Source organism: Mesocricetus auratus, unplaced genomic scaffold (genome assembly GCF_017639785.1).
Source record: "Mesocricetus auratus isolate SY011 unplaced genomic scaffold, BCM_Maur_2.0 Super-Scaffold_100001, whole genome shotgun sequence".
Taxonomy (NCBI): domain Eukaryota; kingdom Metazoa; phylum Chordata; class Mammalia; order Rodentia; family Cricetidae; genus Mesocricetus; species Mesocricetus auratus.
In genome coordinates this window covers 1338572-1482750 of record NW_024429187.1, presented here as the reverse complement: position 1 = coordinate 1482750, position 144179 = coordinate 1338572, and the positions used below count along the sequence as shown (strand labels likewise).

The 144179-nt window shown below is 42.2% G+C and overlaps 4 protein-coding genes, 1 long non-coding RNA gene and 1 other non-coding gene across 7 annotated transcripts in view; 5 read left to right on the top strand and 1 right to left on the bottom strand.

The window, feature by feature from the left end:
- The first annotated feature begins 30110 nt into the window (after positions 1-30110).
- Positions 30111-53596, top strand: Ybx3 (Y-box binding protein 3). The gene is given in 11 exon segments (XM_021228841.2): positions 30111-30337; positions 30339-30501; positions 33908-33971; positions 34907-34940; positions 37704-37793; positions 39315-39437; positions 42516-42722; positions 48294-48385; positions 50081-50252; positions 50717-50815; positions 53048-53596. Coding segments are annotated over 10 exon segments (1086 nt in total). The 5' UTR covers positions 30111-30262; the 3' UTR covers positions 50783-50815; positions 53048-53596.
- LOC121139760 lies at positions 38405-38538 on the top strand. Its single transcript, XR_005876672.1, has one exon. It is a non-coding gene; the product is annotated as a small nucleolar RNA SNORA70 (small nucleolar RNA).
- A 21266-nt stretch (positions 53597-74862) lies between the features above and the next one.
- Styk1 (serine/threonine/tyrosine kinase 1) lies at positions 74863-120617 on the top strand. Of its 2 annotated transcripts, none has more exons than XM_005072859.4 (11): positions 74863-75095; positions 97330-97579; positions 104994-105150; positions 105447-105584; positions 106847-107116; positions 107981-108162; positions 110910-110993; positions 113262-113476; positions 115553-115593; positions 116197-116293; positions 118075-120617. In XM_005072859.4, exons 3-11 carry the CDS (start codon positions 105087-105089, stop codon positions 118277-118279), a joined length of 1296 nt encoding a protein of 431 aa, XP_005072916.1. In that variant the 5' UTR covers positions 74863-75095; positions 97330-97579; positions 104994-105086; the 3' UTR covers positions 118280-120617. The 2 variants fall into 2 exon arrangements, with proteins under 2 accessions (XP_005072916.1, XP_040599673.1); XM_040743739.1 differs by lacking the exon at positions 74863-75095 and adding an exon at positions 96445-96492.
- Positions 105516-108115, bottom strand: LOC121139755. Its single transcript, XR_005876669.1, has 3 exons — positions 107953-108115; positions 106530-106608; positions 105516-105598 (listed from the first exon to the last, which is right to left on the bottom strand). It is a non-coding gene; the product is annotated as an uncharacterized LOC121139755 (long non-coding RNA).
- Positions 120618-125153: 4536 nt separating the features above from the next.
- Positions 125154-133408, top strand: LOC101839653 (mago homolog B, exon junction complex subunit). The gene is made up of 5 exons (XM_005072857.4): positions 125154-125321; positions 128264-128322; positions 129304-129414; positions 132044-132126; positions 133063-133408. Exons 1-5 carry the CDS (start codon positions 125228-125230, stop codon positions 133160-133162), a joined length of 447 nt encoding a protein of 148 aa, XP_005072914.1. The 5' UTR covers positions 125154-125227; the 3' UTR covers positions 133163-133408.
- Positions 133409-143410: 10002 nt separating this feature from the next.
- The window catches only part of LOC101841890 (killer cell lectin-like receptor 2), a 20949-nt gene continuing 20180 nt past the window's right edge, over positions 143411-144179 (top strand). Inside the window, exon 1 of the mRNA XM_013115488.3 lies at positions 143411-143566. The gene's annotated coding sequence lies outside the window, so the exon portion shown is untranslated. The remainder of the gene's footprint in view (positions 143567-144179) is intronic.

The window sequence follows — 144179 nt, the reverse complement described above, 5'->3', positions numbered from 1 at the left end:
TACCTCCCCACATCCCAAGTCCTTTTATGCTTATTTTGAGGAGCTGGTGTTAGAGACCAGTACCTTCCAAGGCAAGTGCTCTGCCACTGAGTTAATTAAAGCCTGGGCATCCACAGATTCCTTCTTTTAAAAAAAAATCCAGGCATTCGAGGTGGTCTCTCCACTATTGCTTAGCTTGTCAGTTGGTGTCATCCCTTTAGATCACTAGAGGTCACTCTGCTGCCTGATCTGTCTTCTAACCTATGATTCCCTCTTCCCCCTATTATACCCCCCCACTCAACCTTCCTGTTCCTCCATGACCTACTCTCTCTTTCTCTTCTCCCCCTCTCTTCTTCCCAGTTCCCACTCCTCCCAACCCCTCGCCGGTTCCCCATCTGTTCAGAAGATCTTACCTCATTCCTCTTCTCTGGGGTACCATGCATATCTCTTAGGTTCCAGACCGATAGCTGGGAGGCCAGCATGGGACTGATCCAGACACCCTGAATGTGAGAGTCAGTGAGGAGGCCTGGGCAACCTATAGGGCCCTGGGCAGTGGATCAGTGTTTATCCCTGGAATACATCGTGTGTCCATAACGAAAAGAGGGATGCTCTCTCAGCCTGGACTCTTAGGGGAGTGCCTGGAACCGGCCCTGAGTGAAATGACAGACTCTAGATATTCCCTATGTGGAAGGAAATGGTGATAGGGTGGGAGGCTGAGGGGGATGGTGTGGGGGTGCGGGAGGAGGGGAGGGAGAGGGAACTGGGATTGACATGTAAAACAAGCTATTTAAAATTTAAATAATAAAAAATAAAAAATCCAGGCAACTTTTACCAAGCAGTGAATTTTCACAAAGCATAAAATTAATTTACTAAAACTAATCCCAGCACTGGGAAGACAGAGGCAGGCGGATCTCTATGAGTTCGAGGCCGGGCTGATCCGACAGCCTCCAAAACAATACAGAGAAACCCTGTCTCGTACAACCAAAAAAATTTTTTTACTAAAACTACCTGCATCAGTTGATGGGGGGAAGTCCTGTGTATATGTCAATAAAGCACTGTTGGCCAATAGGGAACCAAGATAGGTGGGACTAGGAGTCCAGGAGGACTCTGGGTAGGAGAAACACAGGAGTCGAGATGTAACCGCCATGGGGTAGGAAGCCCGGAAATTTCTCCGGTAAGAGAAATATTTAGATTAACAATTATGGGATAAATACTTAAGTCAGAGCTAGCCAGTAAGAAACAAGCAAGGCCAACAGCTTCATAATTAATATAGCCTCCTGTGTGTTTATTTGGGACTGATGCAGCTCTGGAACCAGGCTGGCGGGAAGGCTTTCTCTTTACAATCAGTTATTACTGTTTTCATGCTATGACAAAATACCTAAGAGAAGCCACTAATGAAGGAGACATTTACTTGGGCCCATATTACAGGGGAACACAGCCTGCCATGAGAGGAAAGACATGCTGGTGCTCCTGGCATCAGGAATGTGAGGCTGCATGCTCACATCTGGGCACATCAGGAAACTGAGAGCGAGCAATGCTAGTGCTTAGCTGGCTTTCTCCCTTCCCTCTTTTTCAATTCAGTCCAGAGTCACCAACCCATGGGGTGGTGCTGCCCATATCTTCCCTCCTCCATTTAACCTCTTCGGAAGTGTGCTCAGAGACTCACAGGTGTGTCTACTGGGTGACTAGAAACCCAGTCAAGTTGACAAGGAGGATGAATCATGACACAAACCAGCTGAACCAAAACAACAGGTAAGCCTCCGAAATAACCTGCTTGGGCTCTCTGAGACCTATCTTTTGTAAGTATTTCAAAATTTTATTGCCAGCCAGAGAGATGACATTGTGGGTAAAGGTGTTTGCTACCAGTACTAGCAACCTGAGTTCGAGCCCCAGAACCCACACAGTAGAAGGAGAGGACTGATTCCTGAAAGTTGTCCTCTGAGTCCCACAATGACATGTTTCCCATGGCACACATGCATGTACATGTACACAAACACACAGAGACACTAAATTAATTAGATTAATGATTGTAAAAGATCTTAAACATGTTTGCCGTTTCATCTGATTCTGCTCAGTTATGGCATGCATGGCTACAAATAACAGTAATTTGTGTCTTGATTGTCTCAAAACTCACAAATATCAAATGAGGTCCTTAATGGCCTATAGCAGGTCTTGAGAACGCTCCTCAGCTCCACCTTTTAAGGTGTTATAAGAGGCAGAGCTCCACCACAGCCTTGGCTACCATTCTGTACTGCATGCAATAAAGACCACGAGCAAAAGCAAGTTGGGGAGGGAAGGCCTTACTTCATGTTACCCTTCCAGGTGACAGGCTTGATGGCGTTTCTCCCTCCGCTGCAGAGCTCCTTCTGTCACTGCGGAAGCTAGCCAGAGCCAGGAAGCTGGCAGGCCATTTCCAGCTTCACTTCTTCATGTCCTCTGACCACAGTGTGTGGTGTCTTTACCAATGATGTCCAACCCGCCCTGGGTTGACCTGAAGCAGGCTCTACAGCCTAGCCACCTTTCCTGATTGTTACTCTCCTGCCTCAGCCTCAATGCTGGGACTTGTGTAGCATTCTCCCCCTCTTCCACCACAGAGATCTAAGGCCATGTTGCACCGTGTCTCTTTAGCTCCCTGCATTTGAGCATATTTCATTTTTAAAATATCATTGCACTTTTAAAGAAGACTTTCCACCTGTGTTTTAGTTTTGTTTTATTATTTATGTGTGTGTGTGTGTGTGTATGTGTGTGTGTGTGTATAATTCCTCATTTAGGCCTCTCCTGAGATGTCCTTAGTACTGCATAGAAATTTTGCACTAGTCCATAGATTATCACCTGTTCTTTCCCAAACCAATTCGTGTCACTCTACTCAGAGAGCGTGAACTTGAATCTGCAGCTGACCCTTTTACATTCACACTCAGCCCTCAGCATTTGGTTCCTAAACAAAGCCCTTGATTCTCTCCGTTTGTTTATTTTCGATCAACATGATTCACTGACCCATATTTTTCCCTTTACCTCATTCCTGTATTTAATTAGGTAAAAACAAACTTTCAATGGTGCTTATCTCTAGTGAGTGGAATGATGGGGGAGGCTTGAGAGGGATTAGAAGTGTGCACCCATCACACCCAGCTTTTTCTTTCTTTTCACGCAGAGAGAAAAATAAAGAAGTTGTGAAAGAGAAAATTCCCTGGGCTCCAGGGGCTGAGAGGCAGGAAGTAATACCACGGCCGGCCGTGAGCTGTGCGTGCTCCTCAAGCTGTTTCTCATCGAGCCCATTAACGTCAGAAGGCAACTTCGGAGTCCCACTGATGACTCATGGCCTCCCATCTTCTTCCCATCAGCAGGCTGGGTGTGCAAATTAGTTAGGATTAGTTCTGGAGTGCAGTCTTCAGAAAGGGCAGAAGCTATTTTTTTTGTTGTTGTTGCAAAACATCTCCACCTAGTATAAAACTTGGCGAGCTCAAAAGGAAGTTCTGAGCAAACCTGATATGAAGACAAGCCTCCTCGGGAGCTGAAGTGTTCATAAATGACTCGGAACTTTATTTAGCTTATCTACTGTGAAGACAAATGAGATCATGACACGACGGCACACTCCCCAAATCCTACTAGAAGAGTAAAGCAGGAGGGTCACCGCAAGCTCCTGGACAGCCTGGCCTGAACAGTGGGTTCAAAACCAGTCTAGGATACAAAGCACATTGCAGGCAGGCCTAGGCTAGTGATTGAGACCTTTCTCAAACGTAGACAAAACAAACAAATAAGCAGTTTATATCCTGAAGTGTATCAAAGACAGGAAGTGTCTAAGAAGAATCAAGTTCTGGGGCGGTGGAAATATTGTTCTGCGGTTACTCAAATGTCAGTGTTAGCTTACAAGAGAGGACATTACTTGCCTGTCTCCTGCAGGAACTGAGACCTTCTTGGAAATCTTTCTTCCTAAATAATCCTAGAGTCTACCATTCATTATGCCTGCCAGGGCCAAATAGATTGAGCAGCTAGGTGAGACTTAAGCAGGGATACTAGAGTTTAATGGGAAACCAGAAGTTGCTCCTCTAAGCCCAGTTTTCAGCCAAGGCTCTTGATTGGGGGAAGTGCTACCTTCTGTGCTCTGGCCTCTGGGATCTCTGAGCACATTCACCCATTTGAATGGAGGGGGAGAGGGGACCACCCCTTTTTAGCCCTTTTCATCCATTCCCTCATGAAAGCCTAGACTACTTTCCCCTTTCCAATTTCAGGTTTATTTAGTATTTTCTGAAGAGGTTTTCTAGATCCTGGAAGTGCCCTGCTTGAAAGAGACTGCCCAGTGGAAATCAGCTACATTCTACAGATCTTTTAGTAGAGCCCCAGAGCTGGTCCTATTGGAACTGGTAGGCACATAGAGTTAATCGTAAGACAGATGAGTAGTCCTTGACTCACTTTGTGAGTTAAGCAACAAGATGCAAAAATGCCTCCACTAAGATGTGCAACTGCACCTATGCCCTTCCACCTTGAAAAGCCAAAACACATTCTAGCTTATACATCATAAGAATTCATTGTGTGGTTAGTCATGGAACATCAATCGTCCTCCAACGCATTGTAAGAGAAGGGTGTTCATACACACACCCATGTTCTCCAAAGCCACTGCGTCAGTGCATTCCCTACCAAAGATAAGAAAAGGCAGACTCTGAGGATTTGGCTGTGGCAGGTACTGTCATTCTAAGTCCTTGCATGCATTGTCTCATTTGATTGGCACTGAACGGTTACTGTCGCCACTGTGTGTTGAAGAAACAGTACCTTTCACTCTGTAAGATTAAGAGCCCAGGAACCTCCATTCTTTTTTTTTTTTTTTTTTTTTTTTTTTTTTGGTTTTTCGAGACAGGGTTTCTCTGTGGCTTTGGAGGCTGTCCTGGGACTAGCTCTTATAGACCAGGCTGGTCTCGAACTCACAAAGATCCACCTGTCTCTGCCTCCCGAGTGCTGGGATTAAAGGCGTGCGCCACCAATGCCCGGCTTATACCTCCATTCTTAACCATCATGAACACTGGTCAGAGAACCAGTTATTTTCAGTTCCTTTCAAGTTCCAGGCTCTCTGTGGGTGCCTCGAATCACAATACTGATGGCAATTTCGAGTTTATGTTAAGTGAGGGTACCCGAAATTACACCTTACTAAAGCTGACTTTCCAGTGATAAGGGAGGCGACCACCAGCTTAGTAGCATCTAGGGGAAATGGTTACGCAATCCTTGAAATAGAACATTCAGCAATTCCTGCACCACATTAACTTCCTGTGGACCTCCCACAGGTCTCTGACAATCCACAGAACAAGACCTGTCTGTCTGCCCACTGCTACTGTTCACTGTGGAAGGCTTTTCCTTCTCTTTTCTCTTTTTAGAGAGTTCCACCATTCATTCATTCTTTTGCTTATTTGGTTGGAATGCCACAGTGCACTTGTGGAGGTCAGAGGATGGCTCTCTCTTTCCATCGTGGGGACCTAGGGATCACGCGGGTTAGCTGGCTTGGCAGGAAGTGACTTTATCCCCTGAGCCATCTGTCCAGCCCACCCACCAGCGTTTCTGACTGGGAGAAATTTGAACTAGAAAAGGAATAGGGCTCCTTAAGGTTAAAGCTTTCAGGGAACAAGGTTAATCAGCTTTGCTCCTGCCCCACTCCCACTCCCCACCCCCCACCTCCCCACCCCAGCCCCCAGGCTGGAGGGCCACCAGTCCTTTGTGATGTCCCACTAACCTTTTATTGAATACAGTCGATTTCCTTTAGCTCTCTGGGAGACTGTGGAGGCTTACTGGAAAGATTCTCTGATTTTTTTCAGTCCTGAAAGCCAGCTTTCAAATAACTTCAGCTAGCTAGTCAGGGGAACACAGTGCCCAGAATCATGATTTCCTGACCTCTTCTCTCAGTCCTTGGGCCACACTCTTCTCAGCATCCTGCCAGCTCCCTATCCCAGGGAAGGAATGTCTCTTCCCTCGGGGTAGGGATTCCAATGGGTAAGAAGCATTCTCAGTTTCTGGCAGGTAATCATGTTCATAATACTCCCAATGGCTTTTGCTTAGCATGTGTCTCAGTGTCCCAGTGTGTTCAACTGTGTGTCAGGTGGTCAGTCCAGCTTTTTTGTTTTGTTTTGTTTTGTATTTGTTTCTTGTTTTTCAAGGGTTGCTCTGTTTATCTTTGGAGCCTATCCTAGCACTTGCTCTGTAGACCAGGCTGGCCTGGAACTCACAGAAATCTGCCTGCCTCTGCCCCCTCAGTGCTGGGATTAAAGGCATGTGCCATCACTGTCCAGCCTGGTCAGTCCAGCTTTGGGAAAGCTATAACCACTGATATTCAAAATTCTGACAGCACTGATCCTCCATCTTCAGGCAGCAATTTAAGGTTCAATTCATTCTGGAGTTTTGTCTTTCATTTTTGGTTGTTTGTTTTAAATCATTTGTTAATAAATGACAGCCTTATATGAGAATATTCTCCAAGTCACTTCAGGATACAGCATCCTTGTACTATATTCTGCATACTATTTTTCCTCTGCCTCTTCCTCCTTCTTCTGGTATGAAGTGTTTCATCTAGGATCTAGTGCACCATAAGTAAGATTTTTTTTCCTACTTTTCCTTTTGAGGCAAAGTTTCATTAAGTTACTACAGCTAACCTGGATCTGTACCCCTAAGCTGGCCTTAGGCTTGCAATCCTCCATCTTTAAACTCCCAGGTAGGGCCTTGTAAGTAGACACACAAATTGGACACCTGAGTCTCAGTAAAACTGGCTAGTCACCTGATTTGCCTGTTTTTCTGGGACAAGGGTATTGCCAGAATGTGGAACTCTATATTAAATGTTCATGTTGATTTGACTTCAGTACAAAAATCTGTAGCTACATGACTTTGATATGAACCGCAATGGTATTTTTGTAATCTTGGACAGAATGATATCACATACATATTCTGGTGTGGAAAACAACCAATATAGTGTCAGGGCGCAGACAGACAGACAGGTGGGAAAGAAGGGAAGGAGGAAGAAAAAGGAAGGGAAAAAGAAAGGGAGAGAGAAAAACAAGGTAACATGATAGAAGGCAATTATTTATATGTAATTCTTCAAAGAGACAAAACTAGAAATAAGAATAATGCTAAATCCCCAGGGCTGACAATAGCAAAGTAGCCACTAAAGATCCCAGGTTTCACCAGGCAGCATTAGAGCACACCTTTAATTCCAGCACTCAGGAGTGAGAGGCAGGTAGATCTCTGTAAGTGCGAAGCCAGCCTGGTCTACAGAATGAGCTCCAGGACAGGGTCAGACAGCCAGGAATGTTACATAAAGAAACCCTTTATCAAAAAACAAACAAACAAATAATCCTAGTTTCAGAAACAAGATTTAGTTACTAGATCCCAGCTTAAGGGAAATTACTATAAGGACAGACACCAGACAAGATCTGCTGACTTCAGTAAAATGACCCAGGACCCAGTCAACCCTGAGGGAGAGATTCTTGGATAATAAATACCCCAATTCAATACATTCCCTTCCTTCTGTTTCTCAGTCATGCTCATCACCAACCACAAGCAAGAGGCCATCTACAGAAACTCTCCAAGTGGTCAGCCTCCTAGGGCTCAGTGCAAGAAGGAAAGAAAAGTAGCAAGAATGGACTTAGGTATACACACACACACACACACACACACACACACACACACACACACTATTTTCTTTCCTTCTATGTGTTGGAGAAGTACTCACTCTAACAGACCTTTTATTTTTTTCAATGTTAGTTGCCCAGGCTAGCCTACCTCACTCTGAATTCCAGGAAAGCCTTCAACTTTATGTTTTGTTTTAATTTTTCACTGTAATTTTTGACAAATTCTCACATATATTCAATGTGAGAACATACTCATCCTCACTACATGCTCTTGACCATCTCTCACATCTGTTAACCCCTGTCTTCTTCCCAAGTAGTCCCCTCCTACTTTTGTATCTTTGCTCTGGGCATGTCTTGTGCAGGTGGCCACTGTTGTATGTTCGTGGTTCCATCAACCATGTCATGTCCAGAAGACAGTTTCACAGTAGTCCCTCATCTCCCAGATCTTACAGTCTTTCTGTCCCTTTTCTGGAGATGTTCCCTAGGCCTTGGAGAGGGATATGTCCCGTTTAAAGCTAAAGACTCACAGTCACTTAGTCTCAGCACTTTGTCTAGTTATGAGTCTTTGTATTAACCAAAACCACTCAGCTAAGGCTGAGAATAGCACTAGTCTAAGGCACAAACACTTTTACAAGGCACTTTGGCTATGTGTCCGTTCAGCACAGCATCAATATTAAGGTTCTCCACAGGATTTTCCCCCAAGTTTGTAGCAAAATAGGGATTCCTTCCCATGGAGAAAATTAACCATGTCCCAGTTACACCTGTAGGAGCATCTTGTAGGCAGTCGGGTAGCAATGGCAGTCTGCAGCATTCACAACTAAAAACAATGATGCCTTTTTGTTCCCCTGGTGGTCTACATGTCACCTGCTGGTACCATGGATGCTAACGAGTGGGGAGGAAGCTTCCAGATCAGTTCCAATTTGATTTACGTGTGTTTGGTGTCCCAATTATGTGGTCTTTCCAATAATAGGGTCTTACTATCTAATTCTAGCAAGTGTGACTAAGAGCAATGACGATAGTCACCGTTGTTTTGGAATCCTCTAGGTGATCCCTATCCAATATCTCATAGGGAGACATCCCCCACCTGGCACTGGGACTTTTTGCTTTTGCTTTTCCAGACAGAATTTCTCTGTGTAGCTCTGGCTGCCCTGGAACTCTTTCTGTAAACTAGCCTGGTCTCATGCTCACAGAGATCCTCCTGCCTCTACCTCCCAACTGCTGAGATTAAAGGCATTTGCCACCCCCTCCCAGATAGCACTGGAACTTTTGACTAAGACCTATGGATTCTGGAGCAGCATTATTCACTAATGTAGGATAACTTTATTTATATGTTAAAATAATAATTACATTTCCTATTTAGCTTACAAAATAGTAGGTTTCTACAATGGCATTTGTCTTTCTGGGTCATGGTTACCTAATATTTTCTACTTCTGAAAATGGAAAAATTTGCTTTTTCTTCACTTGTGAGAATTCTGTTGGGTACATGGACCACATTTTCATTACGTAGACCTTATTTGATGAACATCTAGGGTGATTTAATTCCTCAGCTATTGAGAAAAGAGCTGCAATGTGCAAGTGTCTATGTAGCAGGATGGAGTCCTTTGGGTATATGCCTAAAAATAATATAGTTGGGTCATGTGGAAGTTTTATTTTTAGATTTTTGGGAAACCTCCACACTGGCTTCCACAGTGGCTATACCAGTCTGCACACACTCCAACAGTGAAAGGGTTTCCTTTTCCCCATGCCCTCACCAACACTTGCTATTTGTTTTCTTGATAGCATTCATTCTTACTGGGTTGAGATGGAATCTCACAGTAGTCCTAATTTGCATTTCCCCATGACTAAGGATGTTGAACACTTTTAAAGATTGTTATTAGTCATTTGTATTTCTCTGTATACTTTTGTAGCTCATTTTTTTAATTGGTTTTTTTTCCTTAAGGTTTTTGAGTACTTTGTATCATCTTGATATTAGTCATCTGTCAGATATTTAGGCAGTAAAAATTATTTTCCTCATTCTGTAGGCTGTCCCTTTACTCAGTTGCCAGTTTCCTGCAGGTATTGTAATTTGATAAGCTCCCATCTGTCCATTGTTAGTCGTATATCTGGGGTAACTGGAGCCCCATTTAGAAGGTGTTGTAGAATGTTATTTTAAGATGTATTACATTGGTTTCTGCAAAGATGTGCTGCATTCCTCTATGTTGCACTTTTTTAACTCTGTGAAGCTGTGTTTCTTTGCCTGCCTAAAACACCTGATGGTCTAATAAAGAGCTGAACAGTCAATATCGAGAAAGGATAGGAGAGGTTGACTGTCAGAGAGAATAAACAGAAGGAGAAACCAGGGAAGGATGAAGGGGGCAGGAAAAGAATGGCCAGGTATCCAGCCACACAGCCAGATACAGAATAAGAAGGAAAAAAAAGATACACAGAAATAGGGAAAGGAAAAAGCCCAGAGGCGAAAGGTAGATGGGATAAGTTAAGAAAATCTGGCAAGAAACAATTCAAGCTAAGGCCAGGCATTCATAAGTAAGAATAAGACCTCGTGTGTGACTTATTTGGGTTCTGGATAGCAGGTCCCCAAAAAAATACAAAAGAGTAAAAAAACAACCAAGAAGAAGGTCCTGACCTTTGCCAACATCTTATAGAGAGCATTCTACCTTTTACCCTGGGTCTTTGATTCAATTTTGTGCAAGGTGAGAGATAAGGCTCTAGTTTCATGGTTCTACATGTGAACATCCAGTTTTCCCAGTACTACTTGTTGAAACTTGTTATCTGTAGTGTAACTTGGAGTCGGTCATGGTAAATTAACAACATCCTTACCTCCCCACCCCCAATCCTGTAGCAAATTTAGGGTTGCCCTGGCTATGTAAATTTTGTGCTTCCATGTGAACTTTAAGATTGTTTGGCTTATTTGTTTTTGTTTTATTCTATTTCTGTGAAGAATGGCACTGGATTATTTTTTTAACTGAGATTGCACTGAATCTGTGATTTGCTTTTGTAAAGATAGGCCTTGAATTTTTATCATCATGTCCCAACTTCTAAAGTATCAAGGATGATAGACTTAAACCATCAAGCCCAGCTACATTATTTTCTCCTCTTTTTCTTTTTCTCTCTCCCTCCCTCTCTCCCTCCCTCCTCCCCCTCCCTTCCTTCATTCCTCTTCCTCTTCTAGACAGGGCCTCATACAGCTCAGGCTGTCTTCAAACTCACTCTGTAGCTTAGCGTGACCAGGAACTATTGATCCTTCTAGTTCCCTGATTGCACTTCTCAGGCACTGAGATTTACAGACAAGAACTACTGTCACACACACAGCTTGTCTTCTTTTTGTCAGTTTCAAATTAGCCTTGTGCTGGAAAGCCATCCCATCAGTGGTTTACACAGCCCTGCCTGTCCTTCCCACCCATGTTCAGCCTGCGACTCCTACACAGAGCACACCCATCATTCTGTGACCCGTGTGCCCATGCACATTGTCCATTTTGCATCAGTGCCCAGGCTTAGGGGTTCTACGGCCAGGTACCACAGTGATCAGACACTGATGGCGGATGTCCTTTTGTACATATGTTTCTTTTATTGGCTGATGAATAAAACACTGATTTGTCAGTAGCCAGGTAGGAAGTGTAGGCAGGCTACCAGATGAGGAGAATTTAGGGGAGAGGAGGCAGAGAGGAGCTACCAGGGAGATGCCATGTAGTTGCAGAAGGAGTAACAAGTCTGGACATTCTCTGGTAAGATAAGACCATGTAGAAATACATAGATTGATGGTTATGGGTTAATAATTAAGAGAGAGCTATCCAGTAAGAAGTCTAAGCCATTGGCCAAACAATTTATAAGTAATATAAGCCTCAGTGTGTTTACTCAGGACTAAACAGCTAATGGACCAGGTGGGAAAGAAACTCCGTCTACAAAACATCCCCCTCCCCCACCACCAGAGAGAAGAGCGTGCAATCCAAATTCATCAGCAAAAAAGGAGTGGTCCACAGTCCCAATTACCCATAGTAACCAATTGTTCCTTTCCTAGCCAAAAGAACCTCCTCACCTTGCATACTGTTTCCATGGCTCTTCCCGAAGACACCAAGTCTTCTCTCCTCTACTCCAAACAGCCAAGTGTAGTTTCCTGAGACAGTTTGGATTTTCACAAAGTCTTCTTGAAACAGATTCTGTTTTCAGCCTGCCAGCCACTAACTGCCAAAATCTTAGCTTTCCTTTTGGAATAAGGACAAATAACATTTCAGGAACAGACCCAGTTAGAGTGCTCTTGGATTTTTTTCTACTGCAACATAAATAAAAGGCAATTTAATTACATAAATCAAATTTGGAAATGTAGATGGACTTGGAACTGCTTAGCAAAAGCCAGAGTTGGGGCTGATTCTAGCATATAATAGAAATGCAAAACAAATCCACATATAAAAGATAGAAAAGCTGAGCTGGCCATGGTGGCATATGCTGTAAATTCAAGTACCCTGGAGGAAGAATCAGGCTGATATCTGTGAGTTCTGACCAGCCTATCCTACATATGGAGTTCCAGAGTAGTCACGGGTGCACAGTGAGACCTTGTCTCAAGAAGAAAAACAAAAATATAGCAAAAGCTCTCATGTGTTTGTCGTTTATCTCACTTTGAATATATCCTCTCTCCTCCTCTTAGTTTCAATATAGCCGAGCCTGGGAGGCCAACAGAAATGGAAGGAGGTAGGAAGAGAAGCCACAGTTGGAAATCATTTCCAAACATTTGTAATTTTTATCACCTGTCATTTCCAAACACGTGCTCTCCTGAATGAGCACTGAATCACTGGACGTTCTGGAGCTGGGGGAATCATATCATATACATGGGGAATATAAAACAAGCAACAAAGATCCTGGATTCAACTAACCTGAGTTTGAATTTCCTAACTGATGGCAAGGTCATGCAAACAGTCTGAATGTGGGCTTTGAACATCTGATGGAAGAGTTAGAAATAATAAACATAAGTCCTCTTTGCAGTACCATGAAAGATACCATAAAGATAATAGTGCCTCCTATTAATATGGAAGTCAGAATGCCACATCACAAAATAAAAGGTAGTTCTGAAAATCTGATAGATCCAGACTGAAGTAGACTGGACATGGTAGCTCATATAAGTGCAGGGGAGACTGAGGCAGAAGAATCACTGTGAGTTTGAGGTCAGTTTGGGCCAGCCAGTGAGTTTCAGGTCAGCCTGTGTCCACAGAGTAAAACCCTGTCTCAAAATGTTAAAGGCAAAGCAAAACAAAAACTGTCTCTTTAACAAACAAACAAACAATCAAAAAGAGCAAACTGGGATTACATACAAAAGCAACATGGACAGGATCAGTGATAAAATCTCAAAGAAGTGTGTAAGTCTATTATTCGTTGCTTTTCATGGGAAGGATGGGGATGAGCAGGGACAAAGGACATCAGAAATCCCAACCCAACATTTTCCTGACAGTGTTCGATCTCGTATAGCATTGTGGCCTATTTCTTTCTATAGGCACATGCAGCTTGCTTAATAGTCTTAGCCACAACAGAGAAAGGGATAGTGCCAAAAAATCTTGAAGGACAAGAATACATTGAGATCAGAAACTAAGACTAAGGTGTGCCCAGTTACACCTGCTGAGCATTGTGTGTGAAGGTAATTTCCTAAGCTATGGGGAGTTGACTGATGAAGTGAATGTGGACTATGCTTAGAGTCAATTTCATCTAGTAAATGAGGGTAGCAGAACAGCCACAAAACCCAACCCTGTGGCTGTCTCAAAGTCAAGACTATATCCAACCATCAACCAAGCCCCGTCCATGAAGATTGTGGGTATACTTCCAGTCACTCCTTAATGTCATTGGGTTGAGTTTCTACCCTTTCACACTATAAAAATAAAATTGTAGGTTAGAGCTGGCAAGATGGTTCAGTGGGTAAAGGTACTTACTACAAAGCTTAATGGCCCAAGTTCAGTACCCGTAACCCATATAGTCAAGGGAGAAAACTAACTCTCATAGGTTGTCCTTGGACCACTGCATCCATGTCATAAGACACACATGCCTGCTTCAGAAGTCTGCGCACACACACACACACAGAGAGAGAGAGAGAGAGAGAGAGAGAGAGAGAGAGAGAGAGAGAGAGAGAGAGAGAGAGAGAGAGAGAGAGAGAGAGAGAGAAAGAGAGAGAGAGAATAAGTAAGATAGGTTCTGGTTGGTTGGTTGGTTGGTTGGTTCGTTGGGTTTTTGAGACAGGGGTTTCTCTGTGTAACAGGTTTGCCTGTCCTTGCTTTGTAGACCACACTGTCATCAGTTGTGTACCCCCACTACCGAGCTAAAATGTTTTTAAAGTATTTAACTCTAATTATTATTATTGTGCGCATATGTGTATAATGTGTGTGATTGCAGCTACCTATGCACATGCATATATGTGGCAGTTAGAAGACAACCTTCATGAATTGGTTCTCTGCTTCCACCATGGGTTCCAGGGATGGAATTCAGGTGGTCAGGCTCGCTGACAAGTGCGCCTCACACATTTTGACACTACTAAGTTGATAACCTCCTTGGTATATTTTGTGTTATTACTTTACCATATTATAATTAAATAGCTAGCCAACATTCATGCATATCAGTACAATAGCATTCTCCTGTTTTCTTAGGCCTTTATATGTTTAATGATGCACTTTAAATATCCTGTTCCTTACTTAGTATTAGGAAAACAGTTTATTTCATCGGTGTTATAGGCTCTGAATTTTTTCAGGTTTGGGTGAGGGAGGTGAGATAGGGCCTCACTATACAACCCAGGCTAGCCTCAAAATCCTGATCCTCCCGACCTCAGTTTCCCAAGTTCTGGGATTATAGTATGTGCTCACATGAGGTATAGTTCTGGAATTCTGAATGTCGATGAGCCTCATGACATCAAGACAGCCGAGAATGGGAGCAGCCAAACCCTGATGGTATAATCCATGGCTTTACTACAGCATACTTCCTAACATCGCCCATTTCTAATTTATAGGTATATGGAGTTTCTTGTTTTGTAAAATGATAAAACATAGTAGCAGACACTGAAAACCTCATCCCCCAAGACAATGCTCCCATTTTTGAAGCGCAAATCTAATTAGGCTTATTAAATAAAAATCCAGAGTCAGATATTATGGGAGAAAGATCAGAAAAGCAGAGCAGCCAGACAATAGAGGGTTTTTTTGGTTATTTTTTGAGGCAGTGTTTCTTTGTGGTTTTGGAGGCTGTCCTGAAACTAGCTCTTGTAGACCAGGTTGGTCTTGAACTCACAGAGATCCACCTGCCTCTGCCTCCCGAGTGCTGGGATTAAAGACACTAGAGTTCTTACCTCTATGAAATCTCAGACCAAAAAGGGCAGAGCTCCTGTCTACACCCTGCCTTATTACTTCCTCTCTCCACCCAGAACATCCCTTCTTGTCTTCTGTCTGTACAGACCTCCAGCCCTCTACGGTTAACTAGTGGCTAATTCTAGCCTCTGATCTTCAGACAAACTTTATTTGTCATGATACAAACTAAATATCATAACATTTCTCCCTTTTGTCTAAAATAAAAAGAGGTTATAACTAACAGAAAAACTATATATAATAAGTACAATAACTATGTAAAATATATATGTGTATATTGTATATAGGATATGTATATATTGTATATAGTCAAGAATTACATTAACAATGTCTAGCCTACTAACATTTGATAAATTTAGAGAAAATATTCCATTATCTATCCTATCCTGGTGAGTCCAAAGTGTTGTACCTAATTCATTTTCTATTCCTAACTTATCCTATCCACCAAAACCTATCTTTTAATGTCTCTCAACCCTATATACTTTACACCTTTTTTGTGTGAGTTTCTTTTCCAAAATTTTTAATAGGGAACACTACCACTATAACTCTCTAGTCTTCAACTCCATCAGAGACCCAAGAAGGAAATAATATTACCGGAGTAAGCAGGAAATGAAAGCAAGCAACTTCCAAAAATTGTGAGAAATGACAGAAACAGCTGGCTGCCTGGATTGCCACCCAAGGTTCCTCTGTAACACTGGAGCATCCATCTTCAGCCTAAAGACCTAGAATATCTGACAGACTTTTCTGTGAAGCAGGATATTTTGAAGTGATGTCTTACCTTGTTTTGGCAAAGTTTGGCAGCCACTTTCCTTTGTGTCGAATTTTTTTTTTTAATTTTATTTTCCAGTTTAAATTTGGATAAGAAACAAGGTTGCTTCACAAGTCAGTTCCAGGTCCCTCTCCCATTCCCTCCCTTCCTCCCGAGCCCTCCCCCCCCCCCCATTATCCCCTCATTTCCCCAGGGAGGGTGAGGCCCTCCATGGGGGTGTGCATAGTCTGTCATTTCATATAGGGCAGGGCCTAGACCCTTCCCCAAGAGTTCAGGGTGAGAGTGCACCTCACATTGTTCTATGGGAGTCCAAAGTCCGTGTGTATACTTGGGATGGGTACTGATCTGCTGCCCAAGGCTCAATAGATTCCCTAGGCCTCCTCACTGACACCCAGATTCAGGGGGTATTGATCAGTCCCTTGTTGGATTCCCAGGCTGATGCCTGGGATTCAAGAGTTAACCTTTGTCTGGTCAGCTGTTTCTGGGGGTTAAACCAGCCCAGTCTTAATCCCTTTGATCATCAGTCCTCCCTCTCTGTTACTGGCTTTCTTGAGTTCAGCTCAGTACTTAACCGAGGGAGTCTGCCTCTTCTTCGATCAGCCAGTAAATAAAGTTTCTGTTTCCCAGACTCTCTGGCCATAGGATTGAAGGCTGGCACTCCCCAGATCTATGTCTAAAATCCATATATGAGAGAGTACATGCCATGTTTCTCTTTTTGTGACTGGGTTACCTCACTCAGGGTGGTTTCTTCTAGTGTCGTCCATTTGCATACTGTCAGCAGTCAAGGCAAGGGTACCTTTTTTTGCCCAATGGCTTACTTTTGCAACAAAGAAAGTAAACTCCATATAGCGTTTCTTTGATGCCTATCACCTTCTCTGAAGTAGATTGGTGCTACCAATCTCATTGTCATAAAAAGGAAGATTATGTTACTAAAACAACTTAAATGCCATATCCTGTAGATTTCTGAAGTATTTAAAGACCACATCTCTATTGAAATATAATCTCTGTTTGACCTTGAAAAAATACCTATCATAACTACAAGTTTGATTGTAATTGGTGACTATTAACCTGAATTTCTTATTATCCTAAATAGTTTGTAATAATAACTTTCAAGAACTATAAATTTGCATGACAAAGTTAAATGAGCTGTATAGGTACAATACCTTGAATAAGAATATCAATGTTTGTACAGTATGTTGTAACTAAAATAACCTCAAATTTGTATCACTATACAAAAATTCTTATCAATATAAAATATTTAAGACTATTAGTTGTTTTTTGGTTTAAAAGCAGATTCAATAATCTACTCTTTTATCCTATCATTTCTGTATCTTCCTTTTTCTAATCTTGATTCTAATCTCCATTGTTCATCCTTTTTCCTGGCCATTATCAATAACAACATGTAACCAATTCCCCTAAACAATGACAAATACCCATAACCCATTGAATGACCAAAAACCAACCTCTTGGGAATGAGTGCATTGTGTTCTTTTTTTTTTTTTTTTTTTTTTTTTTGGTTTTTCGAGACAGGGTTTCTCTGTGGCTTTGGAGGCTGTCCTGGAACTCACTCGGTAGTCCAGGCTTGTCTCGAACTCACAGAGATCTGCCTGCCTCTGCCTCCCGAGTGCTGGGATTAAAGGCGTGCACCACCCAATGACTTCCTGATGTCTGGGGGTGACAGCGTCTTTAGAGGGCCCTGAAAAAATTGGGTTAATTATCAAGTCCTGGGAAAGCTAGCTATATCATTTTTTGTCCAGTCTCTGTAATAGGAAATCTCAAGTCCTAAATAAAGTAATCTTTGAGGCTGGACCCTCTCAGCAAGCCACCTTGAAATTTTCCTGAGCAGTTTATAGTTCAAAGCCAATCTTTGTGTGCTGTTTGTCAGCTTAGTGGCATTATCATAGTCCTGGTGGAATTGTCATTGTGTGGCCCCTCCTTCGTTTGGAGACTTCAAAGGTTGCTGCTAGGCATAGTTATGGTTCACTGCAGAAAACATAAACATTTTAAATGTCAGATGCAGCAGATCTTAGAGAGGTTAATGAATATTTGTTATGTACACCCAAAGTACAAAAATTTAATTCCCAGTTATGTGATAAAGACTCAAACCTGAGATCACATACAGGAAGCTAGATGAAGCCTTTTACTAGAACTAGTACTCTATATGACAATTAATATCATCACACAAAGTTTTAAATATATACATATATATTAATCTTGTCAATTTTGAGATAATATTTATTCCTTAAGAAAAGTTTTAAAGAGTCAAAATAAAACAAAAGGATCATTAGATTAGTGGCAATAAAATAGTCCCTAAATTTCGATTTTCCTTCTGTCCCTTATCAGGTGTCTCCTCTGACATGAGACAGAGAGTTTGGATTTTACTTTAACAAGCATGCTTTGGTCTAGAGAAGGAGAGTGTCACACTCTAACTCCAAAGCCAGTTTTAATTTTTAATTGGACTAGGGCTACAAAAAGACCATTTGCATTATATGTCTGTAGAGAACAGCAGAAATAAACATTTGGGAAGTGTTATGAAATTTTATCCTGTTGGAGATGTGATATACTAATAAAGCCAATTTACATTTTTTCTTGGGACAATTTTTGTGGATGATTCATCCTTTTTCTTCAGATGTCTCATTTGCCCAGTGGTCTTCAGTTTCCTTAGCTAGACGCCTTCATTCTCTTGAAAGACAAAAACAAAACTCTGTCCCAACCCTAACTTTGAGAAGTTTCCCTTTGGGTAAGTTATATCTGATCAAATGAAAATCATTTGTTAGTTTTATAAGTTAGTTTAGATAGAAAAGTCATGCTGTTTGATGAAATATCACTTCTTCTAATCAAGAAGTCTCTCTTGTTCTGGTTTCTTCTGGAAAGGGGGTTGCTGTTGTTTTTGGTTTTTGGTTTTTCAAGACAGGCTTTCTCTTTAACTTGGAGTCTGCCTGTCCTGGAACTTACTCTGTAGACTATGCTAGCCCCAAACTCACAAAGATCTGCCTATCTCTGCCTCCCAAATTTTGAGATTAAAGGCATGTGCAGTGTGGGTTTGTCTTATCATCTAAAGCTGTTCTATCATCCAGAGCAATATGCTTTTCACAATAGGCATTAGGTTCTTTAATTGCTCTGGGAAGGAGTTTCCTCCATGGTGACAGGGAATGACTGAACTGAATTTGACATGGGGACCTGCAAGAGACCCCTCAAGGCATTTCCTGATGGCAAAAGGTTACCTTGTCTGTCCCTTGGTTCAATGTCTGTCTTTGCCTCCCCTTCTGCATACTCTAGAAGGCAGGGCATTCTGTTTGGATTATTCTTAGAAAAAAAAAACATTGTTTCTAGGAACACCCTTGTTTACTGCAATTAAAATACCTGACATTTTCATTTTTCTTCAAACCTCTTGAAATGAACTCTTCTCTCCAAGCATCATCATCATGGTTATGAGCTTCAATATTAATTTTATCTTGCTTTTAAAAGCCTAGTTACCCTTTTGCATTGTGAATTAGCATTTTCAAACACTTATCCTTATACCTTTAGATTAATGAGCTCTTATTCATCATCAGAGAGGTTTCTTATTGCATCAGATGGACATTGACATAGAGACTCACAATAAGTCAAAGTGCAGAGAATGGTGACTATGCAATGCTTGAACCCACTATGTCTCTTGTCCCTTCAAGGTTCAGAGAATCTCAAAGCAGAAAGTATGGGGTGGATTGTCAGAGACAGAAGTCAAGGAGGACTGGATGAAATCATGCCTTCTGGACACGGCAGGCCATCGCCTTCATGAACTCAGCAGCAGCTGTGGCTGCCTGGAGAATACCAAGCCAGTCAGTCAACATTCCAGCCTGGATGGGTAAAGGGCTCACTCTTGAGGACTCGCCCTTAGCTGATAGCTATTGTCACTTGACGGCTGCTGGGGGCAGGAGAGTCAATTTTCTTCGTGGGTGTGGCTCCTCCCTCATAGGTTGGCCATGTTCCAGTGGATGGCCCTACACACCCATGCGCAAACAGGCTGCTCTGGTTAGACTAAATAGGATATAAGAAAAAGGAGGGAGAGGACAAGAAAAGACGGAGAAGGACAGAGAGGAGGAGAAGGAGGGGAGGGAGAAGGAGGAGGAAAATAAATATTGAGTTGAGAGGAAGAGGTAGGGGTGGCACAGCAGGGAGGGGGAATGTGATTGACCTAAATACATTGTGGGTTTCTATACAATTCTCAATAAATAAATAAATTTAAATTTTAAAATCAGAGCTGGGGAGATGGCTCAGTGAGCAGAGTGTGGCCTGTGCGAACTGAGCAGGGCAGTGATGTGGTGCAAGTCTGTACCCCAGGGGCGGGCAAATGTGTCCTGAGGTCTCACTGTCCAGTCAATCTAGCCAAAATGGTTAGCTCTACATTTCTGTCCCAAAATGCAAAGTGGAGAATGATGGAGGAAAACACTATATGACACCACTCTCTGTCATCCATACTTACTTGCAAAAGTATCTGTATACCCCCCACACACACACACACACTCCAAAATGAGAAGAATTACTATTAAAGGGCTGGACATAGCTCAGTATTAGAGTAATTACTTGTATGCACCAAGGCCTGTGTTCACTCCTCAGTACCATAAAAGAAGCAGAAAGAGAGGAGAGGGTGGGCATAGAGTTGGTGACTCACATCTTCAGTAATGGCACTTGGGAAGCTGGGGGTTGCCGAAAGTTGGCCATCAACCTGGGGGACACAGTGAGTTCTAGGCCAGCCTGAGCTACACAGCATGACACTATCTTTAACAAAAAAGAGGAAAAAAGAAGAGGAAGAAGGAAGGAATGAAGGAGGAAAGTGAAAGAAAGGAAGAAGGAAGCAGGAAAGGAAGGAAGGGAGGGAAGGAGAGAGGGATGGAGGGTATCTAATTAAATAGTTGTCTGTAAGAGCAAGCACTAACAGACCATTGCAGTAAGTAGTTTAGCAGGCTGGTGAAAATCAGGACAGGAGAACACTCAATTTGAGAAGAAAAGGAACTTCTTTTTCTCTTTTTTCTTTTCTTTTTTGAGACAGGGTGTCATGTAGCTCAGGCTGGCCTTGAACTGGCTGTGTAACTGAGTAGCACCTTGAACTTACCATCTGTTGGTCTCCACTCCTCAACATTGAGATTACAGGCAAATACCACCAGGCCTGGCCTCAAAAGGAACAAGGTTAAGGAAAAAAATAAGAAGAAGAATAAATGTACTATTTGTCTTCTGCAGAGTGAGGGTGTGTTTCCCAGAATTATCACGTGTATCAAAAAATTTAAGACGTTATATCTTCTAGTAAGAAGTTGATGTTAGGTATTCCATAAGGTTTCCATGAAGTTTAATTCCCACAGAATTAAGGACGTGAAGGTATGAAGTATGAATTCATAAAGTAATTGAGATGATTACATAATAAGAGAAGCAGATTTAAAAAAAGGAAAGGAGAAGGCAGAGGAAAGCTTTTTCTGGAAGGGGATATATTTTATTCCTTGTTTCGGAGTGTTCCAAGATGCTCTAAGGAAAATTGCACACAGCTGTTTGGTTTCCTCTCGAGAGGTCCTAATTGGAGCAATCTGCCCTTCTTCCATAGCCAGCAAGCTTCAGGACCCTGCAGACAGCTCTGCGTATTTGCAGGTTCTTTGGGGAAAAGGGTGAGACTCAGACACTGGGTTCTACTTTGTCCTGAAACAGCTGAATTGATTTGAAAAGTGGTTCATCTCTGTGCTCTGTTACCTCTTTCTAAAATGAATAGTATCAGATATACTCCCTGTCCCATTCCTCTTTAATTGGTTCTCCTGAAATTGCACCAATATGCTAATACAAATCTATCTAAATGGCTTAGGGGTTAAAAAAAATAGAACAATGTTAGAAGCTGCAACTTTGTTGTAAAATTGACATGCAGAGACAACTTTTTTTTAAATGTGTTTTTAGCATTTCTCAGTAGTTGCTTCCTTTTCCTTTCTGTAATAGTCTCTAGCCTAGAAATACAACACTTTCTGAACTCTAAAACCCTGTTTCCCACAGAGTTGTCACATTAGCCTTTCTCTTTATTTTTAGTTTTCCCCTCTTTAGATATTTCTTTTTTAAAAGATTTATTTTATTTATTTTACTTTTAATTGTTCATCTGTGTGCTGGAGCAGGGTGTGGAATGTGTGCACATGAGTATAGGTGGGAGCCAGAAGAGGATGTTGGATCCTGGGGAGCTGGAGTTACAGGTGTCTGTGGACTGTCTGATGTAGGTGCTGAGAACTGGACTAGGGTCCTCTGCAAGAGCAGTATTTGTAATCAGACTTTCTTTAGACTATCAGCTTCCAAATAATGACATGGAGACCTCTTTTAACTATTAAAGTTTGGCCTTAGCTTAGGCTGTTCCTAAGTAGCTCTTCTCTTTCTTTCTTTCCTTCTTTCCTCCTTTCTTTTTCTTGCTTTCTTCCTTCCTTCCTTTCTTCCTTCCTTTCTTATTTTATTTATTTATTTTATTTTAGTTTTAGTTTTTCAAAACAGTGTTTCTTTGTGGCTTTGGAGGCTGTCCTGGAACTAGCTCTTGTAGGCCAGGATGGCCTTGAACTCACAGAGGTCCGCCTGCCTCTGCCTCCTGAGTGCTGGGATCAAAGGCATGTGCCATCACGGCCTGACCTAAGTAGCTCTTAAAACTTAAATTAACCTGTTCATATTAGTCTATGTTCTGTCATGTTTTTCCGTTACTCTCAGTATAGTACATCTGACTTTCTCAGGTCTTGCAGACAAATCTCTGCCTCTCTGATTCTTCCCTGAGTTCCTCTCTCTCTCTCCAGAAGTCCCACTTATCCTTCCCTGCCTAGTTATTGGCCATTCAGCTCTGTAAAGGGAAAGCCTTTTCCTTGAGAGAAGCCTTCCCGCCAGCCTGGTTCCAGAGCCACACCAGTCCCAAATAAACACATAGGAGGCTATATTAATTATGAAGCTGTTGGCCTTGCTTGTTTCTTACTGGCTAGCTCTGACTTAAGTAATTACCCCATAATTGTTAATCTAAGTATTTCTCTTACCAGAGAAATTTCCGGGCTTTCTACCCCATGGCAGTTACATCTTGACTTCCTGTGTTTCTCCTTCCCAGTGTCCTCCTGGACTCCTAGTCCCACCTATCTTGGTTCCCTATTGGCCAACAGTGCTTTATTGACATATACACAGGACTTCACCCATCACAGCTCTTTTTTTTTTTTAAACCAATTAGAAGTGCCTTAGTCAGGTGAGGTAAAACAGAGACATCTTCATGCAGTGTGATCAAATATCCCTCAACGAGTATTTACTGTTGTTCTTGGAGCAATCTCTCCAGCCCCTTTTTGGTTTTGAGACTGAGTTTCAGGTTACTCATGTAAGTATTGAACTTGCAATGTAGTCAAAGATGACCTCAAATTCTTGATACTCCTGTCTCCAATTCCCAAATACTGTAAGTATGTGCCACTACAGTTGGCTAATTTGCAGTCTTTTTTTTTTTTTTTTTTGAGACAGGTCTCATTATGTAGCTCTTGCTAGCCTAGAACTCACAGATATTCACTTGTCTCTGCCTCTCAAGTGCCAAGATTAAAGGCATGTGCCACCACACTTGGCTAACTTTGTGTCTTTTGACATAGGATATAACTATGTAGCCCTAGTCAGAACTGGCTGTGTAGACCAGAATGGCTTCAAAGTTGCAGCACTCTCAGGCCTCTGACTCCAGAGCACTAGAATTACAGACTTGTACACCATGCCCAATTTCTCTTAGTTCTTTTATAAAAAATTATAGGAGACCAACTGTATGTTCAGCCACTATGCCAATATCATTAAAGTTAAGGAGAGTCCATATCTACAAAGGCAAGGGTGCTGAGCAGTGGTGGATATTATAAGTTAACATATTTATGCAGCTTAGGATTTATCAGTAACCCCACTGTATGATTATCATGTAAACCTTTTGTTGTTACTGTTTATTAATGCTATTATATTATTATTATAACATAAATGTTTGTAGCCCTCAGTTGAACTGGAACTGGATACGTGGAACAAGCTGCTCTTGAACTTGCCAGTATCTTTGGATATTATGTGATATTAAGGAAGTTCAAAGCAGCATGACAGGTAGCATTGTCCTAATGGGTCACTGATGTCTGATGGATAGTTCAGAGTTCACATCTTAGCACAAGAAACTCTAGGAAAATCGTTAGTATTTCTACTTGTCTGGAAGACTTGTACTACTCACTACAGTGATTGTGGGCTATACTAAACACTATAAATGTCATGGATCCAAAGTAAAATGTGCAGTAAGTGTAACATACAAGCCAAGATTTGAAAGTACTGGCCAAAATTATTTAAAATATCATTTAATGAGAATGGGCATCTGGGAGATGGCTCCTTGAGAAAGAGATTGTCACAGAAGCCTGATAACCTGAGCTCAATTCCTGGAAACCATGTAAAGTTTCAATGACAGGAATGAAAGTTGTCCTATGATTTCTACCTGTGAACCATGACACACTAGTGTGCGTGCGTGCACTACTAATATAAAAATGTTTTAAAACATCAGTCACTTATCTTAACTCAATGTGAAAATTATACACACACACACACACACACACACACACACACACATATATATATATATATAGTGTTGGAGCAGTAGGAGAGATACATACATGCAGGTTTTTTAAAACTCAAGGCCCACCCCCTGGGACTCACTTTGTTCACCAAGGCCGAGCCTCCTGATCTTTTTCATCCTTTTAAATGGTTCCACTTCCTGGAGAGGACAACCTGCCATGTGTTTTGTGGGATGGACCTCAGGCTTAGTGGCAGATGGCTGTCTTTACCTGCTGAGCCATCTTTCCAACCCTCCTGTGTTTGTTTATGTTCTACCTGAGAATAGAGTTAGGGTTAAATAAAGATATTTTTGTAGACTTAATCACAAGAGTGAAGGCAAAGAAAAGTACTCAGAATAAAGTAACAACCAAGAGCTTAGGATGGGTTTCTCAGAGGAGTCCCAGAAACTAACACATATCCAGGCGTAGGCACAGGATCCTCCCAGAAGATTTGTCTCTTTTTTTATTCTTGTACCTTACTAAAAGTAAAGCAGGGTGCTGTGGTTGTTATTCTGGAACTTTGGGGCCTGAGGCAGGAGAATCATTCTGAGTCTATGTTTGAGGTCAGCCTGGCTATGTAGTGAGCTTTTTACTAGCCTAGGCTATAAAATGAAACTCTGTCTCCCCAAACCAAAGAAAGTGTAGGATTTAGAAACACATTGTGGTTGTTTGAGTAAGAATGCCCCTCTCCACCATAGGTTGATACATATGAATGCTGTGTTTGAAAGGATTAGAAGGATTAGGAGCTGTGGCTTTGTTAGAGGAAGTGTCTCACTAGGAGTGGGCTTTGATGATTTCCAAAGCCCATGCCAGGCCCCCTCTCTCTCTCTCTCTCTCTCTCTCTCTCTCTCTCTCTCTCTCTCTCTCTCTCTCTCTGCCTGTGAATCAGGATGTAGCACTCTCAGCTACGGCTCCAGAGTCTTCCTACACAATAATGAACTAAACCTCAGAAACTGTAAGCAAGTCCCCAATTAAATGCTTTCTTTAATAGGAATTGCCTTGGTCATAGTGTCTCTTCACAGCAATTGAAGAATGACTAAGACACACATACACACTTATATACTCATATATTATGTATGTAATATATGTGCATTATGATAATATGTATGTAACATGTACACTGTGTATGTGAAACATGTGTATGTATTATATGTGATACACACACACACACACACACACACACACACACACACACACACACAGACACACGTAACATTTGGGGCTCCGAAGACATTTCATTTGGGGAAGTGCTAATCTAAACCATAATCTCCTCGAATGTGGGGCCATCCTTGTTTCCTTCTATGTGACATCTTTAGCACCTAATGGGACCAATCAAGATCTATGCTGAAAGCAATGTTAGCAAATGGGATGGAATGGAATGGGATGGGATGGGATAGAATGGAATGGAATGGAATGGAATGACCAGGCCCCATCTTCTCCCAACACTGCTAGGGGCACTGTGAAAATGTTTACTTCCTATTTCTGGTTTTAGCTCTCAGTCAGTCAGGTTTACATTTATTTTCCTGTTTTCCTGGTTTAATTACTTGCATGCCGATGCTTCTTTAAACCATATGTAATCACTACAGGCAATTAGTACCTTTTGTTTCTTTCTTGGGGTGATATGCTACATAGTCTCCTGTCAACTCAACCTCATCCTGAGCTTCTTCAAAGGCAGGAACTACACTTCCTAGAATCCCTTTCCCTAGTACATTCTTCCAGGAGGGAATCAGTCAGCAAGTGGTTTAGAAGGCAAAAGAGGAGGAAACCATGGTTCCTCAAAGCCAGTTCCGGGAAGATGTCTGGGTAAGCAGAGGTTTCAAGATGCTACCAGAAGAACTTCTTGAGAAGCTGCCGGCACCGAGAGAGCTGGTGCAGGTATGGTACCATGAAGGGAAAGAACTTCAGGACTCCTGGCTTTGAGGGTTTTTAGTAAGACTCTAGAAGGCCTTAGCAAATTTGGTCTCAGAACTTGTATTAGCTACTTTTCTACTGCTATGATAAAACATCATGACTAATGGTCCCAGATGGATAAGTCCATCATGGCTAGGAATCGTGGTACCCGGCAGTAGACATAGTGCCAGGAACAACCAAGGGCTCATATCTCAAATGGCAACTAGTAACAGAGAGCACACTGGCAATGGTCAGAGGCTTCTAAACCTCAGAGCTCACCTCCAGTGACACATTCCCTCCCACAAAGACACACCCAAAGGCTCCTCCCCAAACAGTGCCACCAAATGGGTGCTGATCTCAACATCACCTTCAAGTTCTCAAATGCCAGACCTCATGGGGGGAACATTCTCTTCAAATGACCAAGGAACTATAATTAAAATAAAACTATGTATCAGTCTTTGAGGACGGAACACACGCTCAAGTGTGGAGGTCAGAGGATAATCAGAGAGGGTAATTTCTCTCCTCCCATCAAGTCTGCCTTAGGGATCGACTTTTGGTCACCAGTGTGGTGGCCAACCTTCACCGCCTTGCAGCCCTTTATTTTTAAGAAAGAGCTCTAAATTGTATTGGCTTTAAGTATCATAAAACCTAGATATAGCTGTGAAGGGCTAAGAGATTTCCAGAGACAGAATGACTCTAGAGGGACACCAAAGATCTTTGGGAATGTTGCTCTGACTCTTGCTCTCCCTCTGCAACCCTCATGGATGCTCTGACTTCCTTCTTATGGGGAAGTACAGCAGCATTTGTTCTCAGCACCAAGATAGCCAATGCTTTAAAGTGATGGTTGCCTGCATTTAGACTTTGCATCCACGTTATCTCACATTTTAGATATAATATTTACGGGCTTATAGAAGTCTGTAGGACTCAACACTTGAGAGACTGAGACTGCAGGACTTTGATGAGCTCCAGGCCAGCCTGCGTCACAATGGGAGACCCGGTTCTCAAAATGCCAAACAGTGTGAAAAAAGGTAAGGAAAACACTTGAATATCACATAAGGATTTCAGAGGGAGCAATCTTGAGCAGCATCTGGTCTTTATCACACAGTAGTGTGTCCAACATACAGGAGAGCTTCATGGATCTGTGTGCACATGAGTGGAGGAGTGGGTGTCTTTATGCTCATTTGTATCTAAGGTGGTCCCACGTTAAGACTATTAAGATGGCATATGTCATGTTTGTTTTCACCATTCTCTCTAGATTTATCCAGCTCCAAATCAAGAATGCTCGGCTGCTTTTATTGGATGAAATGATGAGTAGTTGGGGAGCTATTCCAGCTCAAATTCTAGGAAGTACCAGTAAGAACATCTATATAATTCCTTTGTGGTCTTCCAGAGGTTAGGAGTTATTCTCTCACAGTGAATGTGGTTTTCTTACTGCCAGCTGTGGCAAATCGATACATGTTATTCATATTTTCATTTGATTTCAATCTGGAACATGCAGTGATACTGCTTGAACATTGAGGATTTCATTCTACGACACTTAAACTATATTTTTAATTTAAGGATTATTTATTTATTTTGACTTTAGTTTTTATTCGGGAAGAATGGGATTTAGTTACGCAGCTCAAGCAGGCCTTGAATTTATGATCTTCCTTCCCACCTCCCAAGTCCTGGGATTGTAAGGCTGTGGATACATGAACCCTGTCTAGAATTTATCTTTATTTGCTTTTTAGTATTTTAATTATTTTTTATAGTGTGTGTGTCTGCGTGTTTGTGTGCACGTATGGTGGGTGACAAGGGTGACATGCTTGCCACAGCACAGGCTTGGAGGTCAGAGAACAGCTTTTGTACTTGGTTCTTCCCTCTACCAGGTGGGTTCTGGGAATTGAACTCAGGTCATCATGTGTGGCAACAAGTACCTTTACCTGCTGAGCCATCTCACCTGCCCAACTACTAGTTTTTTGTTTGTTTGTTTGTTTTCCAAGACATGGCTTTTCTGTGTGACAGCCAGTCTGTCCTGGAACTTGCTTTGCAGGGTGGCCTCAAACTCATAGAGACACCTGCCTGCCTCAGCCTCCCTGGTGCAGAGATTAAAGGCATGTGCCACCACATCATGGTTTAACTATTTTTTAAAGTTGTATTTGCCACAGACAAACTCTATTGATAATGACTACACTGGTTAAGTGTGCTAGTTTTTGTTGTTTTCATTTTGCAAACATTTGCTGTGTGCAAGGTGCAGGCTGTGGGTTGTGCTAATCAGTGGAAGTGTAAAGAGGAGCAGAGTTGCATTTAAGAGCTGCCATCTCAATGGTAGATGGTGACATGACCAACAAATTGGGGGGGGGCAAATACTTGGGGAAAGAGGGAAGTTTAAAAGAAAACTTTCATTGAACCAGGTACTGAAAACATGGTAACTCTTCCACTTGTCACTGCTCTTTTGCAAAATACGCATAAAGGTTAGCAACTACTGGGGACTGAGGAGTTGGCCCACAACCATTTTGAGCTATAGGGGCTAAATGGCCCTGTTTTCCAGATAGTCCTCCTTTACAGGTCTCAGTATTTTGGTCACGTGTTCAGCATCACCCTGTAAAGGGAAATGCGTGCTCGTTGTCTAGGAATGCTTACGGTTGAGCTGCTTCTTGTATTTTTCATCCTATAAGCCAGGACGATTTTTGGTTTTTGTTTTTGTTTTCCTTAAAAATTGTTTTTGAAGCTGAGCTTGGTGGTACATGTTCTTATTCTCAGCACTGGGGAGGCAGTGTAGGAGGATCTCTCAGAAGATAGATAACCTGGCCTTACAGAGGGGGTTCAAAGACAGCCAGGGATAACACAGAGAAACCTTGTCTCAAACAAACAAACAAACAAACAAAAACAACAACAAACCAGTATTTTTTTCCATGTATGGGGGCAGGACAGCATGCTGGTGCCACAGCAGGGCTGTGGAGGTCAGGACAACTTGAGGGAGTTGGTTTTTCTCCTTCCACCAGGTGGGTCCTGAGATGGAACTCAGGTGGCCAGGCTTGTAGACAAGCCTTTACCTGCTAAGCCATATTAATGCAGGCCCTGCTCTCAATTGCTCAAGCTTTCACCAGTGTAGAGCTAATTACAGCCAATTGGAATAAGAGGTGCGATGTGCATTTATTCCACTGTTTCAAAGTAGCTTAATACATATTAACAGCTTAATATTATCTGTTGTTTATAAGTGGTGTAAACCCTGCATTTGCAGTAACTCTATAAGGTTTAGATTTAGATTTTCTCACCTGTGGAGTCGCTAAATGGGCCCTTAAGATTTCCTTGCAGTTTTTTGTTTGTTTGTTTGTTTTGTTTTGCTGGGGGAGGGGTGTTCCCTTGTGCGACTGCACCTGTTTGGAGAGTCTCAAGTAGCCCTCAGACTTCTTTTGCAAATGATGACCTTGAACTGATCCACACCTAGACCCAGCGCTCTCTGCGTGCTAGACAAGCACTGGATCCCCTAAGCTACATCGCCATCCCTTGCTTCTGTGTTATTTATTGGGAGAAGGGGTAGCTGAGGCACAGTCTCAGTAGCCCATGCCTAGGTTCGAACTCATAGCGTTGTTCCCGTCTCAACCGCTTAAGTACTAGCATTTTCGGAGCGATCCAGCCTCAGCGCCCGGGTTATTGTAGTTCCAAATCGCAGCACCCAGAATAGTTTCTGGTGTCTGCAGAAGACGCAAATGTAAAGGGTTTGGGGGGGTGGGGTTCTTTTTTCCTAAGACGGTGTGTGGTTGCCCCACTCCACCTCTCTAGGAAGCAGGCTCCGGTGAAAGATGTCTTGTGGAGGGGGATCCCCACCTGCTTTGCGGCTACCCAGCCGGGGTTCCCAAGTCCCCGGGATTGCCAGTTCGGGAGAAGCCTAGCTTCTCCGAGAACCGCAGGCGCCTTTAAATGCTAATGAGCAGCCGCGCCGGCTTTCCCCACCCTCTCCCCGCCCCGCGCCCGCCCGCCCGCCGCCCGCCGCCCGCCGCCCGCGAGCACTTGCGCGGGGCCATCTTCGGGGCCGGGAGACCCAGCGAGACCGCGAGCGCGCGCGTCCCCCGCCGCGCCGCGCGATCTGCACCGGCCGCGACTGCCGCCGCGCTAACCGCCGCCAACCGCCACCGAGGTGCCCGGAGAGAGCGGAGAGGCGGCATGAGCGAGGCGGGCGAGGCCACCACCGGCGGCACCACGCTCCCGCAGGCCGCGGCCGACGCGCCCGCCGCGGCGCCCCCCGGACCCCGCGCCCAAGAGCCCGGCGGCCGGCGGCGCGCCCCAGGCCCCGGCGCCCGCCGCGCTGCTCGCGGGAAGCCCCGGCGGAGACGCGGCCCCCGGACCCGCCCCGGCTTCGTCAGCCCCCGCGGGCAGCGAGGACGTGGAGAAGAAAGTTCTCGGTGAGTCCTCGGGTGCAGCCCCGGGGAGGCGGCGGGCGAGGATGGACGCGGATGCAGGGCGGGCTGGGACACGTGGGCCGGGACTTGGAGTCTTTGCTATGCGTAGGTCCGGAAAGCAGCGCGTTTCCTTGGGAGGGGAGGTGGGATTCCGGGGAGGGATGGGCGGGGTGAGTTGGGAAGACTTTATTGCTTTTTTTGCTTTTGTTTGTTTGTTTTTTTTTCCTGGCCTGGGAGAGTCAGGTGTCTGTCCCCGACGCCCTTCCCTCGTGGGTTTGGGACAGCCGCCATGCTCCAGCCGGCCACATGCCGGCACAGGGATGTTGCAACGCCTCGGGAAACTTGGGGCGGGCGCCCTCCCCACACCTGGCCGTGGCACAGATGCAAAGAGCCTCCCAGTGCCTACCAATTGCTGCACATTTCCCCTCTCTCCGCACTGTGGGAACGCACGTGGTGTGGTGGCTGGGAAAAAGTTGGTCGGAAGTGGAGTAGGACGGGTGTCCGAAATATGGTTGTCTTGGGACTTGGAACTGGAAAGGAAACGGGAAGGTGGAGACTGGAGATTTTAGGGAGCGCAGAGGTTTTGCAACAGTGGCTTTGGTGTTTTTGTCCTCATCTTCCTTAAGGAACGCCCGGTGCGAGGCCTTCCACGGGCTTGCCGAGCAGGTGGGTGGCGAATAAGCTCGCTGAAGAGTGTGTGCGCCGCGCTTGTGGTTCGCTCTCTGGAACAGGAAAGTTAACAGATGGTGTGGGATGCTTCCGAAGTGTTCACTGTTTCTGGGTGGGGCCGGCTGGGCTCGCCTGCCCTCCGAGCTTCCTCCCCATTTAGCAAGAAAGCTGAAGGGATAAATGTGGAAGAAATAGGACAGCAGTGGGTGTTCTCCACTCTCGACAGTCCTTCGATTCTTGGTTTTCCCAAGGCTTTGAAAACTCTGTTCCTGCCAAATTACGGGCCTTACTCCCTCCCTGTCTGCAGTTAAAAGTTCCTTAGAGGTCTTGTGAGTGTTGCATTGTGGTACATTGCACCAGATGCTGCTTGAACCACTTCCACACAAAACGAGACAGAAGGAACCCTGCGTGGCCAATCAAAGTAGGTTCTTTAATGATACCTTACTGAGGGGCAGATGGAATCCTACAGGTTTTCACTTGATCCTTGCACTTCTAGTAGATAGGAGTAGAGATGGAGGAAGCTGATAAATGAAGGTTAATTTCCGCAGTCTCCAACGGTTAATTCTGCTTCTGCCAGATGGATACCTGGTGAGGAGCCTGGAGTCTTTCCTCCTGCCACTCCAAAGTGCAGACTCTCAAAATGAAGGACAAGCCTTCCTCCTGACACTTGAGCACTGTTTGTCTTTGTCCGATGTGGTGTGCCAGACACATGGATACCAAAAATGTTCTGGACCCGGTGCTGACTGAAATGGATATCTGTTCTTGGATGCTCTCATTCTGCTCTTTGCAAAGGGGCTTAACTTTGGTTTATACCCTGTAGTGCTCTAGGGAGAACGGTTTACGGTAGAAAAAAAGAACTGGATAGGAGAACTCCACCAATCTTTTTGTTGTGTGCTTGGATGTGTTAGTAGTATTAAAACAAAGTGGGAGTCAGTTTGTTTGGTTATATTAAGTCCTTGGAAATATTTGGAGAGTTAGTTTTCTTTTGAGACAGTCTCACTGTGTAGACCAGGTTGTTCTCCACCTGCCTCTGACTCCAAAGAGCTGGGATTGAAGGCATGAGCCGCCGCCACCACCTAGCCAATTAAGTATTTTTTAAAACTACTTTGAGAAGTTAAAAACACAAACAAAAAGCCTTCAGCCTTGGAAACAGACTTGAGACTCTTGCTCATTGTCCCCCTGTGGTGCTATCATTGCCATTGCCCCTCACCCTCCTTGGGTATGTCTTTTGGCTCTCCGCTTCCATTGTATTTTCCAGGCTGGTCTCATGGAGCAGCCCAGGCTGGCCTTTACCTCACTCATTTTGTAGCAGAGGGGGACTTTTAACTCCTTTTCTTCCTGCCTCCACCTCCCGAGGGCTGGGATTACAGGTGTGCACTCCGGCTAGTGTTGTCCTGTCAGTTGTCCCGGAGTACATTTATAGAGCCAGAGGTTTTGAAAGAAACACAAAGTCCCCTCGCATGTAGAACCCTGACGTGGATGTCATGCTGTTTGTCCACACTGACCCCTTCTGTGTGTTGATGACTGAAATGTCAGTTTTCTCCCTTTGCTCAGATTGAATAGCTTTTCAAAGAAAAGGCTTTTGCGAGCCTGTCCTTGTGCTGTTCTCAGAACAGCATCGTCTCTCTGAGAGGGAGGCAGCCTGGATCTGCACCATCCCTTCCTGAGCGTTTCCTTTTTAAGCGCATCTTGCCAGCTTTTCTGTTTGAGTCTTGGTGATTGTCTTGTGCATTTCCTGGATTTAGACCAATCTATTTCCCAGAGATACTAAATTTGACGTTCATCATTGATCCTAGCAGTCATATTTGGAATAGTTTAAGATTACTGTGTATCTACAAAATTTAGATTTTTTTCTTATGAATTCTCAAGTGAGGCATTGTAGAGAAATTACCCCGCCTGTGACAGGATAGAGACAGTAAGTGATCAAGTTGACTCTAGAGAATGCCGGGTCCCCTTCTCAGCTGGTAGAGATGTTGGTGTGCAGAGGGCCTGTTGGGCCGTGGGTGGTAAGTACAGAACTGGAATGAGACAGCGTCCATTCTGTTCCTCTGGACTGGTGAGCAGCCCTCATTTGGCCGCTAGACAGGTCTGTTTACATATGTGTAGGTCGGTTACTAAGAAGGAGCTACCGTGTTGCTTGTTAAAGTTTGCCTGTCTTTCAAAGTGTGAAAATAAGATGACCCAGCTATCTGCATCCTCTGTGGCTCTTCCATTGCATGTAGGAAATGTCTGGGGGTGAATAACTGGAATGTTTTTTTGCCCTTTGCTAGTTTCTTGACTTGGTTGTGTACTGAAGACCACACCTGTTACCTCTTGAATGCTAAGTGCTCTACCACGGTGCTTCCTGGGGCTTTTTGTTTTAGGTTTTGTGTTTTAAGGATGGTTTTATTTAGTCCACACTGGCTTCAGACTACTGGTCTTCCTGCTTTCGCCTCCCAAGAGCTGGGTTTCCTCTGCCTTAGAACCAAGTCTTAACTGGCTTATTCCCTCCACCAACTTCTCAGTTTTAATTACCGAAGAATTCTCCAGGCACATGACCACCCTTGAGGCCAGAAGTATTGCATGATAATCACAACTCCACATTCCTCTCCGTTTTTTTGGTGGTGGTAGTGGGGAATTAAGCCATTAATGGTTTACTCAAGGGTGTTTAGGCTTTGTGTAATGATATCAGGACCTTAGTGACATGAACTTTATGTCTTTGTAGGTCAGATGCTAACATATCTGCTTAATCCTGTTTTAGCCACCAAAGTCCTTGGCACTGTCAAATGGTTCAACGTCAGAAATGGATATGGATTTATAAATCGGTATGTGTCTGTGTGTTTTGTACCCACCTAGTAGCAACAGAGTTACAAATCCACTGTCCTACTTTATTAATAGGCTGTATGTATACATTTTGAGATTCCTAAGCCCGGAAAATATCCTCACCCAAGCTGTTGGTCGTTAATTATATTAAGACATTTAAAAGCATTCATGCACTCTAGCGTTTAGAAGAGAATAGAGATGAAAACTGATGTCAAATGGGAAGGACTTTAGTCCTTATCCATAATTTCACAGATGGAGAAGAGAGAGCCTGGTTAAGCAGCTTTCCTTAAGGTCACACACTGGCGAGTAACTCAGCTGGGGCTGTCAGCCCAGCTCTGGTTTGGTCCCAAGTCCTGTGAGGAAACCAGTGTTTAAACCATGGTGCCTTGTGACCATACGGGAATGAAGGTAACCACAAGCTTCTGGGAGACATGTGGATGTGTCTTACAGGGTGTCAGAGGTTTTCTGTTAACTTTTTAAAACCAATTCCTCCATTTTCTTCCTTATCTGTCTGGGTGGGGTGGAGGTTAGGGTAGGGTGGTGGGAGGAGGGTGTTTTAAGTTTCAGTGTAAGGAGAGCCTAGTTCACAGCTGTGCCCTGTCCTTTTGACTGACTCTTGCTTTTGCTGGGAGGGAAATTTAGGGCTCTGGTTACACAGCATGTGATTGGAAAAGACATGCGAGCAATAGGGTGTTTGTGTGTGGAATCCAGTGCTTGGATCTCTGCGTTGCAATGTGGGGCAGTGCAGGGGCATCCGGGAGAGATAAGGATGATGGGAATTGGTTCCTAGGCATCTGTTTTGAAAAGACGGACTATTTAAAAGGTTGAGGTTTTTAGGTCTTGAGAACTCAGCTCAATACACATTTGTTCTTTGAAGCTTCTCTGAGTGGTCAGACCTTTAATTGTGAGTTGTTTTTTTTTTCCTGCCTCCTAACAGAAATGACACCAAAGAAGATGTGTTTGTACACCAGGTAAGAGGGATTCTAACAATGATAACTTCCATTGGCTGTGTGAGTTCTGCAAATATTGCAGTATCCTCAACTCCTTTGGTTTTTTTGGGGGGGAGGGGATGAGAGTTCAGATCAACATGACAAAGAGTGGCAGATGACCCTTCTTATCCCATCATATTATCTGTCTTCAAGTACTTGGCTTGTTTCTTAAGTTTGTGTGGAGTCCTTAGCAAAACAACTGTCCCTTGTCAGCTTCTTCCTGGCCTGATGGTGTGGTTCTCCTGGGTGCTTGGCCAGACCCAGCCTGGCTTTTGCCTGAACTGGTGTTGAATAAAACTCCTTTGTCTTGTGAACAGTACCCAGAAGTAGAAAGTTAGATGTGTGTGTCTCAGATACGAGACAGCTTCCCATTCCTGAGTTCTCCCTCCTGTTGACTGACTGAGACGTGTCCAGCACATGTCCAGGTCCAAGGACAGCCACCCCTGCTGTTTCCTTGTGTTTGAGTGGGCAAGTGGGCATTGTGGAATTCTGCTTCACGTGTCTCAGTCCTCAGATGGCCTCTTTTATTATCCTAGATTGTTTGCTTTATAAAGTAGGTGAGGCGAAGTCACACCCGCTCTTGCTGGTCTCGTGCGTTGAGTCTGGAAGGGGCATGCCATCTTCAGTGTCTTGATGCCAGCACGTGGCAGCGGCACACCCACCTGCAAGAGCTGTCCTGCTGTACCTGTCCCCTAGTGCCTGGGTTTATGTGCGTTGGGCTGCAGCTTGACCGTTGGAGATAGCCACTTATACAGACTGTGGCTGTATTTTCTGTCCTGCATGTCTGTCCTGTGGGATACATTTCTGAAGATACTCTTTTTTTTTTTAAGATTTATTTATTTATTACATATACACCAGATTGAATTGTAGATGGTTGTGAGCCACCATGTGGTTGCTGGGAATTGAACCCGGGTCCTCTGGAAGAGCAGTCACTGCTCTTAACCTCTGAGCCATCTTTCCAGCCCATTTCTGTTGTGTATAGATAACTGGAGTGGGTTTGTTGAGATAAGTCCTCGCAGACTGAAAAGGAAGTGTTGGTTGTAACACCTGGAGTTTAATGGCCTTTGGGAGAAAGAAGCCCCCTGTCCAGTGACTGCTGGGAGAAAGGGGTTTCCATGCTGGTGGTGGCCTCCTAGCCTGTGAGGTAATGACCCGATTCCAGCCCCATGAGGTTATGTGTGTGGTGAGTCACCTCAGTGTGTTGAGGCCTGCCCAGTTTGACAGGAAAAAGGGAACGAGCCGGGAGGGAGGGGCTGGGTTTTGGAATGGCTGAGTGTTCATGTTGTGTGTGCATACATCCTGTCCTGAGCTGCCGCCTCCTGGAGAGGGTGAGGTCTCTGCCCTATTGGCTCACTTTCCCCCTTCTCTCCCTCCTCCTCAGTAGATATAGAGGAAGGCTGGATTATACATGTCTAATCGCTTTGTAAAATAAGCTTAACCTAGTTCCATAGAAACTCCCCAGCCCTTTAACTGCTTAGAGATGGCCTGCCAGGGAAGTGGAAATTTGTGGAGGATTCTTTCTCTCTGTGTTTGAAAGAGGAAGTGCATTTTCTAAAGCAGGCAGTGTAGGTGCAGACGTCTGGTTCAGAGTGACATCCTCCTTAGTTTTTACTGGTAGCTGGCATGTGAGGTGGGAAATGTTGGGAACTCACAAGATGCAGTGTAGGGATATGATTTGAGCCTGCTAGCTCTGATAAGTCATGTCCGTGGTGTCATGTTTCCTTATCTATAAAGTGGGATAGCTCATTGAAATCAGACTATACTGGTATGTTATCATTCCTGAAATGATCTTGTTTATTCATTATATTATCATAGTATTTATGGTCATGAATATTTGTCTCATTGATATTTTATTCCTCTTTTAATCACTCATTTATTCATTTATCTTTGTGTGGCAATTTCTTATTGTGTCTACACTGGTCTTTAATTCCCTGTTGCTTCCGTTGGCCTCAGGATCATAATGATCCCCCTACCTCATCTTCCCGAGTGTTGATAATTTCAAACATTAGCCACTAAGCCCATCTTTATTTTTGAGGAAGAATCTAGTATTGGAACATTGATCCTAATGTTAGCTTATCAGCATGCATCACTCCAGCCACACGCCATACATTTCTTTCAAATTCTCTTTTATTTAAACTTTAATTTTTATTTATATGTGTGTGGGGGGTAGTTATGTGCACACGAGTGCAGTGCCTGTGGAGACCAGAAGAGTCACCAGACCCTCTGAGTGGCAGGTGGTTATCTTCCACATATTGTGGGTGTGAGAGCCCAATTCAAGTCCTTGAAAGAGCAGTATATGCTCATAATTACTGAGCCATCACTCCAGCCTGCCACCCTGTTTTAAAAAAGCTTTGGAGGCTAAAAGTTACTCTGTGTATAGAACCTCTGTGCTTACATGTGTATATAAGGTCTCATGTAGGCATTTTTTGCCCTTGTGGAAGGAGCCATAGACAGAACCTCGGGAGCCTTTTGGCTTGATGTAACTGACGGAAGAGTCTTGACTGGGTGACAGGGTGGACGGTAGTGACTTACTCTTTAATCCACCGGCTGGTTTGCATTTTGAAGCATCCCCGAAACCAAGAAAGAAATGTGCACTGTGGTGTAGAGTGTTGTTTGGAGATGCAGGGTAGTGGAAGAATTTTTTTAAGTGAAATACAGATACGGTATTTTGGCTAACCTGAAATTGATAAATACATTTCAGTGTTGGAATACGCCTCCAATAGAGTATTCTGTTTTACTTGACAGACTGCCATCAAGAAGAATAATCCACGCAAGTATCTGCGCAGTGTGGGAGATGGAGAAACCGTGGAGTTTGATGTGGTTGAAGGAGAAAAGGTGAGAAGCTGGTGGTGTAAGAGTGTGTCGGCACACAGTTATTGTATGATAAGTGCCTTTCCAGCCCCAGTGAGCTAAATACTGTTCAAGGATTTGCTGGTGTAAGAGTGTGTCGGCACATAGTTATTGTATGATAAGTGCCTTTCCAGCCTCAGTGAGCTAAATACTGTTCAAGGATTTGCTGGTGTAAGAGTGTGTCGGCACACAGTTATTGTATGATAAGTGGCTTTCCAGCCTCAGTGAGCTAAATACTGTTCAAGGATTTTATGATAGGAGGAGGTAGAGGCAGAAATAGTTTTACCGGATGCCACTATAAATATTCAGTATGCTGTATATTTTAGTTTCTTGTTTAATAAAGGAACAAGAATAAATCTAGTTTCTCAAAATCAAAGATACATTTTAGTTTGGACCCTGAACTGTCTTGGGCCAGGCATGCAGCCCAGTTGGTAGAACCCATGGTTCAGTTCCCAGCACCACAGAATTCCCAGTACTTCCCTGTGACCGTAGCACTAGAAAGACTGAGGGAAGAAGAATGATGGGAAGTTGTAAGGCCAGGCTATGCTGTACAATAGAACTGCCTCAAAAGCACCCCCTCTTCCAGAAAGTTTTGACTGCAACCAATTAAGCCGACCAGGTTCCTCTCCTGGTGGACCCTGGTGTGCAATGGCTGCAGACAGCAACCTCCTGGGTAGTGTACGCAGCCTATCCCTTGTATAGGTTGCTCTAAGGGACCTAGGGGACAAATCTTTCCAGTTGGTGTTCTTGTCTCTGATCTCATGCTGTCTAGAATTCAGGGTTCAGACAGGTATGCAGGATGACTTTGGGAAACCCTGGGCTTGATAGCCAGGGTTCACACTGGCCAGATCATTCTGTACCTCTGCACCTAGTTGCAGAGTAAAGAATAAGTGATTGAGGTCTCCTATATCTCAAGGAAGTGGGGCTTTTCCATGCAGGTTTGTGAATTTGGTGATGTGGTGGCTGGGGATATAGCTTAGTGTTAGAGTACTGTGCCCAGCATGCGTCTCCTTAGCTTCTGCCCCAGCACCGAGGGGTAGGAAACCCTGTTAAGTCATCGTTAAGAATATAACAGGAAAGCTGAAAGGAGGGCTGTGTGGAGACTGTTCCTAAGTCAGGGCCCTTTCTTCCCTGTTTCTGTGAAGCTTGGAGATGTTTCCCACTAAGTAGTAACTCAGGGCTGATGGGAGCAGCTGGAGCCAACCAGTCAGGATTCCAGTGGTATCTCAGGGTACCACAGATTTCAGCACATGGGTAGTAGGTTTCGTTGTGTTTCAGCTGTCTTCCAGTGAAGTGTGTCAAGTCATTCATTCACGTGCTACAAAACATGCCCTATTCCTAAGTATGGCTGACCAGACAAGGGGTGTGTAGTTCTGTAGGTCAGGCACTCTCATTGAGGTGGCAAAAGCAGTGTTTTTAGATCACAGTAGGAGTTCTTAACACAGCAGCTGTCTGTTGCTGGAGGAAATTACTTTGAAGATGGAGACCCTCTGTTTTCTTCCCCAGGGTGCTGAAGCAGCAAATGTGACTGGCCCAGATGGAGTTCCTGTGGAAGGGAGCCGTTATGCTGCTGATCGGCGCCGCTACAGGCGTGGCTACTATGGCAGACGCCGTGGACCTCCCCGTAATGTATGTTGTCTCTCCCTAACCGACGATTGCAAATAGTCGCATGTTTGAAACTGAATGAACGTAGGAGTGGATAGGTACCTCATTTGAAGATGTCATGTCCTGGAGATAAAGAGACATGACTAGTGTTTGAAAGGGAAATTTTGTTGCCCAGATGTTATTTGTAGCTACCTGTCCTATTGGAAACCTGATAGTCATGTTCAAAGGCTTTCTCTTTGGCCAGATCCTCATTGGGTGGCATTCCCTGGCACCAGGATTGGGGTTCCCATCACAGCTGTGCAACCTGTTTCCTTCTGCCTTGGTGCTAAGTCAGCTGGCCTCTTAAGAAAGCCTGCTTTTGGTTGGCAAGGAAGAGTAAGGAATGTCTTGGATTCACTGTGCATGCTGACCTAGAGGTGCTGAGCTACTCAGTGAAGGGAAGCGGTTTGCTCTTGCTTCTGAGGAAAGAAGAGGCGATTGCGGATCTCTGGTCTTTAGGTTAGTCTCACTCCAGGGGAAAGCATTTTCAGGGGAATCCACTGGAGCATTAGTAGGCGGAGTTTAAAGAAATATCCTCAGGGTAAACATAATGAACCCCATTGCAATTGTGAGGACCTCATTAGGTTTGAACTAAGAAGGTGAGCTAATATAATAGTCTACATTTTGATGTTTGTGGAGGTAGAACCTGGTGCCAACACCACGCATGTACGTCAGGGTACTCTGAGAGCACAGTGTGGAAGTTGCTTGTGTCATCCAAAGTGAAACTAGAAAAATCTCAAAAGAACAAAATGTCTTCAGATTAGTCAGGTACGATGGATTGCTCTTGTCTTTAATCCCAGCACATTGGGGGCAGGGGTAGGCAGATGGTCCCTTGAGTACTAGGCCAACCAAGGCTACATAGTAAGACCTCATCTCAAAAAAAAATCTACCGATGAAAATACTTGACTCCATTTTGATAGATGTACATCTTTTCCTAAGTGTCTCTGCTTTCCAAACTGTCCTCTGTTGCTGTCCCATGTCTTTTCCTAAGTGTCTCTGCTTTCCAAACTGTCCTCTGTTGCTGTCCCATGTCCCGTGTTGACTTCATTGCATTCTTCACATTTTATCTGTTTATATTTTCTTTTTTTGATATTAAAAAGTCACTAGGGCTGGGGAGAAAGCTCAGAGTGCCTGCCGTACAAACGTGAAGGCCTGAAGCCCACCCATGCTGGGTGCTGTGGCGGAGGTGCTGGGCAGAGACAAGTGGAACCCTGGAGCTCATCCAGCTAGTCTAGCTGAACCCATGAGCTCCAGGTTCAGTGACAGTCCCTGTCTCAGCAAATACAGTGGAGAGCGATTGAGAAAGAGACCCAGTGTCAACTTGAGGTCCCCAGACATATGCACACACATATACCACTTAAGCTTTGACGGAGGGCAGGGATGGGGGGATTTACTCTATGGTGACATTAACTCATTTGTTCATGTTCCAGATCTCTAGCTGTGATCTGTTTGATGTCTAGGTCAATTCAGAAGTAATCACCCTAGAAAATCTTAGGTAAATTTTTTTTCCCTCTAAGAAGTGGAAAAGATATGTAGTTTATCTGTGTGGAGGACCTCCATTGTCCTGACTAGAGTATAGTCAGCAGTGGTGCTGCCATTGTGATTGCCTCATAGAGGTCTTTATGAGAGATTTAGCTGCATGAACTTAAGAGATGTGCCTTCAGAAATTGATGTGGTGAATATTTTCTATGTAAAATATATCTTTACATAACTGTGCATCATTTATTCATACAGGTTTTATAAAGAGTAGAATGAGCCAGGCCTGGTGGCGCAGGTCTGTAATCCCAGCTACTCGGGAGGCTGAGGCAGGAGGATCGCAAGTTCAAGCCCTGTTTGGGCTACAGAGTGAGTTCAAGGCCAGCTTGAGTAACTTAGTGAAACCCTGTCTCAAAATGAAAAGTAAAAAGAGGGCTGGGTTATATAGCTAAGTGGTAGAGCGCTCTCCTAACATGGAGGGGCCTTTGAGTTATGCCCCGGTACCTCAGAACAGTGTGCTGTTGGTTTGTGAAGTTAGACCAAACCAGTTCTGTGGGGAGTTTAGTTGGGTGTGTGGGTTTGGTGTGGAGGCCCTGAATCTTTAAACCCATCCTCTAAGAGAAACTGGTCATTAACTTATTAGATTTCCATTCATGTTAAAGGAATTACAGGTATTTCTTGTAAGACTGACTTAAGTGAGATTTGAGATAAATTCTTGAGGGATGTTATGAGTTTAATTAGTTAAAATAAAGAATGGGCAAAGTAAGTAATTAATCCTCTTTTAAGTCCTATATTTAGAAGCTGTTAGTATTAAGATTTACTGCTGTTAAAATACAGTTAAGCCTTATTTCTAGATATTCAAAGGGAAGGGTATATTAGATCTTAGCCCTCAAGTTTTTTGATTTTTGAACCCACTTTTCATAACTTACTGCATGGTGGTCAAACATTTCGGTTGGAAATGCTGTGCCAATTGGGAGAGCAGACTGGCATCGCACTGCGTTGTCTCTGTGTGGTTCAATAGAAGAGAGTTGGATTCTTTGTCTGTTTTGTGCTTGGTCTTTGACAGTACGTGCCATTGTATCCTAGAAGATCTCACCGTATGCTGGTGAGCGATGCGCATCTTGGTGGAGTTTTGGGAGGGCTTTGCCGTTGTTGTCCCGGGAAGGCTTCCGGATACCCAGATGCCCTAGGAAGCATACTGCCTAGGACAGATCTACTGATGACATCATAAAGTTTTTTTTCTTGACAGTTCTTGACTTGCCCTGCTGGGTAAATTTGGGAAACACATGAGTGGAGCCAAACAGTGAAACACTGCTGTTCTAATTCAGTGCCATTAGACTTGGTAATAGAGTGATTGCTTTTGCTTTTCTGCTGCTCGGTATGTTATCTGCATAGATCTCCTTTCATCTCCATGTAGTTTATCCCAGGCAATCAGTTGATCTGCGTGCCTTGTGTCTGCACAATGAAAGGTCACTGCGTTGGGAGTTGTGGGTGTTTCCTGGTGTGGTGCTAGCCATCCTAAGTGGTATTCTTTGGTTCTTGCCTGGCTGTAACTTCTTCTGAAACTCTGTTTCTTTGCTTCGCTAGTACGCTGGGGAGGAGGAGGAGGAAGGGAGCGGCAGCAGTGAAGGATTTGAGCCCCCTGCCACAGATGGGCAGTTCTCTGGGGCCAGGAATCAGCTGCGCCGCCCCCAGTATCGCCCTCCGTACCGGCAGCGGCGTTTCCCGCCTTACCACGTGGGACAGACCTTTGACCGTCGCTCACGGGTCTTTCCCCATCCCAACAGAATGCAGGTAAAATGCACCTGGGACTCTTCCTCAGCAGTCCTCACCCTTCGTCCTTCTCTGCCTCCTCCTCCTCCTCCTTCAACTCCAGCTACCGGAAGTAACATTGCTTGCAGCTTCCTGTACTATCAAAGCTGAGCCAAGGCCCACTCTGCCTGTTGAGAGCACTCAGAGAAACACTTTGAAGTACCTCATGAGCATGCATATCATGGGACAGTGGGGTAGGGTGTCTAGTTTGTAGATGTATAAGAAAAACAAGTCAGGGATGGTGATTCACGCTGAGGCAGGAGGAGTCTGAGTTCAGGGCTAGCCTGTGTGTGCTGTATACTGATAGAGTTGATATGTATAAGAACTTGGACTCTGCTGTCCAAAAGGGTCCTGTTTCTGCTACTGTTTATTTCAAATTTTGAGAAAATCGTTGTTGACCCATTAAATGGAGGCATTGAATACCTTTACTCGAACATTGTATTAAACATGAAGGTGGAGCACAATGGAAAATGTAAAGTATCAAATTAGATGAGAGTGCGGGTTTTCAGGCAAGCTAGATTGAGTGCTGGAAATGGGGAGAGCTTTTGTAAAGCTGTAATAAACTTTTCACCAGTGTTTCAGTCCCCAGGGAACTTGGGTCCTTATTTAATACCAGCTACAGCTCTTTTCTCCTTAGTGCACTTGGGCTCAACCCCCTCCCCCCAATGTTTTGACGGAACATTATGTTCAGTCTCTTTGCTATACTCCTCCCATTCCCATCATGCATGACTGTTGTTTCTACAAGGCTTCTTGTTTTTCCCCTTCTAACTCTTCAACAGCTGCCCCTGACAAATGTGCTAAAAATAACAAGTAGTTGTCAGATATATGGGAACACTGGGTACATGAGGCATAGTAGACGTCTTCAGGGCAGCGCTGGGGCTTCTAGGAAATGAGGGCAAGAGCAGTCAGCTGGGTTGTAACATTGGTTGTAATGCTTTAGCAGTGACGGCCTGAGGCATGTGTAAGCATACTTCTGAGACCATAGCGATTCTTTCACATATCTTTAAAACTCAGAGTGTAGTTCATACTGAAGACCAGAGCACAGTGATTCTTTTGTGTCAGAGTCTCGTGTGCCTTAATGCTGATTTTCTAGTAGCTTGCTTCCTCTCAGCAACACATAACTGCATGAGCTTGTCTGTAATGCATGCTGACCATAGCCGTTCCATATTGAAAACAAAACACGTATTAGATGTCTGCAGCAAGAGTCTTTCAAGCATACTACTGCAGTGTTGGTACATAATTACTAAGTCTCCTTAAGCCAGATCAACAGCTGAAATTCACATGTAACTAGGCATCTTTGGTGTCATTGTTGTTGTAAATTATGTAAAAAAAAAAAAAAGGGTAGATTTCTAGGGTAGCTAAAAACTACTAAGTTCACATAGAACAGGCTTTGATACCTACTGCACAGTGGAATTTTGTGAAGCAGTGGAATTTGTGTAATGCTTTAAGGGCATTTATCAGTAGCCAAATGGTCTTTGTTTTCAAGTGTCATGTGTGTACTTGACAAATAGAGCCCCTAGACGTAAGAGATTGTCTTACCTGTGGCCTATGAACTAAGTGGTGTGGCTTCCATATTTTTGTTGCTTTTCTTACAAATAAAAGAGATTTGAATGTTCTTTAAAATCAGCAACTTTGGTGCTATGTTTCTCAAAGCACTTGCCATACAAGCATGAAGATCCAGGCTCAAACTGTTAGAAGCCATGTAAAGCTTGTAGCAGCGTGTATGTGTCATGCCTGTTCTCCTACAGCAAGATTGGGGACAGACATAGGAGAATCTCGCTAGCCTGACTTCCACAGCCAACAACAAAAGACCCTGTTTCCAACATGGTGGGATGCAAGGACCCACACCCTAGTTTGACCTCTGTCCTCTCCAGGTGTACTGCGGTACTTAGGTACCCCTTCTACCATACTGACACATACAGGACACATCATATAGCCAGGTGTGGTGTTCCAGCTTCTGAGTTGGAGACCAGCCTGGTATACGGAGTTCTAAGACAGCCAGGCTACACAGAACCCTTGCTTTGAGAATCTAAAGCAAAAAAAAAGGGAAAAGAAATAAGGAAAGCAAGCAGATACAGAACACCCCCACACAAAGATAATGGAACAGTGACTCTGCCTGTCTTATTTGTTTTTGGAGTGTTGAGGGTGTTAAATGCAGGTACATGTGGTTAGATGGTGAGTGCAGGGAAGGGCGTGAGGTCTTGGGGAAGGCAGGTCATTCTGCTAAAGCTCGGTAAGGACCATTGTCCTGCTGTAAACGTGACGAAGCCCAGATGGGCAGCTGAGCCAAGAAGAGGCATAATGACATTGTCTGCTCTTGATAACCAGAATGTAGGGGACAATGATCAAATCAAGGAGATGAGCCGCTGTGAACAGTGTCCATGTGAGTTCAGATACTGCCCTGCTAGACCAGGTGAGGCTCCCTAGTGGGCCGGGATATGTGGTGTCAGCAGTTGCTGCCATTGTGGACTTCACCAGAAATGTGAGAATAAAGAAAGGTTGAGTTTCAGGAGGAAGCTGAAACCGTTTGAAAAGTCTTCACGGCAAGTTTGTCAGAACAAGTAGTCAGAGGTCAAGAGTAGCTGAACAGAGGGAAGTGCCACCTGAGGTGTGGTAGGTGACAGCATTGTGGTTCTTGTGGAGAGGCTGCAGTGTACCAAAGACAGGAGAGGGAGGAGTGGACAGTGAAGGGAGATGCAGGTGTCGTAGCATTGCCCGGAATACGGTGTCAGGCCTGAGACTGAGAAGGTGAACACTGCCTGGCAGAGGAGTGGACAGTGAAGGGAGATGCAGGTGCCGTAGCATTGCCCAGAATACGGTGTCAGGCCTGAGACTGAGAAGGTGAACACTGCCTGGCAGAGGAGTGGACAGTGAAGGGAGATGCAGGTGCCGTAGCATTGCCCGGAATACGGTGTCAGGCCTGAGACTGAGAAGGTGAACACTGCCTGGCAGAGGGCTGTGGGAAGAGGCCTGCTGGGAGGATATTCCAGGAAGGAACTGTTACAGGAAGTTGAGAAGTAGAGGAAGTGAGGCTGACATTGGTGGTTGGGTTTGATAACTCAGTGTTATGGTGAGAAGTTGGAATGTGTCAGGAAATGGGAAGAGAGGCAATGTGCTCTCTGGTGTTCCTGATGGTTGACAGTGATGGGGTTAGCTTCTCTGTAGCCAGTGTATCTGCAAAGGAGCTCAGAGAAAGGTAGGATCGTGGCAAGATACTTTCTTGATTTTGTTTTTTGTGGTGCTGAGTTTCCCCTGGCCTCACTTGCCCCTTATTTAACACATGAAGAACTTACTGCCAAGGCTGCTAGGACTGTGAGTGTATTGTTACTTAAAGATCCCAAAGCAGGGACACCCTAGGAGAACTGAGCACAGCTCATCTCTGGTTGGTTGTTTCTTGGTTCATTTCTTGAACAGAAAGAAGCCCCTTTCTAGAAATGTTTGCTTTCTGAGCTGGGTTAGAAAGTAACAGTACAAGCCTTGAATATCCTGTGCCAGAAAGACAGGAAGTATTCTAAAGAATGTTGGAGACTTGTCAAGAGGCTGTGAGCCAGAATGCAGGAGTTTCTATTGGCCCGTAATGAATGTAACAGATTGTAGCTCGCTCACTAAAATGGAAACCCTAGAGTCCATACAGGTGAAATAAATACATGAACATGTGAAACCTTTGAGGGATTGGACATTTACAGGCTGTGAAGGGACTTCAGAACATTCAGTGGAGACCTTTCCTGTCAGAGGTACATGCATTAAATGTAATGCAACCCAAATTTAGGTGCTCAGATCATGAAAGCCAAGAGAGATGAAACATCCCAGCCTAAAAGAAATATACAAAAGCTTCATTTAATACACGGTTGTGAGTGGGCCTCGTTGTAAGGGACATTGACACATGGTAGAACTGTAACTTGGTCTGAGGATTGTTCTGTGTATCCATTTGTGGTTGTTTTACAATGAAAGAGGTGGGTATGCTTTCAAGAGGCGCACACGCCTTCATCAATGATGGAGATAAACAGGCTTAGTCCGTTTCAAGTGCTGAGAACAGATGTGACCATGAAGCACTCATCCAGGGTAAAGTGACATTAGTCACAGGGAAGCTGGTGAGTGAAGAGAATGTTGGTGCTTCTTTTATCCTAAAAAGATGGAGGGGTGGTATTTGGTTCTGAGGAGGAGCAAGGTGTTTTGTTTTTGAGACAGGGTCTCATTGTGTAGCCTTTATGGTAATGTCCCTGCCTCAGTCTTCTGTGCTATCATGCCTGGCTGGGATGGGTGGTGCTTTGTGAGTCTGAATGAATATGTGGAGGTCAGAGGTCAGTGACAGGTTCTTCCTCGGTTGATCTTTACATTACTGTTACTTGACTACCAGTCTGTGTGTGTTTTGCCTTCGTGTGTCTGTTCTACATGCATGCCTGGCACTATTGGAGTCCAGAACTGGACTTAGAGGTAGTTGTGAGCCACTGCGTGGACGTAGCCACTGTGCTTAACCACCGAGCGGTTTCTCCAGCCCTCTCTACCTTAGTTTTGAGACACAGGATCTTATTGAAACTGGCCAGTGAGTTCCAGGGATCTGCCTGTCTCTGCCTCTCTAATTATGGGATTGCAAATACTTGTCTGACGTTTTACATTAGTACTAGGGATCTAAATTGAGGTCCTCCAGCTTGCAGCAAGAGCACTTTGCTGACCAAGGTACAAGTGTTCCCTGGGTGCAAGTCCAGGTTTCTAGTCTTTGAGGCAGGTACCATTATCCACAGAGCTTGTTATCACTAGCCTAGGAATTTTGAAGCTGGGGGTGGTGGCTGCACACTTTAATTCTAGCTCTTGGTAGACTGAGGCAGCGGATCACACATTTCAGGCTAGCCAAGGCTGCATTGCAAATCCTTGTTCCCTTATCTCATCCCCCAAATAAACAACACATACTAACATAAGCAGATGAAAAAGTTACAAAGAAGAGTTACAGGTAAAGTTATGCTTAAGGTTTGTCAGTACTGAATTGAACCAAATCCGACCAGGCATTTCAGTCCTACCCTTGGCTACTTCTGGCCATGGTCAACACAGACATGATCTTGTGACCACAGTGGCATGGGTGGGAACCAGTGCAAGCTAATGGGTCAGTGCATCTGAGTTTGAAGCTGTTAAACATGTCCCATTGCTCAGAAATACGATGTCATTTCCTTTTATAAAATAAGTTGTTTTGTTGGCTTTTGGTGCTGGGAACCAGTTCTTTGCAGATGCAAGGTGAGAGGAGCCATGCCAGAGAGCTCGAGCCCCTGAAATAGTCTCTTCAGCATTGGAAGGGTCAGATTTCAATGTTGCGGGGAAGCTGGGTGCTCTGTGCAAAGGAATCAGGGAAAGGCTTTTGCAGTAAGAATGAGTTTTCCTTTCCTGTCATTCATAAAAATGACCCGTAAGTAGCGGGCTGCTGTTACTGGAGCATTGGACCCAATGACAAAGCTCTTTACTCTGATTTGCTTTTTAAAGCCAGTCTTCTGCGCGTGGCTAATGTGCTTTGACCCTCCTTGCCCTGTGTCCTGACTCATTTCCAGCTGTTATTGCCCTCTCTAGGCTGGTGAGATTGGAGAGATGAAGGACGGAGTCCCAGAGGGAGCACAGCTCCAGGTTCATCGGAATCCAACGTACCGCCCAAGGTTCCGCAGGTATAAGGGGCAGCAGTGTGTTTGAGGGTACTGTGTTATCATCATTGGAAGATGTGGCGGCTTTGATTACAAGCTGAAAGTTTCTTTTTTTATGATAGGTTTGGAGCCCTGGGCTCCACATAATTTTAAGGTACTTTACTCGTGGCTTGCACCTTGAAGTCAGATAGAGTAATCTTTCTACTTTTGTTTGTTTTGACACAGGGTCTTACTGCATAGCCAAGTCTTAACCTCATGTTTACTATGTAGTCTAGGCTGGCTTCACATTTGGCTGTGTAGACTCACCCCTTGGCCTTCCAAGTCAGAAATTATAGGTGTTTGACACCATGTTTGGCTAAATGCTTAGCTTTTATTAAATTAAGCAAAAGAAGAGTTAACTACGGACAGTTTAATGTGCCAGCAAAATTGAGATGTTGAATATTTTAATCATCAAGGTATCTACTGGGGATTTGAATCTGGCTGTGGAGCACATAACACCTGAAGACTTAGAGTTCCATGTCCTTTGGCATGTTTCTGGATTTTGCTGTGGCCTCCAGATCTATACGTTGGACATTTTTTTAAGGCCACTCAAAGTTGGAAGCAGAGATGGGTGGATCTCTGAGTTCCAGACCAGTAAAGGCTTAATTAACAGTGAGGCCCTGTTTCAAAATGTCAGAACGGGTGGAGTCCCTCAGTGTAAGAAGTTTAAATGAACAGATGATCTGTGAAACTTACCATGATACCCTTAGTAGGTCCTGGGTGTCAGTCCCTTTGCCGTTACTGTTAGTGAAGGGCAGGACATTTGAATGTGCTTTTCCCCTTCGAAGCCTCATTTGGGCTGGGCTCCCTGAGATCCTTTGGGTGACTTTTGTTTGGTTTCATCCTTAAATACCATTTGCCTGTGTCCTCAGCATGTATGAATAGGTCAGAGGACAGATTCCAGGATGGAAACCAGGGCACAGGTCATGCATTTGAAGTGCAGGTGCATTCCACTTAAAGCCATCTCACTGAGGAAACTTCGTAATAGAGGCCTTTGTGAGTTCCTTCTCACCCCAAGAGTGAGGAGGAACTAATAGCTTCTAGATGGTGTGTCTTACATGTTGCTCCTCCCCTATCTAAAACCTGGGTACCAGAGACCTGTTCCCACTTTCAGACTTAGGAACATTTTTGTGTGCTTCACTGGTTGAACATGCTAACTGGAAAATTCTCATTCAGAATGTTCCCAAGGTGTTAGTAGGTATTCTAAATGTTATTTTGACACTCAAAAATTTCAAGTTCAGTGTTTTGTATTTGGGGATTAGGGATACTCAACCTGTACCTTCTAATTTATCAATAAGGATTTATTCAAACAAAAATGAAATATATTGGGGAAGGATTTGTACTGCGACCTTCCTTACGGTAAGGGTCTTGGTTTGGGTCATCTCCATGGAGGCTGCATCCTGGGCCATACGTCTTCCTTCATCCTCCTGTGTGCTTGTTTGCTCCAAATGTGTGAACAAGTGAAGACACAACAATGGAGAAGTAAGGCTTTTCACCAAGACTTCATTCCATCCATATGCGCAGGTCTGGTCTGTGGATGACTCCTTGAGCGAGTGCTTGTTCATCACTTAAATAGTAAACCAAGTCTGTGCCCTTGATTTCCCCACCCCTACCCCAGTCCACATATTGCCCTCACTCACACTGTGTGTGTTCTCATGTAATGTCTATTCCCTGCTCTAGGGGACCTGCTCGCCCACGACATGCCCCTGCTATTGGAGAGGCTGAAGATAAAGAGAATCAACAAGCGGCCAATGGTCCAAACCAGCCGCCTGCTCGCCGTGGATTCCGACGCCCCTACAACTACCGACGCCGCCCCCGTCCCCTGAACACTGTTTCACAAGATGGCAAAGAGGTAAAGCCAGCAGCCAGGAGGGCTGCACCCAGATGATCTTAGTTGTGCCATCTTCTTTATCATCCTAACGATGGTCTTCCTGTGTGTGAAACTGCCATGTAAAAGCACAGTGTTCTGCTTAGGATCCATCTGTAGCGAATATTATCTGCCTGTAGTGAGCTTGTTAACAGTCTCTGGAGGAATTACACGAGCATGATTGGGAACTCGGGATGAAGGACAGCTGTTAATAGAGGAGGAAATCGATGGTTAGGGAGCACAGAATAACAGCAGTTATGTGCCATGTACTCTGGGGAGAGGGGTATTTATTGGCCAACTAGAGGTCACTTAATCTGACTAACACATACAAGAGAAGTGGAAATCTTGATTGTTAGTTTTCTTCTTAAGTGAGAAAGTTCTCTTGTGACACCTTTACCCTTTAACACACAGTCGTCTGAAGGATTTTAATTCTGGTTGTGCTGTTTCAGACCAAGGCAGGTGAAGCACCAACTGAGAACCCCGCTCCAGCCGCCGAGCAGAGCAGTGCCGAGTGACCCTGGTCCCCAGGCACCTTCACCACCAGCAGGGTGAGCCTTGTTCTCTGGGAAGCGCCTACGGTTCTGCTGTGCCCATCCTTGGTCTCCATTGTACCTCGGATGTGAGGGAATGGGGATGGTTGACTGCACAGTATATATGTGTGTATGGGGGTCAGGGGAGATTGACCCTATTTGGGTAAGTTGAGGTATAAATAAAGAGATAGGTTTAATGATCTCCACTTTCAAAGTAGCTTTCATTTATTCGTATTCTTATTTGTGTGCATGCATGAGTCCTGTGTGTGGAGGATAACTTGACCATGGGATCTGGGAGTGGAACACAGAAGACTTGCACAGCAAGCATATTTACCCACTGAGCCAACTTGGTTGGCTCAACTTTATCCTCTGTATTTGTTTATTTAGACAATGCCATTTTTTTAAAGTTAGTGGGTATGTGTTTGGGTGGGTGGGGATATGTGAGTATGAGTGCCCGATGAATCTAAAAGAGGCTCTCAGATCCACTGTGGATCAGTAGCAAGCACTCTTAACCATTGAGCTGTCTCCCACCCCATTGTCTGTTTTTGATGCTTGTGTTGTTTTGTGACAGAGTCTTGCTTTGTAACCCTGGCTGGCCTGGTACTTGCCCCCTTGAACTTGAGGCAATCCTATGTCAAGTTTTCCCGAGTGCTTTGGTTTATGGGCTTGTACACCACATGCCTGGCTTGACAGTCACCTTTTGTGTGTTTGTGCAGATAGTGGAGGTCACTTTTTCCTCTTACTCCTTTGTTGAGACAGGGTCTCACTGAGCCCATTGCTAAATTCACTGGCCACCAGACTCTAGGGATCCTTCTGTGTCTTGTACAGGGCACCCTGCCACCCACTTCCTGTGACTGCTGGGAATCTTACTGTCCCATTCTTGTGTGGCAGGCACTACTAAGCCATTTCCCCAGCAAGGGCACTTAGGAAAACCTGTGCTGTTCTGACACCTACTAGTAAATGTCCTTGTTTTGTTTTGGTTTTTATGACAAGTTTTTAGTAGCTAAGGTGTGCTGGTACACCTTTATTCCTAGCCCATGGAAGACTGTGAGTTCTGGGACAGCCAGAGCTCCATGATAGAGAGAGCCCTGTCTCAAAGAACAGAGTCCCACAGTGTAGCTCAGGCTGTCTGACCTCGATGATCAAGGACTCCAAGCATGCACCACCACACTGGGCTCAGTTTGATAATTTAAAGGTTCCTGATCAGGAAATTATTACCTGCAGTACAAGCTTTCTCTGCTCATCTGATAAGCATTGCTTATTTTGTGACAGTGTAGTGTTGTGTGAGATCTAGCGAGGTCCCTCCAGCTCCGGCCTGTGTGGGGACTAGGGGTTGAACAGTTTATCTTCTGCCTCGTTGATGGCCGCTGCTGGTTGGGAGAACAGACTCAGATGACCAGGGCTGTCACAGGAGTGCTTGAAGTAACACAGGTGTTAGAACGGGATGGAGAAGAGTGGGCTCAGTGTGAGGATCACCTGTTTTCTGTCTTGCTAAAGACCTTGTCAGTCTTACTCATGTATGTTGAAGTGTAGCCAGCAAGCTGCAGCTGTCCAAGGGTTAGGCTAAAAGTTTATGCCATACTTGTTTTGGTTCTGGGTTTTGTTTTGGGGTGGTGGGGGCAGAGGTAATCAGACTAGGGCTCATTCTGTAGATCCGGGTGGCCTACCCTGCTGGAGTGTTTGGATTGCAGGCATGTGCTGCTACACCTGGCTTATTCCCAGGTTCTTTACCCATCACCCTTCTAACTGACTTTTATGTGTTTCATCGTGCTGCCCTTGGATGCTGTAAAACCCACTCTGTCGTTGTGTGGGGTTCATAATGAGCTTTCCCGTGCAGTGCTGTGGCATTGGAGTTGGCTCTCCCAGAGAGCTCACTGCTGTGCTGGCTGGCGGCAGCATCCCTTGTCTCTCTAGGCAGACTGGACGCAGTCCCCATTCAGAACTACATTAACCCTCTCTGTTGTGTGTAGTCAGGCTATACCAGCAAGCCCCAAGAGTTCCCCGGTTCTGCCTTTCACAACACTGGGTTACAGGTGGCATCGTGCAGGGCTTTCCATGTGTGTTGTTGTGTACTTTGTAAAAGTATTTCACCAAAAGTAAGAATTTTCATCCTGTTTTACCTGTGAAGATGTATACTTGGTTTAGAGCCCTGTAAATAGTTTTGAATTGAATAAATGTGATTTTTGCCTGTGGTCCTAACTTTTAGTCATTGTTTATCACTTTTGCTGTCTTGTTTTTAATTTCTGCCAGGTGACCTTAAGAATTAACGACCATTCAGAAACAAGGCAAAAAGCACACCCACGACCTTACCAACACCAAAGAAACATCTAAGCAATAAAATGGAAGACTAACCAAGATTTGGACATTAGAATGTTTACTGCTATTCTCTACGAAACTAACAACTACAAAGGGAACGAGCCAGCAAGTGTCCATCAGACTGCACCCAGGAACCTGCACAGGCGCAGGAGAGCGGCCTCCCCAGTTTCAGCAACCACTAGCTTTATATTTTTTTCCTGGTTTTACTGTTTTGGTAATATGAATTAAAAGAAGAAATATTAATACCACATGGGGATTGCCCCAACCAAAGAAATCTCAAATATATAGTGAATGCTCTTTTTCCTTTGTTGTTCATTTTGGATGCTGGTGCTAAACTTCCAAGTGTCATGATTTAAGATGAAATTTTATGCCCTTATTTATTCCTAGGATGAGGGGAGAACATTTTTGCTTTCTTACATAGCTCTCTCTGACATGTGCAGTAACAAGTTCCTCAAAAATAAAATTTTTACCTTCAAAGGAAAAGCTGTGTAATTAGTGTGTATTTTCCTGTCTTTTTTTTTTTTTTTCTTCCTTTCTTTTGTAAGTGTGTATGTCAGTGTGCCAAGTGAGTGCCTGGTGCTCTTAGAGGCCAGAGAGTATTGGATCTCCTGGAAGTGAAGGAGTTACAGATGGTTGTGAGTGTCCTGTGGGTGCTAGAAATGAAACGAACTCTGGAAGAAAAGCTTGTCGTCTTAACCATATTTCTTTCTTTCCAGGTCATTGGTTACTGTTAAATGTTGAGCCAAACACAGATGAGTCAGTATTTCATATGTTTCGTCATGCGTTTGAGGCCATAGGCACTGGGTGTCTTTGAAATATGCAACCTAGAGATAAGTTCATTTCTGGTAGGGAGTGGGTAGGATAAGGTGTCGAAGGCTGAATTTCCTGGCCACCCATCAGAGCAGCAGCTGGATAGCCATGAGGTGGACAGTTTCAGATCTATGTTAATTTTCTGTAGATCTATGAAATACTCCTAACTTTATACCTGAGGTTTTTTGACACCAAACCATGTCCTATGTGTAAACAGTTGTCTCTGGCTATTCATTTAGGGATGAGTCTGAACACCTTGTACCCTGAATGCCCATAGCCTTCTCAAAGTGGGACAGTGCCTAGCCTCCTGCCTTGTCATTCTTGGGCTGTCCTCAGACAAGGTAAATAGTTCCAAGGCTGCATTTATATTGAGTGATAGTGACAAAAGTTCCCCACTAAATATTTCCCTCTTGAGGATATCTGTGATGTTACATAAGGAACGATTTGCTTTTCTGTGTACTCCAGTGGATCAGATCGTTTCTTAGGATGTATCCAGGTGGGTCACAGAGCCAGTAAGAGAGATGGGAGATGAGGCGGCCACAAGCAGAGCTTGAAAACCTGACAGCAAGGGGGAGGAGTAAATAATTCACATGTTTTGGGAGGGCATAGAGTATGAAGATGTACACATGTAGAGCATGTCCAAACAGTTTTTAGTGGGTAGAGAAAGTGATCTGTCCCACATGAGTGTTTTCTGTGAACTGAGTGATGGATGGCACAGTCCTACTAATTACCTGCTTCACTCTGAAGGACAGTGACAGCTAAATGTAGCAGTCCTTCCTTCACTTTTCCCTCACCCAGCTCTGTGGCAGCTTAGGAGCTGGTAGCCTTAATGGGCCTAAAAGCAGGGTTTCTACACCTTGAACTCGCTGTTAACCTCCCCTACAGTGTCTGCATTCTCTTGTCCTCACCAGCAGAACAGTGCTTTCCAGGTTCTGTCTCAGCGTCTACACATCCAATAGCTAGCTTGCTCCACAATCTGGCGTGAAAGGGGATAATGTCTCTCAAGGCTTCAACCAGGCTAGCTGCTAACTATCCTGGAAACTCTGACTTCTCTGGGCTGAATACAAGGGACAAATAACTGGCTTCATGTAGTCGTGTGTGATGTGTGTGAAGTACTTATAGCTAGAATATAGTAAGACTGAGTGTTTTTTTAGTAAGTGTATTTTACATTTGCCTATGTTATTTTCCCTTGTTTTCAATCCTGATCCCCTTCCTCTTAGAATCCACTCTGTGTGTGTGTGTGTGTGATTGAGTTTCATTAGGGTGTTAAGAGTTGGTCTCTGGCAACTTGCCATTAATGAGACTAAAGAATTTTTTTCTTCCCCAACTACCTACCATCCTTAGGATGTAAACAGGCCTAATCTTGACCAAGTCTCCAGACAATCACTATCAAAAAGAAGACTTTTTAAACGTGTATTTGTAAACTTGCATGCGGCAGTTAAGAGGATTGTTCCTCTTTGCTCACGTGGGTCCTAGGGATTGAACTCTGGTCTTCAGGCTTACCCTTACCTGCTGAGCCATGACAAATGTCAGTGGACCCTTGGTTTTGTTAAAAGCAACCAGAAGCAAAAACAACAAAAGAAAAACCTATTTATTGTGTGTTTATGTGGGTACACATGCCACAGTGCATGTGTAGGGGGCGGGGCAGAGAATACAGTTGATTGTATTCTCTCTACTATGTGATCCTAGGGATAGAACTGTCAGGCTTTGCAACGAGAGCCCTAACAAGGACAAACTTTAACAACCCCCCCCCAACGCACTGTGGCTCGTCAATTTGTTTTGCAATTGTGTGAGTTTGTTCAAGCAAGCGTATTGTAGTGATTTTATGGTTACAGGTTCCATGACATATCTTGGAGCACTGTCTAACAGAGGACAACCCCCGGCCTCTGGCTTTTACATTCTTGCGGACTCTTCTGCAGTTTCCTGAGCAGTGGCTGTAAGACTGTATTGTGATGTATCAGCTGGGTTTGGGCAGCCCGCAGTCACACAGTCTCTTCATTTTGGTCATGTGTGTCTCTATAATAGTCTATCTGCGGCAAAAAGAAACTTTTTTGATGAGGGGTGAGTCCCATTCAGCCATTCTGTCTCTCCTCAAACTGACCACACCTAAATTAGAGGAGGAAGACCCTCCAAAGACTTCAAAGCCCAACAGCAAAATTAAAAGAACAAAAAGCCCTCAATGAGAGTCTGGGCTTCCCCTCTACTGTGTGGAGGGAGGGTTTCATTGTGTGTGTCTGTTGTGTGCTTCCCCATCTCCAATAAAAGCCCCTCTTTACCTGCCTGCTCCTGTTTGCTGTGTTTGCGACTTTCCCTGTACCTGCCATGCTCAGTATTTTCCTGCCTTTTAAATCTTTAACTGGCAAGATGGTAACACTATGAGAGCCAGGCCTCAGGGAGAAGGCTTCCCCGGTCCATTCAGCTTGATTCTTCGAAGTCCTGTACCCTTGTTGTTCTAGTCTGTAGTAGTAGTAGGAGTGTTTTACTATTGTCAATTAGTTGTGTGGTGACATCGATAAGTGAGCCTAAATCCATGCCTCAATAGAAGGATCATCACCATCTAGGTTGAGTGATTTGTGCTTCAGTAAATATTCTTAGCATCTGGGGAGAGACAAAGGAAACTTGGTTCCACGTGTTGATGGGGTTATTGAAAAGACTTCATCAGACCTCCAGTATGAATCTTAGCTCTACCTTGCTTTTAAAATGTGGGATACACTCACTTAGGGCTGATAGAAATCTATCTGAACTCTGAAAAGTTTAAGGAGCTGTGTGGAATGAAAAGGAAGATGAAAACGGAAGCAAACAAGGCGTGATGTCTCAGGACGGTAATCCCAGCTGTAGGGAGATAGAAGTGGGAGGATTAAGAGTTCAAGGCCAGCCGGGCGTTGGTGGCGCACGCCTTTAATCCCTGAATTTGGGAGGCAGAGGCAGGCAGATCTCTGAGTTTGAGGACAGCCTGGTCTACAGCACGAGTTACACGACAGCCTCCAAAACAATACAGAGAAACCCTGTCTCGAAACCCCCTTCTCCCTCCCCCAAAAGAGTTCAAGACCAACTCAGATACTGTTTATTTATTTATTTGTTCCTTTGTTGTTTTGAACAGGCTCTTGTATAGTCAGCATGATCTCAAAGTTGTTATGTACCCAAGGCTAATCTTGAATTCTCTCTCTTTTGAGGAAAGAGTTTCTCTATTTTGTAACTCTTTATGTAGACCAGGCTGGCCTTGAACTCAGAGATGTACCTGGCTCTGACTCCCAGTTGATGCTTTTCTATGGGCTTAGCGGCTGCATATAGATCTATTGATACTTTAATTATCACCTGTGGCCCCATATCCCTGAAGTCAGTGCCCATCTGGCCTGGTGGGGCTTGTGGTCCCATGGCATGGCTCTGCAGTAACCTCTATATATAGGCTTAAATTGAGTCTCTGTTGTTCTATGTATCAATAAGACTTGGGAGTCAAAGGATGAGGTGAAAACCTGCTGTCTCAGAGAGGTTAGATAGCAATTAGCTGACCATGATTTTTAGCCAGAGATATTGCAAGAGACAGGTCTCTTCTCTTGTTCCCAACCAAAAGAAAGCACCAAACTCAAGTCCCCATGTTCTCCTTCTTGTGTGTCTTCTATATCCAAATTGCTGGCTTTTCTATGACCAATTCCAGTCAGCTAATTGCTAGTTCCTGATTCAAGATTTAACTTTATTGGCAAGTCTCAGGAGTGTCAGAGTGTGGTCAAAATATCTTACTACATTTCTCCATATAAAAAGGAAAGGTTTTAACTCTAACACAGTAAAATTATATAGAATAAGAATAATTATTAGGTATTGTCTAATAAAAGGGAAGGTTTTAATTCTAATACAGTAAAACTACAAACAATAAGGACAACTATCAAGTAAGAATTACATTCACAATGTTCATAAGTATTTGGGACTTTGGAGAAAGTATTGCATTGCCTATTGTCGCGACCACCTCGACCAGCAAGGAAGATGCAACGCTCGGACTCTTCTTTAAGCAGTTTATTTAGGAACCTTGAACAATCTTCTGACCCTGGGGAGTGCCAACCCACACCTTAAAAGCCCTTGGGCGGCCAACCCCAGTATGCCACATGGAACATGCAGATAGGTCCACATACGCGGAAGCAATCCTGATATCCAGCCTTAACCAAATACAGGTGGGGCTCTTAAGGAGTTGTTTATCACAGAGAGCACTTGCTGTCGGGCTAGCAGAAGGCAGAAGCCAGCGCCATCTTAAGGGTGCGGCACATCGCAGCTCTCTACAGCCTATGCTATCTTAGTAGGTTCAAAATTTTATACCTAAACCACATTCTATCAAAACTTGTATTACCATCCTAGGAAAATTTTTTTTTAGCTTAAAACATCTTCTTAGGTAACCAACTTAAGCTTTTATGTCTTTCAACCTTACACAAATTACCTGGATGTACTCAAGAGTTTCTTTTCTGAATTTAGAAACAAGGAAAAATGTAACTATAGCTATGTAATCTTCAACCCCATCAAAGACCCAAGCAGGATATAGCATTACTTGAGTAAACACAAAGTGCAGAGCAAACAACTTCCAAAACTTAGAAATGACAGAGACAGTTGGATGCCTGGACAGTTACCCAAGGTTCCTCCACAACATTGGGATGTCTATCTTCAGCCTACAGGCCTGAAAGACTTTTCTGTGAAGAAGGAAATTCTGAAGGACTGGCCTACCTTGCCTTGGCAAAGTTCAGCAGTCATGTTCTTTTGTGCTCCTCTTGTCCAATTTGCACAGTATACTGTCAGCTGTTGAGGCAAGGGCAGTTTCTTGCCCAAATGGCTCGCTGTGCCACATTGAAAGCAAACAAAACTCCATGTGGAGGTTCTTTGATGCCCATCATCCTTTTGTGAAGTAAATTCGTGCTACCAGGAGCAGACATGTCTCACAATCATGAAATGATTTAGGTTATTAAAACATCTTAAATGCCAAATTCTGTAGGTTTCTAAAGTGTTTGAAGACCACCTATCTATGTAAATTATATCTCTACTCAATGTGGAAAATATACTTAAAATGACTCTAAATTTGATTATTATAGATGACTAACTACTAACCTGTATTTTAAAATTATACATTACATCTTTAAATGAGTCGCATAGACACCTTAAACAAAAGTAGAAACATATATATATACATATATATTATGTTACAACAAAAATAACTTTAAATTATAAATATTAAAAATCAATATAAAAATCCCTGCCAATGTAAAATATTTGAGACTAATAGTTGCTTTTCAGTCTAAAAGTAGATTTAATAATCTACTCTTTTATCCTACCATTCCCATATTCCCCCTTTTAAAAAAGGGATCCTTGAATCCAACCCCCCTTGTTTAGCTTCCTTCCTACTTGATTTGCAACCAACCCTTAAATAATAACTAACATCCATAGTCCCCAAAACAACCGAAGCCATCCACATCTCGGGAATATGGATGGTATGTTCTTAAAATCATTTCCTGCTTTCTGGGTGTGATACCATCTTTAGGGGGCTCTGAGAAAATTGAGGTAATAGTCAAGTCCTGGTAGAGCTAGCTGTATCATTGTTGTCCAGTCTCTGTGTAATGGGAAAGTGCAGGGTTTATTTGAAGTCCTTGCTAGACTAGTCTGTGAGGCTGGATCATCTTGGCTTATCACTTTGAAGATGTCAAGAGCAGTTTGTAGTCCTAAGATGATTTTCGGGCAGTGTTTGTGAGCTTAGTGGCATTACCACAATCCAGGTGGACTTATCGTTGTGGGACTCCATCATGTTTTTGGAAACTTCAAAGGTAGTACTTTTAGGAATGGTTGTGGTTTACAGCAGAAAACTTAAGACATTTTAAATGTCTTATGCAGCAGATCTCAGAGAGGTTAAAGCATCACAGTTTATTAAATGTATCTGGGGTACACAAACTTACTTCTTAATTACCTGCTTCAGACTCAAGCCCAAAATCACTTAAGGAAGCTAGGGGAAGCCTATTTCGAGAATTAGTTACTATTCTATATGACTGTTAAACAGGAAATATATATACACACAAATTTAGAGATATTTATACTTTAAGATTTAAAGAATCGAAATGAAACTAAAATATTATTAAATAAATGGCCATATAATAGTCCCTTAATTTTAGTTGTCTTCTGTCCCATACCAGGTGGCTCTTCTGACATAAGACAAAGATTTTGTATCAAAAACTTTTTAAGACCGGCTTCCAAAATTTTTGCTCAGGGTTGAAAAGAAGGAACTACAAATAAATGAAGGAACTAAAATCTGAGGGAAAAAGGAATTGGCTTACACACAATTGCTCCTCTGAGTGTTCCTTTATTCTTCTTTTACTTTCCCTTCTTTTTCCTCTATTTCTCTGTTCTCAGGTCTTGGGGGTACAGAGCAATAAACTAAAACTGCTAGGAGAAACTTTTAGCACCAGTTGCTTAGGACTGTAGGTCAAAAAGAGGGTCTAAGTTTATTTTGCATAAGAAACAAAACCTGGCACCTTCCAGTGCTCTGGCCTCAGTGGCAACACAAAACTTCAGGAAAGTTTACTTTTTCCTGAGGATGAACAAAGGGGCTGATTACCTTTGTCTTTATCTTCTCAGGGGAAGCAGGAGGGAGCAGTAAATCTCTGAGCTAAAATCAATTTAATAAAACAAGAAGTTTGAGAATCTTTTAGTGCAGGATTAGTTTGGATTATCGCTTCTCTATCTGCCAGTGAGATAAAACCAGGGAATGCTTCTTTTTTTTCTATACATCTAGGTAGTTACGAATCAAAAACTTTGGGTATGTAGCAATTCTATGTTCTTGGATATTTGGGAATGTCTTAGATGGGATACTTTTGCCTGGGCCCTAAACACTGACCAAATATCTGTCAATAGACGTTATTGCAGGAAAGCAGATCTCTGCAATTGCAATGGAGAGGGGAACAAGGACCTGATAGTGGGAAACAGGTCTCACAGATAGCTGAGGAATATAATCAGTAAACTAGGACCTGTTAATGGAGAACAGGTTTTACACATAGCTGGGGAGTGTAATCACTGAACTCCAAATGCATGGGAGTAAATTATCATATAGTGATAAACTGTGGGAAGTAAATCTCAAGTTTGTTGCAGAAAGAAATAAGCTACAGGAAGAATTTACAGCAAGAAACAGCCACTTCATTCACAAGACTATAACGCCAAATACAACTTTTGTATTGGTTTAATCTATCAGAAGAATTCTTAATTCTTCTGAGTTATCTCATGATACACTGGCTGTATAATTACTTTGTGATCTTGCAGCTTGTAGCAAATTTTTCCCCTTAACGAGCATGTTTTAGTTTAGAGAGAAGAATACTGTACTCCAACCCCCAAACCAGCTTTGATTTTTAATTTAATTAGTACCAAAAAAGACCACTTGCCTTTATGTTGGTAGAGAATAGCAGAAATAAATACTTGGGAAGATTTATGAAATTCTACTCTGTTGGATGTATGTGAGAGATCCCAACTCAACATTTTTAGACCTCTAATGATTAGCCCATCACAGAGTGACTTGCCATTCTGCCCTCTCCTGGGAAACGGGACACCTCAAGATAAACTTAAAAGATAACCCTCCCTGATCCAGGAACTAGCTCACCACATTCCTGTTCAATGTTTAACTGTACAATGCCCAAAGAATGCTTGCTTGAGATAACCTTCCTGTTAAGACATAAGCTATCATTTAACTTCTCATCCTTTATGATGTTTGCCTAACTCCCCGATTCGGTTTTTCCCTTTTAAAAATCCCCTACTGCAGCTACCATTTCCTCTGCCCCTGCGAGGGTCATGAGCTCGGCCCCAGTGCACTGGTTCCCCAAATAAATCTCGTGTGCTTGCAGCAAGAACCGTCTCTCTTGAATTATTGGGGCGTCAACTTATCCCGAGACTTGAGTGAGGGTCTCCCCACTCTGGGGGTCTTTCATATGCTATACCATTAGTCCAATTACTCTTTCTTGGGACATTTCTCTTTATGATTTGCTCTCCTTTTCTGATGTCCCATTTATCCAGTGGTCTTCAGCTTCCTTAGTTGGATACTTTCATTTTCCTGGAAAGACAAAAAAGATTTTGGTGAAATTATCATTACATCTGTTTCTACCAAACTCTCAATATTGATGCTATTTATTTGTATTTTTACCCTTGTTCCATGATCATTTATAGCAGCTTGCCACAATACTTGTTTTCTGGTCTCTCCTAAACTTTTTGTTCAATCTGTTGCAGTTGTTCTGTCTTTGATGACATTCAAAGCAGTGTGGTTTTTGGCAACAGGTATTCAGTCTTTTAATTGTTGTCTGGAGGAGTTTCTCTGACACTGACAAGGAATGATTGAACAAAATTTGATATTAGGGCCCATGAGATGCCCCCTAATGTGTTTCTACATGGCAAAGCCTTACCTTGCTTGTCCCTTACTGATCTGCATTCTTTGGCCAATGCTGGCCTCTGTTATCTTCTGCATTCTGGCACCTACTGTTGGGATTATCTCTAGAAAAAAAAACATTGTTTCTAGGAAAACCTTGCCTACAATCCATTTTCAAATAATCTTGTTTCACACAATTAAAACATCTCACATTTTGATTTTTCTTGAATTTTTTTGAAATCATTTCTCCTATCCAAGTGTTGTCATAAGTGTGAGATCCAGTGTCAGCTGTATTTGGGGCCATTCATCTATGGGTACTACTGACTTTCCCTTTAAACACATGGCCACTCTTTTGCATTAGAAATTAGCATTTTCAAAAGCCAAAGATTCGATTAATATTTGTGTAACTTCTGGAACTGATACCATTCTATTTACAGCCAATGTCAAACCTTGTAAAAATCAGTGAAAGCTTCTCTTTTACAGCAAATGACTCAGTCTTCTTTCCTGATTCAACCATGTCCCAAGCATTCAAAGCTATTAGATGACATAGAGGCCAGGTGTGATCATAAAATGTAAACTGTCTTTGCAAATCAGCACACTGGTCTTCACTGTGAAGCTGATCTTGGAAATTTCAGTATCTTTACCTGTACCTCATTGTTCTGTGATCCGAGCTTCCTCTCTCCACCATGTTTTCTGTTGTAACTAAGGACCAGCTTCCAATATTGCTGTTGCTGGATCTTGCCAAACTTGTGGAATTTTTCGTTCAAGGGTACCACCCACCCACTTTCTATTCTAAGAGGATCGGTGTGGCTGTATTTATCTTGAGGTCTTTGACCCATTTGGACTTAAGTTTTGTGCATGGCGATAGACATGGATCTATCCACATTCTTCTACATGCCAGTATCCAGTTATGCCAGCACCATTTGTTAAAGATACTTTCTTTTTTCCATTGTATTTTTTAGCTTCTTTGTCGAAGATCAGATGTTCATGCATGTATGGGTTAATATCTGGGTGTTCAATTCAATTCCATTGGTTTACCTGTCTATTTTTGTGCCCATACCAAATTGTTTTCAGGACTACAGCTCTATAATACAGCTTGAGGTCGGGATGGTGATGCCTCCAGATGTTGCATTGTTGAGTAAGGTTGTTTTGCCTATCCTGGGTCTTTTGCTTTTCCATACAAAATTGATTATTGTTCTTTAAAGGTCTGTGAAGAATTGTGCTGGTATTTTAATTGGGATTACATTGAATCTGTAGATTGCTTTTGGCAGGATTGCCAATTTTACTATATTGATCCTACCTACCCAAGAGCATGAGAGATCTTTCCATTTTCTGAGGGATTCTTTAATTTCTTTCTTTAAAGACTCAAAGTTCTTGTGATACAGCTCTTTCACTTGGTTAGCATTACCCCAAGGTATTTTATGTTGTTTGTGGCAATTTTAAAGTGTGATGTTTCTTTGATTTTTTTCTCAGCCCTTTTATCATCTGCATATAGTAGGGCTACTGATTTTCTTGAGTTGATCTTGTAGCCTGCCTCTTCGCTGAAGGTGTTAACCAGCTGTAAGAGTTCCCTGGAAGAGTTCTTTGGGTCATTTATGTAAACTATCATATCATCTGCAAATAGTGAAAGTTTGACCTCTTCCTTTCCAATTTGTATCCCCTTGATCTCCTCTTGTTGTCTTATGGCTCTAGCTAGAACTTCAAGTACAATATTGAAAAGGTATGTAGAGAGTGGACAGCCTTGTCTTGTTCCTGATTTTAGCAGAATTGCATTGAGTTTCTGTCCATTTAGTTTGATGCTGGCTGTTGGTTTGCTGTATATAGCTTTTATTATGTTTAGGTATGTTCCTGTTATCCCAGATCTCTCCAAGACCTTTATCATGAAGGGGTGTTGGATTTTGTCAAAGGCTTTTTCAGGATCTAGTGAGATGATGATGTGACTTTTGTTTTTCAGCTTGTTTATATGGTGGATTTTTGTATGTTGAACCATCCCTGCATCCCTGGGATGAAACCTACTTGATCATGGTGAATGATTGTTTTGATATATTCTTGGATCCAATTTGCCAGTATTTTATTGACTATTTTTGCATCAATGTTCATGAGGGATATTGGTCTGAAGTTCTCTTTCTTAGTTATGTCTTTGTGTAGCTTGGGGAATAAGGTTACTGAAGCCTCGTAGAAAGAGTTTGGCAAAGACCCTTCTGCTTCTATTGCATGGAATACTTTGAGAAGAATTGGTATTAGCTGTTCTTTGAATTTGTGGTAGAATTCTGCACTGAGGCCATCTGGACCTGGGCTTTTTTTGGTTGAAGACTTTTGATGACTGCTTCTATTTCCATAGGGGTTATAAGTCTATGAAAATTGCTTATCTGTTCTTGATTTAATTTTGGAAAGTGATAGCTATCCAGAAAATTGTGCATTTCCTTTAAATTTTCAAATTTTGTGGAGTACAGGTTTTCAAAGTATGATCTGATGATTCTCTGAATTTCCTCAGAGTCTGTTGTTATGTCCCCCTTTTCATTTCTGATTTTGTTAATTTGCATGTTCACACTCTGCTGTTTGTTAAGTTTGGACAAAGGTTTGTCCATCTTGTTGATTTTCTCAAAGAACCAACTCTTCATTGCATTGATTCTTTGTATTGTTTTCCTAGTTATTACTTTATTGATTTCAGCCCTCAGTTTGATTATGTCCTGGCATCTACTCCTCCTGGGAGAGTTTGCTTCTTTGTGTTCTAGAGCTTTCAGCTGTGTTATTAATTCTCTAGTGTAACTATTCTCCAGTTTCTTCATGTGGACACTTAGTGCTATGAAATTCCCTCGTAGCATTGCTTTAAAAATATCCCATACGTTTGGGTTGTTGTTTCTTCATTCTCATTGAATTTTAGGGATTCTTTAATTTCTTTTTTTATTTCTTCTTTGACCCAGGAATGGTGCAGTTGTGCATTATTCAATTTCTATGAGTATGTAGGGTTTCTGTAATTTGTGCTGTTGTTGAATTCTAATTTTAACACATGGTGGTCTGATAAGATGCATGGAGTTATTCCAACATTTTTGTAGCTGCTGAGGTTTGATATGTTGTCAAGTATGTGGTTAATTTTTCAGAATGTTCCATGTGGTGGTGAGAAGAAGGTATATTCTTTTTTTATGTGGATGGAATGTTCTATAGATATCTGTTAATCCCAATTGGGTTATTTCTTCTATTAGACCCTTTGCTTCTTTGTTAAGTTTCTGTCTGGTATTCCTGTCTAGTGGTGAGAGTGGGGTGTTGAAGTCTCCCACTATAAATGTGTGGGGCTTTATATGTGATTTGAGTTTTAGTAATGTTTCTTTTACGAACATGGATGCCTTTGTATTTGGGGCACAGATGTTCAGAATTGAAACTTCATCTTGGTGGATTTCTCTTGTGATTGGTATGTAACGACCTCCTTCATCTCTTTTGATTGATTTTATTTTAAAGTCTAATTTGTTAGATATTAGGATTGCTACCCCGCTTGTTTCTTGGGTCCATTTGATTGGAAAATCTTTTCCCAACCTTTAACTCTCAGGTAATGTCTGTCTTTGAGGGTCAGGTATGTTTCTTGTATGCAGCAGAAGGATGGGTTTTGTCTTCAGATCCATTCTGTTAGCCTGTGTCTTTTTATGGGTGAGTTAAGGCCATTAATATTGAGGGATATTGATGACCATTGATTGCTTAGTCTTATTTGATTTGGAATGGTTGTTGTTGCTGTTGGAATTATGTGTGGAATTCCACCCCTTTGTTCTTTTGGCTGTTGTTAAAGTGGGATTCTCTAATGCCTATGTTTTTCTGGTTGTAGTTAACTTCCTTGGGTTGGAGTTTTCCTTCCAGAACTTTCTGTAGGGCTGGATTAGTGGATATGTATTGCTTGAATCTAGTTTTGTCATGGAATATCTTGTTTTCTCCATCTATAGTGATTGAGAGCTTTTCCAGGTATAGTAGTCTGGATTGACATCCATGGTCTCTTATTGTTGGTAGAATATCTATCCAGGACCTTCTGGCTTTCAGAGTTTCCATGGAGAAGTCAAATTCTGATAGGTTTGCCTTCATATGTTACTTGGCCTTTTTCCTTAGCTGCTCTTAATATTCTTTCTTTATTCTGTATATTTGGGGTCTTGATTATTATGTGGCAAGGGGACGTTTTTTGTGGTCCACTCTATTTGGTGTTCTGTAAGCTTCTTGTACCTTCATTGGCATGCCTTCCTTTAGGTTGGGGAAGTTTTCTTCTATGATTTTGTTGAATATGTTTCCTGCCCCGTTGAGGTGGTTTTCTTCACCTTCTTCTATACCTATTATTCTTAGGTTTGGTCTTTTCATGGTGTCCCATATTTCCTGGATGTTTTGTGTTAGGGATTTGTTGGACTAGGGATTTCTTTGGTTGATGAGTCAATTTCTCCTAGTGTATCTTCAACACCTGAGATTCTCTCTTCTATCTCTTGTATTCTGTTGGTAATGCTTGTATCTGTAGTACTTGACCGTTTGCCCAGCTTTTCTATTTCCAGCCTTCCTTCAGGTTGTATTTTTTTTATTGTCTCTATTTCAGTTTTCAACCCTTGCACTGTTTGAATTGTTTCTTGCAATTTTTGCTTTGTGTTTTTGTCCATTTGTTGCATTTTATGAGTGTATTGGTTTGTTCTTCCATTTCTTGCATTTTTTGGTTTGTTTTTTCTTCCATTTTTTTGAGGTATTATCCTATATCCTCTTTTAGGGCCTCTATCATTTTCATGAAGTTGTTTTTAAGGTCATTCTCTTTTGATTAATTTGCATTGGAATGTTGGAGTTTTGCTGATGTGGAGTCTCTAGAATCTGGCAGTGTTATATTTGTTTTTCTGTTGCTGAGTGTGTTTTTGTTTTGTCTCTTTCCCATATCTTCTTTTAGTAGGTGCAGAAAGAGGCCCTTACTGGTCTGGTGGTTAGGGGACCAGAGTTCCCTTTCAGTGGGATGCAAGCAAGTCCAAAACACTGGTAGTTCTTCTATTCCTGGCCCTAGTCCTGGTCCCCTGGGTGGAGAAGAAGCCCAGGAATCTGGGGCGCATAGTCTCCCTTCTGGTCTCCTGGTCCTGCTGGTTGAGGAGAAGACCTGGGATCTGGGGTGCTTGGCTCCCGCCAGGATGGGAGGCTCTTTGGCAGTCAGTAGGCAGTCCCCAGGCACTGGAAGGCAGGTCTGTATGTGGTGCCTTATTTACCTGGACCTGCTGGTCCCTGGTTTCGTTGGTGGAAGAGAAGACCTGGGATCTGGGGTGCCTGGCTCCTGCCGGGATAAGAAGCACTGTCATTAGTAGGTATTTCTAAGGCTTGTATATTCTTAGTCAAATTTTTCTTATTTTCACTAGTAAGTCTTTCTAATGCTTATCAATAGTATTTCTAAAGCTGCTATCTCATCAGTAGTGGGGCCTTCTATGGCTTGTCAATTTTTATTAGTTTCATTAGTAAGTTTTTCTCAATAGTAAGTCTTTCTAAGGTTTGTATCTAATTGATCATTTTCCTATTTTGCATAGTTATAAAATCACTTCTTAAATACAATATATGAATTTCCAAACTGGTAGCATTTGCAATTGGCATTATGTCAATCTCAGCTAAGTGGTTTATCCTCTCCTTTATTTTTTCCATTTGCAGGCCATCCATAGTAGCACGATACAGAGTCCTAACTTCCTACATTTTGATATTTCCGATTCTTAACATGGGAAAGATTTTTTCTTTTAATGTTATTTAACTCTCTCCTTAAGGACTTCCCAAGTGCCTCCCCAAATTTGCTGACTTCTCAGTTTGTCTGCAGCAACAGTGCCACCAGCAGCGGGCTGAAGTCCCTTCCATTATTTCCAAGCATGAGCCTTTTCCAGAGTTCCCTGAGTGGCTCTTGGCAAGGCCCAAGCAGTGATTGCACAGTTCCAAGCTGGCATGACGTTTTTGTCCATGTGGTCATGCCATGACTTGGAGCACAAAATGGTATTTTTCTGTCAGCTTAGCAGCTGCACATGAAGCTACTGATACTTTAATGTTTTCTGGAGCCCCACAGCCCTGCAGTCAGTGCCTTCTGGCCACTCAACCTGGCAAAGCTTCCTGTCCTGTGGACTGGCTCTGCCTCAGCCACTATATGTATCTTTATATTAAGTCTCCATCATTCTATTTATCAGTAAATGACTTTGGAGTCAAAGGATGCGATAAAAACCTGATAGCTTTGATTTTTGTTCAGAAACCTGCAAGAAACAGGTCTTTTCCCTTGTCCCAGAACCAAAAGGAAGCAACAAACTCAAGTCCCTACCTTTTCCTTCCTGAGCATCTTCTACATCTAAATTTCTGTCTTCTCTGTGACCATTTCTGGTCAGCGAATTGCTGGTTCTGACCCCGATTCAAGGCTTAACTTTATTGGCAAGTCTTAGGAGTGTCAGAGTACAACCAAAATATACCACAACATCTAGTAGTGTAATTAAAGGAGTGTACTACTGTGTCTAGCTATCCTGGAACTCTATCTCCCCATGTTGACCTTCCAAGTTCTAGGGATGCAGGCATAGCTTAAAGCTACCCATTTAAAAAAATGTTTGTCAGCACAATATACTTTTCTCAGTAATTACGGCAGTAAAATTGGCAAAACACAGGCTTGTCTTCATATAAATGGAAAATAAAGCAATTTAATTATGAGAGCTGTGTACTTTGACACATGGTAGTAGGAAGCTTCTATGTAGCATGAATTAATCACTACACCCTTCTCATTTCAAGGTACATTCCATTTATTATTTAAAGTAAACAATATAGACTCACTCATTTATCAAAATGGAAAACAAGAATGCATCTCCCATGGGATGGGAGTTAAAGGCTCAGTTGTTAATATAGTTTGCTGCTCAGCCATAAAGGCCAGAGTTAGAACCCTAGCACCCATGTTTATCAGCCCACAATGTCCTGTATCTCCAGCTCCAAGGGATCCAGTACCTTCTGGCCTCAAGATGCACCTGCACACACATATGCTAACCCTGTAAACTAAAGAAAAGGGGGGCATCTCCCACATCACTAGTCACTTCTTCATGTAACTGTCTCTCTTTTCTTAGGCTGCTCCCTCTTCCCTACATGACACAGAGTCAGCAACTGCCATTGTGCTATCGTCATTGAAATCTATGAAATTTCAAAGACTTTTAATGGACACTTACTTTCATATATTCCTTCCCCTTCTCTCTTCATCACTTCTGTCTTCCCTTTTCTTTTCCTCCTCCTCCTCCTTCTCCTCCATGGTCGAGCATTGAATCAATCTTTATATCTTCCTCATAATTTACATATAGCTCACTAAATTTTATCTTTATTGCAGCTTATCCTATTTCCCTCTACTTGTATGGAAAATGTGTTTCTGAAATGTTTATAGGATGGCTTTCCTCAGAGTAATTAATGCCAGCTGCTGGAATAACTGCCTTGAATTCCAGTGGCTTAATGTTACAGTTTTTTCTTGCCAGTGTGTTCGGTTGGGTGACTTTCCCCAGGCATGTTCTTCCAGTGGCTACTCAGGAATAAAGTTTCCTTCATGCTGTGACTCTGTCACCTTTAAATGTGGTTTCAGTCCTAGGTATCATCCAGCCAGTACACAGGGTCCACTAGGGAGCCCTTTGGCTTTAGACTAGGGGTACACATCTTTGATGCTAATGGTCTATAAGCAAGTGCTATTGACAACATCATTACAGGGCTGGGAGAATTGTGTAAATACACGCACACACACACATATATATATATACATATACATATATATATATATATATATATATATAAAACAGATTAGATAAGATGAGATGAGCAGTCTCTGCTACAATTCCAAGGCAAAAATTGCAAAGAAAAGGACCCAATTTCAAACATGCTCTTTCTTCTTTGTACATCCTTGCTTCCCTATTCATGCGGCCTTGCACTAGAAGAATGTGAGGGACACAGACACAGTAGTCTGCTTGCAAGGATGAAGCCAGAGGAACTCAGGATCTGAGCTCATGCTGATCCTGTCATGAATTAGACGATTCTTACTTCATGATGGATTGTTTAATGCCATGTTTACATAAATGACATGAAAAACGACAGGATTTCGCCATGTAACCCTGGCTGTACAGGAACTCTCCTTTATACCAGGCTGGTCTCGAACTCAGATATCTGCTTGCCTCTACCTCTCCAGTGCTGGGATTAAAGGTGTGTGCTACCACCACCTGGTAAGAAGTAACATTTTAGTAAGCTTAATTTTAGAAGTTCCCTGGGATTATTGAATTCCCTCTTTCTTAGAAAGGTTAAAAAGGATGCGTGTGTGTGTGTGTGTGTGTGTGTGTGTGTGTGTGTGTGTGTGTGTATTGAACATACATACATAGGACATTAGGGAAAAACACTGATAAGAAAATAAGGTGAAAGGAAAAATACACTGAAGTCAAAACTGGTAATGAGCATGCTATGCTATGTTAGACATGGAACACTGTAAATAGTAAGGTGGGCTAAGGATTTCATGAGATACATAATAGACGTACTTCTAAGTTAGAAACATTGTATCAGAAAGAGTCAATTCAATTGCTTGGAAACTGTACAACTGCAGTGTACACTTACTTACACTAGAAGGAACTATAAGCCAGGGATTGCTGACACTATCCATTCTTTGAACAAATATTGTGTGGCTATTACATGCTGTACATTATTTTAGGGATACATCTGTGAGCAGACAAGATCCTGTGCTATGGAGTGAGGGGACAGAGAGGAGAAATAAACAAGTAATTGTGAGTATGTCTAGGGGTAGTGAGTCCTGAAAGAGCTAAGAGTGATGGGCGTACCAAGATGGAGTGGGGAGGGGGCTGGAAAGGCTTCACTGCTACATTAACATCTGAGCCAAGAGTTCACAGAAATGAAGCGTTCAGGATGCAGACCTGAGTGCTCCAGGACCCTTAAACCACAAAGATGCCGGTCTGGAAATGTTTAGGCTCTTTAGAAAATTACTTTCACAATTCTGGATAGACATAATGTGCTTTGATTGAACCTCTATTGCCTTCTCTCATTCCCTATTAATTCTTCCTAATTAGCCCTGATCCTACTTTGTCTTGTAGGGGGTACCCAGTGAGTGTCATTTAGGTTGCAGGCAGGAGTGGGATGGGAGGTGACTTAAAGGAGCGCTGACACCTTACTGAATGGGTATAACAAGGAAGAAAAGGTCTCTCACGCTTCCAGAAATTGTTAACTGCCTATAGATCCTCCGGGATGGTTAGGGGCTTTTGATTCCTCTCCAGTCCATGATGGAATGTTAATGGTCCAGACTTTTGCAGACAGACATGTTATGGGAGTTCTAGAGTAAAAGATGTTACACAAAACTATTCTCTGAACTTTTGGTCCTCCTGTGTCCGGCTCCCAATTGCTGGCTTTACAGGCATGTGGCTCCCCCAAATTTGCACCCCCACTCTTGACCTTCCCTGCTATTTATTTATTTTTTTTGGCTTGTTTCCAAGCGAACTTTAGAAACATTATTGGGTTAATCGCTTGAGATAGCTCTGATTCTTTTTTCACGCAAACATCCACAGAAGTAAACTTTCCTCTTAGAAATACTTTTGCAGTACCCTAAGGTCCTGGTAAGCTGTGTTTTCATTTTCATTTGATTCTATGAATTTTAAAATGTTTTTGTTCACCCATGATCCAATGGTTACTTAAGAATGTGTAGTTCAGTTTGCACATATGTGTAAAGTTTTCATAGTTTTGCTTCTTGTTGACATTTCTTATGTTTGTCTAATATGCTTTGATAAGGTATATGAATTACTCTGATTTTTTTAAACTTTTAAATTAAAAATCTGTTAATTACATTTGTTTATTTTCTTATTTGCATAAGTGTGTGTGTGTGTGTGTGTGTGTGTGTGTGTGTGTGTGTGCGGGGCATTTATTTGGGGGACAGAGAACAACCTGTGGGACTTGTTTCTCTCCTTCCGCATGTGGAAGCTGAGACTGAACTCAGGCCGTCAGTCTTGGCACCAAGAATGTTTGCGAATGGAACCATTTTGTTAAGACTTTTTTTTTTTGCCCAGAATGATATGCATAACAGTGAAAGAAAAGGCAGACACACATATGACAAGTTTAGTTGTGCTCCCTGTAACTCCAAAACTCAGAATACTGAAGCAGGAGGATTACAAGAATAGGCCACAATAAGTTCCCAGTGATTTGAAGACCACCCACAGTGAGACTCTGTCACCATAATTAGAAAACCACCTCAGTCTTTGGATGAGGCAGCCTAAGGTTAGGGCCATCTTCCACAAGCACTTCTCAGACAGGAACAAAATGGACACCAGTAAAAAGGTTAAGAAAAGTTTTAATGAAAATCAGAATCCAGGGAAAGGATAGTAATTCCTTGCCAGAAGGCAAGATAGGTGAATGGAGAAAGTACAAAGAACAGCTGTAACAAGCCTTTGCTTTATTGAGGCGAGCATAAAATCTGTCTTCTGACCATAATCATGTGACACTCCATCTCCTCAGGCCAACACAGGAAGAAATAAACACATTTTACTTGTGTTGATTTAATCTTGCAGGCTGTTCCGTGTAACCCAAACCTAGGGATGGGTGTTTGAGACTGGAGTTGATAGCTAACCAGAAGTACTACTGAGGACTTTACCTTTCTAGATCTTTTTGTGTTGGGCCAGGAAGGCACAGATATTTATAATTGCTGTCACCTATTTAAGCTTAGGGTTCAGGGACAGAGTAGTGCCCTGAGCTGCTCATCTGGTTCCTTGTATATAAGCAGTTTGAATGCTGTTTACTGAGATGTCTGTCTTGAAAGTATTAAGCTGCCTCCTTGAGAATTTGCTTCCCCTTCTCATTCCCTAACTCCCTGCCTACCCAACAGCTTTCTCCCAAAAGAAAACAAGGACTGGGAATGTACTTCAGTGGTAGAACACTTCCTAGCATCTGTGAGGCCCTGGGTTTGATCTATAGCCCTGAAAATGTGAAAGGACCCTACCTGTTAATCTTGTGCTAGCTTTGATGGTGGAAGAAAGACCTGGGAAGCAAGCTGTCTGACGGCAGGTCCTCAGCCCTGGGAACAGTCGGACAGAGCTGGATGCAAATCCAGCAGTGATACTCTACTGTGGACAATGACTACAGTAAGCAGGAGATGCTGGAAAGGCAAGGAAACGTGTTTCCTGAGGTCCCCCAGAAAGGAATATATACCGTCAGTTACTTTAGCACAAGGAGACCTTTGTTGACTGTTTGGCATGCAGAACTGTAATAACCCTGTTAGCCAAGCAACTGCATTTGTGCAATTTGTTTAATCAGCAATAGAAAACTATCATACAAGCTGAGCTAACAGGATATAAAACTAGCACAGCACGTAAATGGACGTTTACTCATGACCAACATTCTCTAGGCTACACCAACCCAGTGTTACCATGAGGTCACACAGCCCACATTTATGTCCCTACCTTAAGGTGATTGTAGAATATCTTTGTTTTTCTTACAAAACTTTCCCTCGGTTGTCCCCAAGACTCCTCAGTATGGTAAGGGACGTCAAGACCACCAGGTTAAATTCTACTCCTAACCAGGTTCCACAGTTTCCTTGCCTGGCATTCCTTAAATGTCATTGTGTCTACTGTTCCCCAGTACCTGAGGAGTCTCACGGTGCCAGGCACAGCTACAGCAATTCCAGATGATTCCAGATCACACCACAGCTTCCATCAGAGCCTCTCTGGTGATCGCTTGTTGCCAGGGAGGTCTTTCAGGTAAAGCGTGGGGGCGTGGCTAGGCTTTGCTGTCTCTCTCAGCAGCTGGGGTGGGGGGTAAAGTGGAGGTGGGGGTGGTGTCTCTGTGCTTTCAGACAAAGTTGGAAGCACCGTTTACCTCACTCCATGTTAAATATCTTTGGAACAGTTTCAAAGCAGTGTGCCCCAGGGTTAACCATGTTTTAGGGCTTTAAAAGGCCCTTTTTGGTGAAATACTTCTACCAGTTGAATTATAAGTCTCCCCTGAGACTCAGTTGTAGATCAAGAGGGCTTCCAGTCACTCCCAATCTTCCTAATGTTGCGATCCTTTAACATCGTCCCTCATGGTGTGGTGACCCCAACCATATAGTTATCTTGTTGCTACTTCATAATCACAATTTCGCTACTGTTATGAATTGTAATGTGACTATCTGATGTGCAAGATATCTGATATCGACCCTCCCCCCCCAAGGAGTCTGAGATATTGCTGCTTTAGACAAAGGAGTGTAGGTAACTATTTTCCCACAGGCCTTTCCCCACGAGGGTCCCGCACATAATGAGTTTCTAAGACTTCATACTAAATATATTACGACCTACTTCTAGAACGTCTTTTGCATCGGCTCCTTTTAGGTCTATTCGGGTCATGGTCGAGGTCCTTATTTCTTTGTAACACTTGGCAAAACCTCGGGGCGGGGAACCTTTCCTGGGATCTCCTTGACAATTGCAAATTTCCGGGGAAACTGCTGATACGGCATCTGCCAGGAGGTGGCGCTGTTGTCCTTCATTGTGACTTCGTGCCTACCTGAACTAACTTCTCCCCTGCACTGTTCACCTTGCAATTGAAAAATGAGCACGTCGCTAGGCAACGAGTCCAACTTTTACAGTTTCGGCCGAGGTTTCCTGCTGGCGGCTGTGTGGTGAGTTCCGGAAACCTCAGGGCCCGCAGACTTCCCCTTGTGGGGCACCCGCCCAGACTTCATCCTCTGCCACGCCCCACGGGGGGAAGTTGAGACTGGAAAGTGTTTCCTTGAGGCTGGCACACCTTGCTGTGCCTCACCTGTCCCTTCCAGTGGCGTGACAGGCCAGCTCCATCTGAAACCGCAGTTACCAGAGGAGAGACAAGGTAGCAGCTGGCTTCTGGGGGTTGCATCTGGGGTGGGTTTGAAGTTTGGAGAGAAGAGAGGGGAGGAGGGGGAGCTGGTGGTATCATGGCCAGGCTGTCTGTCTGAGAACCAAGGTGCTTGTTTGTATTTCCTTGGAGCAAGTGTTTTGTGGCTTTTGACTTCTAGCTTTTTATGACATGAAAACTTCAGTTTTGGCAATGAGAACACTAAGATGAAACAGCCAGGACCTAGACGGTATAGAAAAAAAATGAGGGCACAGGGATTACTTACAGGAGGGTCCATAGACCCTCAGATGAGTACCTTGTTGGTACTCACCGCAGTTACAGTTATTGCCCAAGGTTGTGAGATGATATTTGTTGGATGATATAATATTTGTGTTATCTCATGTTTCAAAACTATGTGAGTCGTCCTTTGTTGGGCCAAACCTGTTTTCTCCTTAATCTTTCATCGTTTTATTTTCTTCTTCCTGTTTTCCCCATCGGTCCCTCAATCTTATTACCATCCTCTCTCTCTCTCTCTCTCTCTCTCTCTCTCTCTCTCTCTCTCTCTCTCTCTCTCTCTCTCTCTCTCTCTCTGTCTCTCTCTGTCTCTCTCTCTCCTCTCTCTGTTTCTCTCTGTCTCTCTGTCTCTCTCTGTCTCTCTCTGTCTCTCTCTGTCTCTCTCTCTCCTCTCTCTCTGTTTCTCTCTGTCTGTCTCTGTCTGTCTCTCTGTCTCTCTGTCTCTCTGTCTCTCTCTCTCTCTCTCTGTCTCTCTCTCTCTCTCTGTCTCTGTCTCTCTCTCCCGTGTCACTTCCTTCTCCCTGAGTGATTTTCCCTACTTAGCCCCCTGCTCAGCCACTGGATGTCGGGGGTGTGGGGGGAGCAGCGAGCTGCTGGCACACTGCCATAGCTCTGAACAGACACTGGACTTTGCGAACTGCCTGGTTTATTGTCTTGCCTCCATCAGCGTCTTCATCCACAGACACCCAGAGACAGAGCCTCTCACGGAGACGTCAAGAATTATTTGTGCCACTGCAAATTGTACCCTTTCCCCCGTGCCTTCATTATCAGCAGTGGGATAGGGGTTTGAGCAACCAGAACTCTGGTTTTAAGTTGTAGAGGCAGAAGTGCAAAGTGCATGCGTCTGTAGGACCACCGCTTCTGAGCTGTATGGGAAGGGTTTATCCTGGGCCTCCTCCTCCTCCTCCTACATTTGTCTGCCTTTGCAGCTTCATTTTATAAGCACATCAGTTGTCTTAGACCAAGGTCAGTCCTCTTAGCTCATCTTTTCAAAGTTCCTATTAGTAAATAGTTTCAAATTTGGGGGTAGGCGGTTCTACAATGTCAACCCACGAATGGAGTGGATCACAGTTGACCCCATGAGAGTAGTTAATTCTTTATCTGTGCTCAAATGCAGCCCATTACGTGTGTACCCAAAGGTAGTTAGGACATCTTAGGAACTGCTCAGCTGTCTCCTGCTGGTGCTTCTTGCTGTGGTCTCAATGACAGTGTGCTCTGAAGTTGCATGATCTGTTTTGTTTTAGCATGAGACCTCACCTGTGCTGTGACTGCTGTAACCAATAACCACACACACACACACACACACACACACACACACACACACACACACACACACACACACACACGAGCTGCATAAAGCTCAGAGTCTTGTCTTTGGGTTCTGTGGGTTTGAAGTCAAGCAAGGGTAGGGTGGTCTTCTCTCTGGAGGCTCTAAAGGAAATTCACTTCCGGTCTTACTTGTTTCTGGAACTTGGCACACATTCCTGAATTCATGTCCCTTTGTCCACCTTAAAGCCAACACTGCCCGGGTTTAGTGTCTTTGCCCTGGTTTTGACCATTTAAAGATCTTTGTGACACACTGGACTCACTCTTTTATTTGGGGTTGGTTAATTCCATCTGCAATGTTAATTTCCATTTGCTATTTAACACTAATAAACACAACCTTAAAGGTTTCAGAGATTCAGATCATGAGCATTGTAGGAAGAAGGAAGCAGTTTTTGGTTTTTTTTTTTTTTTTTTTAGTCCTGTGTTGGAATTTACTAATTCTTCCACACATTACTGGGGATGGGACTCAGGGCATTTTCACTATATTCTCTGATTTTTTTTTTTACAGATTTTGTTTTATTAATTCTTACCTTATGCTTGAGTCTAAGTGTTTGTGTATGTAGCTAATGCGTAGACACACAGACACAAACAAAATGTAATTACATACATAAACACATGCACCATAATGTGGGTTTACACACAAGAGCGCAGCCAAGAGGCATTGGGCCCTCTAGAGATGGAGTCACAGGAGCTGTGAGTCTAGTTAGGTGCTGGGAACTGAACTTGGGTTCTCTCCAAGGCCATACATGCTCTTAACCACTGAGCCATCTCTCCAGCCCCATCTTAACCCTTTTTAAAATTTTTCTACTTTTTGGTGGGGTTTTGCTTGTCCAGCATTGTCTTGAACTGACTCTGTACCCCAGGCTTCTATCTTCCTGCCTCAATTTCAAGAGTAACTGCTAGTATTCACTTTTTACTTAGAGATTGGCATTTTACTTGTTATGTGTAGCAAGTATAAATCCTTTTTTATAGAGAAAAACATCAGCTTGCTTAAAGATAGAATGAAAAATCATGTGTTCACTGGGTAGCAATCGGGTACTATGATACTTTCTGTGTAATAGTTTTTTTTTTTTAAAAACACCTTGGGATGATGAAATGGCTCAGTAGGTAAGATACTTGTCACAAAGCCTGACAACCTGAGATGAACTCTAAACTCACGTAAAGGTGGAAGGAGAAACAAAACAAAATAAATGAAAACACCTCAGTCCTTTAAGGTTTGTCTGTGCAGTGTGATCCCATATGCTCCATCAATTTCTGTGGATTATTTTCATAAAAATTATTTGCAGACTCAGTGATCTCTTTTTAAATTTTTTATTACTTTATTTTTTTACATTCCAATCCCAGTTCTTCCTCCCTACTGTCCTCCAGCTCCCCCCACTCACCCCCACCTCTCATCTGCTCCTCAGAGAGGGTAAGGACTCCCCTAGGAAGTATACTAAGTCTGTCCCCTCATCTAATTGAGGCAGGATCAAGGAACCTCTCCACCCCCAACACCCCTATGTCTAGGCTGAGCAAGGTATCTCTCCATATAGAATGGGCTCTACTAAGTCTGTTTGTGTATTAGTGCTAGATCTTGGACCCATTGCCAGTGGCCTCATACATTGTCCCAGTCACTCGGTTGTCACCTATACTAAGGGAGTCTGGTTCGGTCTTATGCAGGTTCCCCATTTAAACAAATTTAGTTACTTATTCAGCAATGCTCTGGTCTAGGGGATTGCAATGGAAAGGATTGCCACAGCTCCTGCATCTTTGTGCTCATGGAAATTTCAACTGTTCTTCTATCTTGTCAATTCAGTTCTGTCCTTAGCAGCCCGGGGCTAGGTGATTTGGATTCCCCATGGTCCATGTGTCTTTATGTGTCTGGGCCAATGCAGGAGGCTGACTGTGATGCCCTGAAGGAAATAGTTGTCTGAGGGAAGGAACAGGAGATAACAGGAAACTCAGCATTAGGTGGCAGATAAGTGGTGTGGATGCTGAATGACCTCTATTTGCTAGATTATGTCTCGGGCGGGCACAGTTTCCAAGCAGGGAAAATGAGAGAAGAAATGATTTCCCTAAAGTTAAAGCTGCCAGTTGCTGACAGAGAGTGAGATGAGTCCTGTCTTGAGTCCAGGTCCTGAATTTATTTTTTATTTTATTAGTATTAGTATTATTATTACCATTGTTGTTGGTATTTGCTTTGTTGTTATTGGCTTTGGTTGCTGTTTCCTTTTGAAACAGGTGTTTCGCATCTCTGGCTGTTCTCAAACTCACCCAGGTAGCTAAAGATGATGTTGAAGTTTTGGATCTTCCTCCATCTCCCCAGTGCTAGAATTCAAGTGTGAGCCAACGCGCCTGGCTCTGAGATTTATCTGAAGTGCTATCCTTCTATCCCTTCTATCTGTGACCAAAGAGTAAAGCTCTTAGCTCTTGGTCTTTGATTGTTTTGTTATCCTTTTTCTTCTTAAAAATGAAAGGAAGATATAGATGGGGAAATGGCTAGGGATACGTCCATGTTTAAAAACTGGAACCTTTTATTTTCAAACTTCTAAGAGTTTCTTTGAGTTCTCTACCCAGAATAATAAGAAGATAAGCCAGTGAGTGTATAGTTGGGGTCGGTTACTTTTAGATAATGATAGGAAGTGGAGGAAACCAGGGGCTCCTGTCTGCCCCTTCACTTGTAGGTTCTTTCCTGGGTCTATACACTCCCAACTCAAGGCAGATGACCTCCTCAGGCAGTTCTCTCCCATTGCACCAACTGAGCTACACGCCGTGACTAAATGCTAAACAATTATTAAATTCAGGGATGAAGGATTTGTTAGGTTCATGGTTTGAGAATGCAATCTATCAAGGTGGGAAAGCATGGCAGTGGGGGCAACTTGTGGCTCTGGTGGCAGACGGGGAGGATTTTCACTAAAACACATGCATCAGGAACCAAGAATAGGGAATGTGCCCCACTCTGTCTCATGTGGCTCAGGCTGGCTTTGAACTCAGGGTACAGCTGGGGCAGGTCTTGAATTCCTCCATGCTGGGATTACAGACTACACTATGACTCTTGGTTTGGTTTTTCTCCTTTGCATTCTGTCTGGGACTTAGTCCATAACACTATGCTTTTCACATTTAGGGGCTTCTCTCCTCAGTTAAACTTCTCTGGAAACAGCCTCAAGAACGCTGCCAGAGGTGTGTTTCCTAGTGACACACACACACACACAAGCACACATGCATACAAGCATACAGGCACACATGTATACATGCCCTCAAGCACACATACATACAAGCACATACGGGCTGATGGTCAGGCTCCCTAAGTCAGGTTGCTCTGCTTTGGCTTCTGCTGATCTTGACCTAAGTACTCAATGAATCTTTATTGATCTTGGCCCCACATTAATGCTGCTTCAGTTCAGCTAGGGGCCACAGCAGCATTGTTTGTCAGTATGAGAAAAGTGGTGTATTTTGTGGTTCAAGGCAGGGAAACCTAAGAGGATGCTGAAAATCTGACTTGGACGTTCTATCTTCCATGTGATTTATAGCCACATCCTACAAGTCCAGTCAGTGTGGTTGGAATCTGGGTGGGTCTACCTGGCCTCTTAAGGAGCCTTGAATTTCCCTCCAGGCCACAATATCTGGTCCCTCCAAGGTTCAGAAGGGGTAAATACCTTGGTGTGAGGAAGCATGAATTCTGCTAGAAGAAAAGAGTGCCAGAACATTCCTACAGTCTCAGCAATAAAAACACTGGAGTGTGCAGGAACTTGGTTCAGAAGCCTTCCCATCTCAAGGCACGGTAGCAGAAGACACTGTGGCAGTGTTTGGGCGTGGTGAATTTCAAAACCTCATTCCCATCTACAGAAAACTCAGCTAAATGTAAAAAGACTAAATATCGTCAGGCTTCTGAGTAGTGGGAACTTGTAGTGGGAAGAGCATTTGGTGGGGATTTGAAACACCTAATGCCGGACTTAGCTCCAGCTAAGCTGGGTAGGTTAGTGGTTTGGGTCATTTTCAAAAGGTTGTTCTTTTCATTAGCTGTAACTTGTGCATCCTAGTTATAGAGAATAATGGATTGCATGGTAATGCTTTCACAGCACCCTCCTTCACTCTTTCTTCCACTATCCTTTTCCTCTTCTCAAGGGATTCCTTCAGGAGGCTCTTGTAGTTTCACAGTTAGAACTCTGTGGCCTTTGTGATGCATGAACTGCATTTCATAGTGTGTTAAAAAAGGGATTAATAAATGAATGAGTCAGGCCCAAGTGGTGCATGCCTTTAATCCCACCACTCAGAAGGCCTTGTTGAAGATGAGCCTGGTCTTCATACCAAGCTCTAGGACATCAAATGCTTCATCAAATGCTGTCTCAAAAACAAAGAAAGAAAAGAAGAAGAAAGGAAGGAAAGAAGGAAGGGAGGGAGGGATGACAGAAACCATCACTTTCCTTACAAGCTGCTGATCTGAATTCAATTCCTAGAAGCCACACAAAGCTAGAAGGAAATAACTCACTGGTCTCTACATGTGTGCAGTGGCATAAGCTCACAAGATATGCAACACACACACAGAAGGCCCTGGTGGTTAGTTTGTCCATGCACTGATTCTCTAAGAGACAGAAATCACATACAAATTAATTTATTAATTGTTAAGTTCAAATACAAAGCAATGTTTTTCATTATGGCATTTTCATACATACATACATACATACTTACATACATATATACATATTTCTCATTCATTCCCCACTATCTTAGTTATGGTTTCCTTTTAAAAGGTGGACTTTAATTTGTTTATTTCACAGAATGTATGTGTTTGTGTGGGGTATGAGTGCTATAGCATACACATGTAGGGTGGAGGACAGAGGACAGCTTGTTTGTGTAAACTCTTCATCCTACAAGCAGGTCCTGGGGACTGAACTATTTTCTTCATGCGTGCTGGCAAATAGCCATCTCATCAGCCCTTAACTAGGTTTGCTAATGCTGTAGTAAACACCACAGCCAAAAGCAATTTGGGGAAGAAAGGGTTTCCTTCAGGTTACACTTATACTTCATGGTCCCTAATTGAAGCAAGGCAGGGCAGGAACTCAAGGTAGGAACCTGGCAGCAGGAACTGAAACAGAAGCCATGGAAGAGTGCTGCTTGCTGTCTTGGTCCTTATGGCTTACATGACCTGCCTTTTTATAGCACCCAGGACTGATGTGGAATAATGCCCTTTTTCACTGTAAAGATTTGTCACTTGTTTGGTTTAATAAAATGCTAATTGTCCAGTAGTCAGGCAGGAAGTATAGGTGGGGCTACTAGACTAGGAGAATTCTGGGAGGAGGAAAGACAGAGTCGCAGTTGCCAGCCAGACACAGAGGAAGTAAGATGAGAATGCCTTGTTGAGAAAAGGTACCAAAACATGTGGTTAAACTTCGATAAGAACTATGGGTTAATTTATGTTGCAAGAGCTTGTTAGTAATAAGCCTGAGCAATAGGCCAAACGGTTTATAATTAATACAAGCCTCTGTGTGTTTATTTGGGACTGAATGACTGCAGGATGGGGTGGGACAGAAAGTTCCAGCTACACAAGATCACTAGCCTAGGAATGGCACCATCCAGAGAGCTGGGTTCTCTCACATCAGTCATCAATCAAGAAAATGTACCACAGGTTTGTTCACAGGCTATCTGGTGAGGACACTTTCTCAGTTGAGGTTCTCCCTGCTAAAATGACTCTGAATTATGTCAACTGATAAAAAGCTATGCAGCACACCCTTCATCACTTCTCTCTCTTCATCCATGCTGCCTACCCTTCTAACTGTTGCCTTCCACCCTGAGACAGTCCCCGTTTTGCTTTCCTATCACAGGCCTTTGATTATCCTATCTCCCTCTCTCTTCCCCTCCTTTCATCACCCCCTGCCTAGCTCCATGAACCCTCTCTTTCGATTTATAGCAGGCTCAGCATATAAGAGAAAATATGTTGTCTTATGTGTGTGGCTGACTGCTTTTACCATATGATACCCAGTTCCATACACTTTCATGACAGTCTCGTTTTTTCTCTGGGGCTGTATAGAATATGTATCACTTTTATTTATTCATTTATGTATTTATGTGCATTTAGACTGGCTCATTACCTGGCTACAGTGACTAGCATAGCTATAAATGTGAATGAATAAGCATCTATGGTGTATGAGCCCTTAGGGTATACACCTGAGAATGGTATAGCTTAGATATATGGCATTTCTAGTTAATTAATTAATTTATTTTTAAGAAACTGACATCCTGATTTCCATAATAGCTGCCCCACATTCTCATCAACATTTGTTGTCATTTGTTGTCTTGATTCTGACTGGGGTGAGAAGGAAAATTAAAATATTTCACATGCATTTTCTTTAGAGATGTTTATTGGACATTTGTATTTCTTCTTTGCAACGCGTCTTTCTCTGTCCTATCAGTCAGCTTCAAATAACCATATGGAGACTTACTATTAATGATGAGAGCTCACGCAATAGCTTAGGCTTGTTTCTAACTAGCTCTTATAACTTAAATTAACCCATTTCTGTTAATTTACATGTTGCCACATAGTTCTTGACCTTTAACTCATTTCCTGCATGTCTTGCATCCTCCCCGGGTCTTGCTGGTAACTCTGCTCTGAAAATCCTGCCTCTCTATTGGCTGTTTAGCTTTTTTATTAAACCAATAACAGTGGCATATCTTCACACAGGGTAAAGGGATATTCCACAACACTTCTTTAAAGAATTGTCACTTGAGTTCATTAGCCTATTTTTAATTGGATCATTTATTGTTGTGGTTGGTGTATGTGTGTTTAATTTTTGTAGTTCTTTATATAATCCTAGTTATGTTGGATGTGTAGTTAGAAAATAATTTTCTCATTCTGAAGGTCACCTCTTCATTTTATGATTGTTTCCATGTTGTACAGAAGGTTCTTAATTTCCCTGTAATCCCACTAGTCAGTAAGGTGTTTGCCCTACAGCCATGAACAGAGTTTGGATTCCCAACATCCACAGAAATGCCAGATATGTATAGTGGCCCATCTAATTGAAGCTCTTGAGAGGCAGAGACTGGAGCAAGGTGGCTGGTTAAACTATTCAAATAGCTGAGTTCTGAGTTTAAGTGAGAGACACAGACTCAGTACATGTGATTGTAGAAGACAGGTAGTGTCAACTCCAGGTCTCCACATATATGAATTTATACATACACACATACAAACATGCATACATCCCCATATACCTCACAAACTGTTGCATGACACTACCCTTGGGAGACATGAACAAATGTTCTCTCACCCTAGAGAAGGAACTGACAACAGATCAGCGTAAAGATAGCATCAGACCTCAATTTTATAAATCAATAAGTTTTATGGAGGTTACTTACAGGAGCAGAAATAACTCAAAGGCAGCTACTTCAACAAAGCCCACCCTAGCATAGGCAACAGCTTACAAAATATAGAAATCTGGATCATACTTCACAGCCTGCAGAAAGCTCAACAGGTTGAAGAGTGACCTTTCTAGGCTGTTCAGTTGGTCTGAGCCTCTTACAGGCAGCTCAGTTAGCCTTAGCTGAAAGTATCTCTGAGAAGCTCTTACTGCTTTTGTACCCTTAGGGAGAAGCCTAGTGAACTGGTCAGTTTCAGTAACTTTTTGAAGTTACTTCCTAAGCTTGAGGAACTTCCCTACAGGATGGAATGCGTCACTTACCTCCCCTTTAAAAATCCTGTTTTTTGTTTGTTTGTTTGTTTTGTTTTTCAAACTTCCTTCTAAGATGGAGGTTTATCTTAGAGGAACTTGCCACAGAACACACAAGCCTAGAAATGCAAAAAGAAAGAAAACTAAGAAATGTAAATAAATAAATGAATAAATAAACTTATAAAATCAAAGCTATTAAAAGTTTATTTTGGAGTTGATTTGGACATTTTTATGAATTTTATAACAAAACAAAATTCATTAAAAAACACTGATTTGGGCCAGGCGTTGGTGGCGCATGCCTTTAATCCCAGCACTCGGGAGGCTGAGGCAGGCGGATCTTTGTAAGTTCGAGACCAGCCTGGACTACCAAGCAAGTTCCAGGACAGCCTCCAAAGCCACAGAGAAACCCTGTCTCAAAAAACCAAAAAAAAAAAAAAAAACCAACCAAACAAAAAAAAAACCCACTGATTTGACCCCCTGTGTTGAAAATTGCCACCAGATCTGTAGGATATGACATGTGTGTCTAATTTCCGAGGCACTTAGAAGAAAAGTTTAAGAGCTCTGTGACATAGTCTGTTTTCTTTATTTCCACACTTAAGAAGCAAGATGGAGAAAATGACTAGGTTTTACCAGAGTAACCCAACTTACTGGTAAAAGCTTTCAACTTCTGACTGCTCCTGGAAGTTTTTCCATTAGGTAAAACAGAGTCAATGAGCTGTAGGAAAAATTAATGTCTGGCTCCACTTGAACTGAAGAGGAACATGCCTCTTTGACTAGAGAATAAAGAATATCAGGATTACAGATTTGGTTAGGAATTCTCAGGTTTATACAAAAGCAGCTCTCAGGCTTTTAAGTTTGCATTTGGAGCACACTGAAGTAAGGGAAGCTTTGCGTTTATGCCACAGGGCATGCAGACTGCTTGGTAAATGCATGCTGCACTTACGAGTTTTTAAAAGTATGTAGGCTTGTTTCTTCCATTTTCATAGGAAAAAAGTCTCTCTTTCTATTCTAATTTGGAATACGTTTGAAAAAGGGAGAGAAGAAGTAAGGACAGCAGTCTAGACAGCTTTAAATCATCTCTAAAACACACAGCAACATGGTACCTGTCCTGTGTGCAAAGAGCATCATTTCATCTTCTCTTTCAGGTTATGTACAATAGAGCACCCATAAACACAAAACAAACACTGTGAACTGTTGGCTTCTACAGAAGACGTCGTAGTTTTTTTCCCATGTGAAGTCCATGGTGTTTATATAACACAGCCAACTAAAATTTTCAAGAATGCTCTGTTGGATCCTTAAAATTATTTAAAAACTGTGCCTTAAAGATATGAGGAGCATGGAGCTTTGTTTTGGATGATAAAAATATGCTGGGACTATGCAAAGTAACTGAATTGTGTGTGTTAAAATGACTAGGGGCTGCTGAGATGTTAAACTGTTTGCTATGCAAGCCTGATGACCCGACTTAGATCCTGGGAACTCACAGAGTGGAAAGAGAGAAATGACTCCTTCAGATTGTCCATGAAACATTTACCAATGGACACACACAAACACACTAAATCAATAAATAAAATGAAGATAAAAGCAAACAAATGAGCTGGAGGTAGAGGCAGGTGGATCTCTGATTCAAGGCCAGTCTGGTCTATAAAGTTTTAGGCTTGCCAGGGTTATACAGTGAGACCCTGTCAAAAAATAAAAATAGAAGAACAAAAGAAAAAAAGTAAATTTTCTAGCTTGTTGGAGCCCATTCCCTGTGGTGGAATGCATGGAAGAGGGACCTGTTTCTAGCTTGTTGGAGCCCATTCCCTGTGGTGGAATGCATGGAAGAGGGACCTGGTCCTTCCCCGACACTGTGTCAGACTATGTTGATTCCTCATGGCAGTCCTTACATGTGAGGAGGAGTGGACTGTGGTTGTGCTAGTGGGTATGTGGGGATGGGGTAGAAGTAGGCGATTAGTGTGGAAGGAGAGGTAGGAGGGAGAACTGTGGTTGGAATACAAAATGAAATAAAAAATTAAAAACATTGAAAACAACGTTGTTTTATATATCACTGTTCATAGTAACATTTATAGTGATGAAAACTATAACACATGGTAAATGGTTAATCAAAGCAAATATATTTATACAACCCAATGATTCAGCCTCAAAGAGGGGACAAATGCCTAGAAATCATTGCATTAAATGAAGGAAGCCAGACACAGAAGGCCACAAACTACATTATTCATTTAATATGGAATACCCAGGATAGAATAATCCATAGACCAAAAATGGTTTGTGATTAGCCTGGGCAAGGGGGTGGAAGCACTGGGAAATCACTGATACGAAGAAGGAGTTTCATTTCGGCAGGTTATGGAAATATATTAATTTTAAAAAAGATTTATTTATTTTTATGTGGATGGTGTTTTGTCTGTGAACCATGTGTACCTAGGGCTGGGGGAGACTGGAAGAAGATGTCAAGTTCACTGGAAGTGGAGTTACGGATGGTTGTGAGCCACCACATGGGTACTAAGAATCAAACCTAGGTACCCTGGAAGAACAACAAGCACTCTTAACCACCTAATGACATATTTTAAAGTAACATAGTGATGACAATTGTATTAACACTATGACTGTACTAAAAGCAACTTTTTAAAATTTGAAAATGCTGAATTTTATGATACACAGTAAAAAGAGGAATGTTAAAGGTTCTAACTTTGCAAGATAAAGAAGAAAGCAGAGAAGAAAGACAAAGGAAAAAGAAAGGCAAAAGGAAGGGAAACAGGAAGGGAAGAAAGAAAACCCTTTAAGAGGTAGAACAGTATAGGACAAATTGTAAGAATACTGACTCTGGGCCACGGTTTCTCCACCTATGGGAATTATATGATTCACTACACGCAGTGTGCTTAGAGCGGCACCTAACCTGTGAGGGTGCTGTCCATGTTTGGCACCATACACACAGTCAACAGCAGTAAGCAACAGTGGGGGAAACCAGAATCAAGTAAGCTCAGGCTGAATGTCAGTTAAGGAGCAGCAGGGTGGGGCAGAGATCAAAGCTGACTGTTTAGCTTGGTTATGTGAAGTCTGCTCTCCTGAGAGGGGAGAGTCTGGAGTATAACTTGGAATGTAGATAGTTTCCAGGTCTAGTGTTTTCTTTTTGTTTTGCTTTGTTTTGAGTCAGAGTCTCATTCTGTAGTCTAGACTGACTATGAAGCCAAGACAGATCTTGAAACCTCTTCAATCCTCCTGCCTCAGCTTCTCAAATGCTGGGATAACAGGTGTGAGATACTCTTCTCAGCTGTAGTTGGGTCATGTGAAGTTCTGAACATGAGTGAAGGCATGGTAAGCAGAACCTCATGAGTATTGTTGCTTAATGCAAAGAATCACTAGACATGTATTTCTGAGGAGCTCTTCCCCAGAAGCCCAGCAGGAATCATGTCACCGTTGTCCTCTTGTTCTGATATGAAGTTACTTTTTCAAGAAGACTGATTTTTAAGATTCAGGTGTGTGTGTGTGTGTGTGTGTGTGTGTGTGTGTGTGTGTGTGTGCATGCGTGCAGGTGCCTATGGAGTCCAGAAGGTGTTTGATCCCGTGGTACTCCCATGGAAATAGAGTCACAGATGTTTGTAAGCAAAGGTCAGTCCTATCTTTACAAAATTAATGCGATTGCCACATTATCATTTCTACGACAGATCAGCCCTAGTGTCTCTGATGATTTCTTGGCAGTGCTTTCTGTATTTTGGACAGCTGCACCTATATGAGTAATGTGTACTCTTTTCTGTCAGCTGCCTGGGTCCTGTCCCTTTCTCTGCCCCCAAAATAACACACAAGACACTATATTAATTATGAAGCTGTTGGCCATTTGTTATGGTTTCTTATTGCCTAGCTCTGATTTAATTATTAACCCATAACTGCTAATCTGAGTATTTTCACCTGGTCTTCTCTTACAAGAGAAAGGACCCTCTTACTTCTCTTGTGTCCTACGTGGTGACTGACTGTGCCACCATTTTCCAGAATCCTCCACCTCTCCTAGTCCCACCTATTTTGCTTCCCTACTGGCCAACAGTGCTTTGTTCATCAACCAATAGGACAAACATATACACAGAAGGACTTCCCCCATCATCTCCACTTTTCTGCCTAAACAGAAAGAAAGGTTTTAACTTTAACATAGTCAAATTATATATAACAGAACAGTTATCAAGTAAGAACTATAGTTACAATATTTAGTCCATTAACATTTAGTAAGATTTAAAGAAAGTATTGTATCATCTATCCTATCTGTGTGAGTCTAATGTCTTATATATAGCTTATCTTTTATCATAACTAAGGAAAACTATAAGTATAACTATCTGTCTTCAACTCCATCAAAGACCGCAGAAGGATACTATATAAACAGTAGAATTGACAAAGACATCTCGCTATCTGGACAATCACCTGAAGTTTCTCTGTAATGCTGGGGGCATCCATCTTCTGCCCATAGGTTACAGTGTGTCTGGCAGACTTCTCAGCATAGCAGGAAATTTTAAACTGTCCCTCTGCACTGGCAGTTTATCAGTTATTTTTCTGTGTTGTGTAGAATGTCTGGCAGACCCTTCCATGAAGCAGGAATACTTTAGGACTGTCCATCTTGTTTTGTAAGTTTAGCAGTCACTTTCCTGTTGGTCCTACATGTCCAGTCCAGGCAAGAGCAGTTTCTTGCACAAATGGCTAGTCTTGCTATGTTGAAAGCAAACTCCATAACGAGGTTCTTTGATGTCCATCTTCCTCTCAGACATAATTGGTGTGCCAGGAGTAGTTGTGTCTCACTATCATGAAAAACCCTAAACCATTTAAATGTCATATATTCTGTGAGTCTTAGAAAGGTGTGAAAAATATCTATCCATCTCAAGTACATCTTTCTACATCTAAAAAAACCTAAGTAACCTAACTATAAGTTTTGACTATTATAGGTAACTATCTATAATCTGTACTTAATTATACATATCATTTTTAAAAAACTGTATAAACACAATATTTAAACAAGAGGAGAAATATATCACAAAATGCATCTTAAACTTGTATCAATAAATGAAAATCCATACCAATACAAAGTATTCATTTCTATGTCATATTCCCTATTTTCCCTTTAGAAAGAGATTGAATGTGATCATTACTGTTTATAAGCAACCCCATTTAAATGAAAACAAAAATTTATAATCAAATATTTCGGAATTTGGACGTTGTTCATTCCAAACTGCTTCCTGCTGGTTGGGGGCACTGTCCATCCCATGGGGATCATGACAAAACACAGAAACCTGGCTAAGTCCTTGTTTTTGTAGTCTGTAAGACTGCATCATCTCAGCTGTTTTAGATGTTGGATCACGTGGGCCACTGTTTTCAGGGGTCTTGCTTCATCAAACCATAGAAGCCTAGAAGGAATCCACAGCTTTTTATTTTCTGTGGAAATACAAGTAAAAACTCTTTTCCTAAATAACCTGTCCTTATATTTAAATTTAGAAGTCAAAGCATTTTTAAAATATATAAGTTGGATTAATTCAGTAGCATTTCTTTAAGCAGTTGTTGTCATTTCCTTAGCAGTCAAACAATTCAAAGACAACACAATAGCATACAGTATCCAGACTTTCTTCGTACTTTTCATCTTTCGTGGCTTTTTTATTACTCTATTTCTTTTACTTTTTTGAGGCAAGGTTTCTCTGTGTACTTTGGCTGCCCTTGAACTCCCTCTGTATACCAGGATGGCCTTGAAATCACACCTATCTGTTTGCCACTGCCTCCTGAGTGCTGGGATTAAAGGCATGTACCACCACACCCAGCTATTCCCTTTCTTTCTGTTTTTTAAACCACTGTCCTGTTTCTTTTTATCTCCCAAGCCTATGCATATTTTAAAACACACTATAAACCTTTTAGAGGTTTAACTTCATCTGAATCTGACTTTACTGTAAATCTTTGTTTTTCTGGCCATGTGTCTTTTATCTGCTAAACAACATTGTTAAAATTAAAGTGGTGGTTGTTTTAGCCATTGACTTTCCAACATGGTGGGTGTTAAGTTTCCTGCCAACAATGGCAGCTGGTCCCGGCTTGGAGATGTGGTCATTGCCACTTCCAGCTGCTTGTACACACTATTCAATTGTTGGCAGGGCCTCTTAAAAGAGTTTTTTTGTTTTTTGTTTTTTGTTTTTTTTTGTTGTTGTTGTTTTTTCCTGCTTAAGCTGAGCCGGGAAAGGCTCCTCCCTTAAAGGAGTCCAAGAAGTCTCTGCTTGTCTCTAGCAAAACAGAGCCTACCCAAGAAAATGCTGCTACCAAGAAGCCATGCTTGTCTCTGTTCTTTTGTTTCTAAAATCCATTTTAGGGTTTTTTTTAGATTTATGTGGAAATTCTTGCCACACATTGAAGGCACCATTTTGTGAAGAGCATTCTTCCTGCCAGCCTGGTCCCAGAGCCTTGTCAGTCCCAAATGAACAGGCAGGACACTTTATTAATTATGAAGCTGTTGGCTTGTGCTATGGTTTCTTATTGGCTATCTCTGACTTAATTATTTACACATAACTGCTAATCTGAGTATTTGCACGTGGTCTTCTCTTACCAGAGAAATGGTCTGGAACTCTTACTTTTCTTGTGTCCTACATGGCGACTGACTGTGCTTTTGTTTTCCAGAATCCTCCACCTCTCCTAGTCCCACCTATCTTGCTTCCCTATTGGCCAACAGTGCCTTATTCATCAACATATAGGACAAACATATACAAAGAAGGACTTCCCCCATCATACATGGCTTGAATGCTCTGTAGGAGTTTGGCTGTGAGAACACACAACAAGCAGCTATTGGAAAGACTGTCAGGTTCTTCATCCTCTGCTTAACAACACATAGACAAGCATTGTGTCCATGTCTCTTTTGATTGTACATCTCCTGACTCTTTTCTGTGAGCAAACATTTTACTCTGCCTAAGATATGAACAGATACTGACAGTGTGTTGTTTGCTACTGCCCTTGCTCTAGATCACACAGCCTCACTGGGCAATTGAAGAGCCCTCCCTTACTTGAGACCATACTGGTACATACATCGTGCAATACTGAAAGTTCATTTGATTGCAGATTATCTCCCAGTGTGAGCCTGGCATCATCTCTCTTGAAATGTATTAAGTCATAAGAATAAAATTGTAAGTATAGCTATAAGAGAAGAAAACATGCAGCAAGCAAATGATGCAGTCTCAAGCAGAATCATCTTGACCCCTAAAATAACCATAGCCACAGTTGAGTAGATATTTAAATCATTTACTACTGACTTTCAACTCCTGAAGGCAGGGTGCCTTGGAAGAGGGGCAATACATGTATGCAGTTGGTGGGTTACAAAAAGCATCTGATAATCCTACCTTGGAATAGGATTTTTTAAAAATACGTTGTTCTTGAAATTTTAAAACACTTTAATCTTTCATTTGTTGTTGCAAAATTTGGTCTTACTCTGTAGCCTGTCCTGGCCCTCCATCTTTAGCCTCCTGTGTGCCAAGATTACAGGTGTGGACTTCCATGTGACTTGTCTCTTTTGTCCCCATCCGAATGTCTCTGATTATGTGATTCATAATTTTAAAGATTACTATTATGAATCATTATTTTGTAGATTAGGTATTAAAATGCAGAGGAGGGATGACACTTGCTCAAAATTACATAGAATAATGCAGGGAGGCAGGAATTAAGGAGGCAGATGTGTGTGATACTAGAATGATGTCTGGCTGCCAATACAAAGTCTTCTCTAGTGAATTACAAGCTAGTGAATTTTCTCTAGATTACTTAAGACAGAGATAAGCAGAGTTTATCAGTGGAAGGCCAACCAACTTGATTTTCATACTATACTTATCCAGAGGGTTGGAAGTACCTTTTAACTCTTGATTTTCATTTTCACAGTCTTATTCTTTTTAACATTAATTCGAGATTATTCCTAAGGAATGTCTTTCTTGCCTTCTTTCTCTTTCATGGTTTTTGAAAAATTCAAACAGAACCATTATTTTCAACTTGGGAGTTATTGTGTAGAAAAGGAAGTCTGAAATCTGTTATATTTATTTTTACAAGTACATGATATTCCATATCAGAAAACTATGAAGCAATTCACAGGAAGAAACAAAAGAATTAAAAAGCTTGAGTAGAATTTATGATGTCTAACTCCAGAGGTAGACAGGAGAACCAGGAGGCCAAGTCCATTTGTGGCTATATAGCAATGGAGATCAGCCTGAACAACACGAAACCCTGTCACAAAACAGAAACAAACAAACAAAAATCCTCAAACTAAACCAAACAAAAAACTTTGAGATTAAGAACTAGACATTTTGTAGGAAGAGGGTGAGAAAATTGTACTGGGTATGCATGTGAGCTCTCCTGCAAGGACACATTAAATCTGTATGTTGGGAAGTAACTGTCCTACTTGATATTAATGTTGCACAGAGTGAAAAGAGAGACCATTTCAAGATGTTATGATTTGATGAGTAGTAATAGCAGTTATTACAAGATGATGCTTAAGCAGTAACAGCAACTAGTTAATACATGCTAAGTCTAATACTAAATATTTCGCATGCTCTGTCTCTTAATTCTTACAGTGACACAGTGACACTAAATAACATCACAAACCTAGTAAGACAATGACAAAACAGAGTACACAGCTCATGAACACAAGAGACCAGTATATTTGTGTTGATGGAAAGTTTTCTGGCCCAGCAAGGTCCCACCGTACTGGAGCCTCAAATAAACACACAGATGCTATATTACTTATAAAACTGTTGGTTGATGTCTAGAGCTTCTTATTGGCTAGCTCTGTCTTAACTATTAACCCATAACTACATGACCTTTTCTTACTGGAGAACGCCTGGTGCATCCTGTCCTCCCAATCTCCACTTGGCAATTGTTTCTTCCCATCTTTCCTGGAATTCTCCTCCTCTCCTAGTCCCACTTATCTTCCTGCTTTATTGGAAACAGTGTTTTATTCACTGACAAATAAGAGAAACATATACACAGAAGGACAACCCCCATCACACTTGATTTCAGAAATGGGATTTATTTACTGTACTTCTGAGACCTGACACAAAAATCGAAAGTGAGCTGAGGCCAAAGTATGCATGGTGGATAAGCAATATAAATGTGGCTTTACTGTGTAGCTATAAACAACTGTAAGGGAAGGGGAGCAGAGACAGTAATGTGCACAGGCGCAGCAGTGTGGGCAACAGATGGTTGGCTGCTGGTGATTTAGGTAAAAAAACAGTTGTAACAGATTATATGCACGTCCCCACACATCCACACCTGTGTACACACCACTTTGCTCTTATGCTCATTGGAGTAGTTCGCAGCTGTTATTCCTTAACAACTAGGAAGTCTTTCACCATGTTAAGAGGAGAAGGGACCGAGTCTGTATTTAGGTCTGTGCTTCGAAGGGAGCTTATTTTCCTGAGAGCATGGCAGTGAACCTGTAGCAGTCACTAAAACACTTCGGGTTCTGTGATAGTCAGAGACACAACATCCGAATCCTTTGAGAAGTAATTACAGAAACTAATTTCTTGGCTCAGCACGTTGTCTGTGAATGGGTGACATTATCGTGTACATGCACTAGAGTGTTTGCAGATCCTAACTGTCCAGGTTTATTTATTTACTAATTTACTTTTAAATGGCTTACATTTAATTACTTATGGGAGGCAGTGACCATAAGAAGCATGAACGTGAAAGTCAGAGAACAGGTTGAAGGCCTCTATTCCCTCTATTCTCTCCTTCCTCCATATGGGTTCTGAAGTTGAAGTCAGTGCAGCTTGATGGGAAGCAGACATATTTGCCCAGCTATCTTGCCAACCCTTATTTATTTATTTGTTTGTTTGTTTATTTAGAGACATGGTCTTATGTAATCTAGTCTAGACTTGAGCTAGATATCTGGCTAAGGTTGACACTGCACTTTTTTTTTTTTTGGTTTTTCGAGACAGGGTTTCTCTGTATTGTTTTGGAGGCTATCGGTCCAGCCCAGCCTCGAACTCACAGAGATCCGCCTGCCTCTGCCTCCCGAGTGCTGGGATTAAAGGCGTGCGCCACCACCGCCCGGCGACACTGCACTTTTGATCCTTCTGTGTCTAGCTCTGAAGTACTGGGATTACAAGTAGTGCCACCAAGCCCTGATTATAAGGCGCTGGGATTGAATACTGGGCTCAGGCATGCACTCTCTCTACCAGCTTACCTATATCCCCAGACTCCTTGGTAGTGGTTTAATAACCATTTTTATGTTACGGCTCTGCCTATGACTTGGAGATAGAATGCTTTCCTAGTATGAACATGGCTCTGGTTTCTACTTCCAGCAACACACACACATACACAAATAAAATATAAGAATCCCCTTGTGGTTACCAGAAAGAATTCCTGCTGGAACATCCATGTGCAATCACTTTCATTGATGACCCTCTCACTCTCTCTCACTGACTCTCTGGAGGATTCTCTGAGCTGAGCATGAAGGATGAGCTTAGCTTCGTAGATTAGAAAGTAGAACCTTCAACAGGTTGAGATAAGTTCACCCCAGGAATTCGATTCTTGACCTTAGTTCTTTCTGCTATTGGACAAGGATAATACATTAACCTGCTCTTTGAACTTCAACTTGGCTGTCTTCCAGACTGGGCCAGATAATGCCCTTAACAAGCACCGGAAGAACTCACTAAACTAGAACACTCCACCCTGATTGTAGGTCAGGAGAGAAATTTTGATGTCTCATTGAAATAGATAGGTAAAAAAATTATATCTTATCCTATTTTAAAATATTTTTTGAGACAGGGTCTCACTATGTAAACTGTACCAGTCATGAACACATAGAGATCCTCCTGCTTCTGCCTCCCAAATTCTGGGATTATAAGCATGTGCCTAAATGTATTTTCAAAAGTTACTAATTAAGCTGGACATGGTAGTGCACACCTGTAATCCAGGCCCTCAGGAGGCAGAGGCAAGTGAATCTCTATGAGTTTGTGGCCAGTATGGTCTACATAATGAGTTTCAGGCCAGCTATAGCTTCATAGTGAGTTCCTGTCTCAAAAATAAAAAAATGAAAATTACTAATTCATATAAATAGCATTTTTGTCTATATGTGTTTAACATTTTGACTTAGTTAACTTGCCTCCCTTCATTCTTAGCTATTTATTTATCAGCATATCAGCTTTTTATTATCAGAAAATTACTTTTTAATGTTTGTTGATTGACTTTTTCATTGGGGTGTTTTTTCCTATGGGAAAATATTCCATATTTGAAGTTTATGAAGTAATCAGACATCAATCTTATATAATCTAGAATGTGAATTTATGCTTCTCGGAAAGATGTTTACTTATTTTCAACTAAAATGTATTTTCTTATCAGTGAAGTAATGATGTAAAATCAAATATAAATTACATCATTCCCCACCACTTCCAGGGGTGAGGATGATAAAGGGTCCTAGATTATGATTCCACATAGTAGTGTTCAATGGTGGGAAAGCTCCTCAGGAGATGCTAACAAACAGAGGGGTAGAGAACTACTAAGGTTCAGGCAGCAGGGACACTATTTTCACAAAGCTCCTGTGAAGTGCAATGGTGCAGGCATGTGTGAGGACTACTGACCTGCTGGAGCCCCGAGTGTCTACAAGTCAACCTTGGAAGCCTTCACTCACTCATGCCAGTCCTCTCATTCATAATCTCTTAAATGGCTGGGGGAGATGCCTGGACATAGTTGTCTCCCATCCTTACACACGTCTCTTCCTGGACACACTCACTCTGGTACTGCCTGGACTGTTCTATGCTCCCCTCCCTTTGATCTGTGCTCACTCAATGAGCACCTTCACTCCTCCCATGCTGTCCAGTTTTCTTCTCTGCTGATGCTTGACTCCCCTCCTCCTTAAGCCTCCACAACAGCTCCTCATTCTCCTACTTCCCTCTTTGCTCTTTCTTAAGGTCTTTGTACATTGCCTCCTTGGGTGTAATTCACTTCCTTTATGTTTCCTAAATGTTTGGACACTTGTATCATGTACAAAGCCCTCTTTTCTTTTCTTCCTCTTTGTTGGGGGGAAGTCCTGTGCATTTGTCAATAAAGCACTGCTGGCCAATAGGAATCTAGATAGGTGGGACTAGGAGTCCAGGAGGACTCTGGGAAGGAGAAAGAGGGAGAGTCGAGATGTAACACCATGGGGTAGGAACCCGGAAACTTCTCCGGTAAGAGACGTACTTAGATTAAAAATTATGGGGTAATTACTTAAGTCAGAGCTAGCCAGTAAGAAACAAGCAAGGCCAACAGCTTCATAATTAATATAGCCTCTTATGTGTTTATTTGGGACTGATGTGGCTCTAGAACCAGGCTGGCGGGAAGGCTTCTCTCAAGGAAAAAGCCTCCCTTTACACCTCTTACTTTCATTTTTTCTCTATCCTTCCACTCTACTTCCAAAACTTTCAGGATCATTGAATAGATCCTAGAGCTGGAGAGATGGCTCAGAAATTAAGAGAGCTGGCTGCTCTTCCAGAGAATCTGGGTTCAATTCCTTGCCCACATATGATGGCTCACAATCATCTGTAACTCCCTCTACTGCCTGCAAGTATGCACAAACATACATGCAGACTATAGGACCATGCACGTAAAATTAAAAACAAAATAAACAAAAAACTAAGCTCCTGAAGATCCATTTTCAACCCCTGTCAAAGTGCTAAATCCAATTAATAAACCTGTATTATTATTTGTCTTTCATTTGTCCTACTCTCTTGCCCTTCCTACAGCTCCTGTGGGCTGCTGGTTCTTCAATATCTCCAATGTTTATATTTACTGTCAGTATTGTAACCCTGGAGCCCATTGTGAAACAATTGGTTTCTCATGTTCCTCCTTACCTCTGACTTACTATTCAATGTTTACCAAAGTAACATTATTTTTTTCCTATTAAGTTTGAAAGAATCTCCTTGTCACATGGCAGAGGTAAGGAGGGATAACCTGTTTTCACCTGAGCCTGACCCTTTTGTCACCAATTCATTTCCTGCTGTTCTGTGTTTCTCCTCTGCCCACAGGACAGAAAGAGGAGGGTTTCCTAATTCCTGGAGGAGGAAGGAAAGGACTGTCAAGGTCAGATGCTGCTGTGACACCAGATGCTACAGGAATCACCCACCAAACCAGAGTGCAAACTGCAAACCTCTGTTACCACAGAGTCAAGTCGGTGCTGACTCCACCTCTCCCAGCTTGTAGACAGCTCACAGATGCAACTGATCCACCCTCAGGAGGGGACACACTCTGTCTTGGCTCCCAACTCTGCAGAAGGAGGTAGTAATGTGCTCCCAGGGAGACTCTTTTAACCTGACCTGGTACTTATTGTTGTTTACCTGGGATTGTGTTCTGTGTACAGGATCTTTACTGGCCCACACCCTGCATGACACTGCACTTAGGTAAAGGCAGTTGAGTGGACTTCCTGATTGTTGGCTTGGCATGAGAGAGAGAGAGAGAGAGAGAGAGAGAGAGAGAGAGAGAGAGAGAGAGAGAGAGAGAGAGAGAGAGAGAGAGAGAGAGAGAGAGAGAGAGAGAGAGAGAGAGAGAGAGAGAGAGAGAGAGAGAGAGAGAGAGAGAGGAAGAGAGGGAGAGAGGGAGAGGGAGGGAGAAAGGAGGGAGGGAGGGTGGTGTGCACATGGTCTGTCCTCTTCTCTGTCTTCTTAACCTTAGCTTGAACCTTTCTGTCTGCCAGAGAACAGATGAGAAGAGTGGCCAGAAATTAAAAATAGTTCTCGACTATGGAGGAAACTGAGGAGATTGTGTGTGTGTGTGTGTGTGTGTGTGTGTGTGTGTATGTGTGCATGTGCGTGCGTGTTAGTTTTTTTTGAGACAAGGTCTCAGTATATAATCCTGGTTGTTCTGGAACTCACTGTATAGAACAAGCTAGCTTGGCCTCAGACTCACACAGATGCACCTGCCTCTGCCTCTGCCTTCTGAGTTCTGGGAACAAAAGTGTACATCATTACAACCAGCTATGAGGAGATTTTTAGATTCCAAAGCACCAACTTGTTAGGGAAAGCCCAGTGTGGGGAATAAACGAGGGGGACCAAGCCTTGGAAGTGCAATGAGATGAAGACTAATGTGAACAAAGCTCCCGGAGGAAGGCTTCAGCAGCCACTGCAGGCATCAGGTGTGCCGGTCTAATGGGCTAAAGAAGCCACAACCGGAGCTGACGTGTCTGTTTGGGGTGGGCAGCAGTTGTGTGCTCTTGCCTTTTCCTTCTTTGGGGAGTGCTTTTGTAAATGAGGGAAACTGAGGACTTTGGAAAACTGTTAGTAACCCCAAAAGGAGAATGACCAGTGAGAAAACATTTCAGGTGCATTATTTTTGAGTTTTTAAGGTTCCAAATTAACAGATGATGGGTCATGGAATTGTGAACATAAGAAAGAGAATGAAACTCTGGAAAGAATCAGTTGCTTTGAATGTGTAAAATGCCATGTGGGAAATCAGATGTATTGTTGTCATTGTTGTCACTCTTTGTGAGCTCCGATGCTTTGGTGATGTCTGTGAGCTGTCACTCTGTAGACTCCGATGCTGTTGGTGATGTCTGTGAGCTGTCACTCTGTAGACTCCGATGCTGTTGGTGATGTCTGTGAGCTGTCACTCTGTAGACTCCGATGCTGTTGGTGATGTCTGTGAGCTGTCACTCTGTAGACTCCGATGCTGTTGGTGATGTCTGTGAGCTGTCACTCTGTGAGCTCTGATGCTGTTAGTGATGTCTGTGATCTCACCTAGATGCTTGCAGATTATCTGCCTTAAAAATATGTTGTTGCTCCTTTCCAAGGTCAACTTTCCAGTGGCATGAGATTGCCTATCAGGCCTCCTCTTCTCTGCCTTGTATCACCATTGGAAAAGCTGATAATATGCTTTATATAAAAAGATTTCTGTTCAAACAGGCTTCATGGGGATTCCAAGTTCATTTCAGACCCCTAGTCTCTAAGTCAGTGGAATAGGGAGAATGTCAGAACAACCCTCACCTCAGTTCCAGAGAATAGCAGGGCATGTGCCCCCTCACCTACCTACCTCATCCATCATACCAGCAGGTGCTGGAGACACAGAAGGCTGGGATCTGCGTGAGCCTGCCTCTGCAAGTCACCTCTGCCGTCTTCTTGTGTGGTGTCTCACAGGTTTGTCTCAGGAGAAAGGGAGAGCCTGAGTGTGAGAGAAGTGCTTAGGGATCCCGAGTCCTCATCCAGTGTTCTGTGCCTTTGCATAATGAGACCATAGTCTTCTTGGCTAGGAGACGTACTAAAAGACTACCCTTCCTGAGAACTGAGTTTGCACACTCAAAAAGCTGATCATGGAAATAGAATCGAAGGGGCATGTGTGAGTATATAAATAAGAGACCTGGGCCTCGATATGAAATTTTGTTCTGCCATTTATTCACATGGCTGAAAAAGACTTCATCACTTCTATGCTAATGGCTCAGTTTCTGCCTTTCCTCTTCATCATGGAAAAGCCTAACACAGTGGCTGGCATGCTGTATTTCCTTGATGTATAAAATCTGAAATCAGGAAGGATAACTTGTTTTTCAGGATGTTGGACATAAATTATACTGAATTCTTCCGGGTCTGAGCAGTTCTCACTCTTTCTGCTGACTGAATGTGTTCCCTTTAGCAAGTGAGCTTTCTTGTTGGATAGCTTGGGAGGAGAAAAGAGAAGGGTAGTTGATGAGTTAGGAACAAAAGTAGACTGTCTCAGCCTGAGCTCTCTCTTCCATAACATTTCTCTAATTTAAAGTATCGAGGTCTTCTGCCCCACAGTCTTTAACTGTTAATAACTCCCTTGACCCATTGTGTTTACCCAGGAGGCAAGTCACTTGGATCTTTGAAAACCATTGTGCTGGCAGATCCACTAGGGCTGTGATATAAATGCTGAGACTGTGAATGAAGCTTCAGACAGACAAACTCACACCTTAGTGGAACAGATGTCATTCCAGTGACGTTTCCTGTAGCACACACAGAGCTTTTGCTCTAGCAGGACAGATGATTTTCAATGTCCTATAACATGGCTGTGCTTTGGTGGGGGAAATTTCTTTTGGAAACTTGTGGGTATATCTGGGGTGGGGTAACATTGTGCTAACTAACTAGAAAAGTCAGAAGAGTTGTGTTATTGTTACAAATAGACTTGCCTCTGATGCAATGAAACAGGTGCAGAAACTCCCTGTGGTTGTGAATCCATGTAGTAGTTTGAGAGTTAGTATTGATATTTAAGAAAATTATGATTATCACTAACTTCTATAGAGTCCAGAATGTTGTCTTGCAACTAATTAGGGCCTTTATTCACCTGCCATTCTCATGATCTTTATATTGTATCTCTTTTTTCACTGTATGGTGGACCATCAATTCAAGTGGGGGAAATTAAATCTTTTCTAGGAAAATCAAGACATTGAGGTAACTGAGAGGAGAAAATCAAGGAATAACAATATTTCTGTTTCAGGTAGAACTCTGCCTGGAGAGATTTGGCAGGTACAGACACATGCAAACTGTAGCCAAGCTATATACAAACATATTTTGCAACTGTCAAATGAGGATCAAAATAAAACGCTGCACAGCTGCAAGAGTCCCTTGATTCCAATGCATGCAATTTGTTATTTATGGCACTAACCATGGAATAACGTTTTACATTCTTAATTATTTTGCAGCCTGTATAAGAGAAACTGTAGCCATGCTACAATTTTTTAACAAGATAAGAAAATTGTGTAAATATTAATATAGTATCATTATAAATATGCTCTTAATATATAAAATAGTTATCATTTTAATTATATTATTACTTCATTAATGTTGTTCTCAGGCACTTAAGTGACCCTGTAGGGAGATGCCACACAGGATTTAAGAAATTATTATTGGTTATGGGCTATAGGACTTACAACTCCAACACTTAACTATTATGCCTATTATTGGTATTATGAATTAATTTAACACATTTGTTATATCTTATAAGTATAAATGTTGCCTATAGAATTCTCCTAGAACAGCCAGATTAAGCCTTGAGAAAAATCATCCCACAGGATCAGGCATAAAGGCATGCCTTTTCTCAGCTTGATACAGATCAATAGACAAAGCCATTTGCTAATCAATTACTAATTTCATAGGGAAAGTGGCATAAGCAAATAATCTTTCTGTGACAAGCAAATGTGACTATCTTCTGATGTACAAGCTTGGAGGAAGATAGGGGTCTGTGTGGTAAGGTTCCTGTATATTTTATTCATTTTTTATTTATTGTTATGTGAGTATTCCTAGTAAGTATGCCTAGTGTGCAAAGTTTTAAAATCCTGGAGTCATTGGTTATATGCCACATGCATTTTGTCAAACTGTAACCATCGGAAATTATTGCACAATTATCTTCCTTTTCTTTTCTTTCTTTTTAAAACATTTCTTTCTCTCTCTCTCTCTCTCTCTCTCTCTCTCTCTCTCTCTCTCTCTCTCTCGCTCTCTCTGTGTGTGTGTGTGTGTGTGTGTGTATGTGTGTATGTGTGCATATGTGTGCTTGAGCGCATGCGTGCACGCATAAACACAGACACAAACATTTGCCATGGTGCCTGTGTGGAAGTCAAGGGCCAAATTTTGGGAGTTCTCATTTCTACCATGTGGGTCCTGGGGATTGAACTTCTGTTGTCCAGCTAACACAGCAAATACCTTACCCTCAAGTTTTCTTCCAGCTCGTATACGTATCTTGGAGGCAGCTTCACAGGGTGCATTTGCTTTTCACTCTAGTGTCCACTTAAATAACTTGCTGATTATTAAAAGCCTAGTTTCTTTAAACTACCAGAGACAAAGAAAAGCTGTGGTGAGAACCCTGCTCAGGAAGTATGAGTGAAGGTGTCTCAAGGCATTGGGAAGAAGGGTGGGTTTGGGTCACTGAGGGAAGGTGAGTTTGGCTATAGCCAGTTCATTGTAGAGTCTGTGCACAACATCTTCTGGTTACTTCCTTATATGCTAGTGGCGTGTAGTTTGGCTTTTGGGCGGAGCTCACAGTCTGAGTTGGCTACCAACTGACTCTTTTTTTTTTTCCCCATTTGTACTGTGTAGAGAGATTGTGTTCCTAGCACCTACTCCCCAGAAAGGCAAACTTGTTGAACTGGCTGCTCCCTGAACAAAAATAATTACTTACATCTGATAAGATCCTGAAAAGGAAGCAAGAGGAATGAAAACAAGAATGCCTTGAGACATTTTCAAGCAGGCTCTGAGCACCCAGCCCAGCTCAGCTCAGCTCAGGGTTAGTGTCAGGGCCTTCTCCTTTGCTCCCACTGCTGTGTTCCTGTGCTCCTGGCCTGTGGTCTCAGAAGGGTGGAAGTTTTCTGACCTGCTTTGTCTTTGCTTGTTTGGTTCACTATCTACAAGAGGTAGACTTTGCTGGCTTCATAGAGTCCTTGCTGTGTACAAACTCACAGACACAAAATTTCCCCGTTCCCTCTTCCTCTTTCTGTCTCTTTTATTTATTTATTTATTTATTTATTTATTTATTTATTTATTTATTTATTTATTTATTTTTGAGATAGGACCTCTTTATGCAGTCCTGACTGTCCTGAAACTCAGTATTTAGAACAGGGCGGCCTCCAACTGAAAAGAACCTCCTGCCTTTCCTCTCTAGTGTTGGAAATTCCTGGTCAATTTCTCTCTCTTTTATGCAACTTTTCACCACCTGCTGTCCCCCTCACATAAGCTGGCCACACATTCATCTCCCTTCTGATTTGTTTAATTTTGATCTACACTATATTCATGGAATAATGAAAAGTGAAAAGATGTGAGAGGCTGGATCGGAACGATTTCTTTGTTTATGTTTTTTTTGGGCAGAGGGTCTGTGTGCCAATAAGTAGTACTTTGACCATTAGCACCAATACGAAACCTAGTGTGTAACCATAGGAGGGCTAGGATGGCTAACAGACGATTTCACATCACTTCGTCATCTACACTTCCGGTTTTGTTTTTATCAAATCATTAAAAAATGAGACCACCCAGGATTATTAGCAGGAAAATCCCCGTGGTTTGTTTCAGAATTTGTCATCAGAATTAAAGCAGTAGGCTTCCCTGACTCCGGAGGCACCACATCCCTGAGCAAGGGCAAAGGGTAGGTTGCGAGATACGTAGAAGAATGGGGATTGTTGCCTCTCTTCAGAAAGAAACAGGTCTGTAGATGCCACTTAGAAGATGTGTGGGCTACATGGAGTTGTTGAGGATGGTTAGACAAACAACCTGCTCAGTCATAGCAGCTGTACCTGTGAGCAGCAACACTAGGTCCACACAGTCTGGTGCTCCCGACAGTCAGCTGTGACGGGAGAAGGGCTCCCTGGGCCCCACCACTTACCGCTGATCTGTTGTCAATGAATAGATTTAGCAGAGTGGGAGGCAAAGCATCCAGTTGTGTATCTACCAATTGGTGATTCAGATAGCCTAGTTAAACCTGTGAGACACTAGAGCAACAACATCATCCAAACAAAGAAACAAACTAGTAAATAAAGGAAAGAAATTTGTAAGGAAGATTTGGTGCTGGCAGAGGAGGTAGGGAAATAAGTGTGTGTGTGTGTGTGTGTGTGTGTGTGTGTGTGTGTGTGTGTGTGGGTGTGGGTGTGGGTGTGGGTGTGGGTGTGTGGTGGGAGAGAACCAGAATGTATTATATACTTGTATGAAACTGTCAAAGAACAAACTATATTAATAATGAAAAGAATCTCCAACGGAAAACAAGAAACTAGTAAGGTAATCTATTTGGAAAATTGCCAGCTGAAGTGGGAAACATTTTTATACTATAACATTTATCTTTGTGAGTGCCTACATGCCACCGCATTAGTGTGGAAGATACCCTCTGGTGTCAGGCTTTGCCTTCCAGGCTCTGTTTGTTGTTTCTCTTGCAGTATGTACCAGGTTAGCTGGCCTGCAGGCTTCAGGGGCTCTCCTTTCTCTGCCTCTCATTTAGGAGTGCTGAGGTTTCAGATACAGGAGTTCCAGGGGTCCAAACTCAGGTCCTTAGGCTCTCACCTCTAGCATGTGACATACTAAATCAATTCCTCAGCTGTACATTTGAAACACATTTATGTATGTATAGATGCATTTCCTTTTTACTTTTGTCACTGTTATTTATAGACTATAGGGATACCTTCTATAGTCTATGACCCAATTAGAATGTGGGTTTATTTGACTTCATCTGGTGGATGTAGAGGAGGTCTACAGAAGCTTTGAGAGCTGAAGGATTAAATGTTTTTCCTTGATAAATACTGTTTACTTATTTGTTCTTGCAGGTGTTTAAGAATAGGCAAGCCAAAGCATGAATCATTTCTTTTGACATTTGTCAAATATTCATTCATTGTCCAAGTAAAGGTGGAATGCAATGTTATGTGTAAGAAAATGTGACATGAAGCTTAAGGGAATTTAACATGCTTCCAGGCTGTCGTGGGGATAGATATTCTACTAATGGTCAGGATGGTGCTGTGGGTCCCTACTTCAGCATAGTCACGGAAATCTAGGTTGCCTTAAAAGTAATTTCAGTAGCAATGAAATGAAGGGATCTAGGCTGGAAAGCTGTATAAGAGAGAAAGGAAAATGCTTCAGGAGAAAAAGAATATTCCTTCAGCCTGAATTCCAGACAAAAGAACAGAGAGAAGTAGGTGGCTTAGAAAGCGTACCACGTGCTTAGTATCTAGAGATTCATAGGTATATTTAAAATTTCTACATGTGATCTTTTTTCTCCCTAGAATAACACTCACAGTCCTTGGAAACAAAGCATCACTGTGGCTGTTCTCTGTGTACTCCCTGTGGACCTTGTAGAGGAGGCTGGCCCTGTGGTGATGGGAGAGAAGGGTCACCTAAGCCGGGTGCTGTTGGAGTGCAGTCTCAGTGACAAGCTGTGTGGTAAGAGCAGACACCACAACTGCCTGTGATCTGATGCTATAACAATAGACTGAGTTCTGGATGGTTCTAGAGGAGGAGAGTTTATTTCATTTCTAGCAGGGATCATTTTTGCAGTGGGGGCTATAAGCCAATCAGAGATCAGGATAGAAGAACTGAACCTCATTGGTCTAAGATGCAGGGTTGCCCTCCATGAGCCTCCATTGTAGTGAATGAAGGGATACCAGGAGCACCGAGACATGGTGGGTAGGGGAAATTTGCAGGCTTCTTATTTCTCTTTGTGTTTATGGCCTACACAGTTGTTGTTCGGGAGCAACAATATGAAGTAATCATTGTTCCGGCTCTCCTGGTTGGTGGCTTCCTCATCCTTCTTGCAATCATCCTATGGCTTTTTATTAGAGGACAGAGATCCCAAAGGCAGCGCCCTGGACTCCGGGGTAAGGCTCAAATCCTGTGGGTAGGCACAGACTCAGGGAAGATCAGTTTTAAGGAAACTGTAGGCCAAGGTTTCAGTAGACTCAATCCATAATCAGATCTTACAACTCATAAACCCAAGCCACTTGCATCTCGAACTCCCAATGATTTTCTCTATAACTGCCTCTAACTCTACATTGATTTAGTTCTGCTTTGACAATGCAAAATGATTCATAAATGCCTTGATTGGTCTTTGTTTGTATGGTTTAAGAGCCTCCAAGAGCTTGTGTTCTACAGAATGGAAAACACCAAGATCCTTTTCATGGCCTTGTATGATCTGGACTCTCTGACCTTCCCAACTCTCTCCAGCCATCCCACTTGGCTTCCATCTCTACTGCCTCCCTCGCTTCTCCTTAAACATCCTAACTGCACTCCTCTTCTCTTTGTGCCTTCATACATCTTGTTCAATATACTACAGTGTCATCCTGGTTTGCTCTGTAATTGCTTCTAGGCCCTTATTATACATCACCATATCTGAAAGGCCTTTTTTGACTACTATAGATAAAGTGGTATTTGTTTTGGCTGTTTTCTTCCATAATACTGCCTCATCCATTCTTAATGTCCTATGATTAGAAACTAATCTTAGGCAGATGTGAACTGTGCCTATCCTCAACTTACAGACAGTGTATGGTATATGGTGATACTTACTGAACAGACAAACTGATTAACAAATGATTAGAAAATTTAATAAAGAAACAGGTTTTAGCCAACTGGAAAGGTAGCCAAGAACGGGAGATACTCTCAGAAGACCTTTTGACTAAGAGTCATGGAAATATAGAAATATAGAATGATTTCACTTTTGAGGGAAATCTGAGGAAAGAAAAGTGACAGCTGATGGCTGAGTGTCTACCTATACTCCTCCTTCAAGTCTGAAAGTCATGTGGCTGAGTTAAGACAGTGACTACTACCTTTTGGTACCATGGTGTGGATTCCTTTTCAGAACTGTCCTGTCCCTGTGCTACATCCATGGGAGCAGTGAAGGTAATCCTAAGGATGATAAAAAAGAAACAGGACCACTTTCAAGGGCTTCATCTTTAGTTTTTCTACAAGTAATGGAATTCTTGTGATTATTGTAAAAGCTCAGTGTTGGTACTCATTCGCTGAGAAGTATTAGAAGATTTCCTGTGTTAGTCATTGAAAATTCTGACTGACTAGTTTGTCAAGTCTGCCTTTCTAGTGTCCCCAGGGCAGGAGACAGATGGTGAACATTGTCTCTTTGTTCTAGGTACTGCCTCTGTACCTGCATCTAGGGACGTAAACCAGGAGACAGCAGGTCAAGGAGAAAAGGTGCTCCTGCCACTTAAGGAGACCTCCTCTGTGGAGAGCTTTCTTCAAGCAGCCACACCTCTGTTGGCTAAGCTTCAAGTGCCCAGGGAACAACTCTCAGACATTCTGGGAAAGATCCACAGTGGCAGTTGTGGAACCCTCTATCATGCTATGATGACCACCAGAGGCGACCCTAAGCCAAAGAGTGTTGTCCTCAAGGTTTTAGAAGGTAAAGTATGAAGACCAACTCCTCTACGCTTTTTAACTTCTCTGCTCCAAGCCTGTACCTGTAAATAGTAACAGGAACTGCAAACATGAAGATATCTATCAGCAGATATGCTTATTGTGTATACGGGAAGCTTGATGCAGAATTGTTCTTCTTGGGTCTTTAGATCTCTACCTCACACTTGCCTACTGGCACCAGTAAAATAGACATTTTCATAGTAGATGGACTTGGTATAGGATTATGGGATATTTTTCTTTACTGTTTGATTTCTTTTTAAATTTATTTATTTATTTGTGTGTATGTATGTGTGTGTATGTGTGTTCATGGCATGTATGTGTGAGTACAAATGTGTGTACACAAGTGTGAGGTCAGAGGCTAACTTTCTGATGTTGGTTTTTTCCTTCCAGTTTGGGTTCCAGTGATTGAAAAGCCATCAGGCTTCCATGTCACCTGTCACTGGCTTTCACACTCTCTCTGGTTCTTATACCCCTCCTTGATACTGTATCTCTTTCCCTTCCTCCTCTTTCTCTCTGCATGCATAGAAAATAAAACAAGGAAGGGCTAACACAAACGAAAGTGTCCATCCAAAGGTCCAGACGGTGAGCACTGTCTTTTCAGGAAGTTGGAAATCTGTGCAGGTCTTGACTCTGCAGTATTTCTGTTAGAAAACTGCTGACTGAGTATCACTCTCCTCTACATGGTCTCCCTCCTGTCCCCTTTCTAGCTGCACTTCTTACATTTTTGGTCCCTCCCCTACACGGGGACTTGAACAACACCATCAGCACATGCCCTTTGCTCTCTGTCTCCTCCCCATCGGCTGCACTTGACCATTCACTGACCTGGTTCTGGTTCTTCTGTTTTTCATAGAACCAACTGGACTCCGGGAAGTCCAGGATTTCATAGGGAGAATCCAATTCTATCAGTACCTGGGGAAACACAAGAACCTGGTACAGCTGGAAGGATGCTGCACAGAAAGGCTGCCACTGTACGTGGTGCTGGAGGATGTGGTCCCCGGAGACCTGCTCAGCTTTCTCTGGACCTGTCGCAGGGTGAGCAGTAGGGAAGCTGCACTAGTAGGGGAAAGCTTTGGTTAGCTTTTCATACAGCAATTAACACACAGATGACAAAATAATGTAGACAACACGTGGGTGAAATGATGGCCACTTTTGGATAGTACTATAACAAGTGTGAAACAACTATCACATGGCTAGGGGCTATCGCTATGGCTTAGTTGGGTCAATGCTTGTCTAGCAACAGGCCGTGTTTGACCCCCACCACAGCATAAAACTCTCTGTGGTGGCATATACCTATAATTCTAGCAACAGGAAAGATCTTGAGTTCAAGGTCATTCTCACCTTTACATCCCTTCCGAAGCCACCCACAGCTACATGAGACCCAGACTAAAAACAATAAAATTCCGTGTCTGTTCTCTGCACAATTAGCCACTATTAAATACTTGACACATAGCAGGAGAAACATATAATGAACTTCTTGTTTTGGGTAAGTGTACACATTGTGAGTTGAAATATACACTTGTGGCTGGTCACTTTCTTGTTGGGAAATGAAAGTTTAACGATTGGTTATTGCCTCCCCTGCCTAACTTTAAGACTTTGACAAGTTTTTCTCTTTTTTTGTTATTATTTGAGACATGGTTTCTCTTCGTGACCTTGCCTGTCTTGGAGCTTGCTCTGTAGACCAGACTATGTAGACAGAAATTTTCCTGTCCTTGTCTCTTGAGTGCTAGGACTAAAAGCATGTGCCATCATGTGTAGCCTAGAAAAATAATTCTGAACCGTGTTTTATAAATAAATCATCAAAGACATTATGTATGTAAGTAAAACATAGCAGCAATGGTACTTAATAAGCAATCAAAATGGTAGGTGTTAAAAATGATAATGACATAATGATATACCACTCTCAATAATAATGGTTACTCTGCTGTTGCTGCTAAGTGTATTTTCCATTCTGTAAAAGCAACTGAGTGTGCCAGAGCTGACAAGGGAGAAACTCAGCTATAAGCATTTGTGTGTCAAATCTTACAAAAGAAATAGCTCAGAAGTTTCTAGATTCTAATGGACTTCCCTTTTAAAACAATTAACAAGGGAAGAACATAACAATTCGTTATCCAGTACCAAATGATCATGCCTGAAAACATACACATTCAAGTAACATATAGACTAAGCAGGCTGTATTTGTATTTGTATTTATATACATACACATATAACAACAATTAAAGAAAAAGAGGCTATGAATTTGAATGCCAGCAAAAGGAGAACTATACATGGGAAGGTTGTATTATAATCTCAGAAAGTAAAAAGTTATTAAAAACATAATAATAATAACATAACAACAACAATAATAATAATATCCTTAGTTCTCTAAATGTTCCTCCCTGAAGATCTGAAGAAATCAGTGCCCCTGGTTTCTCACTTGCATATGATCCAGCTCAAGATTAACTGAACCCTCAGACGTACTGATGATTGCACAACTGGAGTGTGTGGGAAAGGTGGCTGTTGAATGAAGTCTGTCACCCTGTGGTGTGAATAAGGAGACCCTGTCAGTTTAAACCTTTCACGAGATCCTCCATCTGCCAGCACTTCTGTGCGCTCACCAATAAGAAACTGTCCACTCTTCAGAGCCGCCCTCTTCTCTGTTGCAGACCGTTTGCATCTGCTTTCCATACCGCATGGAACCCCTCTCCGTGCAGTTTGCGTCCACAAACCCTTCACCTCCCCATCTTCCTCTAGCCTTCAGGCGGCCCTCGCCTTCCTCTTACCATCCCATGGTCTGCAAGATGCTGCACATTTCCTTTGTGGCACTTACCATATGTGGCCATTCATTTATGTGCACTTTCCTGACTCTAATTCTCATGTCTGGCATTCAGTAACTCTCGAAGGCAGGGGCTTCAGGCTCAGAGGAGAAACTAACTGCACATGATGAATTTTTCAACTTCTTTTTTGTTTGGGATTTGAGCTTTTTCTTTTTCACAAATTATATTTTCTTCACTTTTGAGCACCAAGATTTGAGCAGGCAAACTGGTGTATGTAGGCCTTTCCCATAGCTGTAGTAATCATGAGCTTGTCTGCACACACAGTCCCAGGGAAGCTGCTGTGTCGTTCAGCAGAGAGTGTTATCGCTGCTTAATTTTCTTGCCTGCTCCTCAACTGCTTTCTTTAGCATATCTGCAGTTCAGGGGACCTTGTTCCTCTGCATATCTGCACGGGCCTTTTATTTGTCTCTCAATGAAGTATTTTTTTTTTTCAGAAAGATGGCTCAGCAGCTAGGAGTGCCTCCTGCTCTTGCAGAGGACCAGAGTTCAGTTCCCAGCATCTACATGGGGGCTCAAAGTTAATTTAGACTCTAGTTCCAGGGATCAGATGACATTTTCTGGTCTCCAAGGACACAAAAAATGCATATGCTTTGTATACATACATGCAGACAAACATTCACACACATAAAAGAAACAAATACACCTTCTTCTTATTTTTTCACATTTCTCTCTGCTCTGTGTGTGTGGTGGGGGAGCACACAGAAGTCAGAGGACAACTTATGAGAGCCAATTCTGTATCTCCACCATGTGGACCCTGGGGTGGAATTCAGGTCATGAGGCTTGGTGACAAAGCACCCTCACCCTCTGGCCATCTAGCTCTCCAGCCCCATCTCTTTGAGTCTTAATTCCTGTATTTTATTATGTCCTTAGCTTTGATATGTGCACTTCAGAGTTTCTCTGCCACAATTTTAGAAACTATGTGTTAGTCACTGTTACATAATGTTTTTCTTTCCTTCCTCTCTTTAGGATGTGATGACCATGGATGGCCTGCCTTATGATCTCACAGAAAAACAAATATATCACATCGGAAAGCAGATCCTTCTGGCACTGGTAAGATCAGCATAAATGGGCACGGATAGTGGGATTTTCTTATCAGCCTAGCATTTATGCTGCGTTTCTCACACTGATAATTCTGAATGAGGCATATATTTAAAATAGTTAGATTGAAGATAGTTAGATGAAGCTAGGGCAGACTATTCACCAACAGTTTGTTTTTCAGCCCCCTAATTATGAAATTATCTAGGTAATACAGTGCAGTATAAAGCATTCTGGGCAGAAGACAGCCAATTTAGGGTTGATACAGGAAACTAGAAATATGTAAAAGTTTACTTAGCTTGAATTTCAAAAGTCAGGGTCAAGATTAATTTGTTATTTGGACCTGTATACATGTAAAAGAGGAAACAACGGAAGCAAGATGGAAGAGATATGAGGGAAGAAAGCAAATAAGCAGAAGGATGAAGGATACAGACTTATACCTGAAAAACAAGACAAACCAGCTCAGACTGTGTTTGGTGGGAGACTTGCTTTATGATAGATGTGATGTGATATGATATATATACATATATATACATATATATAATATGTATGTAATAAACCTGAAAAAAATAAGGAACAAGGGGAAGAGAAAGAAAAGAACAGGAAAGGCCAACTGTTCCGTTATTTTCAAATCAACTCAAAGAGGTTTAAAAAATTTAGAGTTTCAGAAAAAATACCTTTATCAAAATTACTCAGGAAGTTTAAATAACTATGTCTGTGAAATTATTTGGATATATTTCAAATGGATATTTTCTGTGAAAAAAATCTAGGCTCTGTGAAACTTTGTTGACTTTTGTACCACAATATGTGAAATGGATCAGGGTCTAAAGGGACTCTTTTTTGTGTGTAGTAGTCATAGTATGGGGAATTGAACTTGTGCCTTTTGCATAGCAAGAGCTGCATGCTTGGCTCACCAGGTATTTAAATGGAATTAGGTAAAATGGAGTAAAAACAAGGTGATGCAAGAAAAGAGAAGTAGTCTGGTTGGAACCCTCACTGGATGGGGAGCGAAGCCATCACACAGCAGTTATCTGTACTTCTTGGAGGGTGTAGTCTTAGTGTTGCTAAGTTGTGAGCTTCAGTTTACCTTGCCTCCTGAATCATAAGTGCAGAGCTGTCTATCCTACAGGGGTGTACTAATCAAACTGGTGTATCCATCAGGCACTTGCATCACCTGTCACCAGGCAAGGCTATGGTTTTTGTTGTTACCTTTAATGATTTTAAAGTTAGTACATTCTTCAGTTCTTCTCATTATAGGATGATTTTCTTATATATTCCTAAATTCTGCTCATCGTAATTAATTTCTTTGTTCTAAAAACTCCCAAGAGACAGAAAACTGCTAGGCACAGTCTCCTTCTTCATCAGTGACCGGAAACTTTCACTCTAATTCTCTAAATTTTCTTTTGCTGTCAGTGTTGGTAATCAGAGCCCTAGATCTCTGGCTTTTCAGTCACACACAGCTTGAGTGGTTTCTTGCCAGAGGAGGTGATCCAGCATACATTATCAGCCACTGTGATTGTCACCCGCTTTTCTAACCACACCGGAATCCTTTGATTCTCGGTACTACAAGTCACTACCTCTCTTTCTAGATGGTGGCTTAGTAAATCTGTGCTAGAAGTCTTAAAGCTTATTCTTGCAAGTTCTCAGAGAACTTTGATCTGGAACATGGCATAAGAACTACTAGTGGATTGGTAGAGTTTGTAGCACCTCCTGAGTTAAGAGACTGACTTGTGGTCACAATCACCTCATGAGTGTGTGTCTTCTTTTGGATTTGCCTTAATGACACTCCGTAACTTCATCTAGTTCAAAGGGCAGAATGAGATGACTTGAACCTTTGTAAACATTTATGACAGGGCATTCAGCTTTTCTGCAAGCTTTGCTCTCTGTACCAGAAGCGACCTGAGTACCATCTAAAGGGAAGTACAGTCAAGAGGGGCTAGGGTTGGCACAGCTCATGTGATTATGCCCTCAGAGTGCAGTGTTAGGATGGGTGTGTAGCATGGTTGCCGAGTGCTCACCTAGAACCCATGAAGCAGCAGGATCCATCCTTAGCACTGGAGTGAAATCCCGTGTTAGTGCCATTTGGGTCCTTCACTGAGTTTGGTAATCCTAAACATATGGTGTAAAGGTCTAATCGCCTATCCTGCTTTGGAAGTGATCTCATTGACTAATGAGAGTGTTTGGAGCAGAGAAGACCCTTGTCTTTTGAAGGCCACCCATGACTGTCTTATTTGTGAACTTTGACCTTAAGAAGGCTGATTACCTTTGATCATTTGCTGATAGGAATTCCTGGAGAATAAGAATCTGTTTCATGGGGATGTGGCTGCCAGGAACATCCTGATCCAAAGCGACCTGACTGTTAAACTCTGCCGACTGGGCCTGGCTTATGAAGTCCATACCCAAGGGGCCATCTCCTCTGCTCGCACCAACACTATCCCTCTCAAGTGGCTCGCTCCAGAACGGCTTCTTCTGAGACCTGCAAACATCAGAGGAGATGTGTATGTTCCTGGTCTTTCGTTTCTTCTCTTGGAGGTCTGGTGTTTCTCCCTGAACGTGACTGAGTTAGCAGTCAACTATGTCTGCAATGAGATCTCTACTTGGAATCAGACATACTCTCAAGAGAAAATGTTTGTCATCTGCTTTCATTCATTTTTTAATACTTTTTCCTGTAGTTCTTGTGAGTTAGATTAGCAGATTTATTAGGAAAGAAACAAGTGACAATCATACTCAAATCGATGTTGGACTACTTACTTTAGTAGACTTGTTTTAGCCCTTAGGTCATGGTTCCACTTAAGAGTCAGGAAATGATTTGAAATACAGTATTTATACATGGTTCAAGTCACTTTCTTATGTGTCTGAGTCTTCCTGCATGAGCTTATGTGCACCATGTATGTTCAAGAGCTCTTGGTAGCCAAAAGAGAGTCTCAGGTCCCCACAACTGGAGTTCTAGAAGGCCGTGAGCCAACACAGATGTGCTAGGAGTTGAACTCAGGTTCCCTGCAGGAGCAATTAGTGCTCTTCATCACTGAGACATCTCTCTACCCCCAAATAACTTCTTATGTGAAGACTTTTCCATGCATATTTATTTATCAAACTTTTGAAGGAGAAAAATCTACATTTTGTGATGGGTCTTGAACATGCAAATACAGTATGATCCTTATGCCTTAACCTTCCAACTGCAGGGGTTACACGTATATGCCATGAAGCCAAGATATAAGCTGCATTGCTTGTCTGAATAGCTGTAATGATGGCTAATGACTGAGTGTTGCTTCGAGATGGTTCTTAGTATAGTGAGAGACCTGAAAATATTTGGGAAACAACATGAGACTTTTATTGCTTCCTTCCTCATTTTTTTTTGAGTCTGTCTCTGCCTCCCAAGTGCTGGGATTAAAGGCATGCACCACCACTGCCTGAGCCCCCATCTGTCTCAGTCTCATTTTTTACTATTGACTCATCTATACAATTTTGTAACAGGTTCAGTCTTTTGTAACACTTAAGTCTGTAAAATTTACTTGAAGTGGGGGTGGAGTTGAGACAGGCTCTTTCTATATATCCCTGGCTATCCTGGAACTTGTTTTGTGGGAAAGGCTGAGTTTGAGCTCACAGCAATCTGACTGCCTCTACATCCCATGTGCTGCAATTAAAGCCATGCACCACCACACCTGCCTCATTTTTGTTTTGTTTTAAAGACTGTCCTTAAACTAGTAACCTTCCCTCATCAGCCTCTCAGTTGTTGGGACTACAGGTATGTAATACTATTACAGCACATTTTTTAAAGCAGCATACTCTTATGTACTTATTTTTAAAGATAAATCTTATGCAAATATTTAAGTAACATCTATAGCATTTAGATGATCCCTTAACTGTAATTGCATATACACAATTAAAATTGATCTTTGGAAATCACATATATCTGCTGTTTGAAGAGGCACAAAATTTGAGGCAGAATTCCTTCCTTGGTGTCCCTACCACAGAGGACAGTGGGAATGTAAACATCAGGGCAATGAGTCAGTTGGGATGCTTCCACTGATGTATCTGCTTTTCAACAGACTGTGAGAAATTTTACTTATAAAATGTCACTCATTTAGTGATGGTATTAATAGAGATGTATGTATTTCTGTAGTCATATTGATTAGCCAAATTCCCTGTTCTAATGTCTAAAGTTTACTATTACTTTTTCTAGGTTTGAGTAAATAGATCCACTGAGAAAGTGATAGTTAAATGAGGAATCCCTCTTTGCTTTGTGTCGAGTAAAGGCTAGAGTTTGAGCACAGAGGGTAGGAAAAACTGAAAAAGAAAAAGAGGGACATTCTGTTTCCATGAGTGGATTTGTGATTGCACACTCAGATGCTAATAACAACAGCAAATGTGTGTTATGAAGAAGGGACACAGACTTGGTCCTCAAAGAGATTCTGAGGGGCACGGGCAGGAATGTAACAAACGCTGTCACTTTGCCTCTTTTTAAAACACTTCAGCTCTCCTTGACACCTTCATTTCCTTGCTGATGTTAAAGTAAGCGTTCTTTAGTAAAGATAAAGGTAGAAATTAAGTGGATGATTTTGTTTCTTTTACAGCTGGTCCTTTGGGATCCTGCTTTATGAGATGGTGACTCTAGGTAAGGATGGCTTCCAGGAAAGTTTGCTTATTTGGAGGGTGGATGTTATAGCCTTTGAGGACATGTTTTCAGGCCAGGCCAGATTGCAGTTGGTTGGCTCTTTCTTCCAAAGTCTACTAAAATGATGATTCCTTTTCTTCTCTCTCCCTCTCCTAGACCATCTTTAACTTTCTTTAGCTCTCCTCTTTTCCCCTTTCTTTCCCCCAAACCATACCAACTCCATAGAATGTTCTCAAACCAAAGGATAACTCACATAGCCATCTTATATAAACATAAGTATGTTTTCTTCAAGTTCATTAATCCATGAAATTTAGAAACGGTAGCTCCTTCTGTGCCATGAAAAGTGGAAGGCAGTTTTTATTTCCTGATTTGCTATGCTTTATTACTTTTCTTAAAACTTGGAAATTCCTAATATTACCTTCCTTCTCCAAAACAGCTTTTCTGAAATCCACTGCATTCTTACACAATCAGCAGGAAGCAACTATACTATATACCAGATTTCCCAGTGATTATGGTTTAAAGGCCAAGGTCGATGGACATTGGAGCTATTTTCACTTATATTTAGAAGGTCTCTTGTTGCTCCCATGTTTTTCATATTGACAGGGGCACCACCATATCCTGAAGTCCCTCCCACTAGCATTCTACAGCATCTTCAGAGAGGGAAAATCATGAAGAGACCCAGCAGCTGCTCTCATGCCATGTAAGTGGCTCTCTAAGACTTGAGTTTCTGTAATTCTAAATCATGCTTTGGTCCCTATTAACTAAGCTCTTTTCACTGTGCCTCAGATGATGGTTACTTGTCCTTATTTGCCAATGCACAGCCTTAAATGAAGCATGAGGCAAAACAAAAACAGTTCTGCTCAGCAACTGTATCAGTCACTTTTCTAACTGTTGTGACAAGATACCCAACAGAAACTGTTCTAGGGGAGAAAGGTTGACCTTGTCTCACAGTTCCATTATGGTGGGGAAGGCAGAGCAGAGGTACTCAGTCTGTGGCTATGAGAGCATGGAGACAGCTTGTTCACAAGCTTGTTGTGAACAGGCAGGCAGTGAAAAAGGCTGGAATTGAGATGGTTATAACCTTCAAAGGTTTACCCTAGTGCCACAAGCTGTGGATTAAAGCACTTAAAACACGGGTCACTGTGGGGGACACTTCAGGCTCATGTCATAAATACATCATATATGTGTACTTATATATGTATAGGTGTGTGTGTGTGTGTGTGTGTGATAGAAACATCCTCAATAACCCAGTCACAAGAAGACAAGCACGGTATGTACTCACTTATATATGTATTTTAGACATAGATCAGGGAGTGCCACATACAATCCCACTGTCAAAGAGTCTGGGAAACAGAACCTTTATCCAGTGACTGACAGAAGCAGAGGTAGACATCCACAGCTAAACACTGAACTGAACGCCTGGAATCCAGTGACAGAGAGGGAGAACTGTTGAGCAAAGGGGTCAAGACTGGGCTGGTTTAACCCAGAGAAACAGCTGACCTGAACAAGGGGGAACTCTTGAACTCCAGACTGATGGCCAGGAATCCAGCATGGGACTGATGCAGACCCCCTGAATGTGGGTGTCAGTGAGGAGGCCTAGGCAATCAATGGGTCCTTGGGTAGTAGATCAGTATTTATCCCTGGCACACAAATCCACAATGAGGGATGCTCTCTCAGCCTGGACTCTTGGCGGAGGCCCTAAACCCTGCCCTGAATGAAATGACAGACTCTGGAGATCCCCCATGGAGGGTCTCACCCTCCCTGGAGAATGGAGTGGAGATTGGGTGGGGGACTGAGGGGTCTGGTGAGGAGGAAAGAGGAGGAGGAGAGGGTGAGGGAGCAGGGATTGACATGTGAAACAAGCTTGTTTCTAATTTAAATAAAAATCCTCCCAAAGAAAAGAAGCATCCTCAAATACAATTTTGAGGTAACCACTGAGGATTTTTTTTTTGGTTTTCTTGAGACAGATTTCTCTGTATTGTTTTGGAGCCTGTCCTGGAACTCACTCAATAGACAAGGCTGGCCTTGAACTCAGAGATCTACCTGTCTCTGCCTCCCAAGTGCTGGGATTAAAGGCATGTGCCACCAACGCTTTTGCTTTCACAAGAAGCATTCAGACAAAGTTCCTGGCCTTAAAGACCCTAATACTCTGATGGGTGGGCTTTTAATCATCTCAAGTTTAACTATCTTTTCCACCATGTAGTGCAATAAGGTAACAGATAACTTCCTCTCATCCCTGTTATCATATTGCACTGCATGGTGGAAAAGGCAGAGCTCTTCTGTCACTTTGTAGTCTGAAAAGTCCCCAGCATTCTATTGTAAAAAGAAATGCTGAAAGGATGCTGACTCAATATTAAGGAATGCTAGAGTACCAGTTTCTAGAAATACAATGGGAGACAGGACAGAAAGATCAAACAGCTAAGGCTTTTATTTTGTTGTTGAAAAGGAATTATGTTCCTTTCACATTTGTTTCCATCTCAGGTACAGCATCATGAAATGCTGTTGGCACTGGAGCGAGAACAGTCGTCCTTTACCTGGAGAGCTGCGCTTGCGCCTGGAAGCTGCCTCTAGATCTGCGAATGATAAGGCTGTGTTGCAAGTGCCAGAGTTAGTGGTGCCTGAACTATATGCAGACGTGGCTGGCATCAGTGCAGAGAACTTTTTCTACAACTACAGTGTCCTTTAAAGATGCCCTCAGACAAGTGACTATATGTGCTTGGAATAAGCTCTTTCAAGAACAAAGGGAAGGAACTTTCTATGTGCCACACAGGGAGAAAAAGGAAGGACATCAACCCCACATTTTTCCCTATACATTTTCCTAGAAATATGAAATGCTGCTGGATGAGGCTCTACCTCTACACACCATGTACTCGAACTAAGACTCACCACCAATCAGGCTGCTTCCCAGTCCCGAGGGCCTGGGTACAAGTGGTGGTGGACAGGTCATCCTAAAGGAGATTTTTAAAATCTGCAATGATTGCTGGGGGATAGAGCAAAAGGGCTGGCCCCACCCATCTCAGGTTGGTTTACTACTAAAAAGTTTTTTTTAAAAAATCTAATCTATTACAGAGTATAAGTAAATCAGATGGTATGAATATGAATGAATAGGAACCCAACATAGGAATTCTTGAGAAAGAAAGTTCAAGATTCTTTTTCCTAAGAAATATAAGGTAAATCAAGATCTCCTTCAAGAAGAGATTTTGTCTCTTCTACATTGAGGGGATATATACAAATTGTTCAGTCCTGGCCCCTTCATGAAGAATTGGAGAACTAAAAGAAAAAATACTGAGTTTTTTCTTGACTATAGATTGAACATTTTATTGAATTCTGAGACAGGTGGACCCTGTCTGAAACTATGTTTAATTAGAAGCAGGAGTAATTTCATGGTTAAGAATGTTGTTCATCACATTTGCTTGATAGTCCTGCTAGAGTAAGTCTAAAGAACCAAAGGTGGAAGTGTGTGTGTGTGTGTGTGTGTGTGTGTGTGTGTGTGTTAGGAAACATGGAAAACCAAGGAACAAGACTTAGTTAGTAACCCAGGTTGTCACTAGGAGGTGCCAAAGAAGAGTAATCTGATACAGATGAGTGGTAGCTTCTAATTTTCAACCATCCACTGAAACACTGTGAAACAACTCATTAAATTAGTATTTATTGACGAGAAGTAGATTTTTCTTATATAGTTACTGCAATATCTACTATAGGGAGTAGAAAATAAAACAAATTTGAATTAATTTTAACAGGAAAATTAAAGAATCTATATTGTCCAAAAAGAGTTTCTTTATGTATAAAATGAGAAGACTTTCTATCTCACAGGGTTGTGTGAGGGTCATTGAGAATATATATTTGTATAATATGTCCTCAATAAATACTAGTTTCTTTTCCCCCATAATTCAGAATTCTTTTCTTTCTTTTTAAAAACATAATACCTACTGTGGCTAAGAGAAGAGTCCTGGACTGTGATAGTACAGGGCAGAACATCTGTAAAAGATGATGGTATGATATAAGCACCACATCATTAAATTGTTACCATGCTTTGTTTGTTTTCCAATATGGAGAACTGAACCCGGGGCCCACACACAGGGAAGTGACCTACACTGTTACTGAGCCATCATGTTTGTATGAGGTTTTGGCTGATGATAGTAGTCTCCTATGCTTTCAAAATACTGTAAAGTAACAGTGAGGGCAACTCTGTTTAAATGCTGATGTGTGACCTTCCAAGAATACCCTAATATCTTTAGAAGAATGAGGAGAGCTATAATAGAAAAGATGACTGGCAGCTGAAAACTGACAAAACTGAATCAACTGAAATCTTAATGTAGTCATAATGACTCAGCTAAATAATACCACAGTGAGTAGTCAAGATTTAGATGGCTGGAGAAAGAGGATGAGATTCAATTGTTGCCTCCCAGCTGTTAATTTGAGCCACCGTACAAAATATTTCCTTATTTGAATATTTAAAAATGTTGAGTGTCAAAGCTTGCTGTGCCAGACAGTGGGAAATGTGTTGGGTAAGAAAAGTGGGAGCTTTGCATATAGTCAGGCAGGATGTATTTATGTGTGGGCATCTAACTAAAAACTTACCTTAAATGTTATGAATGCAACCCATGTGATAGTAGGAGAGAATGCAGAGTGAAGAGCTCTCTGATTACATGGCATTTAAACTGAGACCCTAGGGAGGGCTCAGGGAGTCAAAGGAACAGTAAAGCAAATTCTCCAGGAGTGGGATTTGTATGACAACTTTGTGGTAAGAAGAAGTAGTGTGGGGCTGAGGAGATGGTTTAGTGGATAAAGTGCTTGCCATGAAAGTTTGAAGAGTGGAATTCGGATCCCCAGAGCCTTACCATGTAAAAAGTCAGATGTGGCAGCACCCATCTCTAAACCAGCATGCCGCTGACAAGCCCAAAGTGAAGACAGGACTCCCCAGAATGTTGCAGGCCAGTTACACCTTATACTAGTAGAATGTGGCTGTTTGAATTTAAGTTAAAAGTTATGCTGTGTGTTTAAATAAATATGATACTGTTGTATCTGTATGTCTTCTTTGTCCCACCAGCCAGCTTCCAAATAATTTCATAGAGACTTATTACTAATTATGAAAGCTTGGTCTTAACTTAGGCTTGTTTTTAACTATCTCTTATACCTGAAACTATTTTTATTTAGCCATGTTATGTCACATACCTCTCATCCTGTACCTTTTGTGTCTCCTGGCATCTCTTTTGCATGCCTAACTTCATCACCAATTTCTCTCTTTGCCTGCAAGTCTTGCCTAGTATCCCTGCCTAGCTATTGGCTGTTTAGCTTTTTATTAAACCCACAGGACATACAGTGTAATCAAATATCCAGCAACAGCTTGCCTCCCAGCTGTTCCAGACCTAATATGCAATTAAGTCTATCATAACATGGTAATCAATTATCCTGCCTGATAACCAGCGGTATAAAGGTGTTTGGTGTTTCAACATGATGGGGATTTATTTGAGAAGCATTAATAACTAGTGGAAAAAGACATGGCTAAAATCCATAGGGAAATCTAAGATTGAATAAAAGACAAAGGATGGATATGGGCAGAAATACATCACTACATTTTGGTTTTTCTTTCTTAAAATGCTAGTAAGGTATATTAGACCGCACACTACTATTGCTACGCAGATTCATTTTACCAAAGGAGAATGCTCTGACATTTAAGTCTATAAATACATAAAACGAATAAAAACCACTGATATTCATTAGAAATGAAAATACAAGCTTATTACCTGTAGTGTTAATCATGATACAGTTGGAGAGTGTTTCTGAAAATTGAAAGAGGGAATGATTTGATCACTTTCAATGGACTTAAAAGATGTAGATGGGCAGAGGAGACATAAAAAGAGTTCAAAAGAAGAGAATTCTATAAGCATAAACAAAGCCCAACAGAGCATTTATGACATTAGCAGCTCTAAAGAAGAACCACACTCCCCAAAAGGCAGGTGTGTGGAACACACTAGTTATTACCAATACTTGGTCAGGAGTTTAAGGCCAGAATAGGTTACATAAGTGAGTTTAAGGCCATTTAAGTCAAAGTACCTAAGACCCTGACTCAATAAAAACAAAACAAAACACAACACAACCAGAAATCAAAGAACCACATGATTGAAAAAACACTTGAGTGGAAAATAATAATAAACAGATATTGTACATTAAACCACCAAACCTCAGTTTCCATTGCAGTTGGGAATGTTTGTTTCCTAATTCAAAATAATTTCACAAGTTTTTGTGAAGCTAATCACAGTGTTGGCAAAGGCAGAAACAGTCCTTTAGTTTCATGTAAGTGATAAAAACATTTATTTTCACAAGTAAATGGTGACAATGTGATTACACCCTAATCTGGAACCTACAGTAACTGAGAAAGGAAAATGTTCACAGCATATTTTCACTGCTTCCAGTCTGATTAAGGATATCTGAAAGTAGTTGTTTGCTTTTGTTTTTCTGAGGCAGGGTTTCTTTGTGTAGCCCTGGCTGTCATGGAACTTGCTTTGTAGAACAGGCAGACCTGGAACTCACAAAGATCTGCCTGCCTCTGCCTCCCGAGTTCTGGGATTAAAGGTGTGTGCAACCAACGCCCGGCCGATCCGTTACTTCTTATACTGATCACAGTGCAAAGGTCCTATCTTGGTACTACCATGACTTACAATGTGAAAAGTCAGGTAAATTCAGTTTTCTAGTTTATCTTAAAAACACACAGCATTCTATAGGACCTAAGGCCACTGAAGGAGGGTTTCTGTAGAATTCAGTGGAAAGGATTATAACTGATATTTTCACAGATGCTTTGAGAAACACTGTGCTTATGTTTCTGTGAATTATTTTTGTAAGAATTCTGGCCCTTCTAGGATTTAAAACTGAAAGTTTCTCAAACTAGAAAACTCCTCAAACCTGGGTGAGGTTTAGTGAGTCATCCTAGTTGTATGGTTGTAAGGTGTGGTGATTTATGCTTTTTAAGTATTTCCATAAACAGCATCCTACCACCCTACTATGAGAGTGAGTGCATTTTATAACAACTACACGGCTATTAAGATGACCAAAGAGGCTGGGCAGTGTGGGTCATACCTTTAGTCCCAGCATTTCGGAGACAGAGGCAGGTGGATCTCTGTGAGTTTGAGGCCAGCCTGATATGTCTATAAAGTGAGTTCCAGGACAAACAGTGCTACACAAAGAAACTCTGTCTTGGAAAAACAAAACAAAATGACCAAAGAAAATCTTCCCCAACTCATCTTGAAAGTTACCCCACTTTCTTGAACCCTACATTCTAGTTATTTATTGATTTCAAGTATAGAAACTGTGTCTGTTGGCTTTCTCCACACCACTTTACCTAACTTGGTCATCCTTGCCTGAAACACTTGTCTGTACTGAAGGACAGTCACAGAATTTGCTCATCAAAAAGCCAATTTAAATAACACACCCTTTATAAGTCTTCTTCAATACTCCACTTTTTAATAAATTTCTGGTTCCGCCTACAATAAAACCACTTGCTTTTTTTTTGGTACAGGATGCTTTATTGCATATATACTATATGTAATACTAATTGCTTCCCTGTGCTGATGTTTGCTTTCCGTGTTTGCCTTCTTTTAAGCCAGAAGGTGCAAATAGCTCTATTGCTGTATTACTAAAGCCCCTCTGTTCTGGCACCTGGGAAATACTTGTTAAAACTCATGTTGCACAGATTTCGGAGCACACTGTATCCATGTTATTTAATTTTCTCAGCTCTGTGTTTGGCAAAGTTGATTACTGTATATCTAGTTAGTTAATGATCAAACAGGTGGAGATATAATTGGGCCACGACAGTGCTGAGATTGTACTTTCTCAGGATTACCACAGAAGGCTATCAGTCACCAGATAGGATTACTCAGTGTTGGTAACAGAGGTGATCAGGATTTGAATCGTGGACTGAGTGCAAGTTCAGTCATTTTGTGCTCTTCAATACCATGTCACACCTGAGTGCTCCTTACCTCTCCAATTTAAACTGCTGAGAATTGTGGCCCAACCCCCAAATACACAGGCTACTAACTGTTGATCCTTACTGAATGAAGCAACTTATAAGTTCTACTTAGGAAAAACTTTTCCACGATGGCTGTCTGGGCTTTTCAATCTCATGTGCTGTTTGAACATCAAACTTTCCACTAGAACAATTCATTTTCTTTGTCTTATTAAAATTTATTTTTAGTTTCTGTTTTCTCTCTTAGTCTTGCTTTAGACTGTTGGCTACTGGGTAACTGAAAGCTTCTGTTAGGACTCAGGAAGATTATATTCCAGTTGCCACTGGAATGCGTCACCTCACCAGTTACAGGAAGTGGAGCCACACCCCACTTTACAATGTGCTTCGAGATCAGAGATACCCACAATAAGTACAGCTTGTAAACCTTAGTTCAAAACCCAGAAAAGCCACACCCACACGAGCGGGCAATCAGAAAGTATAAGTGGTTTACGACTGTTCCTTCCAAGCCCATTAAAGAAAAAAGGAAAGCTATTTGTTCATTACTAAGATGAAATGAAATTCGAGGGAAGATGGATGAATCTGGAAATTATTATAGTGAGGGGTAACCATGAAGTATTAAGACAAATAACCCACTCACTCTTGAATGTGGATCTTAGCTTGCGTATGTGGTGGTTAGAGGCTTGTGAGTGTTGGTTATTAAACCAGAAATGGAGTGACCAGGGTAACAAGGCACACTTGACCAGACAGTGCATGTTATGACAATGTGTGGGGAACCTTGGCGGATTCCACGGCAGGCGAGGGTGACCAAGGCAGGGGACAAACACGCCAGGCAGACAGAGCTTCAGTGAGATTAGAAAGGGAAGGGGGGCGGGAGGATAGAAAGGAGCTAAAGAGACACAGCCACAGAGAGTACAGAAGAGAAGAGGGACACAGGAAGAGTCCTGCCTGCCCACAGGGGACAGTGGAGAAGAGAGAGGGAAGAGAGTGTAAGTGGGCGGGGTCTTTCTTTTAAAGGGGTCCTTTGCACCTGGCTGACCAGGGTGCCAGGTGACAGGGACAGGCCAGCATGATGCCTGAATCCTCACAGTGCAAGCAGGAATGCCGCAGGCAGATGGGTTGGAGGCAGTAGATGGGGACCGGTGGCACAGGAGGCTACCCCCAAACAATATAGACTCCCGTAATGAAATCCAGGGACTCTGGCCTCCATTGTGCTCACACAAACTAGCAAGCCTCATTAAACTCGCTGAGCCCGCCCCCGCCCCACCCCCAACCCAGACACCAGTGAGTAAGACATGAAGACCAGCAGGACTTATTGGGAAGAGCGGTTCAGCGGGAGGAGAGATGAGCTAGGGTAATGAGGAGGAAGTGACTAAAATTCATTATGTACCTGTATGAAATCGTCAGAGAATTAATTACAAGGGAAAAGCAAAACATATAAAAATCCTTTCCAAAAAACCAAAGCTGTGCTTGGGATCCTGGTGAGGACGCTCCAGTGCGAACCTCTAGCTCTCCTCAGCGCGTCTGGCCCGACCCCGCGGCCTTCCAGGCTTCTCAATCTCCCCGGGAGCCAGCGCGCCCGCCGTGACGCCCTTTTCCAGCGCCTCTGACGTCACTGCCCCGCGCCGGCGGCACGTTGGCCTGGCCGTGCCTCGGGCTGTGGCGACGGCGGAAATGTCTTTGGCTAGTGATTTCTACCTGCGCTACTACGTGGGCCACAAGGGCAAGTTTGGGCACGAGTTTCTGGAGTTCGAGTTTCGGCCGGACGGTGAGCGGCGCAGGGGCCGCGAGGGAGGGCGAGCCCCCGGGGGGTGGGGTGGGGTTCAGTTTCTTCCTTTCTGTTTTCTTTCTTCCTTATTTTAATTTACTTGTTTCGTTTTGAGTCAGGGTAGGGTGGGAGGTCTTGTTGTTTAGTCCAGGCTGACTTCGAACTCACGGTCCTCCGGCTTCAGCCTCCGGGATGTCGGGGTGACAGGTGTGTCACCATGCTCCAGCCTCCCCGCGGGGCACGAAGGGCTTCTCTCCAGCTTAGAAAGAGTTTGCGCGTGTAGCAGGCCTGGGTGTTTTCTGTGAGAGCAAAATTGCCGTAAAGTTATCCAGAAAAGCCAATCCTGCTACCATCGGGAAAGCTGAACATAGAAGAAAAATTTGGAACGTAGAACGGAGAGTCTGTGCCTCGGCAGTGTTAGCAGAAATACCAAGTGATGCTTCAGCAGATACTTGAAATCTCTGCGGGACCTTTTGCCTACTCACTCATTTACTCTGTGAGTTAAGGCTGCTTCATAGGGGAGGAAGCCTCTGTCTAAACAGGAGTGTGATGAGGGTTAGGCTTTGAAATGCCATCCTTATCAAGATACGTGGATGGATGACACTCAGAGGTAAGGCAGCTAACGAAAGCTTCCTAGAGGCTCTTTTCTCATTGCCTCCTACGTGTTCAGCCCTCTTAAAAAGAAGCTGAGTATCTCCTCCCCAGACACTGGCTGTCAGACACATTTAAGTGGACAGTGAACACGAGCTCTGTGCTTTTTTTCTAAGAGAGGCAAAGGCCACAGAAATAGCTGCTGTTGCTTTGGGTGAAGAGTGGAAGACTTGCGTGGTCCCAATCATTGGTGGAAACCACCAGTAAGGTTTTCCCATGAAATAAGGCCTCCTGACCCCCTGCAGAGTGTGCCTGCTGTCCAGTAAGGAGCATACTTGCTGTAGATCAAGGAGAAACATCGTGGATGCCAATCTGATTGTCTTTCAGATTGGTTATCATTAAGAAAAAGGACAGTCCCGGACTGACAGCAGAATCCTAAAACTTTTCAATTTCTCTAAAGATGATATCTGCCAGTATTTTGTCAGAAAGCTGGTAAACAAGGAAGGTAAGAAGTCCGGGACCAAAGCACCCAGGATTCTCAGCTCCGACTTACAGCTCTGAAGAAACAATACACTAAGAAAAACTTCGAAGATGGAGGATATGCTAAACTTTTGGCCTATAGAATGAAAGAAACCAAAAAACCAAAACCAAATCAAAACCAAAAAAAACACCAGGAATAGATTTCCAAGAGACATAGGCTGTGCTTGCTGAGAGCATCTCCTTTTAAGTCTGAGTCTAGTAAAGAGTCACGAATAAGTGATCAGACCTTGAAAGAAGAAAAAGAGAAAAGCTTCCCCTAAGCCAGGTATGGTGACTATGCTTTTAATCCCAGCACTTTGGAGGCAGAGGCAGGTGGAGCTCTATGAGTTCCAGGCCGGTCTAGTTTACAGATGAGTTCTGGGACAGCCAGGGCTACACAGAGCAACCCTTTTTGTAATAAACAAAACACCAAAAATAAAATACAATAAACCAAGTTCAAACCAAACCAAACAAAAACCCCCAAACTAAAAACACTTCTAGAAGGTGAGACACTTGAGATAAAAAAGAAAAGCTTTCTTGTCTTCTGAGGGAGAGAAAAACCAGAGACAAGTGGAGTGAGCAGTGGTTTGTGGAAGTCCCTTCCCTGTAGTGTAAGGCAGTTCTGTCCTGGACATTTCTGCTTTCCTTCCCCAAGGGTTTTAGTTTTGAATGTACATTATGTACTGGGCAGTACACAAGTGCCAAAGCTGAAGGTTGAACTTGAGACACAGATGTTTAACTAAGCTCATGACTATAGATTTCAATTAAGTGCTGTATACGTGTTTTCAGACAAGGTTCCTTGAAAAGGAAAGTAGGGGAGGATCATGTATATGAATCAAGCATTTCCGAAGTAGCGAAGGTAGCTGTGACCCTCAGTTGTTTAGAAACTTAATAACTTTATCTTTGTTCTCCAAAATTTGTTTGGAGCAAACTTACTCTTTTCTTTGTGGTTGTGGTGTTTTTTTTTTTTTTTTTGATTTTGTATTTTTCATTTGATTTGATATTTTTCTTATTTCTTTTGTAATTCTGTTCTTAGTCCCCTTGCCAGTGAATGCCATGCAGCTTGTCCTTATCACCCTGAATCACACAAATTAAGAACAAGACTTATCAGGGAAATGTCATGTATGGATTGGTTCTCGTGCACCTTTGGCACCAAATCATTCCACTTACATGAGAAATAGTGATTAATAGAATTTACAGTTCCTGTGGGGTACACCCAGTACCTTAACCTAGCATTTCAGCAGATGAGGAAGAATATTTTGTATTAGTAGAGAAAGGGTTGATGCAAAGAGATTTCTTAAGTCTTGTGTGAACCTGAGCAAGTTGCTTAACTTGGTTTCATGTCCTGTGAATAGGTGAGAAAGTGAGACTTGCTGCTCGAATTCCTTTAGAGGTCAGATGAAATGTTGTGAATGCTGCCTTAAACACCGGCATGTCACACTTGAAGAGAATACTCTGTGTTTTGTCACAGCACATTTAGTTCAGGGGCTAGATTAAGAAAGTAATCCTAATTGTTGTGAACAACTTTAATCCCAGCAGTTAGGACACAGACTGAGGCGGGTGGGTTGATCCCTGTGGGTTCAAGGCCACCAAACTGCCTATATAGTGAGATCTTGTCTCAGAAAGGGGGAGAATGGTGAGAACAAGCCTTAACAAACCTGACCCATTGTATGTAGAAGCTATGGAACATTTTAAAATTTGCTAGCTCACTTTTATAGTATTGAGTGTGCATCACTGATCTTACAGGAGGAAAGTAGATTTACTAATGAAAGTGGGATATGAAATTGTCTTTCCCTTTAAAATCGCTCATGCTCTTCCTTTTTTCTGTACAGGAAAGCTTAGATATGCCAACAACAGCAATTATAAAAATGATGTGATGATCAGAAAAGAGGTAAGTTGTTCTATCTATCTTTTCTCTTTTGAAATGGGGTCTCACTCTGTAGCTCTGGCTCTACTGGGATTCACAGTGTAGAACAGGCTGACCTTGAACTCAGAGAGATCTACCTGCCTCTGGCTAAGTTCTTTTTACATTTATCTTTACATTTACATTATCCTGTCTGCGTTGACAAAAGTTATTCAAAGGCTCTGTTTCAATCAAGAAACCAACTTTTAAATGGGAAGGTTTCTCTTTTAACTACATATGATTATAGCTTTTTTAAAGGTTTTTTAAGAGAGAGAGAGAGAGAGAGAGAGAGAGAGTGTGTGTGTGTGTGTGTGTGTGTGTGTGTGTGTGTTGGGTACACATGTAATGCATGTGTGGAAGTTAAAGAACAGTTGGTAGGAATTGTTTTTTCCCTGCTATGGAGGTTCTAGGGATTGAACTCAGGTCTTTAGTTTTGGCTATCTTTACCTACTTGGTGGTTCTGATTTTAACATTTTGTAACAAGAGAATCAACTTGAATATTTATAACCTCATATCCTTTAATTCATTTGTGAAGTGTGATTTTTAAATGAAAGGCTTGGAAGTGTGGACTGGGCTTAGTGTGTCAGCTCCTGTGTGATTGTGTTGTGTCCTCGCTCTATAGCTCTTATGTTGCTCCATTAACTGCAAGCAAGTAGATTGTTGCTGTTACAACCGGCAGACTGTGGAGCCTTAAAGCAGCAGAGGTGAGAAGAGGGAAGGGTGTGTGTTAAAGGGCAGGAGAGCAGAAAGAAATCGTGAGAAGGATGGATTTTAATTCTGCAGCTTTGGAATAAAAAAAAAATCATGAGAAGGATAAATTTTAATTCTGCAGCTTTGGAGTCAAATTCAGTTTTTTTTTTGCTCCTATTCTGCTGGCATATTTAGGATTTGTAGCTTGCTTTTGTCATATCTTGCTGAACGGTGGGAAGACAGATGGGCGCTATAAGATTTTCCTGTCATTTTTTTCAGGCGTATGTTCACAAGAGTGTAATGGAAGAGCTGAAGAGAATTATTGACGACAGTGAAATTACAAAAGAGGACGATGCTTTGTGGCCATCCCCTGACAGGGTTGGCAGACAGGTCTGTGCCTCGTGGTTCTCTCAGGTGGAGAGAGTCACAGTTGACAATATAACGGCTGTGTCTCATCGTAAGCACTCAGCTTGGTTTCTTATTGGAACTTTGATTATATAAATTTCATTTTCTTAAAAATATCTTTTGTGGTGTTAGAAATTGAATTCAAGATTCATCCATGCTAGGCAAGCAAGTACTACATCCAAGCTATGCCTCCCAGCTTTTACTTAGCTTGATTTTCTTTGCTATCTCCAACTAGTAGAGGAGTTAGCATAAAGCTCTAAATTCAGACAATATTCTACATCTTTTGTCTAGTCTGTCCAGCTAAAGTTAGGATATTTTGACACTGTTATGTAAATTAGTCATTATTGTAAATTATTTCTATTGTAAATGAGTACAGTATTGCTAGCTAAATTTGAGAATTAATTCTTATCACTGAATGCAGCAATTCACTTTTTCCAAATTTTTATCTTTCAGAATTTGTTTATTTGAATGCCCCAGAAAAAGTCTTGGTTGATTTTTTTTTTTTCCTTCAAATGGCCCACTGTATTTGCCTCTTACATTCGCTTCAGAATACTTGATATTTCTCAGAGTGTTCCCAAAGAACTTTGCAGGCCCAGTTTCACTCTGTGTAAAGACAGTTTGGTTTCTGAATTGGGTATTTTCAATTCTTGGAGAAATGAAATACAAGACCTGAGAGAAAGAAACACTTAATTTCATTTTTCTATGTTCCTGAGTATTGTACTTTATATCTGCCACTTTCTCTGACTAGAAGAAAGTGTAGCGAGATCTAATACGTGCTCAAAGTAGCAGAAACGCAACTGTTCTCGGCAAGAGCCCAGTGTAGAGTATGGTGTGCGGAAACAGCAGTGGTGGTCTGTGTCCTGTGGGAACCCGAGGCATACATAGCAACACTGTTAGCATAGTAGTTTCTTTGTATCTGTGTCTACAAGACAGCCAGATATTTTAAGACTATTAACCCTGCCTCTACAGTGAGGATATGACATCTAGACTTGACTTTGTTTATAAGTCGATATACTTCTTTTGGAGGGTGGTTTGGCAGTATGCATCAGAAAATGTCCATATTTTCCTTCTACTTTTGCCTTAATGATCTCATTTCTGAACTATCAGTTCTAGAAAAAATAACTGCAGATATGGAGAAGTTGTCATTAGAAATAAAAAGTTTTTATCCTAGGGAGAACCAGTGCTTGTATCTGTGCACTGGTGATATGTTCTCATGATGGGTAGCAGGCCTGCTCTAGAAATTGCCACTGGCTAATTAAACCAAGGATTTTGTGATTATCAGAGAATCTTAGCTAATTCTCAATTTGCTATATCTCATGAAGTCCATAGTTAGGCCTTTTGATTAAATAGCTAGGACTGTTTTTTAGCATCTACTTTGTAATTCAATGTAAGAACTCTTCAAACATGCAGCCCTTTCATTAGCTTTAGATTTCTGGGTAAACAGTATAGATAAAATTTATATGATGATAATGGTACTGGAGCAACCACATTAGATCATATTGTTTTATAAGTTCTACTTTTCATTGAATTTCAGAGAGTATTAGTCTATTAAATGGGAACATTACTGTTTTTTTCTATTCAATTTTATATAGTGCCAAGTACTTCTATTCACCAGAGATAATTACTTATTTTCCCCAAGAATATATAAACACACAACACAGCCTTTATAGTAACATATGAATATATACATATACATTAGAAATATCTGCATTTATAAATGTTAACTTATATTTTAAAAACCCAATATAGAAAGTAAATATGACGCTTAAATATACTTAAGTATATTTTTATCTCCTTTATATTGGCAGTTTTGATTACCCTGTAATATTATTACATAATATTTTATAATATTAGTATGATTAATGGAACATTACTGTCATGGTTGCATTATTCCTGGTTATTGATATCAATGTATGTCCTGTGCTTTATGAGTGTAGGATTGTACATTTGTGAAATAGGGCCAATGAAGTCTGTACTCTTGTAAAGGTGTTTTAGAGACTGCCGAGAGTGTGTGTAAAATCCCAGCATTCAGGCCTGATGTGTGGCAGGAGCCAAAACGGTAGCCATTGTTGATGTCATATATTCGTAGAAACTTACCTAAAGGGAAATGCATTTTGTGATATTTTACGTGGGTTTGTATTTGTATAATCATTTCTCTAACATATGCTTTAAAATGACAGCTCTCATATTTGCCAACATCATAAGAAGCATTTCTGGGTTGTTTTGTCTGAGCCCCCTTTTCATGACGGCTCTGGGAAGCGGTTCTGGCTCCCAGAGGCCAGTGCTCATGTGCCGTCGGTGATGTTATATTAAGAGAATTCAGTCTAGCACATTAAATTTCTTTTGGAGAGAGTCTTTCTATGTAGTCTGGCTGGTCGGGAACTTTCTCTATCCCAGACTGGCCATAGACTGCCTTGCCTCCTGAGTGCTGGAATTACAAGCGTGTGCCACCGTGCTTGGCTGAGATTGAATTTCTTTCCCCCTCTATTAAGTCCTAGAAAGTTTGCGCTTCTTTGCAGCATGAATACAGGTATCTTGTATCTTCTGGGGTAGACTTTTGTTGTTGTTGTTGTTGTTGTTGATGATGCCATTTCTCTGTTGTTTTTGTTTCCAGGAACTTGAAATTGTAATTGGGGATGAACACATTTCTTTTACCACATCAAAAATAGGTTCTCTTATTGATGTAAATCAATCCAAGTAAGTATTTTAAAATCTTTGGCTGAGCTGATATAAATCATTAGTGAGGCTCGTGTCAGAACTGTGGTCTGCTAGTAAGGCAGCTTAGTATTCAGATGCCACTGGGACTTTTTAAAAGTAACTAAACACTTGTTATCTTGTCTGTCAGAGAAGTTAACAGCATATTTCACTAAGTACTCAGTTCAGCAGTGTACATAATAATGCATGATTTTTGTTGGTCATTTTGTATTAAAAAGCCTGGTTGTAATGGCACAAAATGTAAAGGAAGAAAATTTTGGGTTGGTCATCTTCACTGGGCTCATATTATATCATATTTTCCCCTGGGTTTAGCACTTGAAAAATGCAATAGGTATGTGTGTGAGCCATCTTTGTGCTTAGGTTCTTTGCAGCATATACTTAAGCTTTGTTGGCCTGAATCATTAATCATTGAGTCATTTCTTCATGATCCTTTCCCTCAAAATGTGCCCATATTGCTTCCATTGCTTCATGTTGCTCTAAATTATAACTTAATTATGAGCTGCATAGCAGCCTTGCTTTGTCTTCAGAGTTAGAATTGTGCCCCGCAATAGTAGCTGCTTCAAATAAGTATTAAAGAAGGGGAAAGGGATGAATGTACAATAATAACTGGACACCCATGTTCATGAGGAACAACTGAATTTTTAAAGCTGTAAAGACATTGCTACAGTTGGTGCAGACGTGGGCTGTGTACTGTGCTCTCCAGAGATCAGTGAGTGTTGGTGAGCTGCATTCCTCCTTGCAGGAAGACACAGGCTCTAATCTTTCCGTTCGTTCACTTCAGTTGCCAGCAAATGTTCCTTTCCCTAGATTTTATAAGCTTAATTGGTACAAATGGTTTGGTTTGTTTCAAGAATTTATAAGATTGTGTTTCATAGGAATCAGAAGGTAATTTTATTTATTTATTCTTTTTAATTTTAGGGATCCTGAAGGCCTCCGTGTATTTTACTATTTGGTGCAGGACTTGAAATGTTTAGTCTTCAGTCTCATTGGACTACATTTCAAGATTAAGCCAATTTGAATCGGATACTTTTGAGGTTATTTATATATTTAATTAAAGGAAGGGTTTTTATTGACTATTTTGGGATTTTTATGAATGTGAAACTTTTGTATATAAACTCAGCATGTGAAAAAAAAACAGGTTTAATGGTTTTCCTCTCTTGGGTCCATGTGGACTAGACAGTCCCTATATGCAACTGATTCTGTAAATAAAAGTCTTTTTTTGTTGTTGTTGGAATTTTGTTCTAATAAAATGTACCAAAGCCTGGATGTGGAGTGGGTGGTCATTGTGTTCTCTCTCTGTGTGTGTGTATGTGTGTGTGTGTGTGTGTGTGTGTCTGTCTGTCTGTCTGTCTGTCTGTCTGTCTGTCTGTCTGTCCTGGCTGAATCAGTGACTCACTTTATTCATAAGTTGTTGTTGGATGAGCTCAGAGCAGAGGCTCTCATCTGGAAATTCATAGCCAAATCCCAGCTGCTGAAGGTACCACAGAGTTACTCTTCTGCTTGCATACTTCATAGGACTTACCTTTGTAACACTTTCCTAGGTTGTTTACAGAGGTTCGAGATTTTTTTTTTTATATTATCACATGCTGTCTTTGGATACTTCACATTTAAATATTTTTTTAAGTTGTTGAAGGAGTGTAGTCAGCACCCCACATTTGGCCTTATTCCTATGTGTGCTTGTGTGCTTACATGTTAGGAGTTGACTTGAAGCTTTACAGTTTTAACCACCTATAGTGTGCATGCCTATTGTCAGCCTCTTACTGGAAACGGCGTTCATGTTTCCCTAGTCCTTCGCACTTCCTCCCATTCACCTCGTCTCTGCTAGTACTGCTGCTGTCCTCTTTCTCCTCCCGAATGGTCTCAAACTCACAGAGATCTGCCTGCCTCTGCCTCCTAAAGGTGTGTACCACTGTGGTGGCCAGAGCAGAAACCCCAGCACTAGGAAAAAGATGCTGAAGGGTCAGGAGTTCAATGCCTATTTCATGTAGTGTAGGCTACATGAAGTCCTATCTGTAAAGAATAATGCTTTAGCAGAGATTAGCTGAACTTACGGACTCCCCCAGTGGTGAGCAGTGGAGTTGGGGGGCTCATCAGAGTCTTCAGAGTGTGCATGGCCTCAGTTCTCTGAGCTGATGCATGGAGAACATGGATTGAAGGAGTGAAGCTCAGCTGTGGATCAGTACTTAACTGTTTTCCCTTTTAAATGTTTTGTTTGTTATGGATGCTCACTTGCATGTGTGTTTGTGCACCCACAAATATGCCTGGTGCCTTCAGAGGCCAATAGAGGATGCTGGATTCCTTGGGACTGGAATTATCCCCATCCAAATTCAGTCCTCTGGAGGAGCAGCCCGTGCCCTTGGCCTCTGAGCGACCTCTTCAGACCCATCTTTCTTATGACCTATAAGTGGGTTTTATCCCTGAGTGCATAGAGCCCAAATATCCACCTGAAACCCTTCTTCGAGTCCCTTTTGTCATTCTTACTGAGTTCTGAAGCATCTTTTTCATTTCTCCTGTCTCAGTGCTTGTGTCTCAGCAAGGACCATGTGAGCAGGCCGGATAATGCAGTTAGAAACAGAAGTGATTGCAGATGCTAGTAGACATAGGGTGGTTTAGGGCACAGGAAATCTTAAAATAGAGCTCTTGGTTTTCCTAAGAGCTGTGAAGTTTACCATACTTGAGAGTTGTGAAAGGTCCATCTTAAGACAAGTACCAAGAGGTGTGAAGCTGGCCAGGACCAGCCAATCAGTCCTCCCATTGAAGGCGGTGAGTCAGCCCATCCTTCCCTGTGGGCTGGTGGCTACTGCAGGTGTCCGTCACCTCAGCCCGGGGCAGGAAAAACAGCTTGCAGCTGTGAAATGATGATGCCACTGATGTTTGTGGGTCCCACTAGAAGGTTTGAAAGTGACTAGGATTGTAGCTGTCTAAACATTGTAGGACAGGCAGTTGTGGCTTCACAAATAAAGGCTTTGACAGCAAAGAAGCCAGGGAAATAAATGTGTGTGTGTGCGTATGTGTATGGCTTTTGTGGTTTCCTTCGCTGTTTGTTTTTTTCACAAATGTAAATTTAGAAGACAAAATTCAAGAAAACAAAACATACAAGTTTTTCACCTTTTTGATTAGATGGTCATGTGGGGTTCAGTACTTCCTGTTTTGTGCTCTTTGGTTAAAGAGCCGAATGGGAGGTGATTCTATCGTCCAGTGCTAATTGTGCTTATTACCAGCTTAGAGTTTTCTAGAAAGTCAGAGCTTAGCTGTACAGAGCGCAGAGGAAGCTTTATAGTTACTGGCATCCTCCTGTCCGTGGATTCAACCAAAGCCAAAAATTCCTGTTCTGTGTTCAGTTTTTGTCAGCTTCCCTCCCTTATCAAGCACACTGGTGGGCAACTCACAATAACAGTAGCGAGCAAAACACACAAGGAGTTCTCTCTCAGACTTTGTGTGATGTCAGGGGAGGCAAACAGTATGTGGAAAGCACAAAGAGGCATGTCCTGCCCTTGCTCAGCCTCCTTGGTGAAGATGGCTCCCTCTCAGCAGACACACCATTAACCTGTCTGTGGGCAATGTGACATAAGCCTCCTGATCTGGAGCAACACTCTCAGTTCTCTGGAGCAGCAGCGGCTCACTGCTGTAGATCTCTTGGTGCCTCACTTTGGCTCGTGTGCCCTCCCCATCCTGTTCTTCCAAACACCTGTACTCTTTGACAGAGTCAGGTAGAAAACGTAGCTCATCCTGTGTCTTAAAGAAGTGTTTGAGGCTAGAGAGCTTAAAAAAAAGTTATTTTGAAATGTAAGACCCTTTAAAAATTATTTTATTTTTTGTGCAGTGTTTTGCCTCCATGAGGGTATCAGATCTTGGAGCTTCAGACAGTTGTTAGCTGCTATGTGGGTGCTGGGAATTAAACCTGGGTCCTCTAGGAGAACAGTTACTGCTTTTAGCTGCCAAGCCATCTCTAGCATCCAAATCTAAAAGTTTTTGTCTCTATGTTCCTGATTGCAGTTTTGCAGTTGTTCCAACCTTAGGAAGTAGGTGACCCACTCTCTCCATGTTAAAAAAGGACTTTAATATGCGGTGTTTTGCTCAGATTTATTTGGTAAGGAAAGATTAGAGTCTTGGACTTTAAATATAATGTTGAGTGGAAGTTTACCATCCATTTCCCAGATTATGATTTAAAACTTTGTGAAGCGGGGCCTGGTGGCTCACACCCCCAATCCCAGCACTTGGGAAGCAGGCAGGAGAGTCCCAGGCAAACCTGGTGTATATTGGGAATTCCAGGCTAGCCAGCACTACATAGTGAGACCCTGCCTAAAACAAAACAAAACAAAACAAAAAGCTCTTTGTACATCTTATTAAATCTTCACAGCAAGCCTGAAGAGAAATGGCATTTCTTTTTTGCTGTGGTTCAAGGCTGTGAATGATGGGATTTACCTGAAGTCACAGGAGCTTGGTGTTTCCACTCATGTCTCTCCAGGTACCAGACTCTTGCGTTGTGATAAACTAAAATGCAGGCCCTTCTGAGTCCTCCTCTATGTGTAGTCTGTGCATTCGGTAAGGCTTTATTTATAGGTCCAGAGTTGGTTACAAGGGGCCCTTAAGTAAATCAGCTGACTTCTCAGTGTTTCCTTTGGAAAGCCGAGACAGCACAAGCATCTGCCTGCACTGGGACAGTGTCTGCCACCTTCTCTAGTGCTGCCTCTGTTCCACCCCCACCCACCATCCCCTCCTTAAATCTCTTCATTCATTCCTTGTTTTTGGTGGTGTGTGTGCATGTTATGGATGCTTTTTACTCCTTGCTCTTTTGGGGTCCACCACCCAGCTCCCAAATAAACCACATGGAGGCTTATTCTTTCTTTTGAATGCCTGGCCTTAGTTTGGCTTCTTTCTTGCCATCTTTTCTTTAAAGTATCCCATCTACCTTTTGCCTCCGGGCTTTTGTTTTTCTGTATCCTGTATATCGTTCTTTACTTCTTACTCCAAATGGCTTGCTGTGGAGTTGGGTGGCTGACCTCTGGAGTCTTCCTTTCCCCCTTTTCTTGCTCCTCCTACTTATTCTCTCTGCCTGCCAGCCCCATCTATCCTTTCTCCTGCCTCACTATTGGCTGTTCATCTCTTTATTAGATCAACCAGATGTTTTAGTCAGGCAAAGTAACATAGCTTCACACAGCTAAACAAATGCAACATAAAAGAATGCAACACATCTTTGCATCATAAAGAAAAATCTTCCACGGCAGAAACTAATGTAGCACATCTCTAATTAATATTCTACAACATACGTGTGTGTGTGTGTGTGTGTGTGTGTGTGTGTGTGTGTGTGTGTATGTGTGTGTGTGTGTGTGTGATGTTAAGAGATAGAGTCTTCCACCATTAGGGGATAGATAGAGACAAAAGAAACTCATGGGAGGTAGTCTGGAAACATTGGTTCTGCACCCAAGGAACTTTGCTTACACTGTTGAGCTGAGTTAATATCTGGACCTCTAGTGCACAACAATGGAAGAATTGAGTAGTGATTCAGAGATATTAGGGTTTAAGAACCAAAAGGCGACCTGTGACATGTCTCTGTGGGTAAAAGTAGTGGGAAAATAAAGACTAATGATCTACCTGAATTTGATCCCTGGAACCCATGGTTGAAGAAAAGAACTATCTTAGTAAAGTTATCCTTTGACACTCACATGGACCCCCTGGCATTCATGTACCCAGACTCACATAAATACCTGTCAAACACAATAATAAAACAATTTAAATATTTTTAAGTCTACCGAAGAACAATGTAAGATAGAAACTGGCCGTGTAAGACAGAGGCAGAATAACCTAGTGGTGAGAACAGGAGTAGATAGTTAGGAGGAAACTTCGGAGGTGGGAGCAAATGAAAGCAAAGAGAGTGAAGATTAAAGGCTGGCTAGAGGTTAGTAAAGGAAGAGAGAAGCAGGAAGCTCACCTCAGGCCTAGGCAAGTGGGGATCAGACTTGTCATTGCATCATCAGGCCCTCTTCTGTTCTCCAGCCATTCCCATCCCCCAGTGCTCCATTAGCAACTGACACTTGATTTGAAGAATAATTTAAATTGATTTTATCAAAAACAAGCTGCAACTTGGAAATGCCAAAATCAATGAAAGTATAGTGAGAGATTTGAACATATTCTGGCAAGGGTTAGACCATGATCACAGACAGACTGCAGAAATCAAATAGACTTCCTCCCCTTCCTTCCTCTAATATTGTTATTAATTATTATTATTATTTATTGTGGTGCTTTTGGTCATCTCTGAACCATACTTCCAATCCCCATGAAGTTTCTAAAGTCTTTGGCTTGTGTTAGAATGTGAGACCCCACTGGCAATGTGCACAGCAAGAATTCATGAAGACCTGTTGATGTAAAAGACAGCTTTCACCTTAAAGTAGTGGTTTTCAACCTGTGGGTCTTGATCCCTTTGAGGGTCAAAAGACCATTTCAAAGGGGACACATATTGGATATCCTGCTAACAGGGACCTCTGAATTCAGGCAGGATGCTTATAGCAAGTGTGGGATATAGCTAAAGGAATCCAAGGGTAAAGGAAACGAATAGCTCACACATATCTTCTTACCGTGTTTCTTTATTTTCAAAAGTTCCCCCTCAGTCCCACAAAGTTTCCAGTTTATATACCCATACAGACACAATTGACACTTCTCTGGCAATAGCAAGGTGCCAGGCATGCATTGCTCAGGGCCAAGAAGACAAAGACTGATAAAGTGGATGCCAGTTATCTGACTTTTAAGTCTTAGAGGGGTATGGTTTTGAGACTTCCCAACAGATACTGGAAGGATCATTTAAGGAAGGAGCTTTAAATCAGTACAGAATTCTAAGAAGAGAGAAAAATGGGGTTTTCATGTACTAACTACATTTATTAAGTGTGGCTAGTTAAGTTAGAAATTTGTAGTGAGTAAATATAGAAAAATGGAAAAAGACATTGTATCTCTCATTTGCTTTCTCGGTGATGGCTGGTGGCATAAGCTTCAGAAGGAAAACAAGTAGCATTTAATTCACATTAGCATTTATTTTTTGGCAAATTATTTTTTTGGCTGATTAATGGGAACCTCTCAGCACTAGACCAAAGGGAAGAACTATGGCTATGTAGTATAAAATCTGGGGCTTGGCATTTCCAACCTCTAGGCCAAGCAGTGACTTTGTTCCCAATGACCCCTGAATGAGAAGAATTTCCTTTCTCTGTTTTTATTTAATTTACTTTTATTTTTTCCATATATTTTATTTAACTTTTTATGCATGTCACTTTCAGTTCCCTCTCCCTCCCCTCCTCCCCTACCCCCCCAATCCTCCCATCCCATTACCCTCACTCCACCCCCCCTGCACTCCCTAGGGAGGGCAAGGGCCTCCATGAGGGATTTTCAGGGTCTGTCACATCATCCCAGGAAGGGCCCAGGTTCTTCCTCATGTGTCCAGGCTGAGAAAGCATCCCTCCACATGGTATGGGTTTCCAAAGTTCTTCTGTATGCTAGGAATAAATACTGCTCCACTCTCCCAGGTCCCACAGTTTGCCAAAGCCTCCTCTTTGTCACCCAGGTTTGGTGGGAGGGTGTCTGGATCAGTCCCATGCTGGCCCCTCAGTCATCAGTCTGGGGTCCATGTGTTTCCCCTTGTTTTGGTCAGCTGCCTCTGTGGGTTTTGCCAGACTGATCTTGATTCCTTTGGTCATCACTCTTCTATGCAACTGGGTTCCAGGAGTTCAATTCAGTTCACAGCTATGGGTGTCTGCCTCTGCCTCCATCAGCCATTGGATGAGAGTTCTAGAATGGCATATAAGGTAGTTATCATTCTCATTATCATGGGAGGGCATTTAAGGTAGCCTTAATGCCAGTTGGTGTCATTCTTGTAGATCTGTGAAGATCTCACTGGTGCCAGATCTCTCCTCCAACTTATACTGGCTCCCTCTTTTCTGGTATCTCCCATCCTTTTCTCCTCTATTCTTACCCTGGCTCAACCTTCTTGCTCTCCCATGTCCTCCTCTCCCCTCCCTTTTTCTCCCTCTATTTCTCCCATCTTCCTCTACCCTCCCCTTCTCCCCCCCAATCCAATTAGAAGATCTCATCCCCTAACTCTTCTCCGGATTACCATGTATATCACTCTTAGGGTCCTCTCTGCACCCCAGACTCTCTGGCGGTGGGGTTGTGGGCTGGTAATGCCCTGCTCCATGTCTAAAATCCTCGTATGAGTGAGTACATACCATGCTTGTCTTTTTTGTGACTTGGTTACCTCACTCAGGATGATTTCTTCCAGTGCCATCCATTTGCCTGTAAATTTCAAGATTCCATTTTTTTTCCTGCTGAGTAGTACTCCATTGTGTAAATGTACCACATTTTCTCTATCCACTCTTCAGTTGAGGGGCATCTAGGTTCTTTCCAGGTTCTGGAAATTTATAAATAATGCCGCTATGAACATAATTGAGCAGATGTCCTTATTGTATGAGGGTACGTCTTTTGGGTATATGCCTAAGAGTGGAATTGCTGGATCTTGTGGTAGACTGATTTCCATTTTTCTGAGGAATCTCCATACTGATCTTTAAAATGGCTGCACTATTTGGCATTCCAACCAGCAGTGGAGAAGTGTTTCCCTTTCTCCACATCCTCTCCAGTATAAACTGTCATTAGTGTTTTTGATTTTAGCTATTCTCACAGAAGTGAGATGGTATCTCAAGAATTGTTTTGATTTACATTTCCCTAATGGCTAAAGATGTTGAGCACTTTCTCAAGTGTCTCTTGGCCGTTTTGGACTCCTTTATTTAGTTCTGTACCCCATTTTTTAATTGGATCCTTTGGTGTTCTTGAGTCTTGCTTCTTGAGTTCTTTGTAAATTTTGGAGATCAGTCCTCTGCCAGATGTGGGGCTTGTGAATATCTTTTGCCATTCTGTGGACTTTTGTTTTGTCTTGTTGACTGTGTCCTTTGCCCTGCAGAAGTGCTGGGATGTAAAAGACAACAGATAGATCTATATTTATCACTATGCACAAAACATAAGTGCAAATGGATCAAAGACCTCAACATCAATCCAGCCACACTGAATCTCTTAGAGGAGAAAGTGGGAAGTACCCTTGAACGAATTGGTACAGGAGACAGCTTCCTGAACATAACACCAGTAGCACAGACACTGAGACCGACAGACTGACAATTAATAAATGGGACCTCTCTGGGGTCTTTTTAAGAATACAAGGTACTAAGTATATATTCTATATCAAGATTATACAGCCAAATGAAAAGTCATCCTCCTGATTTCTCATAGATATGTGTTCCCAGTAGACTGGGAATATATTTATGGGATACAGACACAAATATACAGGTTAGGGGAAGAATGCAATTAGCACATTTAAAATTACAGGCAGAAGCAACAGATATTTTGGAGTCTGTATTTCTTGCAGACCTTCACAGACAAGTTTCCTCCATCAGAAGTTAATTCTGGTGGGTTGACATCTAGATTATTAATCGCTATTTCTGTAATAAATGATAAAGGCTCATAGCATCCTGCATATCAGATATTTATATTATGATTCATAATAGTATCAAAATTACAATAGGAAGTTACCATGAGATAACTTTATGGTTGGCAGCCACCACAACATGAGGAATTGTATTAAAGAGTTTCACCATTACGAAGCTTGAGAACTTCTACCTTAAAGGGAAGAACAGGCAGTTTATTCTGGAGCCATTTTGTGTGACAATGGCTCCAAGTTCCAACTTGGAAACCGTTTCGTGAAGTTTTGTAATTTTACAAAACGGAGAATGTTACATAAATCAAGGCAAATTTAGTGGATATATCATTGGGTACAAGACGAGGGAAGCTTTCCATAGGTCATCAGATGACATTTTTACCTTTCATTTTGGTGGAACTTAGTGATCTGCTAAGTTAATATATTTTAAGAATGGCTGTTTAGAGGGTTTCAACTATTCTGTGGTAATATAATTATTTCCTAAACTTGCTCCATTTCTCTGTATTTTTTGTTTGTTTGCTTGATTTGGCTTTGATTTTGAAAAGTTTATTTTTATAACAGCTTTGCCTGCCTTAGAAATGGATTTGTAGACCAGGCTGGCCTTGAACACACAGAAATCAGCTGCTTCTTTCTCCTGAGTGCTGGGATTATAGACGTGCACCACCACTGCCCAGCTCACAACACTGTAGTTTTAAGAAGTAAATCAGTCTTTGCACACACAGTTTCTTTCCAGGAATTATCATTCACAAAACCATGGGTAAAACTTATACAGAAGAAAAATTCACCTTATTTCATCTCTAAAAAACCAGTTGTGAATATTTTCACACCCAACTGGTAGACTATAAATTAACTAGAGGGTGTATGATAATTTATATCAGAATTCCTTAATTGTGTATCTCCTTTAATCCATGACTTCATGCATAAAATATCTATCTACGTATGTTCTAAAGTATATCCTATATAGTGTTTTTTCTAAGACCAAAATCGTGCAAACTTAAATGTCAACAGAGGAGGGTTATCTAATTAGCATAATTAATTTATGCTGTACAGAAGTGATTAATAATTACATATGGCTTTGAAAAATTTGTAGACACTATTTATAAAATGAAAATATGCTTATTATTTATCAGAAAAGAATTAGAAACATGGTGTAAATTGGTATGGTGGTATACAGCTGTAATCACAGCACTGAAGAGATGGGGGTAAGAGGACTGTAAATTTGAGGCTCCTCAGGGCTACTTAGTAAGTATGATACAACAACTGTCTCAAAGCAAAGCAAAATGAAATGAAAAACAAAGCCTGAGTCTGTAGCTCAGTGGTAGGGTATTTACTGAGCATGCTCAGTGTTAGATTTGATAACCAAGCAACCTGAAAATGTTAGCAGTAAGACCCCTATGTATGAAATGACATCAACATCACCAGTAAACATTGTCTATAAAGTTAATACCAAAAGTTCCACAGAGGAAATGTGAGTGCTTCAAAGGTGTCATAAAGCACACTTAGCTGTAACAAGCATAATTCAAAAACAAGAGTTTATTTTTCAAACAGTGGCTTAAAAGAAAATTTCTAATAGTCTGTTACAGAACTAGGAGCAGAGGAACATCAGCCACCTCTTTTTGGCAGTGGTTTTGCTAAGAACACTGGGTTTACCTTCTCTGCAGGTGTGCTATCTCCTCGGACTTCAAATATTGAATGTGGGCATCGTTTGCAACATCTGCCATGGTGTGTTGGTTCTTTCCTCTGTTGTCAGAATCTGTTTTCACTATGCAATTTCCTCTTTTCACTTTGCTCAAGAGGAGGGGCAGAAAATTGTGAGCTGGAGTATCACTCAGAGGCGATTCAGTTCTGCCTTTTCTCTTGGAGCATCAGAGAGGTTACAGGCCAGGGAAGGTCAACTTGTGCCTCACTTGGGGGATTAATTCTCGGCTCCAGAATCGATTCCTGGTAGAGACTCAGGTAATAACTGCTTTTACTATTTTTCTATCACATGATCATATGTACTCTGGAGAATTTTAGATGTTGTGGAATGAGAGCAGGAATGCTTGGGAAGCCCAGTTGTTTCAGTTAGATTTGGTTGACTCTGGCCGCATGTGAAAACTGGAGTTTGACATAGTTTATTTTCTTTCTGGGTGTACTGTGTCTTCTGCTGAGTGTTAAGAGAATAAGGTAGAGGTTCTATGGTGTTCATTACTCTTTAACCGGGTCAAATGTTAATGCACAATTCGTCTTAAAGAAATCACAATAGGAGCCAGGTAGATAGCTCAGTGTGTAAAGATGCTTGCTACACAAGCCCGATTGACCACCTGGGTTTTATCCCTGAAACCCACATAAAGGTGGAATGAGAGGACTCACTCGGAAACATTTGTCCTGTGGACACATGTGCACCGTGGTATAGACACTACCCCAAGATCAGTAATAATGAATAACAACTTAAAAATGAATTCTCTAATGGAAAGTTTCCCTTTTTTTCAAAGAGATTAGGGAAAATGTGAATAACTCCAGAAATCTTCATTAAAAACTAGAGAAGAATCGATTAATGAATAGTTTATTTCCCATATTGTCCGTTGGC

What these genes read in the sequence shown, in the direction of transcription:
- Styk1 (XM_005072859.4), top strand. Translation starts at nt 105,087, where the DNA reads ATGGGAGAGAAGGGTCACCTAAGCCGGGTGCTGTTGGAGTGCAGTCTC. An exon ending in TTATGAGATGGTGACTCTAG is followed by an intron (nt 115,594 to 116,196) that starts GTAAGGATGGCT and finishes TCATATTGACAG; the next exon opens with GGGCACCACCATATCCTGAA. An exon ending in AGCAGCTGCTCTCATGCCAT is followed by an intron (nt 116,294 to 118,074) that starts GTAAGTGGCTCT and finishes TTTCCATCTCAG; the next exon opens with GTACAGCATCATGAAATGCT.
- LOC101839653 (XM_005072857.4), top strand. Translation starts at nt 125,228, where the DNA reads ATGTCTTTGGCTAGTGATTTCTACCTGCGCTACTACGTGGGCCACAAG. An exon ending in GTTCGAGTTTCGGCCGGACG is followed by an intron (nt 125,322 to 128,263) that starts GTGAGCGGCGCA and finishes TTTTCTGTACAG; the next exon opens with GAAAGCTTAGATATGCCAAC. An exon ending in ATTGATGTAAATCAATCCAA is followed by an intron (nt 132,127 to 133,062) that starts GTAAGTATTTTA and finishes TTTTAATTTTAG; the next exon opens with GGATCCTGAAGGCCTCCGTG.